The sequence below is a fragment of a genome, unplaced genomic scaffold (assembly GCF_019419815.1).
Source record: "Pyrus x bretschneideri cultivar Hongxiangsu unplaced genomic scaffold, Pyrus_bretschneideri_v1 Contig15, whole genome shotgun sequence".
In the NCBI taxonomy this organism is placed as follows: domain Eukaryota; kingdom Viridiplantae; phylum Streptophyta; class Magnoliopsida; order Rosales; family Rosaceae; genus Pyrus; species Pyrus x bretschneideri.
Genome location: NW_025999446.1, coordinates 11 through 124,314, shown reverse-complemented (window position 1 = coordinate 124,314; position 124,304 = coordinate 11). Strand labels below are relative to the sequence as shown.

General features: G+C 36.7%; 7 protein-coding genes, 1 long non-coding RNA gene, 2 other non-coding genes and 2 pseudogenes across 46 annotated transcripts; 6 read left to right on the top strand and 6 right to left on the bottom strand.

The window, feature by feature from the left end:
* Positions 1-15,314: 15,314 nt before the first annotated feature.
* Positions 15,315-16,435, top strand: LOC103945269 (strigolactone esterase RMS3). The gene is made up of 2 exons (XM_009355815.3): positions 15,315-15,688; positions 15,807-16,435. The coding sequence occupies exons 1-2, from the start codon at positions 15,315-15,317 to the stop codon at positions 16,234-16,236; spliced, it is 804 nt and encodes a 267-aa protein (XP_009354090.1). The 3' UTR covers positions 16,237-16,435.
* A 22,601-nt stretch (positions 16,436-39,036) lies between these two features.
* Positions 39,037-40,371, top strand: LOC103945267 (strigolactone esterase RMS3-like). The gene is made up of 2 exons (XM_018646973.2): positions 39,037-39,475; positions 39,588-40,371. Exons 1-2 carry the CDS (start codon positions 39,102-39,104, stop codon positions 40,015-40,017), a joined length of 804 nt encoding a protein of 267 aa, XP_018502489.1. The 5' UTR covers positions 39,037-39,101; the 3' UTR covers positions 40,018-40,371.
* A 7,747-nt stretch (positions 40,372-48,118) lies between these two features.
* LOC103945266 (U-box domain-containing protein 4) lies at positions 48,119-50,068 on the bottom strand. Its single transcript, XM_009355813.3, is given in 3 exon segments — positions 48,119-48,494; positions 48,906-49,426; positions 49,429-50,068. Coding segments are annotated over 3 exon segments (1,056 nt in total). The 5' UTR covers positions 49,886-50,068; the 3' UTR covers positions 48,119-48,416.
* A 7,581-nt stretch (positions 50,069-57,649) lies between these two features.
* Positions 57,650-57,723, top strand: TRNAT-AGU. The gene has a single exon. It is a non-coding gene; the product is annotated as a tRNA-Thr (tRNA).
* Positions 57,724-65,055: 7,332 nt separating this feature from the next.
* LOC103945259 (F-box/kelch-repeat protein At5g43190-like) lies at positions 65,056-66,552 on the bottom strand. Its single transcript, XM_009355806.3, has one exon. The coding sequence runs from the start codon at positions 66,522-66,524 to the stop codon at positions 65,361-65,363; it is 1,164 nt and encodes a 387-aa protein (XP_009354081.2). The 5' UTR covers positions 66,525-66,552; the 3' UTR covers positions 65,056-65,360.
* Positions 66,553-71,558: 5,006 nt separating this feature from the next.
* Positions 71,559-71,632, top strand: TRNAT-AGU. The gene has a single exon. It is a non-coding gene; the product is annotated as a tRNA-Thr (tRNA).
* Positions 71,633-75,072: 3,440 nt separating this feature from the next.
* Positions 75,073-76,685, bottom strand: LOC103945260 (annotated as a pseudogene).
* A 2,263-nt stretch (positions 76,686-78,948) lies between these two features.
* LOC103945341 (increased DNA methylation 1-like) lies at positions 78,949-81,024 on the top strand. Its single transcript, XM_009355900.2, has one exon. The coding sequence runs from the start codon at positions 78,949-78,951 to the stop codon at positions 81,022-81,024; it is 2,076 nt and encodes a 691-aa protein (XP_009354175.2).
* On the bottom strand, positions 81,020-84,337 carry LOC103945261 (annotated as a pseudogene).
* A 9,851-nt stretch (positions 84,338-94,188) lies between these two features.
* LOC125475463 (probable disease resistance protein At4g27220) lies at positions 94,189-102,728 on the bottom strand. Its single transcript, XM_048580197.1, has 3 exons — positions 102,133-102,728; positions 96,845-99,033; positions 94,189-94,866 (listed from the first exon to the last, which is right to left on the bottom strand). Exons 2-3 carry the CDS (start codon positions 99,029-99,031, stop codon positions 94,255-94,257), a joined length of 2,799 nt encoding a protein of 932 aa, XP_048436154.1. The 5' UTR covers positions 99,032-99,033; positions 102,133-102,728; the 3' UTR covers positions 94,189-94,254.
* Positions 102,729-108,691: 5,963 nt separating this feature from the next.
* On the bottom strand, positions 108,692-110,272 carry LOC125475462 (WD repeat-containing protein ATCSA-1-like). Of its 3 annotated transcripts, none has more exons than XM_048580194.1 (2): positions 109,477-110,272; positions 108,692-109,040 (listed from the first exon to the last, which is right to left on the bottom strand). In XM_048580194.1, the coding sequence occupies exons 1-2, from the start codon at positions 110,014-110,016 to the stop codon at positions 108,972-108,974; spliced, it is 609 nt and encodes a 202-aa protein (XP_048436151.1). In that variant the 5' UTR covers positions 110,017-110,272; the 3' UTR covers positions 108,692-108,971. The 3 variants fall into 3 exon arrangements, with proteins under 3 accessions (XP_048436151.1, XP_048436152.1, XP_048436153.1); XM_048580195.1 differs by having other exon boundaries at positions 108,692-109,029; XM_048580196.1 differs by having other exon boundaries at positions 108,692-109,005.
* Positions 110,273-115,682: 5,410 nt separating this feature from the next.
* On the top strand, positions 115,683-122,035 carry LOC125475461. 35 transcript variants are annotated; one of them, XR_007256844.1, is made up of 11 exons: positions 115,683-115,995; positions 116,172-116,406; positions 116,688-116,862; positions 118,762-118,827; positions 119,203-119,263; positions 119,384-119,414; positions 119,512-120,264; positions 120,371-120,432; positions 120,521-120,630; positions 121,533-121,753; positions 121,849-122,035. It is a non-coding gene; the product is annotated as an uncharacterized LOC125475461 (long non-coding RNA). The 35 variants fall into 35 exon arrangements; XR_007256821.1 differs by having other exon boundaries at positions 118,762-119,263; positions 119,512-119,587; positions 120,205-120,264; XR_007256838.1 differs by having other exon boundaries at positions 118,762-119,263; positions 119,512-119,587; positions 119,666-120,264.
* Positions 122,036-124,304: the final 2,269 nt, after the last annotated feature.

Below are 124,304 nucleotides of genomic sequence, written 5' to 3'. Positions count from 1 at the left end.
AATTATTATTTATGCTTTTCTTGTTCATGTGTTTTGTATCCCATTTTGTAATAGGTACGGAGCACAAGTGGGACCTGACTGTACGGGCCAAGATGGAGATCACATGCACATGGGTGAGGTTGGGACAAGCAATCACAACTTCCTCGAAATCGTGCTCGAAAATGTTCGTAATATCACATTTTTGTAAATCACACTTAAATCATTGTAGGTGGAACTTATTGATACTGTAGGTCTTATTTCTATTAAGGAATGGTTTATGTGTTCTTTAAGGGTAAATTGTAGCAATAGTTTCTTATTTTTAATCAAATTTGAGCAATGGTTCTTCAACTAAAAATTCATTATCATTGGTTCCTCAACTCATCAAAATGTATAGTCATAGTTATTTTCGTCAACTTCGTTAGAATTTTGTCAAAATAAGTTATATTTGAATGATCATTGTTATAATTGGAGTCCATCAACTCATCAAAACGTGTAGCTATGGTCCTTTTCGTCAACTACGTCAGAATTTTGTCAAAATGAGTTATGTTGGAATAACCATTGCTACAATTGAGTTAAAGTTAAGGGATCATTGCTCCAATTGGATTAAAACTGAGGGACAATTTCTCCAGTTGGATTAAAATCGAAGGACCAATGGTAATGAATTTTTAGTTGAAGGATCATAGCTGCATATTTTGATGAATTGAGAGACCAATGGTAATGGATTTTTAGTTGAGGGACCATTGCTTCAATTGAGTTAAAATTAAGAGACCATTATTACAATTTACTCCTTACACAATGTGAATTCCTTAACATTACTCTAATTCGTATGATGTTTCTCGGTAAAATTGCATATATAAGTTTGGTCACTTTATTATATCTATTTCTTTATGTAGTATAATTTAAAATACCTTCATGTAAAGTATAAATTTTTGAAGTCATTTATATGGTTTAAAACGTGACTCAAATTTTGGAAGGAACATTTTCTTCGTAATGTTTTCAATTTCGTCTAAATTAAGGATGATTTGAATTTGGATATATATAAGGGTGAGCATACTACTCTTAACTTGGTTAAAGTCATTCATGTAACATAAAGTTTTTTTTAATATGTACTATCTACATTAAATGGACGGAAAGTCTGCAATGTGAAATTGAAACCCATATTTTTTTCAATCGACGATTGTTTGCAACTCTTCTTTAGGGAATTATCACTCCAGGTCTTCCCATTAATTTTTTCCATTCATTGATATATTAAAAAGAAAAAAAAACGGAGAATTAAACTTAGCCACACAATAAGTTTGTCTTAATAATTTGGTATAAAACTTATCATTGCAGAAATTGAATCTTAAGATATTTCATTTACAAATGAAACGAATACTATTAAACTATAGTAGTTAATAACTTTACACCCACACACCAATATACCATCCATCTCCATAGTTAAAATTAAAATGGAGGGTCCATGGGTTAAGAATAACACAAGAAATGTTATAAACATTTTTTTCATTTTATAGTAACACCTTCTCGAAAGAGATTCCAGAATGCCTGTCTGGGCGGCTTTAAAAATTAGGAATAAAGTTGATAAAACCAAAGTTGGTGGAGGAGATGCCGTTCACTGAGTGGTCGTTCACGTCTTTTCAAATTATTGTCGTGCAGCATGTGCCCTGTAAATGTCATACTAATGAGAAGAAAAAAAGAAAAAAAAATTAGATACTATTCAGATCCAAATTATGGAAATCTTAATGATCCTTATATCCTAATCATTCACTTTATATCTGGCAATCAGAAATTATTTAAATTTTTTTATTTAAAATTAAACACAAATAATATTTAACGATAATTGACCGTATAATATGTTATGAACGGTTAAGATGTAAGGATCTCTAAGATTCCTATAACGAGGACCCTCATCCGAAAAAAGCCCCAATTGCCAAATAGACGCTATAGCCTGAGATGAAATCTTCTGCATTCAAAACACTGGTTGATGGATGCAAATTATCAATTAAGTAAATAGGTCATAAGAAGACCATAAAAAATTTTAGGTGCACAAGATTTGAGCCCTACAGCTTTAATGTTACTCAATTGGGGTGGGCGTCCTCTTTGTAATTACTATTTTAGGCTAATGCACAACAAAATTAATATGCAAAATTGAATAAAAACTGTTGAATTAATTGAACTAACGGTTTATATTCAATTGTACAGATTGGTTGTGTAGTTTTTATTGTGCACTAGTAAAAGCGTTTTAATGAGTTCCTAATTTTGCACCATGGTTGAAAATTTAGGATAGGTCTTAATGAATTGCATTTACGAAATAATCTTAATACGGTTGCTAAATTGGTTAATGAGGTAAAAACACGAAGATTGGTTTGGTATTTAGCTCAAAGGAAAATTTGTTTACACCGGAATGGTATTTTCAGACAACACTACTCCCATCTTCGGTATACATCTCCGGTGGCCTCTTCGCCGGAATCACCGCCCACTGCTTCTCGATTCCTCTTGGCTCGCCACATGAAAGCACAACGATAAAGTGCCGTAACAAAGATTTGGGCCATTGAAACGGTGCTTTTCGATTGAGGCCATGAGGCCCAAAATAAAAAGGGTTCAAACACTCATGGACACTGATTGCGTGGGTTTCAAAATTCTAGCTCAAGGCCCACGGCCCGATTTATTAATTTTTAAATATACCGAAAGAAATATAACATTTTTAGAGGCACCTGTGTATTATGTCATAGAGATTTGAGATGAAACCGTCACGTAATAGATAGAACAGTAACAAAAACACTAAGCAGACAACAACTTGGAAACCCAACAATCTTACAATTACATATCCAAAAATGTGTGGACGTACATTTGTTTCCAATGCACGCGTGAGTGCACACCATATCTAATCTAATCACACTACAAATTATAGCACTTTATATATTAGCAACCATCACCCGCGGCTCAATGATTGAGGCAAATTTCATGCATGTATTTTATACGGCTCGTTTTAAGTTTGATTTATGGCATTAGTGAATCACGTGATGGTGATGAGAAGAAATTGAAATGCTTCTGTGAGTCTTTCCAACGCTTAAAATAGTGGATTGTCGTGGCTCCACCACCAAATGGTCATCTTTTTATTTATTTATTAAAAATAAAAATAAAAAGCTAGAAGAATTCAAATTCCTATCTCTTTGTAATTGGTTAGATTGATAGAGTTTACATGTGTGCCAAAATGTAAACATTCAACTCAAAATTAATTTACTAGTGATAAAGAACTCTAAGATCGTTCAAACTCTTATGAATTGTTTTATTTTACCGTTGTGATATCAAAGCTAACCCACCATATACAATAGAACTATGTAACGATGAGAAGGACCTCCTCGTTTGATCATGAAACTGTGACAGAGGATATAACAAAAGTACTACACGTGCATAACCCTAAACATCCATGGAAGACTTAACTAAAAAGGTCCAAAACCAATTCACTTTCTCTATGTTTCCACTTGGTTCTTCTTTTTACAATTTTGTATAAAATAAAATACTCCAATATCACAGTTCATCAAGTCAAAAATGTGCGTGTGATCCAACGTTTTAGTGAAAAAGATGTTGAATTTATATCAACACGTTTTGGGTACAAAACACCCTCTCCTCTAATTATTGTAAATGGTTTGAACCCTCCTCTTTTCCTTTGACAATAATAATTTAGAAATAAAAATAAGGAAAGACAAGTGATGGAGTAGAAAAAAAATGAGCGTGAAAATTCATAATAGAGAAATTAGGGCATGCAGTTGAATTTTTTCGTAAGACCATAATCCCACTACCTGATACCAATCAATCTGTATTAATTATATACGACTTGTTGTAATTTAAAGTATAAATTTTGTATTTTGCTCATGTATAATTATAACATGTAAAATTAATAACACGCTATGAACGATACTATCAAGACACTCAAAATTTTTTGGAGTTGATGCATGATGATCTTCTAAATTGTGTAATAGCAGGAAATTGGTCGATCGTACGTTGCTGTCCACCTTATCCAGGTACATCAAATCTAATCTAATCCAGGTGATGAAACCGAAGATGCCAAAGCAAAACACAAAGTCGCATCCTAGCATGGGAAACTATTGCCAATAGATCAGTGGGAGGCAGATTCATGCACACGCGTGCTCTCTGAGAAAAATGAAATCTGTTCAAAACTTCTCTATTGTTAGTGATTTTTTAGTATATAGGATACTCATAATTAACATACTATTTCATTCCAATTAATATATGTGTATATACTTCTAATCTTTGAGTGTTATTCTAAATTGATCTCAACTTTTTTAAACATTCCAAACAAGTACTCAACTTCAAGACTGACCTTCAGGGTAGCCAAAAAGTAGGCGCCCGCTCAGGACCCCCGTTTCGGAGGGGCCCAAATTTTTTCAATTCAAATTCAATAAAAATATCAACAGAATAATATCATAAGCAATAAAATAATTTTTCACAAAATATTTTTTTCTTCTTTTTCTGCACCCACATGTAAATATAGTTTTACAAACATATACGAAATTACTATCCTCTTCACTATAGTATTTTTCCTAACTGTTAGATGCAGTTAATCCAAACGTTCATTCATTTACTGAACATAATAGCAGCATTGTAACAATAGAAAAATAATTGGAATATGGCATACTGGGTAGGGACTCCTCTTTCAGTCCCACTATGGTGACTGGCAGGCAAGCTTGGCGAGGCGATATCCTTTCCCTACTTACAAGTCAGGTCACTGCTTCTCTAGCTCTCCGTCCTCTTCTTTTTCCCGTAATTTTATTTGTAAGCTTGTTTGTAAATGGACTTATGGTTTTCGAATCCATGCCCCCTCCAGGGATTTAGGATTTGAAATATTTTAGGGATTTAGAGATTGAATATGGATTTAGGACTTGAAATATTTTAGGGATTTAGAGATTCAATCTTTTAGGGGTTTATGGATTCAATTTTAGGGTAATGTCGTAATGGGTGGAATAGAGTGGTTAACGTGGTTTGATTCTTTATTCTGGTGAATCTAAATATCTAATCGTTTACTTGATTGCCTATGCTTTGCTTATATTAATATATAATATATGGGTAATGGATGGAATTTGAGTTTTCAGTTGCTTCTTTGTCAATTTGTTGTTTTAGGATATTGAGTTGAATGTTGATTGTTGCGTTTGATTGTAAAAACACGAGACGGGTAATATGTAAATAATGTTTGTATATCTTTCTCCTTTTGATAATAATTTTTAATGATATTTGATGTAGAAGTTGACCTTTTCATGTATTTAGCAAATTTTTTAATACATATCAATGTACAAAGAGTTAGATGTCAGAGAACTCTAGGACCCTCTTTGAAGGCTCGCATAAGGCCTCCAAATTCTTAGGGCCAGCCCTGCCCAGATTATTGGATATGTCACATCTATTAAGCTCCAATTAATTGTTCTATTAAATATCTATGTGGCGACGATGAGTCTCACTTTTTAGCTAAGTCTCACTTTTTAGCTTACATGAACAATAAAATAATAATAATAATAACTTAAAAAAGACGTGAAGATGACAAAATAAATAAACAAATTCACAAATAAAATGAAAAACAAAAATGAATATTGAGAAATATCAAGTCTTGCCACCTTCAAGCTCAACCTACAACTACCGAAACCCCAAGACCTTCTTTTGAAAGTTGGCAGCTTGAGTTTTTGGGTGAAGTTGGATTTGGAGGTGATGGCCTGATGGAATGGTGGTAATTGTTAGTTGGTGGAGGGCATGCTTCCATAACCTTTTATTGATTTTTAGACAATGTAAACCTAGTTGTTTAACATAAATTTAACTGGGGACATTTCAATAGATTGAGTACTTGTTTGGAATGTTTAAAAAGACCGAGATCAATTTAAAATGACACTAAAAAGGTTGGGAGATTTTATGCTCAATTCTATTTTTCGATGTAGAAATATAATGCATCAATTCTATTTTTCGATATAGAAATATAACGCATCAATTTTGTCATTCACTTATGTTGTAACATGTAAATATATACATATATATATATATCATGTGACAAGTGTTTATTGTACACAAAATTGCTCAAAATATGTTTGGAGGGTTGGGATTGAAAAGTGGAATGAAATTGATCCATGCAAATGGAAGAAAAGCTAAAAAGTAGAAATGGATTATCCAAACCAGCCTTTTTTTAGTGGACATGGAATCAATGACAAAAACTAGGTTCATGGACTTATACAAGTTAAAAGTATATACATAATCCTCTCTTTTATAATATTTCAGCTCAACAATAATTAAGGACGCTACTTTTCACTTTTGAAATATTGAGGGAACGTGGTTATTGGTAGTACCATGTGTTAGTTTATAAGATGGCATGTAACATAAAACCCAACTTAGTGGGAAAGAAAAACAATTTCAAAATTCCAACATTAGTTATTGATGTATACCCTAATTACAACTTTAATGTGGTCTAACATTTTAGTGGTTATGGTGTTGGATTTATGATCATACGTCTCGGGTTATATAACTCTCTTCTCTCTTAAAATAATATAATAATTTTGAACCGTCATCCTTCTCTTTAATAATAATAATAATAATAATAATAAAGGGCTTATTATATTAGCTCCCACAAATTGTTGAATAAACTCCACATACTTAATACACCCCACTTTGCTTTTTCAATGAAAAATTATCTTAATACACCCCACATACTTCCCCATAATACCCTCACACCTCACATTCTCAATACACACATTACATTTTCTACATGCACCACATATTTTCTATATAGCCCACATTTCTCAAATCTTATAAAACTTTTAATTTGGACAAAAAATGCCGACTGGAATTTTGACAAAAAATGCCCTCGTGTTTCATTCGTCAAAAATATTTTTTTCTCAATCAATATGTTTGTAGTTTCATTGGTTAGGGTTTTGTTCAACAATGGAGGGTCGGAGGGATTTTGATAGTTGAAAAAGATAAATAATATGTTAAAAGTGATTTGGAGTGTATTTAGAAATTTTTTTTTTTTAAAACATACTAAGGTCAAAATTGCCATTGCATAGTAGGATAAATAAATCATTTAATATTAAATTTTAATGTGTGGTGCATTCAACATTTTGTAGGATGTTAATATAAAAAGCCTAATAATTTTTCTTTAACAAAAACTTACAATTTCGATGAATGATATGAGTGGCTATTCCTTTGACATAAACGTCATTGAATTTTGAGTTTTGATGGCCTAATAATATAAGATAGCTTAAGAAAGATATTGATTGATTTCTCATTGACTAAAATGAAATAATTCATAGCCAAAATAGTAATATACTTTTAGCTAAACAATGTAAGTAGTGAATAATTCAGAAATTTTATGTATACAAGCTTGGTGTAGTGTTTTTGGCCAAGTTTTTTTTTGTTGATGGTCAAGTTTTAGTGAACTTTGAGTGAAGTGGATGAATTTGGATGAAACAGGTTTGCAACAGAGGAGAACAACAAAAAATGATTGTTGATTTTTGGTACAACAATAACAGCAAAAAAACTTATCCTATTAAGTAAAATTGACTGTATAAATCTTAAAAAAACACTCGTACTCTCAACCTTCTTCAACTACTAGTTGGGTTAATCTAGTCTTATAAATAGATTGTTTGATCCTTGGCATTAAATAAATCCACTCTTAGGTATGAATATAGGAAAAAATATTGGTTATGACCAGAACGGATGAGTGACAAATTTATATTTTAGGCTATAATATTAATAATTAAAGTACATGTGCTTGCATAGGGTATCCCTTTCTAATTAGCCTGGACACGTCAAGAATACCTTGAAGATTCTACCTATAACAAAGTAGAGAATAGAAAAGAAAGGCCTAGAAAGTGAACTAGATAAGATGATAAGCTTTATGACTCATCACCACCAATCTCAAGCCGAGAAACTTTACCTTCCCCAAAGATATTGCACGTACAACTAGAAGATTCTCGTCGGATTATTTTTGTAAGAATCTTGAAAATTTTCTAATTATATCCATTTATTGTGAATTGTACAACTAGTTTTCGTCATGTACTATTTATATTTAATTTTAAATAAAATAATTTATAATGAATTCTGATCACATTATGTACGATAAACGAATATCATTTGAGGATCCCCAAGATCTTCACAAAAAGGATTCGACGAGGATCCTCACTCAACTAGTATACTACCAGACATGCCTATTAAGGGAAAGGGTTCCTTTTTTATTCAAAAATGGGAATTAGTTATGAGATTTACTCCACGTTGAACTTCAACGAATTGAACCGGTTATTCTGTAAGTTTCGATTCATACATTCTTGCAAAAATTCAATTCAATCCGAAATCATTTGCCTATATAATTAACATAATGAAATTTCAATGTTTTCTTAGAACAAAGTTTCGTCAATTTCTTTGAACTCAACTCAATTAGATGCCTCGAATATTTCCGATTTGGCTAATATTATGCAATGATGATCTATGAGCTGAAACTTAAAAAATAGACTATTCGGATTGTGACATCCCACATCGCCCAGGGGAGTGATCCTTATATGTATATTCCCATCTCTACCTAGCACGAGGCCTTTTGGGAGCTCACTGGCTTCGGGTTCCATTAGAACTCCGAAGTTAAGTGAGTAGCGCGCGAGAGCAATCCCAGGAGTGACCCACTGGGAAGTTCTCGTGTGAGTTCCCAGAAACAAAACCGTGAGGGCGTGGTCGGGGCCCAGAGCGGACAATATCGTACTACAGTGGTGGAGCGAGCCAGGGAAGTGATCCGCCCGGGACGGGGATGTGACAATTTGGTATCAGAGCTTAACCTTGGCCGTGGTGTGCCGACGAGAACGTCGGGCCCCTAAGGGGGGTGGATTGTGACATCCCACATCGCCCAGGGAAGTGATCCTTATATGTATATTTCCATCTCTACCTAGCACGAAGGCTTTTGGGAGCTCACTGGCTTCGGGTTCTATTGGAACTCCGAAGTTAAGCGAGTAGTGTGCGAGAGCAATCCCAGGATGGGTGACCCACTGGGAAGTTCTCGTGTGAGTTCCTAGAAACAAAACCGTGAGGGCGTGATCGGGGCCCAGAGCGGACAATATCGTACTACGGTGGTGGAGCGAGCTCGGGAAGTGATCCGCCCCTGACGGGGATGTGACACGAATCCTGATGTGGGACCCACAACTAATCCCCATTTTTATAAAAAAAAAAAAATATATATAGGGATTGCTCATTAAAGGCCTTCTACTACCATATATATGTGCATATTTTTCGATTTGTTCTCCAAACTTATATGTAAATGTCAATTTTTTATTTGAACTTTAATTTTAGCTGATAACCCCCTGAACTTTTATAATTGTCCAATATTGACCTTTAACTTTAGCTGATATTCCCCTGCACCAAATTTTTAAAAAATACATCCAATTTTTTATCCATCTTAGTCACGCGGACAACATATTTTAGTCGATTATTCTTTTGAATTTTTATAATTAACTAATTTTTTCATAAATTTTAATTTTAGCCAATTACTTTTCTGAATTTTTATAAATAGCCAATCTTTCTTCTGGCTTCAGGTTTTAAATCTTTCATCCATCCAATTTTTTCAATTTTTTTTTTTTGCCTTTATACTCAGGATGTTCGGAGGGGTCGGGGGAGTTAGGATGTGGTTTTTTAATTTCAACCACTTTAACCTTTTTTTCCTATTCCGAAGGAGACTTATTTATACCCATTTCTAGGGCTTGCTTTGCTCGGATGTTATTGCCTTTGCACTTCCCCAGAGCCTCCGGTAGCACAGCCAAGACAGCGATGGGTTTTCTGCCCCTGCGGGGGTGGAGCGACAGAAGTTTTGAGAATTCAAGAGAAGGTCACGGCACCACAACCTATATTCCCGATGCTATTCCTTGCTCTATTCCTCTTTCTCAACAGGTACTGGCGGATGTGCGGTGCCCCTAATCCGAGGAGGGGGCTCAGCGGGAAGAGTTTGGTAGTTGGGACCCAAATTTTTTATGTCCTTACCTGCAAAACTTTCCAGCACACATGCCTTCATCCAATTGATGGAACCCTACTTTATTTCTTTTTTTTTTTTGGGGAAAACACCCTACTTTATATATATATATATATATATATATATATAGTTAGATAAGCTAATTCTAATTCCCGTAATTGATCTTTTTTATCTTCTTGCCTGATTTTATGTAGTTTACTTCAACTACGCACATAAATTTTTAGGTAAAGTACAAAAAATTACCTTAATTATTGGTGTCACGATATTTTCATACCTCATTTTTTAAAAATTGACAATGTCATACCTCATCTTTAAAATTTGTGTCAATGTTATACCTTCCGTTAACTTTGCCGTTTATTTTTCAGTTAAATGCTGACGTGACTTGATTTGAACCCATTTTCTATTAAAAAATTATTAAAAACTAAAAAAAAATCATTTAATAATTTTTAAATATTAAAATAATAATAAATAAAAAACCCCTCACGTCCCCTTTCCCCAACCCCCCCCCCCGGGTCTCTCTCTTCTCCCCCATCTTCATCTTCTTTCTCTTCCAACAACCCAGAAAAAAGAAGAAGAAAAAAAAAACCAATTTATCTTCCCCTCCCCCCACTCGCGATTTTCCCCGACCCCCCTTCCTTTCTTCCCCCTTTCGTCTTCCCTAAACCCGCACCCACCCTCGCACTCACTACAGCAACCCAAAAAAAAAAAACCCAGGAAAAAACCCAGTTCGTCTGTCCCGCCCCCCCCACCCAACCTGCAGAAGAAGAAGAAGAGAGAAAAGGGGAAAAAAAAAAAAAAAAAAAGGAACCCAGTTCGTCCTTCCCACCCCCACCCCTCCCCCCCCCCCCCGGGGCACCCACCCTCTTCCCTCCACACCCATTCCCCCCATTTTCTCCGTGCCCAGGTTCTTAACCTTCGAAATCGGCCTGGCGAAGGTTTCCCGATTCCATCTCAACGGGATCTGGGTTTTTTTTTTTTTTTTTGGGGTTGCAGGTAGTGGGTGCGAGGTTGGGTGCAGAGAGTGGGTGCGAAGGTGGGGAGGTTAGGTGCGGGGAGAAGAGGGGGTGAGGAGCGGGGAAGACAAATTGGTTTTTTTTTTTTCCTCTTCTTTTTTCTGGGTTGCAGTTGCAGGAAGGGGGAAGAAGATGAAGATGGGGAGAAGAGAGAGAAGGGGGGAAAGGGGACGAACTGAGTGTTGGTTTTTTTCAATTTTTTTAATTTTTTATATATAACTTTTATTTATTATTTTAATATTTAAAAAATATTAAATGATTTTTTTTAGTTTTTAATAATTTTTTAATAGAAAATGGACCCCAGATCAAGCCACATCAGCATTTAATTGAGAAATTCACGGCAAGCTAACGAAAGGTATAACATTAGCACAAATTCTAAAGATGAGGTATGTCATTGTCAATTTTAAAAGATGAAGTATGAAAGTATCGTGACACTAATAGTTGAGGTAGTTTTTTGTACTTTATCCTAAATTTTTTGTATATAAATATAGGACTTTGAATCCTATGAAATTCTCAAATAAGAAGAAGATGTTATAGTTTTAACAAGTTACACGCCATTTTGATGTTTACCGGTACTAGCTTTTAGGCAAAATTTTAATATTACTACATATTAACATTTATATATACAGATGAATAGCGATTATGACACAATCGACACTTCCAGTTCGGTTTTTTGACACACGATAAATGTATAAAAATAATAAAACACACATGCCTAATTCAACATATCTAACAAGCTAGACACATAGTAAATAATAAATATCCCTATTGGCCATGTGTCTCTATAGCATCCACAACTTTTGTTATTTCTCTATTTCTTGCAATGGATCAAATATGACATGTGATTTCTTTTTATGAAGACGGAATGATCAACATTGTTTCTTTGGAAACCATTCGATCTTCGTCATAACCAAACTTCATATCTCGAACCAAGTCCGAGGAGACTGCTGGATGCGTCAACATGAAAAAGGACCATATTTCTCATTCAATATGGTGTATATTTTCTTTATGTTGAAGGCTACCCCCATTGAATCAGATTCTTCTGTAACCAGCCCTTTATAGCTACATCAAACCAGTTCATCATCCATTGTTCTTGGACGCTGGCTTTGCTTCAGATGACTCATGACACTCATTACAATCTCATCCATATACTAGGATAGAATTGAGAGTTCTGGTACTATCTACAGTATCTCATAAAAATAGACGTGTGAAAATCATTATTTGTATAGGGTGTGATATTCACACCCTTTTAATTTTCGGCCGTTGGATCAAATGAATTGAAGAAAATCAATAGATATAAATCAACAAAAGATGTGTGAGAAGTAAAAAATGATGTGTGGATAGCACACCCCTATTCGTATTCCTAAGATGAGTCGGAAAACTCTAAGTAATATCCACAATGTCTGTTGATAGAATTGTTTTAGTTATAATCCATTGTGATCACCAAAAATATTGAATAGCTACTTTCCTGCCCAACAATCTAATGTCATACAAAAAAAAAAAACTTACAAATAACATTACATTATTACATCAAAACATCACTATAACTATAAACTCAATGCATAAGTCATTCTCAAGGCGCGAAACTTGCCTGGCTAGTTCCGGACACTTCAGTCTGGATAGGCCCGTTTCATGTGCACATCTTCCCTTCAATCTAATCCCGAATTTAGTTAATGTGTATCGCACCTAGGAGTCCCCCACCGATGCATCGTTATCATGCATGGTGTCTGTACGTCACTTCAACTGTCAACAATTGTAATATGCTAGGGCATGCATTCAATAGATTTAGCCATCTAGGGTAATGGAAGCGCCATGTGGCACACGACGAAGACTTCGATCGGTACATGATTAAGCTTGTTAATCAGATATTGAGCTCCGTAGAAGTACACACGACTCTGGCATTCCCTGTACTTATCCTATAACTTGGGTAATTAATGCTTGCCAGGCAAGGTTGGAACAACTTTGGAGCCTTTCTATAACGTATGAATTAATATAACATTTGATTTTTTTTTTTTTGACAAAAAATATCGTTAGCTAGTTTGTGGGAGAGTCATGATTTTTTAATAATGAAGTCATGATTTTAATAAAAAAATAACTTTATTGGAGCATTTTGTTCAGCACATGGTAGACTTGTCGATTCTTGTTAATATATGCCAACAACTTCAATGATTGTTGAAGGTGGCAATCGGATAATTATGGAGTAATGTTGAAGATTGACAATGTTTGTCAACTAAAATATTTTATCAAGTATTTAGTGTGCACAATAGAGTTGCACACAAGAAGAAAGAAGGGAAAGAGAAGGATGATAAAAAAAAAAAAAAAAATAGAAGAAGCAAGAGGAGAAGTTTGTAATTTAGTTTGTCCTAACTGTTTATAGGGTCAAATACAATACACAAATATACATGGAGTTTTTTAAGTTGTTGAGATCACATACAACCAGTGACCCATGCTGTCTTCGCCACTGGCGCTAACGGGTTAAATTGTTACTTGTTAGTAAGAGGGAGATCGGTAGAAAAAACTCGCATCATGATATATAAATATGATTCTTTTTTGTCATTGCACTGTGGTATAATTGTCAAACGACCCTATATTTTTTTATTGATAGTTTCTGAAATTTAGGTTTGTGTTTCGAGTGCATGAGCAAAATGCCATCTTCATGTCGCCATATATGCCGATGCCATAAAGCCTGTAAAAACATATGAAGTTTCTTTCTGCAAGTTGTGACATATTTTTCTCACATCTTTTGCTACAAGTAAGCTGGACTACGTAGAAAAAAAAATAATAATAATAATGAAAAAAGTTTGAAAACTTTGAGTTTTAACGATAAAGATAAAATAAAGAGTAAAGTGAATAGTACTAGAATTGACTTTTTAATATAAAAATGTGGCCGAAATGAAGATTTGTTAAAATAATCAAAATTAAATAACAATGACATATTGATCGAATATTAATGAGGTTATCGATTAGATTTTGATGACATTTTAATAAAATTTTGAAAAATAATTATTTCAATGATTGAGATTTGTGTTTTAATCATTTCAGCTAATTTCACGTTTAATTTTGACCAACAATATCCATATGAAACATACCATTACCCAATAACTCCAGTTCTAATCAGAAGTCAACCATGAGGATAATCCCCAATTGGATAAACTAATACTACCAATTGGATTAGTTGCTTGAGGTCAGGTACATGTCAAAGTGTTATCCAGAGACAAGCATGCCGTTGCTACATGATCAGGAGTCATATCAGCCATGATTAAAGTTGGCTTTTGGTTTTTGTTGAAACTACACACATATATTTGTGAAAAATCATCCACAAAACACCATGCTAAACATATTCCTTAGGTGGTAATTACCTTTTTTCTCTACTCAATATCAATATTAGTGTAATTTGGTGTTCACGTTATAGAATTCACCAATTGTATATCTTCATTTTTTGGTGAGTGAGATACGCACATAATTATATATTCTCGCTTCTGCTCATGGCAATGTGATTTTCAAATTTGTCATCCTTCCACATTTATGTTTTTTTCGTTTCATGTTTGATGTTTCCTACTTCTCTTGTGCTACGTGAAGTTTTTAAGTCAGAATGAACGGACCATGTGACCATATAATTAAACCCACAAAAGAGTGAGAGACTGTAAAGTTGAAAGAGTGATGTGTTTCGTGTTTTTGAGACTTCAACGATACCACCACGTGATCTGTTCGTCCTGACTTAAGAATATTCATTACAAACAAACAACAACAACAAAGCTTTATCCCACTAGGTGGATTTGGTTTTGTATGAATTCTAGAATGCCACTGCGCACTATTTTGCATCAAGTTTTCCGTTAGCTTCATATATTTTCTTATGTCTTTTTCCAAGTCTTCCCAGATCTTCCTTTATCCCTTTTGACTTCAGTCTTTGTCTCATAATCGCATCTTCTAATTGAAACCTCTATAGGTCTTAAGCTCAGGTATCTAAATATTTTTTCGCTTCTAAGAACACACGGGCCACCTCGTTAATGCCAACTAAATGAGAGAACCATCACACTCCAAGCCTTATCACACATGATAGAAATCTATTGTCCTAAAACAACATATGCTCGCCAGTCAGTCCTGCATAAAACGCAAAGCTCCATCGCATACAAAAACAAACCTGTCACAATTTCCATCACATTTCTCACCCAAACCAACAAAATGCTGCCAATCTTCTTCCCTCCACACAAAGATTTTGATAATCCCTTACCAATATAAATACCACAACACCCCTCCACAATCCACTCACCACTCTCCACCTAATTCCCATCGACTTCAATCCTCCCCCAAAAATTTAACAGTCAAACATGGTCGGCACCACCATCCTCGACGCTCTCAACGTCCGGGTCGTTGGCTCCGGCGACAAGTACGTCGTCTTCGCCCACGGCTCCGGCACCGACCAGTCGGCCTGGCAGCTCATTCTCCAGTACTTCACGCCATACTACCGCGTCATTCTCTACGACCTCGTCTGCGCCGGCAGCGTCAACCCGGACTATTTCGACTTCCGCCGCTACACCACCCTCGACGCCTACGTCGACGACCTCCTCAACATTCTCGATGCCCTCGGCGTCAACCGCTGCGCCTATGTTGGCCACTCCGTCTCTGCGATGATCGGCATCCTAGCCTCCATCCGCCGCCCCGAACTCTTCTCCAAGCTCGTACTCATCGGCGCTTCCCCGAGGTAAAATTAAAATTCGCACATTTTCTCAAAAGCTAGAAATTTCTTCAAATTGTTAATACCCAATTGGATATTTCATCCGAATTGAAGAACCCAATTGTTTAATTTTTTTTTTATTTAGGTTTCTGAATGATCGAGATTACCATGGAGGATTCGAGCACGAGGAGATTGAGAAGGTCTTTTCGGCAATGGAGGCCAATTACGAGGCATGGGTCAACGGCTTCGCGCCGCTGGCAGTTGGGGCCGACGTCCCGACAGCGGTTCGAGAATTCAGCCGCACCCTGTTCAACATGCGACCCGACATCTCGCTTTTCGTCTCTCGGACCGTGTTCAACAGCGATCTGAGGGGTGTTTTGGGGCTGGTCCGAGTACCGTGCTGGATAATCCAGACGGCGAGGGACGTGTCCGTGCCGGCATCGGTGGCTAACTACCTGAGGGACCACCTGGGCGGTCGGAACACGGTGGTGATTCTGGAGACGGAAGGGCACTTGCCCCATCTGAGCGCCCCGGGTATGCTGGCTCGGAAGCTTCGCCACGCCCTCGCGTCGTAGGTGGGGCCGGCCGGAGGGGAGGACTAGCTGCGAGGCGAAGTTTTTTTCACTCCGACGGGAATAGCACAGGAGATGAGAAATTTTATTTTTTAAATTATTAACTTTTTATCACACATATTTTACTATTTGTATAATGATACGTGAAATATTATTCCGTGTAACGTGTACCGATCAATCGCATTGAAAAATCTTTTCTGCTGGACGGGTGCAAGGGGGCGAGGTAATTCGCATGGAGATAGCGACACGTGGTCCAATACCTGTGGACATTAGTTCTTTTGGAGCGAAACTAGCTTTGGAAGGATAAGAATCTCCACGTGAATATCACGTGATGACGTAGCCCTCTTTTGTCAATTGGCGATGGCCCAATTCTCCTCCTTTTCTTCTTCCATTGTTCTTGTGCTTTACGATATTTCTTCTTTGGGTTGGAATCTTTGCTTTAATTCTGCAATTGTACTCGACTTCTTATATCCAGTTTTTTCCTTTTCACTTTTAAAAATATGTTCTCTTTGCTCCAAAATATGATTGTGTTTCTTCTTGAGGAATATGATTGGTTAACGGAAAGATATTGTCGACATGATTGAGAGTAACAATTTGCGAAAGAAATTTGTAGCTGAAGTGGTTATGCACTTCAAATTCCAAAGATTTCTCATTTCCCTAGTTTCATTTGTATAAGAAGAACGAAGACAAGTGAAATATTGATACAATAAGTAATTAGATCTATCTACCTAAATTATACATGATAACTAGAGATTATGAGGAAGGTTATCCGCCACCATTATTTTTTTCCTCTTAAACACGAATCAACTGACAATGTGAAGCAAGTCCTTACAAGATCGAATGGAGCTATAGAGAAGATGATACGATGAGCATCGAATTGTGCGTATCTATTCTTCATATACAAAATTCGTTCCAATGAAGCTAATAATGGGAAGAAAGAACACAATTTCATTGCGGGGGACTTGTAGTTTAGCAGCTTAAGATCATTCATTCTAACACTCGATGTTCCGAATTCATTTCTCCTCTCCCAATTTTTCTTGTATCAAAATAATAACCCAACCCGTCTTGTTCGTATCCTGTTAATATTCTTAGGCTAGTTTTTCCTTTTGGGCTTTTATTTGTAATTATTCATGTGTAAGAGCATCACTTGTAGTCAGAGCCCAGTCTTGGAGTTTCCACAGACAAATTAACCCAGTCCATGGGGTGTGGTTGTGAAAGCCATCTAATTGTTGCGTTACCCTGTTGGGTTTACTAATTATTTTTTCTTTTATTTTTTCATTAAGAACGATAGATACACACGCTTTTTAGCATCTCACGTACTTTCAATGGTTGCTTCATTTGATTTATTCCCTCCAATGATTTTAAACAAGAGGGGTGTATGATAAGCTCAAAAGGATGTGTGAAAATTAGTTCTCATTTCATTTTGGGATCATTTGGGATTGGACAATGATCTCTTTCAATTCAACCAATCGGATGATCGAAAATTGAGAAGGGTGTCTGAGAAGCAAAAATGAGTGTATGACAGCACGACCCAAAAAATATGGTCAATACAAGGAATCTAACCAATATATTTCAGTAATGAAAATTGTTGTTTGCATATAAAAAAACTGATTTTGAATTACTTAAGATGTAACACCATTTTGTTCATGTCACTTAGTACAACAATTTAGTAGAATTCATCTTTACTTTGTAAGTGAGAGGTTTTAGGTTCGATTCTCGTCAAATGCGAATTTGAACCACATTATTGTTTGCCCCTTGTGATGCTAAGCTCATCTTTTCTCTGTTAGTGTATATAATATCGTTTATTAAAAAAAACACCGTTTTGTTCATTTGTCAATAAAAATAAGATGACTTTGTATCTGAAACTATTATAACATAAGATATTATCGAAAAATTAGATGGTCGCCTGCCCAAAATTTAGCAATATTTCACGGCTTTAACCAAGCTTTTTTTTATTTTTTATTTTACCCCCGCAGATCAAATTTGATTACGCATTTGACAATTGAACGATGTAACTTGTATGTGCAAAGTTAATGGGAAGCTTAGAGGAGTAACCAAAGTCAACTAATTAACCTACTAATCATGATTAACATATACTAATACAGAATAGCTTGTCGAAAGCAGAATAAAACACAAGTTAATTATGATCTTATAAGCTGAAGCTTTTGTGTGGTCAAAATTGGGTGCCAAGAGTTTCCAAAAAAAAAAAGGGTGCCAAAAGTGGAGAGAATTTGTAATGGGGTCCGGGACGTAGCGCGTAAGGTCATTTGTTATTATACAAGTTGAAGAATTTTTTTTTAAATGTTCATATACTCATATAATGACATATTACGTATATGCCTGTATTCCTAATACACTTAAAATTTTCTCAACAGAATCCCATTTGATCCCAATTTTTTAAAGAGTGGGTGGGTAGAAATAGCAAAGTAGAGGGCACAGATCCTCACACCCTCGGATGACTCGAGCAAGACCTGGTCAGTTTCGAACCACCCATGAGCCCAGTGATGCAAACAAATAAACCACCAAAAAAAAAAAAAAGGAACGTCACACCCAATTTTCTCAAAAATGCTGGTCCAACTTAATTATTTTTGGGTATGAAAACGAAATTGGAAATTATGATTAGTTAGGCTGCATGGAACCGGATCCCCTCCAGATTTATAGGAATTGAGTCCAAGAATCAAATGATTCGGACCATTAAAATTTGATTCAACGGCTATAAATAGAAGGTCCCTTTAAAATTATAATAATTGTAACCGTTGGATTAAATTTCAATGGTCCAGATCATTTGATTCTTAAATTCAATTCTTTTGAATCCGGAAGAGACCCGATTCCTAACTGCACGGAGATGGACGACTTAGTGAAGTGATGTGAAAGCTTCTTCGTCGCAAGGAACCGAACGTGCAAGCAAATGGTGATGTAACGGAACAAGTTGGCTTCTCCTTGAGCTCATGTTTTAGGTCAAATTTTCAATGTACCAGTAATATGGCACAGTACATCAACTGTCATATTACAACTAGTTGAATTTTTTTTTTCTTTCAAATATCTATGTCGACTTGTATAGTTTCCTATAATTTAGGATTCCCTAGTTTAGAATGGATCCCATGTAATGTGGAAGAAAACTCTTTGTAATCTCCTGTAATTATTTTTTCCTATTTGATTAGGATTAATATTATATATTATACATTTTCATGAGAATAATAAACATATCATTCAAAACATTCTCTTCTTCCCAGCAACAGAGTCTAGGTAAAAAAAAAAGGCTACGCGCTATGCGCAGAACACAACTTAAATCACGCACCAGTTGTGCTATGCTGTAGAACCAGCGAGCGTCGCCGTCGTTGTTGACCCGAGTCCACCACCCCAATCCCGTATCCATCACGATCCATTGTTGCATCAAGCCCAGATCGAAGCTCGCGTGCCCCGTAGCTCACGAGCCGACATCGAATCATCGCTGCTGCAATACCAATGCCAACCCAGTTGTCGATCCGCTGCTTCTACTGCTGAATCGACGAGAACACCTCGCCTGAAATCATTGATGCACAAACTTATCTGACTGAAATCAATTTGACCCACGTCACCATCTTGATCTAAATCCGCGCCTACCGCCGCAGTCTGAAATTGAAATTGAACCCGCTACTGCTTCCCATCTGCACTTGCGCTTGTTTTGGAAAACCCCAGGATGAAGAAAAAAATGGGTATTTTCTTTTGCAACGTGGAAGGTTGTCCCACCTTCTACTTGAAGCCACGTTATTCACCATACTTTACGCTACAATTTAAAGGCCTGCAATGAGATCAAACCAAAGGAAGATATTTCGACTCTTGGTTCGTTCTATTGTCCACCCAACAAGTGCTCTCACTGTAGTTTGAAAGGGGATTCAAAAGATTGTTGTTTCAAACTTATTGGCTATTCTGTTAATTGGGACAAGATTCGTGATCCCTGTTGTAATAAGTCGCGTGCATTAATTGTTGAAACTAATTTACATTCTGAATATACAGTTAACGATGGTAAAGCTTTAAAGGTTTCTGCATCGGTTACAAATAATACATGGATAATTGATTATGATGCTACTGAATATATAACTTGTGATTCTAGACAGGTACAAACCCTAAAACCATCCCCCAAAACTGTTGTGAGTGTTGCCAATGGTAATGTTGTCCTTATTATTGGGGAAGGCGAGGTCTCACTTTCTAATGCCCTGAATCTTGATTATGTACTCGTTGTTTCTTCTATTGACTATAATTTATTATATGTTGCTCAAATAATTGTCGTCCTACATTGTCTTGTGATTTTTTGGCTTTTTTTTTGTGTTTTTACGGACATTCGGACACACAAGACGATTAGTTATAGTATTGGGAAGAGGAAGCTTTACTACTTTGAGCTGATATCGAACAGTTCCCGAATGTTGACTCAAGCTCTTGCAGTGGAAGGAAATCAAGGCGATAGGAATAAAGCTTTGTAGATTTGGTTGTGGCATCGTCGACTTGGACATGCTTCGTTCGGCTATATTCAGAGGTTGTTTCCTAGCCTATTTTTTAAGCATGATATTTTTAACTTTAAATGTGGTGTTTGTGAAATGGCTAAAAGTCATCATACTTCGTCTTCGCCTAGTTTGAATAAAAGTTCAATCTCGTTTATGATAATTCATTCTGATGTTTGGGACCATTTAAAACTGCTACACTTGGTGGTGCTAATTGGTTTGTTACTTTTATTGATGACTGCACATGTATGACTTGAGTTTGTTTAATGAAGTCCAAAAGTGAAGTTACTTCTTTGTTTTAGTAGTTTTACAAAATGGTATAAGTACAATATAAGTCACAAATACAAGTTCTCAAGAGTGACAATGGTGGCAAATATGTAAACTTTGAACTTCGTGTCTTTCTTGATCATCATGGTATTGTTCATCAGATTACATGTCCATATACTTCACAACAAAATGGTGTTGCAAAACGCAAGAATCGTTAGCTTCTAGAGGTTGTTCGTGCTTCTTTGCTAGAGGCGCATCTACTATTATCTTTTTGGGGAGAGGCTCTGACCTCAGCTGCATATTTCATGAATCGTGTTCCATCCCGATTAGTCGACTTTCAGACACTGCTCCAGACTTTCTCTTCATATGTTGATGCTCATACAATTCCTAATCTTCCACCTCACGTGTTTGGAGGTATGGCTTTTGTTCATCTTCATAAACAACATAGAAGTAAGCTTGAACCTCGGGCATTACAGTGTGTGTTTGTGAGGTATGCCTCAAATTAAAAGGGGTATCATTGTTATCACCCTCTGAGGAAAAAATTGTTTGTCATTGTGGATGTTGCGTTTCATGAGAATGATATGTACTTTGCCAATCTTAAGTCTTCACTTCAGGGGGAAAATCAGGCAGAAGTTCAAACTCTTGATTATATTATTCCAGATATAGATAGTGTGAATGATTTGGATTTAAGTAGTGATGTCTTGAAAATAAGTGGTGATCGTTCACATGAAAATAATGATGTGAATGAATTTGAACTAAGTGGTAATGTCTTGGAGACAAGTGGTGATCATTCACATGGAAACAGTGTTGAAAACCTTGAAAAGGACGAGTCGACGTCACCAGATAACTCACTGTCAGTTTCCTTACCACCGGACAGTCATGTGTCGCCAGCTACTTCACAGTTGATCTTGAGTCCCAATAACCATAATCAATCGTCTTTAATCTCGGATGCACCACCACCATGTCGTCTCCCTGATCGCGTCAACCAAGGTATTCCTAAACTTATTCATGAAGTTGCCTCTAAATGCAAAACTAGGTATCCGATGAGTAATCCTAACCTGATAACTCATATATTTCATGCATTTATACCATCCATTTCTAGTCTCTTTGTGATGTTTTTGAGTTAAACTAGCTGCATTTTACCCTATTTTGTGTTAGTGTGCAGTTACATGTACTTTAGGATCAATTTGAAAGCAAAAGAAGTGAAAACATGCCCCTTTTGGAGCTGATCCTATTCAAACGTGGAGAGAAGTTTAGTGGACTGTTTGGGAGCCCAAATAAAGTTGTTACTTGTTTTGAAGTCCAAATAAAGAATCCAAGACGAATCTGGCTTGTTAGAAGATCAGGAACATAATGGAAAGGAATTAGGATATCTAGCCTGATTTGGAGGTGCCAAATAAGGCAAAAACGTGCAAAATAAAGGCTAAGTTGCTGAGATCACTTTGGAATATCTTCCAGCCTCTTTTACCCCATAAAACCTTGCCTTTTAGCCACTTTTACATGCCCTTTTTATTTTGGGCGAATTACACAATTTTGATTACCTATTTTCTCTCTTTTTCATTCACTCTTAAAAAACCCTAGCCATTCCATACACTTCCACCACTATTAAAGACTCATCGCATAAAGCTGTTCTTGGAGAAGTTCTACATCATAATTGCTTTAAGGGTGTCCTCTCCTGAATTTATTTTCACTCATGTTGATTATTTTCGTTTTAATTTCTGTGAACATGATGTGTAACTAAGTTCATAGCTAGAGATTTCGATGTAGCCTTGCAAAATTGATCCATGTTTTTAAGATAAAGTATTCAGTTTATCAATCTGCTTCTTGTTTCATTCACTGAATCGACTATTAAATTTGTTTGTTGATTTTAATGTTTGATCACCATTAGGGTTAACTACAGATCATCTAATCAAGATTATAGTAAACATCATACTTAATCTTGGTAGACATGTGAATGAATGAAGAGAATGCTATGCAAACATCATGCCGTGTATTTTCTTTGGTTCTTTAACGTTTTCTTGCATGCTAAAGACTCTTAATTAGGAACCAAAATTGAACATCACAATTAGGTTGCATATTAGGAGAATTTGATCAAAACCACACATCATATGGTTGATCATATTTATGTAAGACGAGCTCAGGAAGCATATTGGTAGCTGAATATGGCATAACTTTATAAACATGGAATTGGTTTTGTAATGTTGAATTCGAAACCATGGCCTCATCTCCATTGCTTCTACATCAATATATTATTCGCTGGTACATTCTTGCATTTTAATTTAATTAAGTTTACAGCACAAAAAGTACTCTCAATTGGTTACTTTCATTTTTAGTTAGGGTTCTTTCAAAGTTAGTAATTTATAAAGGTCCAATCAGTTCTTGTGGTTCGACACCCTTACTTGTCCCATTATACTAACCATATTTTTGCACGAGGACAACCCTGAGTCTAATGTGTTAGACCCGTTAAGTAATTATGTGTTTACCAATCACCTGTCAAAATCAAATAAGTCATGTGTGCCTCAATTATCTACTGTATCTACTCCTAATAGTATGCATGAGGCTTTAGCTGATCCACATTGGCAAACAATAATGAATAAAGAGTTGAAGTCTTTGAAGAAGAATGCTAACTGGGAGATCACAAACTTGCCAGCTGGCAAGAAACCTATGGGATGCAAATGGGTTTCTATGGTGAAGTACAAAGTTGATGGGGCGATGGATCGCTTCAAGGCAAGACTAGTAGCAAAATGATACACTCACAAATATGGAATTGACTATACAGATATATTTGTCCATGGGGCCAAGATCAATACAGTCCATGTTTTGTTGTCATTGGCTGCAAATCTTAATTAGCCATTACAGTAGTTTGATGTGAATAATGCTTTCTTGCATGGCGATTTGCCATAAGAGATTTACATGGAACTCCCACCAGGGAGTAACTTTCCAAATATGCATAGACAAAAGGTGTGCAGGCTTCAAAAATCATTGTATGGGTTGAAGCAGTCCCAAAAGCGTGGTTCGGTAGATTTACCAAGTCTATGAAAGCATTTGGATATAAGCAAAGTAACTATGATCACACGTTGTTCTTGAAACGTCAGAATGGAAAGCTTACAACACTCATTGTATATGTGGATGACATGGTAGTTACCGGTAATTATTCCTTTGAGCGTGTAGCCTTGCAGAAATATTTAAGTACAGAATTCGAGACGAATGATCTTGGGTCTCTGAAATATTTTCTTGAGATTGAGGTATCAAGAAGTAAGTCATGAATCTTCCTATCACAGAGAAAGTATATTATTGACCTGTTAAAAGAAATTGGTATGTTAACTTGCAAACTTGTGACTACTCCGTTGGCAGAAGGAATGAAGCTAAGAATTGATTTAAACCAAGTACAGGTAAATAAAGGGAGGTATCAACGGTTAGTGGGAAGAATAATGTATTTGACACATAGTAAACCAGACCTTGCCCATGACTTGAGTGTCATTAGTCAATACATGCATGATCTAGGAGAATAACACATGAATGCATTTATAAGAATATTGAGTTATTTGAAAGGAAGTCTGGGGAAAGGGATTTTGTTTAAGAAGAATAATCATTTTAGTATTGAAGGGTATACGGATGATGACTGGGTCGGTTCGAGTGATGATATGCGCTCAACATCAGGTTACTTCACCTTTGTTGGTGGAAATCTGCTTACTTGGAGAAGCAAGAAGCAGGGAGTAGTAGCAAGGTTATGATGACCCATCCCTAATTTTATATGTAATTTCCATCTCGAGTATGTAAAATGATAATTATACCCTTGTTGGCAAAGTGAAATTTGACGTGGACGTTGTCATTCGGCATTTACTTTATTTTTCAGATTATCGTAATTAAATATTACTCGTTATGAGGGACGCATGAGCGCTAACTAAACCCAAATCGGGTTTGTAACGAAAAAGTTACGCTTAGTTAAAGTATGTTAACAAGGGATACAATTGTACACAGATGTACAAATTATGCAGTATTAATTAACAGTGTAGTGTATTAATGGGTTAAATTTTTGTATTTTCAAATCATGAAAGTTGGATCCTTTCCAACTTTAAAAATCGGTTAGAAATCCACCTTACCTACCACACTAACCGAAGACTCATCCTATTATTTCTATCAGCAATCATTCCTTTAATTTTTTTTTATAGCAATCAGACACTCACTCCTCATCATTCAGACATTTTCTCTCTCTCATTCTCTCTTCTTTTCTCTGCAACCTAAACACCATCATCAAACATAGCAGATCGAACTTCAAATCACCACCATTGTGTTCCTCTCATCCCCACTAATCCATCCATACGAACATATTCAAACGTAACCAAGTTTTGAATGTCGAACTCGAAGCTCCGACTTGGGTGTAAATTCTCTGACGACTTTCCATTTGAGTTACAAGGTTTTGGAAAGTTTAGAAGCTACTACACAACTCCTCGATGTCCCTAGCCTAAGTTTGAAGTTAAGCCAATGTGAAAACACACGGTTTCGAGACGTCGAAAAAGGGCCGAGGCTTCACGTATATGTTCACATCACACCATATGCTCACCTTGGATCCATTGTAGGTGCCAGTCCTGTCCTAGGTTGCAATAGGCAACTAGGACTTGTATGTGATACGCATAGCGCCAGTCTTTACGTGATTGTAGTACTAGAGCGTAATATTATGATTTTACCCAGTCATGTCCATGTCATAATTTCTCTGAATGAAATCATGTGTTAGCATAGACTGATGAGCATTTGATTTTACTGATGAGAACTTAATTTTCTTATGTCGCATTTGAGATATTATGATTTGAATGGTCCTTGAATTATTGTTGAAATACCTTTGATTTCATACTTATACGTAGTATGATTTTCTGGAAACTATACTTAATTTACGACGAGGGGTTAGTATGTTCGAAAAAGAAATGTGTTTCATAAACCTTTTGTTTTTCACCCCTCGAGGACTTAAATAGCTGAATCTTCTGTGGCACATGAGGAATCTTTGGCGATTCTGACATTCTCCCAAATAAATACAAGAGCTTATTTCTGGTTATGTAATAAGTACTTTAACTATTTTCGATTGCTCTACTTGTGTCGTATTGTTATCTATGCTCTGACTACTTACGCTTTATGAGTTCTTCCTACTATTGCGCACACTCTTTATTAGCTTAAATAATTTCTAGCTTTGTTTTAAATTTATCCACATTTACGCATAACTTATCTAATGGCTACATCACCTTCGGGTGTCGGTCAACATGTCTTGATTTTGGTCGCGGTGTGTTAAAGGTCGAGTGCAGAAGCGGAATACATAAGTATGGCCCTTGGTATTTGTAAGATTTTATGGCTTAAACTACTACGACAAGATTTAGGTGTCAAACATAGTCAACCGATGAAGTAGTTTTGTGATAATAAGGTTGCTCTCATAATCCTGTGCAACATGATAGAACTAAACATGTAAAGGTTGACAAATTCTTTATTAAAGAAAAGCTAGGAGGTAAAATAATTGAAGTGCCTCCGATCAGAACGAAAGATCAAATAGCTGACATTCTTACCAAAGTAGTTTCTAGTGAAAAATTCTCTAAGTTTCTAGACAAGTTGGACATATGTAACAAAATTAATATGCAAAATTGAATAAAAACCGTTAGATTAATTAATCTAATGGTTTTTATTCAATTTACAAATTGGTTGTGTGGTTTTATTGTGCACTAGTAAAAGCGTTTTAATGAGTTCCCAATTTTGCATCATGGTTGAAAATTTAGGATAGGTCTTAATGAACTGCATTTATGAAAGGGGTGTGGTATCCATACACACCTTTTTACTTCTCACAAACTTCTTATTACTTATTATTCTTTGATCTTCTTTAATTCAGCCGATCCGATGGCCACAAATTAAAAAAGTATGTATGAAGTAAAAAGAGATTTGGATAGCACATTCCTTACGAAATAGTCTTAATACGGTTTCTAAATTGGTTAAAGAGGTAAAAACACGAAGATTGGTTTGGTATTTAGCTCAAAGGAAAATTTGTTTACACCGGAATGGTGTTTTCAGACACCACTACTCCCATGTTCGGTATAACATCTCCGGTGGCCTCTTCGCCGGAATCACCGCCCACTACTTCTCGATTCCTCTTGGCTCCCCACATGAAAGCACAACGATAAAGTGCAGTAACAAAGATTTGGGCCATTGAAACGGTGCTTTTCAATTGAGGCCAAGAGGCCCAAAATAAAAAAGGGTTCAAACACTCATGGACTCTGATTTCATGGGTTTCAAAATTCTAGCTCAAGGCCCACGGCCCGATTTTATTAATTTCAAATATACCGTACGAAATATAACATTTTTAGGGGCACCTATATATTATGTCATAGAGATTTGAGATGAAATCGTCACGTAATAGATAGAACAGTAACAAAAACACTAAGCAGACAACAACTTGGAAATCCAACAATCTTACAATTACATATCCAAAAATGTGTGGACCTACATTTGTTTCCAATGCACGCGTGCGTGCACACCTTATCTAATCTAATCACACTACAAATTATAGCACTTTATTTATTAGCTAGAAACCACCACTGGCGGCTCAATGGTTGAGGCAAATTTCATGTCTGTATTTTACACGGCTCGTCGTAAGTTCGATTTTTGGCGTTGGTGAATCATGTGATGGTGGTCAGAAGAAATTGAAATGCATCTGTGAGTCTTTCCAACGTTTAAAATAGTGGATTGTTGTGGCTCCACCACCAAATGGTCATCTTTTTTAATCATAAAAAAAAAAAAGAAAAAAAGAAGAAGAAGAAGTTAGAAGAATTCAGATCCTTGTCTCTTTGTAATATACTAGATTAATATAACCTACGTGTGTGTCAAAATGTGAACATTCGACTCAAAATTAATTTACTAGTGATACAGAACTCTAAGATTATTCAAACTCTTATGAAATGTTTTATGTTACCGATGTGATATCAAAGCTAACCCACTATATACAATAGAACTATGTAACGATGAGAAGGACCTCCTCGTTTGATCATGAAAGTGCGACAGAGGATATAACAAAAGTACCACACGTGCATGACCCTAAACATCCATGGAAGACTTAACCAAAAAGGTCCAAAACCATTTCACTTTCTCGATGTTTCCACTTGGTTCTTCATTTTACAATTTTGTATATAATATAATACTCCAATATCACAGTTCATCAAGTCAAAAAATGTGTATGTGATCCAACGTTTTAATGAAAAATATGTTGAATTTCAACCAGTACGTTTTGAATGTGAAAATGTCCTCTTCTCAAATTATTGTAATAGGTCTAAATCCTCCTCTTTTAACTTGACAATAATAGTTTAGAAATAAAAAATAAAAATAAAGAAAGACGAGTGATGGAGTAGAAAAAAATGAGCGTGAAAATTCATACTAGAGAAATTAGGGCATGTGGTTGAATTTTTTCGTAAGACCATAATCCCACCACCTGATACCAATCAATTTGTAGTAAATTATTAATTATATACAACTTGTTATAATTTAAAGTATAAATTTTGTATTTTGTTCATGTATAATTATAACATGTAAAATTAATAGCACGCTGTAAACGATGCTATCAAGACACTCAAAATCTTTGGGAGTTGATGCATGATGATCTTCTAAATTGTGAAATAGGAGCAAATTGGTCGATCGTACGTTGTTGTCCACCTTATCCTGGTACATCAAATCTAATCTAATCTAAGTGATGAAAACCGAAGATGCAAAAGCAAAACACAAAGTCGCATTCTAGCATGGGAAACCAATAGATCAGTGGAAGGCAGATTCATGCACACGCGTGCTCTCTGAGAAAAATGAAATCTGTTCAAAACTTCTTTATTGTTAGTGATTTTTTAGTATATGGGATACTCATAATTAACATACTATTTCATTCGAATTAATATATGTGTATATACACTTTTTAGGATAAGTACCTCAATTCTTCTAATTTTTTAGTGTTATTCCAAATTGATTTCAACCTTTTTAAACATTCCAAACAAGTACTCAACTTCAAGATTGACCTTGAAGATAGCCGAAGTAGGTGCTTGTAACATCCCACATCGACCAACGGAGAGGGGGTGATGTGCCTTATATGTACATGCCCACCTCTATATAGAACGAGACCTTTTGGGATGATGAACTCCGAAGTTAAGTGAGTTCACGCGAGAGCAATCCCAGGATGGGTGACCCACTGGGAAGTTCTCGTGTGAGTTCCCAGAAACCAAAATGTGAGGGCGTGGTCAGGGTCCAAAGTGGACAATATCGTGCTACGGCGGAGGCGGGGCCCAGGATGTGGTGGAGGCCGGGGCCAGGATGTGACAATTTGGTATCAGAGCCACTTTGCCGTGTGGTGCAAGTGTGCTGACTAGGACGTCGGGCTCCTAAGGGGTGGGATTGTAACATCCCACATCGACCAACGAAGAGGGAGTGATGTGTCTTATATGTACATGCCCATCTCCATATAGCACGAGGCCTTTTGAGAGCTCACTAGCTTCGGAGTTCATTGGAACTCCGAAGTTAAGTGAGTTCGAGTAAGAGCAATCCCAGGATGGGTGACCCACTGGAAGTTGTTGTGTGAGTTCCCATAAACAAAACCATGAGGGCGTGGTTGGGACCTAAAGCGGACAATATCGTGCTACGGCGGAGGTGGGGCTCGGGGCCGAGATGTGACAATGCCCGCCTAGGGTCCCCGTTTCTAAGGGGCCCCAAATTTTTTCAATTCAAATTCAATAAAAATATCAATAAAATAATATCATAGGCAATAAAATAATTTTTCACAGAATATTTTTTTTTTCTTTTCCTACACCCACATGTAACTATAGTTTTACACACATATACGAAATTACTATCTTCTTCACTCTAGTATTTTTCCCAGCCGTCAGATGCAGTTAATCCAAACATTCATTCATTTATTGAACATAATAGTAGCACTGTAACAATAGAAAAATGGTTGGAATCTGACGTACTGGGTAGGAACTCCTCTTTTGATCCTACTTGGTGGCGATTGGCAGGCGAGCTTGGCAAGGTTATCCTTTCCCTACTTACAAGTCAGGTCACTGTTTCTCTAGCTTCTCCGTCTTCTTTTTTCCTGTAATTTTATTTGTAAGCTTGTTTGTAAATGAAATTAGGGTTTTCGAATCCACGCTTCCTATGGGGGATTTAGGATTTGAAATATTTTAGGGATTTAGAGAGTTAATCCTTTAGGGGTTTCTGCATTACTATATGGACTTAGGATTTGAAATATTTTAGGGATTTAGAGATTCAATCTTTTAGGGATTTATGGATTCAATTTTAGGGTAATGTCGTAATGGGTGGAATAGATTGGTTAATGTGGTTTGACTCTTTATTATGATGAATCTGAATATCTGATCGTTTACTTGATTGCCTATGCTTTGCTTAAATTAATATATAATATATGGGTAATGGGTGGAATTTGTGTTTTCAGTTTGTTTCTCTGTCAAATTGTTGTTTTAGGATATTGAGTTGAACGTTGATTGTTGCATTTGCGTGTAAAAACACGAGACGGGTAATATGTAAGTAATGTTCGTATATCTTTCCCATTTTGATATTACATTTTAATGATATTTGATGTAGAAATTGACTTTTTCAAGTATTTAGCGATTTTTTTTATATATATTTTTAATACATATCAATGTACAAAGAGTTGGGGGTCAGAGAACTTTAGGACCCCTTTTGAAGGCTCACCTAAGGCCTCCAAATTCTTAGGGCTGGCCCTGCCCAAATTATTGGAAATGTCACATTTGTTAATCTCCAATTAATTGTTCCGTTAAATGTTCATGTGGCAACGATGAGTCTCACTTTTTAGCTTACATGAATAATTAAATAATAATAAAAATACCTTAAAAAGACATGAAGATGACAAAATAAATAAACAAATTCACAAATAAAATGGAAAACTAAAATCAAGATTCAGAAATATCAAGTCTCGCCACGTCCAAGCTCAACCTACAACTACCGAAATCCCCATGACCTTCTTTTGAATGTTGGCAACTTGAGTTTTTGGGTGGAGTTGGATTTGGAGGTGATGGCCTGATGGAATGGTGATGACTGTTAGTTAGTGGAGGCCATGCTTCCATAACCTTTTATTGATTTTTGAGACAATGTAAACCTAGTTATTTAACAGAAATTTAACTGGGGTCTAATAGATGTGACATTTCAATATATTGAGTACTTGTTTGGAATGCTTAAAAAGTTGAGACCAATTTAAAATGACACAAAAAAGGTTGGTAGATTTTATGCTCAATTCTATGTTTTGATATAGAAATATAATGCATTAATTTTGTCTCATTCACTTATATTGTAACATGTAAAAAAAAAAAAAAATCTATGACAGGTGTTTATTGTGCACAAAAATTCCTCAAAATATGTTTGGAGGGTTGGGATTGAAAAGTGGAATGAAGTTGGTCCATGCAAATGGAAGAAAAGCTGAAAAGTAGAAATGGATTATCCAAACCTGCCTTTTTTAGTGGACATGGAATCAATGACAAAAACTAGGTTCATGGACTTGTACAAGTTAAAAGTATATACATAATTGATAATCCTCTCTTTTGTAATATTTCAGCTCAACAATAATTAAGGACGCTACTTTTCACTTTTGAAATATTGAGGGAACGTGGTTATGGCTAGTACGATGTGTTAGTTTATAAGATGGCATGTCACATAAAACCCAACTTAGTGGGAAAGAAAAACAATTTCAAAATTCCAGCATTAGTTATTGACTAATATCCTAATTACAACTTTAATGTGGTCTAATATTTAAGTGGTTATGGTGTTGGATTTATGATCATGCGTCCTAGGTTTGAAACTCTCTTTTCCTTTAAATTAATATAATAATTTTGAACCGTCATCCTTCTCTTTAATAATAACTAGCCGATGAGCACATACTCTCTGTGTGTGAACAATTTCATTTTAGTTTTTGTTATAGATTAAGGAGTGTGATTAATTTTTAAAATTTTAAAAAGAGTATGGAATAATGATGATGAGATAATTTCTCTTAATAAGTGCATTTTTTTTTTAATATTACATAATTACTGTTTTGTCATAGGAAAAATAGGGATATGATTGTCATTTTCTAAAAAATGAGGGTAAAATAGGATAAATAGGGATATGATTGTCATTTTGTCAAAAGGTACAAAATTAAAGCCTCTTCAACTACCCGCCTCCTCTCACGTTCTCCTCAAGCGCAACCACTTTAGTTCATTTAAACTATTCAAAAAACATCATGATTTCACTTACCTGTATGAAAAAATGATGGTGGGCAATTTCTCTTAATAAGTGCATATTTTTTATCTTATGTAAATATTGTGTATCAAAAGTGAGGGTATGGAAAATAAGGATATGATTTTCATTTTCTCAAAAGATACAAAATTACTATTTTGCCCTCCAAATGTAAATATTGTGTATCAAAAGTGAGGGCAAAATAGGAAAAAAAAGGGAAAAAAGTTGATAAAGAGGGTTTTCTTAATAATATTACTAACATTTGCCTACACACTTTATGTGTATGAACACATTTTTTTTAGAAAATGAGAAGGGGGGAGAGAGAGAGAGAGAGAACATGGGAGGTTTTTGTTTATGGCTTTTTTTTTTTTTTTTAATTTTAATATTGAAGGTATTTTAACATCACCTGTAAGTGAGACTTAAATAAAAACAGTAAAATTTGAACATGTGAAATTACATTATTGCCCAACAGTTTTTTTGTGTGATAGAAAACTAATTTGTCTTTTTACTCTTTTTTGGTTGACAAAAATGTTTTCATTAATTAGTAGAGATAGATAATAATAATTTTCTTTAACAAAAACTTACAACTTCGATGAATGATATGAGTGGCTATTCCCTTGACATAAACGTCATTGAATTTTGAGTTTTGATGGCCTAAGAATATAAGATAGCTTAAGAAAGATATCGATTGATTTCTGACTAAAATGAAATAATTCATAGCCAAAATAGTAATATACTTTTAGCTAAACAATGTAAGCAGTGAAGAATTCAAATTTTTATGTATATAAGCTTGGTGTGGTGTTTTTGGCCAATTTTTTTTGTTGGTGGGCAAGTTTTAGTGAACTTTGAGTGAAGTCGGTGAATCTGGATGAAACAGGTTTGCAACGGAGGAGAACAACCAAAAATGATTGTTGGTTTTTGGTACAACAACAACAACAACAACAAAGCTTCTCCCACTAAGTGGAGTCGACTGTATAAATCTTAGAAAAACACTCGTACTCTCAACCTTCTTCAACTACTAGATGGGTGAATCTAGTCTTATAAAGAGATTGTTCGATTCTTGGCATTAAATAAATCCACTCTTAGGTATGAATATAGGAAAAAGTATTGGTTATGACCAGAGTGGGTGAGTGACGAGTTTATATTTTAGGCTATAGTATTAATAAGTAAAGTACATGTGCTTGCATAGGGTATCCCTTTCTAATTAAGAATGGACAAGTCAAGAATACCATGAAGATTCTACATATAACAAAGTAGAGAATAGAAAAGAAAGGCCTATAAAGTGAACTAGATAAGATGATAAGCTTTATGACTCGTCACCACCAATCTCAAGCCGAGAAACTTGACCTTCCCCAAAGATATTGCACGTACAACTAGTATGAGAGAGGATCCTTGTCGGATTCTCTTTGTGAGGATTCCGGAGATTCTCCAATCAAATTCGTTCATCGTGCATCATGCGGCCATTTTTATATTCATCTTGGTCACGCATACAACATATGACAACTGTATAAGGGCAAAAAAGATGAAAAAATTGGATGGATGAAAGGTTTAAAATCTAATGCCAAAAGAAAGATTGGCTATTTATATAAGTTCAGAAAGATAATCAGCTAAAATTAAAGTTTATGAGAAAATTAGTTAATTATAAAAGTTCAAGAGGATAATCGACAAAAATTAAAGTTAGAGAGAAAATTCACAGCTCTATTCAGAATCGTAAACAAATTGACAAATACATCATATATGTACTCACTTCTCTTTTTCCATTGCTCTCTCTCTTCCTATCATTAACATTGTATTGTCAAGTATCAAAGGAGTGGGGGACGTTTACCCAAAAAAAAAAACAAAAAAAAAAAAAAAGGAGTTGGGACCCAAATTTTTTTATATCTTTACCTGCAAAACTTTCTAGCTAACATGCCTTCATCCAATTGATGGAACCCTACTTTATTTCTTAGGCTATACATATAGATAGTTAGATAAGCTAATTAGCTGCATCATATGTCACCTAAAATTTCTCTTTAATTCCCGTAATTGATCTTTTTCATCTTCTTACCGGATTTTATGTATTTTACTTCAACTACGCACTTAAATTATATATATAAATATAGGACTTTGAATCCTATGAAATTCTCAAATAAGAAGAAGATGTTATAGTTTTAACAAGTTACACGCCATTTCGATGTTTACCGGTACTAGCTTTTAGGCAAAATTTTAATATTACTACATATTAACATTTATATATGTAGATAAATAGAGATTACGACACAATTGACACTTATAGTTCAGTTTTCTGACACACGATAAATGTATAAAAATAATAAAACACACATGCCCGATTCAACATATCTAGTGAGCTAGACACGTAGTAAATAATAAATATCCCTATTGGCCATGTGTCTCTATAGCATCCACAACTTTTGTTATTTCTCTATTTCTTGCAATGGATCAAATATCATATGTGATTTCTTTTTAACCATTCGATCTTTGCCATAACCAAACTTCATATCTCGAATCAAGTCCGAGGAGACTTTGGATGCGGCAACGTGAAAAAGAAGGACCACATTTCTCATTCAATATGGTATTATTTTCTTTATGTTGAAGGCTACCCCCCATTGAATCATATTCTTCTGTAACCAGCCCTATATAACTACATCAAACTAGTTCATCATCCATTGTTCTAGGACGCTGGCTTTGCTTCAGATGACTCATGACACTCATGACACTCATGACAATCTCATCCATATGGCAGGATAGAAGTGAAAGTTCTGGTACTATCTACAGTATCTCATAAAAATAGACGTGTGAAAATCATTATTCGTATTCCTAAGATGAGTCGGAAGACTCTAAGTAATATCCACAATGTATGTTGATAGAATTATTTTAGTTATAATTCATGTGATCACCAACAACATTGAATAGCAACTTGCATGAAATAAATTCACCATCGCGAGAAGTTCCTACCTAACAATCTAACGTCATGCAAAAAAAGCTTACAGATAACATTACATTATTACATCAAAACATCACATTAACTATGAACTTGATGCATGAGTCATTCTCAAGGCGTGATACTTGCCTAGCTAGTTACAGACACTTCAGTCCGGATAGGCCCGTTTCATGTGCACATCTTCCCTTCTAATCCAGAATTTAGTTAATGTTGTTTGGGTTAATATTTAACTTTGGGCTTAGAAGAGAGAAAGCTCAAAAGAGTTCAATAAGAAGAGGTTTTACTCGGAGCTCAACACCAAGCTCAGACTATCCATCTCAAGACCAATTGGCGCTCCCCCATTAATGCTAATGCTAGGTTCTTACGAGAGAAGTGAATTGATGGAAATCAACCTACTTTCAGCTCATAAGTACTTTTCAGTGGCAATACAAGTAAAATATTGATGAGTCACTACCCTTCAATTGCTTTCGGGCAAGAACAAAGCTACAAGTAGTCGGGCTAATTCGTTAATAAAAGGAGGAAGAGAGCCCAAAGACAAGGACACTCAACCAATCAAACAAACAAATATACAACTTGCCTCTCAGTTAAGCAAATACCTAGAAGACCGTGCTTTATCCAAACTCTGCACCCTTTTAGCTTTAGATTTCCTTAGAAAGACATCCTTTGTCTAGGTAAAAGCTCTGCTACCTTTTTCTAAATGTTGTAGTATCGATCTCCCATGTATAAACTCTTTTCCAGTCATCCCCTGTAACATACAATCCTTTCATAACTGCCAAGAGAAAAGACCCACCTTGCCCGACAAGGTGAAATCTTGCTCGACTCTCTTCCTTTTGTCTTTCAATTAATAGATTTGGTGTTATAATGCATTCCCCAGTTTATATTCAAGTTGTTTCTAGTCTTTTCATGACTCAAAGCCTCATCAGTTCTCAGATATGGTTCATTTAATGGTTTTATCATCATAGGAAGATTGAAATACATTAAACTGATGACTTAATCAGATCTGGACCTTCACCCTTTAAGCATACAAGATAACGAACTAAAAGTCCTTGGTCTCAAGACATAGAAAAGAATTTCATGTAGACTTAACCCATCCACCACAATCCTTTGATAACAAGAAGTCAAAATAACTTGGGGTGCAAATAATCGGCTTAAATACACTTGTTCTACGTTTGTCATACAGAAATGGCAGTGGCACGCCCTTGCACTCAATTAGTTTTGATTGTGAGCCTCAAGGTCTACACCTAAAGCCTACAAAGACACATTTCAGAACTAACTGTATCCTTCTCTTGCAGCATTCCGACAAGCAGAAGGCCGACAACAACCAAAATGCCAACTCTTCAGAAAGTTGTGTGCTCGAACCAAGCACCCTTCCTAGCGAAACTCGTGCACGAACAAATGTGTTTCACACCTAGGAGTCCTCCACCGATGCATCGTTATCGTGCATGGTGTCCGTACGTCACTTCAGCTGTCAGTAATTGTACTATGCTAGGGCATGCATTCAATAGATCTAGGGTAACAGAAGCGCCATGTGGCACACGACGAAGACTTCGATCGGCACATGATTAAGCTTGTTAATTAGATGTTGAGCTCCGTAGAAGTACACACGACTCTGTCATTCCCTGTACTTATCCTATAACTTGGGTAATTAATGCTTGCCAGGCAAGTCTCTATGTTGGAACAACTTTAGAGCCTTTTTGTTACGTATGGATTAATATATGACTCGAATTTTTTTTTTTTCTGACAAAGAATAACGCTAGCTAGTTTGTGGCGGAATCAAGAATTTTTAATAATGGTGTCACGATTTTAACAAAAAAGAACTTTATTGGAGGCTTGGAGCATTTTGTTGAGCACATGGTAGACTTTCTTGCTAACATATGCAAACAACTTTAATGATTGTTGAAGGTGGCAATCGGACAACTATGGAGTAATGTTGAAAACTGATAATGCTTGTCAACTGAGGCATTTATCAAGTATTTGGTGTGCACAATAGAGTTGCACACAAGAAGAAAGAAAGGAAAGACAAGGATGGTAAAAAACAAATAGAAGAAGTAGAAGGAGAAGTTTGTAATTTAGTTGGTCCCAACTGTTCATAGGGTCAAATACAATACACAAATATATATGGAGTTTTTTAAGTTGTTGATGTCACATACAACCAATGACCCATGCTGCCTTTGCCATTGACGCTAATGAGTTAAATTGTTACTTGTTAAGAAGAGGAAGATTGGTAGAAAAAACTCGCATCATGGTGCATAAACATAATTTTTTTTCGCCATTGCACTGCGGTATAATTGTCAAACGACCCTATATTTTTTTATTGATCTTTTCTGAAATGTAGGTTTGTGTTTCGAGTGCATGAGCAAAATGCCATCTCTATCAGGATGTCGCCATATATGCCAATGCCATAAAGCCTGTAAAAACATATGAATTTTCTTTCTGCAAGTTGTGACATATTTTTCTCACACCTTTTGCTACCAGAAAGCTGGACCACATAGAAAAATGCTAGTGTGGTGTAGGTAAGCGATGTACTTTGGAAAATTGGCCGAAATGAGGATTTGTTAAAATAATCAAAATTAAATAACAACGGCATATTGATCGAATATTAATGAGGTTATCAATTAGATTTTGATGACATTTCGACAAAATTTCAAAAAGTAATTATTTCAGTGACTGAAATTTGTGTTTTCATCATTTTAGCTAATTTCACGTTTACTTTTGACCAACAATATCCATATGAAACTTATCATTACCCAATAACTCAAGTTCTAATCAGAAGTCCACCATGAGGATAATCCCCGATTAGAATAAACTAATACTACCAATTGGATTAGTTGCTTGAGGTCTGGTACATGTCAAATTGTTATCCAGAGACAAGCATGCCTTTGCTACATGATCAAGAGTCATATCATTCATGATTATAGTTGGCTTTTGGTTTTTGTTGAACTACACACATATTTGCGAGAAATTATCCACAAAATACCATGCTAAACATACAACTTAGTTGGTAATTACCTTTTTTCTCTACTCAAAATCAATATTAGTGTAATTTGGTGTTTACGTTATAGAATTCACATTATTGTATATTTTCATCTTTTGACGAGTGAGATACGCACATAATTATATATTCTCGCTTCTGCTCATGACAATGTGATTTTCAAATTTGCCATCCGTCCACATTTATGTTTTTTCTTTTCAGGTTTGATATTTCCTATTTCTCTTGTGCTACATGAAAATTTTAAGTCAGAATGAACGGACCATGTGCCATATAATTTAACCCACAAAAGAGTGAGAGACCGTAAAGTTGAAAGAGTGAGGTGTTTCGTGTTTTTGAGACTTCCAACGATGCCACCACGTGATTCGTTTTTTCTGACTTAAAAATATTCATTACAAACAACAACAACCAAACTTTAGCCCACTAAGTAGCGTTTGTTATATAAATCCTAGAACGCCACTGCACTCTGTTTGCCAACTATTCTGTTAGCTTCAAGTATTCTTAGGTCTTCCTCTATCCCTTTTAACTTGAGCCCCCGTCTCGTGATCGCATCTTCTAACCGAAATCTCTATAGCCAAACCACCTTAACCGATTTCTCTCGTCTAAATCACACGAGCCACCTCTTTAAAGCCAACTAAGTGGGAGAACCATCACACTCCAAGCCTTATTACACATGATAGAAATCTTTTGTCCTAAAACAATATATGCTCACCAGTCACTCCTGCATAAAACGCAAAGCTCCACTGCACACAAAAACAAACCTGTCACAATCTCCATCACAATTCTCACCCAAACCAACAAAATGCTGCCAATCTTCTTCCCTCCATAACAAAGATTTTGATACTCTCTTACCAATATAAATACCACAACACTCCTCCACAATCCACTCGCCACTCTCCACCTAATTCCCATTGACTTCAATCCTCCCCCAAAAATTTAAAAGTCAAACATGGTCAGCACCACCATCCTCGACGCTCTCAACGTCCGCGTCGTTGGCTCCGGCGATAAGTACGTCGTCTTCGCCCATGGCTTCGGCACCGACCAGTCGGCCTGGCAGCGCGTTCTTCAGTACTTCACGCCATACTACCGCGTCATTCTCTACGACCTCGTCTGCGCCGGCAGCGTCAACCCGGACTACTTCGACTTCCGCCGCTACACCACCCTCGACGCCTACGTCGACGACCTCCTCAACATTCTCGACGCCCTCGGCGTCAACCGCTGCGCCTATGTTGGCCACTCCGTCTCTGCCATGATCGGCATCCTCGCTTCCATCCGCCGCCCCGAACTCTTCTCCAAGCTCGTACTCATCGGCGCTTCCCCGAGGTAAAATTAAAAGCCACACTTTCTCAAAAGCTAGAAATTTCTTCAAATTAATAATTACCCAATTCGATTTTTATCCGAATTAAAGAACCCAATTATTTAATTTTGTATTTAGGTTTCTGAACGATCGAGATTACCATGGAGGATTCGAGCAGGAGGAGATTGAGAAGGTGTTTTCGGCAATGGAGGCCAATTACGAGGCATGGGTCCAAGGCTTCGCGCCGCTGGCCGTTGGGGCCGACGTCCCGACAGCGGTCCGAGAATTCAGCCGCACCCTGTTCAACATGCGACCCGACATCTCGCTTTTCGTGTCTCGAGCCGTGTTCAACAGCGATTTGAGGGGAGTTTTGGGGCTGGTCCGAGTGCCGTGCTGGATAATCCAGACGGCGAAGGACGTGTCCGTGCCGGCGTCGGTGGCGAACTACCTGAGGGATCACCTGGGTGGTCGGAACACGGTGGTGATTCTGGAGACGGAAGGGCACTTGCCCCATCTGAGCGCCCCGGGTTTGCTGGCTCGGAAGCTTCGCCACGCCCTTGCGTCGTAGGTGGGGCCCGCCGGAGGGGAGGACTAGCTGAGAGCCTGCGAGGCGGGGTCAAGCGAGGGAGGTAATCAAGCAATAAGCATGGAGATGGCGACACGTGGTCCAATACCTGTGGACATTAGTCCTTTTGGTGCGAAAGCTGCGAAACTAGTTTCGGAAGGATAAGAATCTCCACGTGAATGTCACGTGATGACGTAGCCTTCTTTTGTCAGTTGGCAATGGCCCAATAATCCTCTTTTTCTTCTTCCATTGTTCTTGTGCTTCACGATTTTTCTTCTTTGCGTTGGAATCTTTGCTTTAATTCTGCAATTGTACTCGACTTCTTATATCCACTTTTTTCCTTTTCACTTTTTAAAATATATTCTCTTTGTTCCAAAATATGATTGTGTTTCGTTTTGAGGAATATGATTGGTTAACGGAAAGATGTTAACATAATTGAAATGAACAATTTGCGAAAGAAATTTGGAGCTGAAGTGGTTATGCACTTGAAATTCCAAAGATTTCTCATTTCCCTAGTTTCATTTGTATAAGAAGAAACAAGTACAAGTGAAATATTGATACAATAAGTAATTAGATCAATCTATCTAAATTATACATGATGACTAGAGATTACGAGTAAGGTTATCCGCCCCCATTATTTTTTTCCTCGTAAACACGAATCAACTGACCAGCAACTCCACTATATGTGAATCAGGTCCTTACAAGATTGAATGGAGCTATAAAGAAGATGATATGATCTGTACCGAATTGCGCTTATTTGTTCTTTATATACAAAATTTATTCCAATGAAGCTAATAATGGGAAGAAAGAACACAATTTCATTGCGGGGTACTTGTAACTTAGCGTCTTAAGATCATTCATTCTTACACTCGATGTTCCAAATTCATCTCTCCCAATATTTCTTGTATCAAAATATTATCTTGTTCATGCCCTGTTAATATTCTTAGACTAGTTTTTTCTTTTGGGCTTTTATTTGTAATTCTTCATGTGTAGCCCAGTCTTGGACTTTCCACAGACAAATTAACCCAGTCCATGGGCTGTGGTTGTGAAAGCCTTCTAATTGTTGCGTTAGCCTGTTGGGTTTACCGTTTTACCGAAGTCTCCACACAACTAATTATTTTTTCTTTTCTTTTTTCATTAGAAAACGATAGATACACATTCTTTTTAGCATCTCACGTACTTTCAATGATTGCTTCATTTGATTTATTCCCTTAATGATTTTAAATAAGAGGGGTTGTGTGATAAGCTCAAAAGGATGTGTGAAAATTAGTTCCCATTTCATTTTGGGGTCATTTGGGATTCGACAATGATCTCCTTCAAGTCAACCAATCAGACGATCGAAAATTGAGAAGGGTGTCTGAGAAGTAAAAATGAGTATGTGACAGCACGACCCAAAAAAAGGGTCAATACAAGGAATTAATCTAACCAATATATTTCAGTAATGAAAATTGTTGGTGTGCATATAAAAAAACTGATTTTCAATTACTTAATATGTAACACCATTTTGTTCAGGTCACTTAGTACTACAATCTAGTAGTACTCCTCTATACTTGTAAGTGAGAGGTCTTAGGTTTGATTTTCGTCAAAGACGAATTTGAACCACATTATTGCTAACTCATTGTGAGACTAAAATCACACCCTCTCCGTTAGTGTAGATAATATCGTTTGTTAAAAAAAAAAAAAAAAAAAAACCATTTTTTTTATTTGTCAATAAAAATAAGATGACTTTGTATCTGAAACTATTACAACATAAAATATTATCAGAAAATTAGATGGTCGCCTGCCCAAAATTTAAAAATATTTCATGGCTTTAACCAAGCTTTTTTTTCTTTTTCTTTACCCCCGCACATCAAATTTGATTAAGCATTTGACAATTGAAGGATGTAACTTGTGTGTGCAAAGTTGATGGGAAGCTTAGAGGAGGAACCAAAGTCAACTAATTAACCTACTAATCATGATTAACATCTACTAATACATAACAACTTGTCGAAAACTGAATAAAACACAAGTTAATTATGATCTTATAAGCTGGAGCTTTTGTGTGGTCAAAATTGGGTGCCAAAAGTGGTTGGGTAGAAATAGCAAAGTAGAGGGTCTATATCGTTACACCCCCGGATGACTCGAGCAAGACCTGGTCAGTTTCGAGCCACCCATGAACCCATTGGTGCAAACAGATAAACCACCGGAAAAAAAAAAAAAAGGAACGTCACTCCCAATTTTCTCAAAATGTTGGTCCAACATAATTATTTTTTGGTATGTAAACGAAATTGGAATTTATGATTAGTTAGGCTGCATAGAGATGGACGACTCAGTGAAGTGATGTGAAAGCTTCGTTGTCACAAGGAAACGAATGGGCAAACAAATGGTGATGTAATGGGACAAGTTGGCTTCTCTTTGAGCTCATGTTTTAGATCAAGTTTTCAATGTGCTCGGTACATCAAATGTCATAATACAATTGGTAGAATTTTTTTTTCTTTCAAATATCTAATCACTGGTGTTGTAAACTTATAGTGAACCGAGTCATGTTCCCGACAAAATTAATAATTTCTTCTATGTTTCAAACCTTCACCAAAAGTAGGTACATATAATCAAGTGGGTTGACTAAAATTGGATACATCAAGAAAGGTTAGGACATAAGTTAGAATTGGCCTTTTGTCCGAATTTAAGAAAGTTGCCGACGATAAATGAATACCTCAACATAAAAAATCTAAACATTACGTCTCCAAGTTGTTAAGATTTCAAAGTGAATCTAACGACTTGCTACTAATCAACATTAATATTTATTTTAATCTTAATCACATGTGTAGTTCGATAGGTATAGAGAGCCTTATACGAAAAATCAATAATTCAAATTCGCCAGATTTTTGGATGTGGAACTTTACACTCTTCGCTTCAACAACAGTGTTTCTATTGAAGCATGGACATAATTTACTATTTGTGCAATCTTTTACTAGTTTCGGGTAGTCTATCGTATTGTTTGTTCATCTTCTTTTGGACACCAAAATATTTTCAATAAATTGAAGATCAATAACTTGCATGCATTGTTTGTTCATCTTCTTTTAGATTCCAAAAATATTTTCGATAAATTGAAGATCAATAACTTGCATGCATGCATCACCAACAACGCCTCTCCTTCACCAACGACATCCCCTTTCTCGACTGCCTGGTCTTCTTATTCCGTGTTGATCTTCTTTTGTTCTCTTTCCTCTCTATCTTGGTATTTTTCGTGTCTACAAGTCAAATTAAATAGACATGACTTGAGAGAAATGACCTAAAAGGGATAGAGAAAGAAAATACACACAGAGTTGATGTCAACACCAACGGGTGAGAAGAGGTTTTTGATTCGTGAAATGATTTTTGCACTTCCCCTTTGTCCCTTCGTGATCATTCTTTATAAGGAAAACTAATTAAAATAGCTTGAAAACTTTGAGTTTTAACTATAAGGACAAAATAAAGAGTAAAGTGAATGGTATTATGATTGACTTTTTAGTGTAAAAATGTAGTCTTTCGTTAAAGTGAACAGTACTATGAGCTTTTCGTTAAAATTCTCTTCTTTATAATCTGCGGAGTTAACTAATTAAAAAAGAGAATCAGTTGATATACATAAATAAAAGAAGTGCATAAGAAGAAAAATGAGAAGTAAGAAATTTACTACCCCTATTATTATTGGTTCATTTTTCAATTATTTTTTTAACAGAAGTAGGAACTTAATTTGTTCAGAATGACTCTCATCTGTCTCAAAAGTCGATTGATGGGTTCTAATACGTTAGATATAACATATTCCTTCTGAAATCCTTATGATTAATTTGACTAGCTGGTAGTTGGTACTTCAAATTTTCATACACAAATATTGATTCACATATAACACTTAGGATCAAGGGACAAAGATTTTGACAAATATTTTTACACTTCTTTGTAGCATTTAGATCTTATAACATCTAACGGTCTTGATTAAGAGGAATTTGGAGACTTTTAAACATTAAATGACTTGGATCATGATGTGGATTATAACTAATAAGGAAAACACTACTTTAAGTTAAAAAGATATATCAAATAACAATCAAACTTTGAAATATCCAGGTTAAAAACCAGAAAAACAAAAACATGAAACATCCATCTCCCTCTTTGCCAATGAGATCTGCAACTTCTAGATGAAAACTCTTCTTTCCTTTTATCGAACAATGAACCCTAATTATAACAAAAATAAAAAATAAAAATCAGGCAAAGAGAGCATGAGAAGGGAGAGAAAATTCCGCAAATATCACCACATGCTTCTTGATTCGATTGAAACAAAACTATTATAAGCTACCATTTGATCTTTTTATTAAAATCAAACCTTAAACCCTAATCAACATTAGAATTGATCAAGAAACCAAAACATAAGAAAAAGGACTAAAAATGGTTAGCACTAGCATAGGCAAGCATTTGGCAGCATCATTGGTTTCAACCCCGCATGATTTATATTTGATCGAATTTTCATCTGGGTCTAGAGTTAGAGTTTGATGCAAAAACATAATGTCATTTTCCCCTTATTTGCAATCTCAAAACATTCTTCTTGAACCTGAAATTGCTACCTGTTGCTTTAACATCGCTGAGTTTGACGGTGTGAGTGATAGGAAGTCAAAGTGTTGAGGTTGGATGAAGCAATTGGGATGGTCGTGCTTCTACACTTGCATCCAAACATGCCATTTTCGTTCCTTCTTCGGGTTTTTTTTTTCAATTAATTAATTTACTTTTTTAATTAAAAAAAATCCTCTTAGTTATTTTGTTTTAATTGTTAGTTCTATTCCACGTCATCATCCAAGTCATTTAATGGATAAAAGTTTTCATATCTCTCTTAATCAAGACCGTTGAATGTTATAAAATCTAAAGCTACAAAGAAGTGTTAAAATATTTGTCAAAATGTTTGTCTCTTGATCCTATATATACACACAAATTTATGGTGCCGATTTATGACATCATTTTTTTTTTGGCATAATTTTTACACTCGTTTTTATAGTGCCCATCCCGTAATATATTTTAACGATGCAAACTGTCTATCTTTTGGGTCATTCCTCAAATATCATGTACCAAAAATCACTCAAATCTGAAACCATATAATCCTTTAATTAAGAGTTTAGGGTTTTTTTGTAGAATTGTATTCATCTATTTTCTTCACTACAAATAAATGTCTTAATGATTTTGGATTTGTCTATTTTTTTTATAAGAATGATTTATGAATGATATTATACAAGATATCGGTTTGGATCCTTAAAATATATTACGTAGTGAGCCTTACAAAATACATGTGTCAAAAGTTGAGTAGAAAAAAAAAATGACGCCACAGGTCCGCCTCATATTTAAAAGACCAAACAACATATAATAATTATTGTATATTCGTGTAGTTAACTTTTCTTCAAATTGATGATATATCGCTATCGTTTCTTGACAAATCATCTAGTAATTGTTGAAATAACAATCTATTATTTTGAAAAAGAAAAGAAAAGAAAAAACTATCTATAAACTTGTAACATGGATCGTGACATGCAAGCGAATGCGATGGGGACTGCATGGTGCATATGAATCTCACAAACCCTAACCCTAGAAGCCCGGCTCAATTATCTCTCAAATTTCAATCTATTTGTCAAGCACCTAAAGTAGAAATTAAGAAATGGAAAATCACGAAACCTTTAATTAATATCCATATTCCAAGCAACGTGTCAATAATTCAAAAGTTAACCCTAATTTTCTCAAAGCTGTTAGCACTTAACCGTCGTGAATGGGACCCATAACTGAGACCCATGTGATGGGACCAAACGACCAACCGCTATATTAACAGAAACTCGCACACGTGGCGAGCACTTGGATTGCATTTTAATAAGCTCCGAAATTAAAGGTTAATTGTAGGTCAAATTACACTTTGCATCCCTCAACTTTAGGATAAATAAAGAGGTTTCTTGCAAACTTGCCCCTCAACTCTTTGATTCCCATTTTGGTTCTTAAATATATGACAAAAGCGGTCACGTGTCAAGCACGTTGAAGAGATCATGTTTAAGAAAAAAATAATCGTTGGTTACTCAAATAATGAGTAGAGTTCCTATTCCAAACTGTTCGTTGCCAAATCATATATAGAACTTTTTTTTTATGATCAGATTGTTCATATTATAAATTACTCCATAAATATCGCCTCTGCAAAAGATAAACTAAAATAAGGTCGTGTAGTCATCGAACTGTATATAAACAGATGAATGAAAATAGTAAAAACATTATGAACCGTCTATGTATTTGCTACAATAGATCGACTAAACGGCCTTTAGTCTTAATTTATTTTTTGCATGTATGATCTTTATAAAGTGATTCATAATATGAACGGTTCTGATCATAAGTATAAAACTTTGTAATTTGAACACGAAGAGTTTTGAGTACGAGTTCTTACTCATCCTTAATTAGTTAAACATTATTCTTAACAAAAATATGTTGCCCCCTTTGCAAGCCCTTTCGCTTTGAGATTGGATCTTACCCGGAGACTTGATTTTTCTTTTTGCAAAAATAAAAAAACAATCGAAACCCAAATCATTTGTAAAGAAGATTGTTCCAAAGTGACATTAGCGTAACAAAAATATAAGTGGAATGTGGCGAATGCAAATAATGTCTTTAAATTGAGTTTGCAAAACATGAATGACATCCAATCGCTAGAAGTGGTGGCAACAAGTCCGTTGCAAATGTTAATGAGCAACTTTGTTCGAGTGGTCAGAATCCCCGCCACATATCCGCATCTTTCAACATTTCAACATAAGTAACTACTTGTACAAACATGTAAAAGTTGAAGGCCTAACTTGGAAGAAAATATTCAACCAAAAAAAAAAACTTGGAAGAAAATAAAGTCTCGAGGACCAAGGTGGACAAAACCCAAACATTTGGGCAGTGCCAGTGTGGTTTCCTAACGACAGTTGGGACATAACTTTCATTTCCTCATGGTCGTTCTCATGCACGCGAAGCTCGTGGTTTAAAAAAAAAATCAAACACTAAAAAACACTTGATTAGTTGATTTCTTAAAGCAATATCCCACTCCCACCAGCGACCCTTCGAGAGTTCATACTGCCTTTATCCTCTCCACTCGATTAATCATCGCTTTTTTATTCCTTTTTTTTTTCTTTTTAATACAATAAAAGGAAATATGAAACTACTCTGTACAATGTTTGAGTTAAGTCACAACGATTGGCGTTCTACTATAGGTTTTGTTGTTATGCTGGGGTCTAGTCTGACTTCTTGGGCATCAAAGAAACAACATACTGTTTCTAGATAATTTCCTGAAGCGGAATATCGAGTTATGGCTACTGCAACTGCATAATTGGTTTGGATTACTCAACTACTTGTAGATTTACGATTTTCACTCTTCTGTCACTAGTTTTACACTGTGATAATATATCTGCTACGGTTTAACTACCAATCATGTGTTGCACTCAAAAGCTAAACACATTGAAGTAGATTGTCATTTTGTTAGAGAAAGGTGCAACTAGGATTTTTACAACTTCAGCTTCTTCGTATGAGCAATATGCTGATATTCTAACCAAAGACTTGTGTTCACCTCAATTTGACTGTCATTGCTCCAATCTCATGCTTGGTAAAGCCTGTATGAGCTTTTGGGGGATGATAATTGTATAACAAATTATAAGTTAGTTTCTATAGGAATGTGATAGATGCCATTGATCCGATAGTTTATGTTAGTCACTTTAGAGTCGAATAGAAAGAAAAGAATATCATTCTCACTTTCTCTCTCTCTAAAGTTCTTGATCTATATCTCTTTCTTTAAGATTTCTTTCTGTTATCAATTACAAGTCCTCCATAATAATTTAATAACAAATTACCATTCATGATAATCGAACTTAAAATGATTCACTGACAACTGAACAAATTACCATTCATGATAATTGAACCTAAAACGTTTCACTGACAATGAAAGGAAAAAGACAACTGCTAAAGAGCGTTCGTTTTGCTTTGTTTAGTGGGAAGTAGAACATACTTTTCATTCCTATATTGTTTTCTCCCTCCTCAACTCCCACATTTGCCATATTAACCGATAAAATAACACACTAAATGCACTGTTGAGAATCACACTGGTCACTAGTGGTAGGCCAAGAGACACATTTCTTTCAATTTTTTTTGATACAAAGAAAGATAAGCTCCAAAAAGGCAAACCAAACTCAGCTCAATTCAATACTTTTATCACAAGCCTTACAAATCCTCTCGTAACACGGATATTTACAAGTTTTCGATTTTTTTCTTCCTTTTTTTTTTTTTTTCTGGTATTGTTTTTTCTTCTCTCTTTTTTACTCTTTGATTACATCTTACATGGCAACCGGCATTGTTACACCGGGGAGATCCGCGAGGTGGTGGGCCCACGGTGTTGACGTGGAGGCGAATTATAATGACACGTCGGGCGCTCGTGCAGCGAAGTTGCCGGATCTCGGTTGCCGGAGAAGCTCTGTCAATGTCTCCGCCTGTCCCCATAAAGACACACAAAACGACAATAAAAAAACCACTCAACCATCACCCAATTATTTAAAATATAATAAAAACGACAAAATAATTTAGTGGCTGAGAAATAATCAACCACGAAATGACGATCCTACCCATGGTCTAATGGCATAAATTATCAACATCATTGTGGGGGAAGGGGAAGTTGGATTTTGCATTTTATTTTTGAGCGAAGAAGTATAAATCGGAAAAAGAATATGCCACGTGGCCCACGCCGCAAGACAGAAAAACCCATTAAATTGGGGAATATTTTCAAAAAGCCCATGCGACGTCAGCGAGGGACTCGGGGGTTGTTGCCCACGGACCGATTGGCCCCGAGAAAAAAAAAGGAAGGAAAATGTTGATTGTTTTTTTTGGTGCCGGAAAATGCTCACCTTTTGCTTGGCGCGATTGGTGCCGGACTGAGACAAAGCGACGAGGGGAGGAATCGCTCCTTCGCGGGCCACCATATTACGGTGGACTTCACTGTGCTCGCAAATCTGCAACAAAATCGCAACCGATATCTCCTTCTGCCGCTGCGACCCCACCTCTATGATCTCCACCAGCACCGGAATCCCGCCTTCCTCCACCAACGCAGCGCGGGCCTCCGATACCGTTACGAGGACGCTCAGCACGTACGCCGACTTGTCCACCATGTTCGAACCGAAGTCCGACATCAATTCCACCAGCGGCTTCATGATTCCCGACTTGACGGCTCTAATCTTGTTCTCTTTGACTGAGCAGAGCGAGTACAGAGCCGTCGACGCGTCCTTCTTCCCACGAAAACCACCGCACTCCAGAAGGTTCACCAGCAGCGGAATCGCACCCGACCGTCCAATTGCGACTTTGTTCTCTTCGATTTGCGAGAGGCGGAGCAGAGCGCAGGCGGCGTTCTCTTTCGCCGTAGCGGTCCCGTCTTGAGCGACCGGACAAGCGGCTTGATCGCTCCCGACGAAGCGATGAGGTCCTTGTTCTCGTCGCACAGCGAAAGGTTGAGTATCGCGGTGACACCGTACTCCTGGAGCTGGAGATCGGTCGACGATAGGAGCGAAATCAACGGCTTAATCGCGCCGTTTCGGGCGATTTTGAGCCGATTTTCGGACTTGTTCTTGGCGAGGAGCCTGATCTCCATCGCCGCCTGCTTCTGCTCCTCAATCGAACCGTCTTCGAGGACGGCCACGAGCTGTTGAATCAGATCGTCGGAGTTGTCGGAAGCGCAGGCAATCAGAAGCCGCCGGCTCTGAGACGACGTCGTCGGAAACTCTTCGGATCGGTCGCTGTTACACTCGCTAAAAGCAGAAGAGTTGTCGCCGTTACTCATATCACTGAAGTTCCTCCCCATGTATTTGAAATTCGGGGGATTTTCCATCGCCATATCTGAAATTCCGAAATTCTCAGGCCTCAACACATCAAATCGTCACCGAAAAACTAGTCTGAATCGGCGAAATTTGTTATTTGGCGAAGTTTCGGGTTTGATTCGGATTTCGTGGGTTGGGGGCTCTGGTTTTTGAGAAGTAAGGAGGAGATGGAGGCGAAGATATAAAACAAGGATGTGAAGGGTAAGACGTGGAGGAACCGAGGAAGGCCTTTGGGGTCTCGCTGACACGTGCGCCTTTATTGAGAACTAGCAGTCGGAGTTGGGGGCGAGGCGAACACGTTCGAAGGGTCGCTTTTAACGCGTGCATGGAAGGTTCGCTCTTCGATGAAAGTTTTCCAAGCTTGGTCTTAACAAATGAAATAGGAAGAGATCATCCTAAGTACGTGGATTAAGTGATATAGATCTTTAAAATTTAATTTAATGGTTAAAAATATGAGATTATTTTAAAAGTTATAATAATTTTAACCATTAGATCAAATTTCAAGGATTTGAATGACGTAGAACGTTTAGCAGAGGAATTTGAAGCACAGCTTGATAGGCGCCAGGAGAAGACCAAGAGGTCATGAGTTATCCACTATGATTAATAGTATTCAATATGTGCAATTAATCTGGTATATCACAAATAGAATAAATAGGCAATGTAAGTGTTGCTTAAGGGCATCTTCTTTGTATTCCATATTAATCAAAATAATCTTTCAGAATTCTCTCATTTTCTGGTGGATTCCAGATGAATCTTTAAGGGTGAACGTGAGGATCCTATTGTTTATCATCTCGCTGCATCATTGGACCACTTGATTTGAGGATTTAGGTGGAAGAGATTCAGAGAGAATCTCTTTCTAATGAAATAAAATAGGAAATGGCATAGTATGTCACACCATAACATTATTTTAGATTACATTTTGTAAATCATATAACATAGTTACATCACCATAGTCTAATGATATTTCTCTTTACTTGTAACTAAAGATAGTTTAGGTTCGATTCTTACCGAATGCGAATTTGAACCACATTATTGTTAGTCCTATTGTGAGGCTAAATCCACTTCCTCTTCCTTAATGTAGATAATATCATTCGTTCAAAAAAAAAAAAAAAAGTTACATCATCAATTTATAAATGTGATCTGAAAAATTATTTTAGCTAATATTATTCTTAATTTTTCCATATGGTACTAATGTGTTCCGTTATTCCGTCGAACATAATTGTAAATAGAGGGTGATGCAAGAGAGACAATTTAATATGTCATGCACTTTCATATCATTAGCTATAAGCAATTAACCTAATAAATATTTAAAAAAAAATCTAGGAAAATTAGGTTTTAGACTATATTTTATAATCCACATGATGTAACAGTTGATGGTGGGAAATAATCTCACAATCAACTGTAAATCACATGGTTCACAAAATATAGAGTAAAAAATAATCTCCCTCGCATTTTTCTTACCGATATTTATTAGGTTTATTGTTTTTAGATAATGGTACGAAAGTTTGTGACATCCTAAAATGTCTTTGGTATGCGTATCTTTGACTTGATTAATGCTCTTATACGTAAATCGTTAATAGTAAATAATTACCTATTGATACATTTTAAAATTGATTCCAACCCATTGCATTTCTGGTTCAAACTCTCAATATATACCAAGTTGAACTTAAACAAGCAATTCATTGTCCTGATAATTAGAGCATCAACCCAATATATACCAATTTCAATCTCCCACTCTTGTTAGTAGAGATTAGTATAGTATGTCGATTGTAATAAATATAAAAAGATTTTTTTTTTAGTCAAAATGGTCTTTCAGATTAACATAAATCATCACTTTGGATATTGAGATTTGAACTTGATAGAAGTGGTCATGGAGTTTGTCCACCATCAATCAATTTGGTCATTCCATGAAAAAATCCCTTTTAAATAAGAATAAAATGACAAAAATATTCTCAATTTAATAAATCATGAGCCAAAATAATTTGACAAAAAGTGAAGGTACTTTAATCATTTTTTTTTTATTTAACAGTGATTTTTCACGAAAAAACTAAGGTGATTGACAGTGGATAAACTCAGAAACCAATTATATCGATTTTGAATTTTATAGATGAAAGTTAAGAATTATGCCAATTTAAGTGACTATTTTAACTGAAAAGTCTAAAAAAATTAACTCAAAGCCTCTCGTTCATTTTTCCCTGATTGGGACTCCAAACCTTATAATGGTATGGAATATTTTCAGCCCAGCAAAAAATAGCAAAAGAGAAACTGGAATATTTCATTCCCCCCGTACAATAAGGTATGTTTTGCGTTTTCCTACGTTTGCATGCTGGTTGTGTGCCACGTAGCACGTGAACAGAAGAATTTGATGGGCTGCACATGGTTTGGTCCAGTATTTGCGTCTGTACAGGTGATGGGGTTAGGCCTGCCTTTTAGCCGGTTGGGGCAAATTTATTTATATTTTATTTATTGGCAAAAAATAAATATCAAAGACCAAGATAACAATTTAGCATTTTGCAAAATTTGTAAATCATCTTGTCACATGAATCAATAATAATACAACATATGTATTTTTTATTTTATTTTATAATGACTCGACAAAAACCTGATTAAGGAGATACTTGGCTAATCTTTTGCTCCACATTCAATTCCTCATGGTTTAGTTCATTTCATGCTCTAGAACATAATAAAGGCTTATTCGGCCATAATAATCATTGAGATTGTTATAATTTTGTATTTTGATTCCTAAGTTTTAAAATCAATAGGTTTGGTCTATGAGTTTGTCCACCGTTAATTATTTTGGTCATTACGTGAAAAGTCCCTATTAAATAGGAATTAAATGACAAATATCCTCTTAATTTTTATCAAATCATTTAATCCATTGATTATTAAATTGGGGGTCTTTTAGTCACTTTGGTCTGTATTTGACAGAGTTTTTTTACATAATGACCAACATGATTGTTTGTGGACTAACTCATGAACCATTTTTATCGATTTTAAATCTCTCTCATGGACCAAAGTAAGGAGTTATGTCAATGTTAGATACCATTTTGGCTAAAATTTTTATTATAAAAAAAAAGAAGAAGGAAAACTAACAAAAATGACAAAATAAAGGTGTAAGTGAATAGTACCAGAAGTGATTTTTCAAGGTAAAAATGTCATTTTCGTTAGAAGTTAACAGTATCGGAAGTGTTTAATTAAGATTCCCTATAAAATATGCATCAAATTAATAATACGATATTTGTTGGGAATTTTTATAAGCACTCCAAAAATCTCATTCTACATTCCAAACTTTCTATATTAAGAAAGAAAAATAGGAATGTAGAATGAAAATTTTAAAGTACCAATAACACTTATCTATTTGTTTTAAAGAAATCAATAGTACATATGTCACTACTTACTACCGGAGACGCGATAATATTGAATAAGATATACTATTCGTACTAGTGAAGACTCAAATATTATCCATTAAATATTTAACGTAACAAATACGTCACGAAGTGGAATCAATCAAAATTTTAGAATCAATCACCATTGACAATATAAACAAACCAAAAATAATACTGAAGAAAAGTCTGGTAAGATACTTCACCGGATAATGCTAGAGTTGGACGTGGTCTGCGATTTGCCCAAATATTTATTTATGTTTGAAAGATTTGGGATTGGCGATTGGACTAAACTAAATAAACCCCAAAAGTTGTATATGATTACTTTTTTAATTTTAGCGTCACATTCATGTGCGTAAGTTGGCAATTTGGAGAGCTTAATTAATTAGGGATTTTAATAGAGAAATGTTAAGGGTTTCTCTTAAAAGGGAGAGCTTTTATGAATTTTTTATCATCTCACAGTTTAATATTAATTTACGTATCAACTTTTAATATATAGAATATTGTACCAAAACTTGAGGTGATAAATTATACACGGAAAGCTTCACTTTTGAACGAGTCTCTTAACATTCTCATTTTTTTTAACAAACTATATTATTTACATTAAGGGAGTTGGATAGTAAGATAAGCCTTAGTAATAATGTAGTTCAAATTCACTTTTAATGAGAATTAAATCTAAAATCTCTAACTTACAAATGAAAAAAAATATCACGAATCTTAGTACTAAGTTGCAGCATTTCTCATTTCATGTGACAGTTGGACTCTAATTAATTGGGAGATACCGGATACGTAATCAGATCACGTCAAAGAAGTGATGTTGTATAAGTGAAATGAAAATTAAAATAAAATAATATTGGAAATTTAAGTGGGTTAATAGTGAAAAATTAATTTCAACTCATGGGCTTCAAGTCCCATCCTCATGGGCTCTTTTTCTATGCAGAGGAAAAATGGTCCCCAAACTCTTGAAGCCCTTGTTATGTTTGTTTGTCTTTTCTTCTGGTTCAGATATAAAATCACACGTGAAAAGTTAAATGGTGAATCATTGGAAAATTAAATAGAGTTTTAACGAAAAACTTACAGTACTATTTACTTTAACGAAAAATCATATTTTTATATTAAAAAGTCAATCCTGGTACTATTCACTTTACCATTTATTTTGTCATTATCATTAAAACTCAAAGTTTTCAAGTCCTTTTCATTAGTTTTCCTAAAATTAAATACAATGAGGATCCTCTCCTGAGCTCAGGATGAGGATTCTCCTGACCTGCCCATCTGGATTGTTCAAATTTAATCCAACAGCTCCAAACAGGATGACCCTTTAAAAGTTATAATAATTGCAATCATTAGATTAAGTTTGAACGGCCCAAATGGGCTAGTCAGAAAAATCCTCATCCTGAGCTCAAGAGAGGATCCTCTTCTAATTAAATACATGCTCCCTGCTTATGACCCAAATATAAAAAATAAAAAAATAAAAAAAATAAAAAATAAAAAAACATGCAACCAAGCGACGGCGGATTTAGAAAATTTTCCTATTCGAGTTAATAAAACTCTGTACTCTAGTTTGACTCGCTGATTCTTATCCTACATTGGTTATTTTCAGGTATTTTATTAGGTATTTTGCTCCCGTGACAATATAGTATAGAAATCTCTCATTTAAATATGGTTAATATTTGATAGGCTTAACAGTTTCTCACATAATTGCTAGTTTGATATGAAACGATTAAAAATAATAAGCTTCGGATCAACTTGTTAACATGTTGGGTCTTATCAAATAACTAGTTAAGAACTTGTTAACAAGTTAGGTCATTATTCGAGTACCCGTTAAGATAATAAGTATGACACGAAAATGATGCGAAATAATAGGTTTCAGGTCAACCCGTTAAAGAGTTCGGTCGTTAGGATCTTCTGTTAAGAATCCATTAAGATAATGAGTTTGACATGACATGATCAATTAAGATAACATGTATGATACGAAAACTACATTAACACGACATACACAACCTATTTGCCAAGGAAAATTTGTTGATTTTGTAAGAATATGAGTATGAGATAGAGAAGTTTTAGGATCGGCTATAGGTGTTTAGTTTGGTAGAAAAGTCATATTGATAAAAGGAATGCTAATCCTTGACAAAGAAGGATTTTGTATAGCATTGAGATCAGAACAAGGAAACAAGTATTTGATTCCTATATGGATTTTAATAGGGGATCCTAATATGTTATGGTAAAGATTATATGTATATATATAGTGACCTCTCTTCTCACAGAATACACGCTCATATTGGACTTTAACCTCTTTGTAAGTCGAGTTCTTGATAATCTGCAAGAGAAGAGAAGGTTCACTGAAAGCTTGCTGCCATGGCTTCGAGTTCTTGAACTGCTGCAGGTATGCTTTTCTTCCTAGTTTTCTTATACACAAACTGGTTAAGTCTCTCTAGTTGTGGTTCATGTTTTGGTCTTGGTGTTTGTATATTCTAGTCTAACAGATTTTACATAAATATTAGCTACTAATATACAATATATAACATTGTTAATGTTACGTTAATATTCAATTACCATATCATCGTTCGAATCACTCCGTGTTAAGGCTGTTAGCAAGTTAATTTGAATTCGCTCAAAAAACGCGAGAGAAAAAACACATTGTGGGCCTCTTTGATGGGCCGGACCAAAACAAATGGCTCCGTCCAATCGAACACAAACCCAACTCTCCTCTCGTATCTCGCGTCTCCGAGCTCGTAGTCGCGCGCGCACACAGAGCCACCAAAAGCCCAAAGGCGGAGGAAACCCAAACCTGAGCAACAACCATACCATGGCGGCCCCAGCTATCGAATGGGTCCTTTGGCGGAAAAAGACTGCGGTGGCTGTGAGCTACTGCAAGCGCGGACGCGGTCTGATCAAGATCAACGGCTGCCCAATCAAGCTGGTCAAGCCGGAGATCCTCCGTCGGAAAAGCTAATCGTAAAGATGATTGTTCGTACTAGTGCCTATATCATTTAATCGCCTCCTTGAACAAAGTTCCGTTGTCTGATGTTTCCATTTTCATGTGCATTTTGCCATGAATCTGCCTGCCTTCTCGTTTCTTTTCCACCTTTATCTCTCAACCGATTGGTCTCAAAAGCCAAAGTTGTAGCTATCTATGTTGAGTACAGACTTGCCCCAGAGAACCCACTTCCTTGTGCTTATGAACATGCATGGCTGGGCGGCTCTTCAATGGGTTGCTTCTCACACAAGCAACAAAGAATCAGATGGCAAAATAGAGCCGTGGTTAGCCAACTATGGAGGTGAGATTGTACATAGGTGGTGATAGTGCAGGTGGAAATATTGCACAGAGCCTACGAGTTGAGAGCTTGTTTGGCATTTCTGTCCCACCCTTATTTTTGGGGTTCCAAACCAATTAGGCGATTTAGAACCTAGAGGTGAAGACTTTGATAAGACTCTGGTTTATAAAGGTTGGGACTTTGTTTACCCGGCCATCAACTCCCGGAGGCATTGACAATCCAATGGTGAACTTGGGTGCTCTAAGCTGCTGCCTGTGTGTGTTTCTGGAAAATATGAGCTGAGGGATCGATCGGGTGGTTTTGTATTATGAATTTTTCAAGGAAAGTTCGTGGAATGGACAAGTAGAAGGAGATCAGGATCATTTCTTGATCGAGACTGAGGGGAGATCACCAAGGGGGAACTGCATCCTAGCATTCTAACATATTGCTGGGAATGCTCCTAATCCACAAGGCATCCCGCAAAATTGATAAACTCGCGCGCATAACATGAACCAATAATATTGCAACACATGTTTTCTTATTTTAAAGATTATTTCATAAAATACTTCATGCTCAATGTAATGGTAAATTCATAAATTTTTCCAATCCGAGTTAATGAAACCTTGTACACTAGTTTGGCTTGTTGTTCATGACTTCTTACTCTACTCCGACTTTTGTGAGGCATTTTTCAAGCATTTTGCTCTCGTGACAATTGTGTTCAAGAAGAACATAAAATAAACCATGAATGAGAAACAATTATAAGAACCTGGGGCGTTTGAATACATAGGTCCATATGTGGATCCACTATCGCAATCAACTGATAACGAGTGCTACACGTTCGATATAGTTTGCTAAGCCATCAAAAGATATCAAAGTCTATTTGATAGATTTTCATTAGTGTCTAAAAAGGAAAAATTAAGAGCTCTTCTGCAAAAATTTTACCTCAGCTAATTGCAGACTTTGCAGTTAATTAGAATTCCTCCTAATTTTGTGTTTTAACTCTCAATGGAAGCAGATTGTGTTCACTGTTTAGTAAGGGGGACTTTCGACTCTGAACGAGAACAGTTTGTTTCGGTTAGTTTTTCTTTCACTACCCAAAAAACAAAACACCATATAGTATAGATTTTAAACCAGAAGCATGAAAGCTCTCGTAGCTCAGTTGGTTAGAGCACCCGTTTAGTAAGCGGGAGGTCTTGAGTTCGACTCTCAACGAGAGCAATTTCTTCAACCTTTTTTCTCTCTCTTTTTGGGTTCTGCAACTCTAGGGTTTTACATGAACTCCAGGCATTCTCTCTCTCTCTCTCTCTCTCGAACAAGCTTCTAAAAGTTTCTCTATCCTCTACCCGCAATATGTTGACCAAATGCCCTGCTCTCATTCCGCCATTGGCAAGAAATCTACAGGTCTCTCTCTCTCTCCGACTCTCTACTGGCAAGAAAGCCACAAAACCCCAGCGAAGGGTTTTACATTTTGAATTTTCTGTTATGGATTTTTAATGTATTGTTTAAATTTGCAGACTTGCTGAACAAGCAGTACAGCACTGACCAGAAGATCAACATCACCACCTACATTGAAACTGGACTTGTAAGCCCAAATAATATTTTCAACACTTTCTTTTTTTTTTTTAAATTTTGTTGGAAAATTTCTTTTTTGAATTTTTGGATTGCTATGTATTATGATGTGCTTTACGATTTGAATTATCAGTTGTTTGCTGGTGGGGTTTTTTAGGTAGTTCTTGAGTTGCTGCATTGGATTAGAAGCAATTGAATCAATAATCATCACAGTTGCATATTTTGGTTTGCTTAGTTCATAGAGGGAGAAAAATTGGATTCCTTTTGCCTTTTCCGAATCTATTGTCTTCAACTCGATCATAAACGACTTCTTGAAACGTTTCTTGTCAATTTTGTGGACTGGTTCTTCGGACGGAGCCATAAATTTCTTCTAGTGGGGGCAACCGAAAACAACTAAGAAAACTTTATTATAGATTGGTTATACGCAGTATGATATTAAGGATGATTTTCAAATGATGATGTATCACAATTCCAATGTTACAAAAATTTCAATATAATAAAGGAAAGTGGCAAAGTGATGAGAAAAATATAAGTACATGATAGGTGGAAGAGGGTTTTTTTTTGGTTTGAATGACAAAATAAGAGCACTATTGCTCAGATAATATTTGATATGAAATATAAGTCGAATGTTGGATATTGATACATATATTTTCTTCAAAGATAACCCAAGTATATTATATAATTGTAATCTGCAACTAAACAAACGAATTACTTGTCTGCCCCTAGTGAGCCTTCATTGGCCCCATCCAGGTTGGTTCTTGGAAATTATAAGAGCACTCCCACCGTAGCATTTTGCTCGGGGGACCGGCTCCAGAACAAAGGCCCGAGGGCCGGTGGAAGGCGTCCAGCGTGACGCAGGCCGGGGGACGGGGGAGGCCCGAGGGCCAGGCCCGTGAGGAATTGACAGGCCTTGAGCCCGGGGTGGGAGTGACGCCATGCTGACGCCAGGGTGGCGTCAGCGTATTATTTTATTTTTTTTGTGTCAGGCGCGTGCACCCCACCCGCGCGTGGGGGCGCGTCCTGACAGTTTAATCAGAAAAAAAAAAAGTTTTGTCTGTTACCGTTGGGAAGCCACGTGGCTTCCCACGGTACGTTAGATCCTAACGGTCACTTAATGTGGACCGTTAGATCTCAACGGTAAAAAATTTTAAAACTGTCAGATTTAATATCCACCGTTCGATCTGAGATCAACGGTGGATATTAAAATGCTTTATAAATTAAAAAATAAATGAAAAAATAGTTTAAAAAATCTGAAAAGTTACCGTTGTGACACGTGGCACAATCTGGAGCGTTGGAATTCAAATTTTTTTATATCCAACGGCAGAGATTAATTAATTGAAAAAAAATTCAAAAAAAAGTGTAAAAAATTCAAAAAAATTCAAAAAAATTTCTGAAAAATCTGAAAAAAATTGTAAAAAAAATTGTTTTTACTTTTCTATAAATACCTTCTCATTATCATTTACCTTCACAACAATTTCATATTTTCTCAACTACTTTCAATCACATTCCTTTCTTTGTCTCAAAGTTTGAATCCATTTTTTTTTCAACAAAATGACCACTGGTGCAGGTACGAATTGGTCGCTTATTGAAGATGTTGCGTTGTGTACTAGCTGGGTTGAAGTTACTCATAGTTCGCTTACGGGTAATGAGATGCAGTTGCGAGAAATGTGGAGTCTTATTCATACCAATTATCTTGAGAAAATTGGTGGGAAAAGAACCAAAGAATCGATGTCCAGTCGTTGGAAATTACTTAGCCAATCGTTTAGTACGTGGAGAGACGCTTTGGCACAAGCTAGTAATAATATTCGAAGTGGGGAAAATTACTCGGATATGGTAACAAGATATTATTATTTATTGTTTGTATTCTTTATTTGTTACGTACAAAATTTATTATTTATTGTTACTTATTTGTTACATTATAATTATGTTGTTTGTTACATTATAATTATGTTATTGTTACTTATTTGTTACATTTATTTGTTACATTATAATTATGTTGTTTGTATTATTTATTTGTTACTTATTTTCATTAAAATTAATGTATATATATATATATATTTGTTAATTATTTTCATTATTTACTAAACTTGAAGCCTTCTTATTTGCTTTGTTACTTATTTTCATTATCTTTGTTACTTATATATATATATATGTATATATTTGCTAGTTACTTATTTTCATTATAATTATTTATTTGTATTATTTATTTGTTACTTATTTTTATTGTGTAGGAACTTCAAGCACAAGCTTGGTATGCTGCCAAAACCAAAAGCAAAAATAAATCATTCAACCGGTGGGAATGTTGGAATATTTTCAAAGATTGTCCTAAATTTAGAGTTGTGCCAGTTGGTCCAGAAGTGCACATGAACAGCACCCCTCTACACTCTACACCCGATCATGTTCATGAAGATGATGCAGAAGAAGTGCCCGAAACGCCCCTCCCTGAACAAGCGTCGGGTTCGACCCGTTTTCCAATTAGGCCTCAAGGTAAGAAGGCTACAAAGAGAAAAGAGAGTGCTTCCAAGAACGATTATGCAAAGTTCATGGAAGAACTTACTCGCCAAGGTGAATTGACTTTGGCGAGGGAACTGGCGAAAGATGAGGCTGATAAGGCTGATAAGGCATCAAAAGCAGCAGCTGTTGAGAGAGAATTTTATGCTAATGAGAGAGAAAGAGAGCTACTTAGGCAAGAAAGGGAACATGTTAGAGAAGAAAGACGAGCTCAACAAGATCGTGAGATTATGAACATGTCTTTAGAAGGGAAGTCTCCAAATTCTAAATTTTTTTGGAAGTCAGAGAAAGCGGACGTGGTGCGAAGGAGGCGTGCAAGAGAAACAATAGCAAGCCAAGGTGGTTCTAGCACCGCAAGAGAAGATCATCCTAGCAGCACAAATTGGTTAAGTGATGATGAATAGAGTACTTTTTGTAATCGGAGCCCATAATTTTCCAATCACTTTGGGTTGTAATTTATTATTTATTGTTTGTATTATTTATGTTGTTTCCATGTTCATGAATATTTATTCAAATTAATTTGGTAAGTTATTTAATTTGGTAAGTTATTTATGTTGTTAAAAGTCCATTAAAAAAACATAGATTACATATACTAAGAATTACATAAACATAAACATAAAAAAATTACATAAACATACTAAGAATTACATATACTAAGAATTACATAAACATAAACATAAAAAAATTACATAAACATACCAAATAATAAAACACACCAAATAAAATAACATAAACATACCAAATTCAAAATAACACACTAAAATGAACTTAATTATCTTCAGCTTGTTTCAATGCCCACTGGTGCTCTATCAAGTCAATTTGTCGGGCATTGTGCATGTCTGGCATTTGAAATGCAGTATATCGTTGAATGAGCCTTTCATTGTAACGTCCATCCCTTTGTAATGGCTCATGTTGCACGGGGTCATCGGTGGCGTCATGAGCACAATATATACGTGTTCTTGAATTGTTCATCGGGTCTGGCTCATATTCATCAACAGCTTCATAATCGTACTCATCTTCCACAATCATGTTGTGAAGAATGATGCACGTCATCATGATGGATCGAAGCGACTCTACATCAAACAATCTGGCAGCACCCCTGACGATCGCCCAGCGAGCTTGGAGGATACCAAAACAACGCTCCACATCCTTCCTGCACCCCTCTTGACAGCTTGCAAAGTGTTTTTCCTTCGCACTCCGCGGACGTGGCACTGTTTTGACAAATGTTGACCAGCGCGGGTAGATGCCGTCAGCTAGGTAGTATGGCCCGTCGTACATACGTCCGTTGACCTCATATGTAACTTTTGGTGCCTTTCCTTGCAGGACATCGTTGAACACTGGGGATTGGGCAAGGACGTTGATGTCATTTTGAGCTCCCGGGACCCCGAAAAAGGCGTGCCAAATCCATGTATCAAAAGATGCCACCGCTTCCAGAATGATACTTTTTGCCCCTTTTCTGTCCCCATAAGCGCCTTGCCATGCACTTGGACAGTTTTTCCACGTCCAGTGCATACAATCAATGCTTCCAATCATCCCAGGAAAGCCACGCATCTCTGCCTTCTTCAACAGCCGCTCCAAGTCCATGTGTGTGGGTTTGCGGAGGTACTCAGCCGTGTAGATAGATTCGATTGCTCCGCAAAACCTCATCAGGGACTCAAGAATGGTTGATTGCCCCATCCTCGTTATCTCATCCACTTGGTCTGCAGATGCTCCATATGCAAGCATCCGCAAGGCAGCAGTAATTTTTTGCTCCGGCAGTAGACCCATAGCACCAAAAGCATCTTTTTTTTGCACAAAATAAGAATCATGGTTGCAAACAGCAATCATGATTTTGTTGAACAAATGTCGTTCCATTCTAAAACGACGTCTAAAGTACGTATCAGGGAATGCACTATTAGGAACAAAATAATCATTCAAGAGTTCCATACCTCGTCGTTGCCTGCTTCTATCAAGGTTTCCGGAACGCCTGGGCCTGCAGATCTGAGCCGCAGCTTGGATGACTCGACGGGAATGTGAGGCTCTGCCCCTTCTTACGTCGTCATCTCTCATTTGACGCTCCTCATCTTCTTCCCTCTCATTTCTTACCCCCTGGTGATTGAACATTGATTCTGATTGGTTAAACAAGTCTTCCTCTTCCTGATTCAATTCCCACATCATCCTTGAGGAAGAAGAAGAAGACATTGAAAGAAAGAAACATAAACTATGAATATTGAAACTGATTTTTGTGAATAAGGAAGCAGAAATTATGAATAATGATAGAGATCTTGAGAATTTTGGTGTGAGATTTGTGAAGATGGATGGTGGATTATATAGAGGATTCAGAAAGGATTAGGTTCTGCATAATGCCACGTGGCATGCCGTCATTCGTTAAAAATCTGATGGAAATCTATCATCCAAGATTGTTAATAGATTATGACACGTGGCATGCCGTCATTCGTTTAAAATCTGATGGAAATCTATCCTCAAAGATTGTGAACCGATTATGACACGTGGCGCGACGTGATTGGTTAATAATCTTATCAGAAATCCATATTATAATTATTTATTTTGTATTATTTAATAATACTTAGGATAATGACACGTGGCGCACCGACAACGATTAAAAATCTTATCCGATATTACATTTAAAATTATTTTGTATTAATTTTATAAATAAAAAAAATACTAATATTTTATTGCCTATTGCCAGGGCTATAGAAGTGTAACGGTGGAGATGCAAAATCTATTGCCAGGGCTACTTACTGTTCATTAAGGGCAATTACTGTTCATTAGGTGGATTGAATAGTGTATTGCCAGGGGGGAGGGCTCCAACGCTGGAGTTGCTCTAAGCTTTAACTCAAATCAAGCAACCTTGTTGGTATGTCGAGCTCGTTTGGCAATGAGATTTGATTGAAGTGGATAACTCGCATCATCTTTGTTTGCAACTAAAATGTGCACCATTTTACTTATTCGGGCCATTTGAGTAAAATATGGCATTTGGAGGATTATTGTGCAAGAGGCTAACTTGGAAGATATTTGGTTGCATCAAGTGGGATAGTTTGACATTAAAATAATACTTTTCCCAATTGTTTGGGTGGTTGGGAAGGCACCATGCAAGCTTTCGGGCAAAGGGGTGTGGTGAAAGAAGACAACTTGCTTCTTTTAATTATTTTATTGCAAGTGGGAGATAGACATGTGGTGGAAATGCAAGCTTGCCTATTTTAATATTACATCACATGCAAGATGGCAGTAGAGTTCATTCGGGAATGTTCAATGTTTTCAGCAATGGGCTTTCTTAGATCTCTATATAAAGAAGTAGAGGCACAAAAATTATGGACACTCAAACAAACAATCAATTAACTCTACTCAAATCAGCTTCTCAATCTCCTTGTAGACATTTACCTTTGGCCCTTAACTCGGGTTTGGCTAAGAAATGAGGTCTCCCCTCTGGGGATGTAGCAGCACAGTACAGATACAACAATGCCACCCTCGATGTCAAAGCTGATACACAATCAAATGTGGTTTGCCTACTTCATTTTTCTTCCGACGTTGATATTCGTTATTTTTGTTAGAATATACTTTGGTATGCGCATAAAAGTACAATAAACTCGTATTTCTGTGACCTGTTCAACTTAGTTCTAGTTTCTAGAGTAGTTGACGAGTGTGACATGCGTTCTCTTCCCTTTTCTTCAATTTCTCTCAACATCAACCAATTTCTTACTTTTTGAATAGTCATCTACTTTTAGAAATTAAGAGAGACACTGTTTACAATTTTCCATCCTATTTTTTTCTAGAGGAATGCTAAGGAACTCTAAATGAGGCTTTTTATAGACTTCTTGTTACTTCATATTTTTGACATAATTTTCGTATCCATATTATTAAATATTATGCCAAAAAAAAAAATTTCAATGTCGTTTGGAAAGCAACAGAAAATATATTAATAAACCAACCACTCTTTTGCTTTCTTTTGATCCAAATTTCAATGCCCTTTTTTAGAATTTACGGCTGAAAATAAAATAATTTTCTTCCAATCATGTTAAAAGAAATTTTCGTATCCATATGTTAATAGTGACACGCTAATTAGTATTGTGTTTGGTATGAAATTAAATTATTTTAATGATCAATAGCAAGCAAAGAAAGGGTCAATGGTTGTGTCAGCGTTTCCTTTGTTTCATGTTAAGTTCATTCAGACGATATTTACTTGCATCAAATAAGAAAGAAAAGTGATTACCAGTTCTTTTAGTTTTTTTTTTTTTATACATTTCTATTTAATCTTGACAATTGAATCTGATTGGTTTATTTGATTTGATGGTTATAAATAAAGAGAAACTTATAAAGTTAAAATAAATGTGTTGAAATCATTTTTTTGTAAAAAATTAACGGATCAAATTAACATCTCTTGTACTATTGAATAGGAAAATAAATGCTACTTTTACCGTATATTTGTATCATCGTTTGTACTATCTCTCAACTAGAGATGGAACCCACATATGTGACCCTACCTCAATTAGACATATAGTATAAATGGTGGTACAATTATGTAATAAGTGTAGCATTACTCGTAACACTATTCTAAAATATGAAATCCCAGGGCAATAAAAATAAAATAAAATAAAATAAAAATCTAATGTCCAAACAGATCGCCCTTTATGAATATGTACACAAGCAGAATCGGATAGGGAACAAATAAGTACTTATCAGAAGCAGAAGCAGAAAATGAGAAAAGACATGCACCCCTTTAGGCAATACCACCGTCAACGCCATCGTTGCTTATCGTTTCATGCAATTCTTTCTCCTCAAGCCGATGCATACAAGTTCGGCACAAAGGAAAACCACCGGAACCCGCAGTTGGATTTATCCGGCAGAGAAGGGCATTTGGGGACCCAATGCCACGTCCTCCTCGAAACCTTGAAGTACAAAACCTCCGGCCAATTGTAGCAGCAGACGCAGATCAAACCCTGATGCCAAAAGCAGTAGAGGTGCTCGTAGTTGTGGAAACAAACCGACATCAACTTCTTGCACATCCTTTCCGGCAATCTCTCCACCTCCACCCACTTCATTCCGCCGCTGCATTCCCATTCCCACACTTTCAAGCTCCTGGCAATCCCATTTCTGCCGACCCCACCAATCAGACACAGCTTATTCCCCTCTCCTCCTCCGCCGTCTCCGCTGCTGACTAGCCGAGCAAACATGAGCTCCGCCGGCAGCTCCGGAATCGGTCTTTCCCACTTCCCGCTCTCTATATCGAAGCAGACAATCGAAAACGGCTCCGGCGTCACGAAATACAAACACCCTTTGAAGTAAACTCCCTTCTCCTGACAATTGTTGCTTAAAACCGTCTCGGAAAAGTTGAATTTTTGCCAAGATTGGGCCTTCGAATCGTAGAGCAAAGTGCTTTTGGACGACGACCCAGAAGAGATCATGAACAGATTGTACCCAGCAGGGGTGGAAATCAAAGAGAAAATCTCGAATCCAAAAGGGTAATATGGGAATTCGATCACTCTGGAGGACTTGGTCATAAGGTTCAAGACGAGAAACGAATTGGGGAGAAAGAAACAGAGCAACCCATTGGACGAAGAGAGGAGGGAGGCTTGTGCTGCGCCTGTTGCGCAGGGTAGCAGAGGAGAGAGAGAGAAAGGTAACTTGCGCCAGGTGGCGGCGGTGGTGTCGTAGAGAGGGAAGTGGTGGAAGCACTGAGGGTGGGAGAGGAGGAGGAAGGAGGGGAAGGGGGAGGAGGAGTGCTTGAAGACGAAGGAGGGAGAGAATAACAAAGACTTGAAGCGCTTGCAAGTCGATCGAAGTTTCAGCAAGTTTTTGAGAGGGAGGAAAGAGAGGACGAGCTCGAGGATCTCCTCCGGCAGCTTGCTCCATATTCCGGCATCCATATCCGGTGGGGTGGAAGGAGAGGAGGGAACGGCGGTGGTTTGACAGTTGTGGTTTGGCTGAGAGTGGCCTTTCATTTGAAACAGAGCATTTGGGAGGAGAGAGAGAGAGAGAGAGAGAGAGAGAGAGAGAGAGAGAGTGTGCGCGTTCGTAGGTTTTGCCGCGAGAGGGTTGAAGATTAAATACGAAGTGATGTAAAAAGCATTGACTTACGCTAATGACCTTAATTATTCACACTTAATCCAAGTGTTTATTTTAATAATCAAGAAAGAGTCAAGTGTTAGGTGGTTAATCATTTTTAAGTGCAAATTTTGGGACGGGAAATCAAGTGGGCATCAAGATTTTGATCTGAGAATGTTAGACATGAACGTATGTTCACCTGCCTGCATAGAAAACTTGAACATAAAGTTGTAAACGATCCATGATACGTTATTACAAAGTTTTTTTTTTAATCAAATTGGTCATTGAAATTGACATAACTCTTCATTTTTGTCCTTGAAAATCGAAAGCAATTGTAATGGTCTCTGAGTGTGTTCACCATCAATCATTTGGTCATTTCATGACAAATCTCTATTAATAAGGATAAAATGACAAATATACCCTCAAATTTTGTCAAATCATTTTGGCCCAGTGTTTATTAAGTTGTGGGCCTTTTTTTTCTCATTTTGGTCCTTAATCAACAGATTTTTTTACGGAATAACCAAAATAATTGATGGTTGATAAACTCATGAGCTACTTTTATTGATTTCAAATCTCAGAAACCAAAATGAAGAGTTATACTAATTTCTAAGACCCTTTTAGTTAAAAATTGTATTAAGACTGCACGGAACATCTTTATCTTGCATACCAATTTAGAATAAATAAATAAATAAATACGCCTCAAGAGAAGGGAGCATGATACTAGAATATATGTACTAAATAGAACTTTCCATAGATTTGTAATCAAATATAGGACTAAGACATGACACTAAAGTATGAATTATTATTGATTTAGGGTACCTCTCCCTCAAATTTTTAATACACGAAATTAACCTTTTTTCATATTTCCCACTAACTTCTGGTTGACAAAGTCTAAATTTGTTATCTATGAACTACAATTTCAACTACGTGCTTACTTGTTTTGGATTAATTCTCATATTGGTGAAGTGATTGATTCTATGAAAACTCGGTGGGCGGTGTTTGTGATGGCATGTGAAAGTCAATTTGGAGTAACTTAACTCTATGATTGGGCGATTCAACCTTTTCGTGCAAGCAAGATTGTTTTTGACCGTTGATTTGAGCCCTCCACACTTTTTGGATTGATTTATCAACCGCTCTTAGCGATTCATTCGCGGGTTGATGCCTAAACATTTTGAATATTTCTAATCCTTTAGACCAATTTCTTATGATTGGGTTAAAATTCAAAATTTAAGTTTTTAACTTACCCAAAACTTCTTTAATCGTTGAGCTAAACAAAGAATTTAGGTTAGAATTTATTTTTAAGCCAAATTTAACCCCGTTGTTGACTCCGTTGGCAACTTGCGGACAAACTAACAATTAATTTTTGGGGCCTTTAGTGTCACTTCCCGATCTGGGGCGGATCACTTTCCGAACCTGCTCCACCACCGTCGCACGATATTGTCCGCTTTGGGCCCCGACCACGCCCTCACGGTTTTGTTTTTGGGAACTCACAAGCAACTTCCTAGTGGGTCACCCATCATGGGATTGCTCTAGCCCCCTTCTCGCTTAACTTCGGAGTTCCCATGGAACCCGAAGCCAGTGAGCTCCCAAAGGCCTCGTGCTAGGTAGGGATGAGAATACACATTTAAGGATCACTCCCCTGGGTGATGTGGGATGTCACATTTAGATCCAGATCCAAAAACATAGATGGTTTTTAGGAGTGAGTCCAATTACCTAATTATATGTATTTATTTTTTGAATGCTCATTTTATATTTTCTAAAAATATTAAAAATCAATTAAAATCTTCTAATATTATGAATTTTCAACCCCAAAAAATATAATTAATATCATATAACAAAAAAAATAATATATATATATATTGACATAAATCTATCTGCAAATCATTCTACCCAAACTCAAGTAACAAATATATGAATGTATATCATACCTATAAGTAAGATATGAAACTTAACTAAAAGGTAGAAAAAACATACTATATCTACAAGCAAGACACATGAATCTTACTTAATTATAAAAAAGAATCTATCATATAGGTAGATAAATATAATTAACCTATGATATAGGTTGATTATAAAAATAAAAACTAAAATCTATAAATGGGGTTTAAAACGGGATAAAGAACAAGAAAGAACAAAATAAATAAATAATCAAAGAGATAATTAGGAAGAAATTTGATTTTTATAATAAATCTTATCATTTAAGAGATAATTATTGATAATAAAATAATAAGATTTAAGGAATTGGACTTATTTTAATAAATTGGACTATTCCTTCTATTGGCTCAAAAAATTGGACCTATATCAAGTTTCCCCCTATTTTTTTTATTGTATGACCCACGTGGTTAGATTGCTAGTTCAATCAACGGTCTAGATTCAATTTTTTTAAAATAAAATTTATAAATACATTAAATTCAATGCATAAGATCAAATATGAGTAAATCTAACGGTAAAAAAAATCTGACAACTTAAAATTAAATTCAATAGCTAAAACAATTTAAAAAATTATTTAAATAAAAATTCACTCAAACAGTCTATAAATACCTATGTATTTGTTCAAACATCTACAAAAAAACCACTTTTGCCAAACAATTCTTCTTCTTTATTTTTTATTTTTTGATCTTTCTGCTCACCTGTGTATTTGATTTTAAGAATGGGGTAGGTCGTGTGGTTTTCCATGTTATTTCATGTGGTGTATATGCGTAAGAATGAGATAGATTTAGCGATTTTCTATTGTTTATCCAAATTTAAATACTTTTATGTTAACATGTTCATAAATATAAAGTAGGATAATCTACATAAATTTTATTTACATAAAAAAGTTGTCAAAAAAAAAAAAGAAAAAAAGCCTAAAATTATTCTTTAATAATTTTCGCTAAAATTTTAAGCAAATAACATGGAAGAAGAAAAACTGTTTTGAGTTGGAACTTAAATTTTTTTGGACTAAAAGTTTAAACTGTTTTGAGTTGGAACTTAAATTTTTTGGACCAAAAGTTTAGATTTAATTCCAAAAATTTTTTGGACTAAAAGTTTAGATTTAATCCCAACCATTGAGGTTGGTCTGAAAAATTATATATACTAAAATCCAGTTGGGAATGACACTGTTCATTAATAGTGTCCGGACGGAAATACCCCTGTTTTTTCCTTTCCATTACCTTCTTGCTGCATGATTCACACAGTAAAATACCTATATTGCCCATGATTCCCACGTGTTGATCATCCTTTCTCCTCCCAGGTTACGTGTCTATGGTCCTCGACTTATGGCACAAAGAAAACTGACAAAAAATTATTTAAAAAATATGACCTAACTCAGGCCACATGGTTTGTGGTGCTCAACACAATAAAAAAAATTCTAAAAACATTGAATGCATGCACAAAATAATTATTAAAAAATGTGAGAAACCCACTTGTTCCCATTCCACTCCGAGTCTCCTGCAGTAGGTGGTATGGAAGGATTTGGATCATCTCCTGAGCCCAAGGAGAGGATCCTCTTGACCAAAGCACTTGGGCCGTTGGATGAAAATCCAACGGCTATAATTATTATAACTTTAAAGGGATCCCTCTGTTTGTAGCCGTTGAATTTTCATCCAACGGCCTAAGTGCTTTGGTCAGAAGGATTCTCTCCTTGGGCTCAGGAGAGGATCCAAGTCCGGTATGGAATACTGTTTGTGGCACACAACACACTAAAATATTATAAAAAAATTTCCATGTGCTTATGAAGGTGCATGGCTGGGCGGCTCTTCAATGGGTTGCTTCTCACACAAGCAACAAAGAAGCAGATGGCAAAAGAGAGCCGTGGTTAGCCAACTATGGAGATGAGATTGTACATAGTTGGTGATAGTGCAGGTGGAAATATTGCACAGAGCCTACGAGTTGAGAGCTTGTTTGGCATTTCTGTCCCACCCTTATTTTTGGGGTTCCAAACCAATTAGGCGATTTAGAACCTAGAGATGAAGACTTTGATAAGACTCTGGTTTATAAAGGTTGGGACTTTGTTTACCCGGCCATCAGCTCCCGGAGGGATTGACAATCCAATGGTGAACATGGGTGCTCTAAGCTGCTGCCTGTGTGTGTTTCTGGAAAATATGAGCTGAGGGATCGATCGGGTGGTTTTGTATTATGAAATTTTCAAGGAAAGTTCGTGGAATGGACAAGTAGAAGGAGATCAGGATCATTTCTTGATTGAGACTGAGGGGAGATCACCAAGGGGGGACTGCATCCTAGCATTCTAACATATAGTTGGGAATGCTCCTAATCCACAAGGCATCCCGCAAAATTGATAAACTCGCGCGCATAACATGAACCAATAATATTGCAACACATGTTTTTTATTTTAAAGATTATTTCATAAATACTTCATGCTCAACCAATGGTAGATTCATAAATTTTTCCTATCCGAGTCTAGTTTGGCTTGTTGTTCATGGCTTCTTACTCTACTCCGACTTCTGTAAGGCATTTTTCAACTATTTTGCTCTCGTGACAAACGTGTTCAAGAAGAACATAAAATAAACCATGAATGAGAAACAATTATAAGAAACTGGGGCATTTGAATACATTGGTCCATATGTGGATCCACTATCACAATCAACTGATAACGAGTGCTACACGTTCGATATAGTTTGCTAAGCCATCAAAAGATATCAAAGTCTATTTGATAGATTTTCATTAGCGTCTAGAAAGGAAAAATTAAGAGCTCTTCTGCAAAAATTTTACCTCAGCTAATTGCAGACTTTGCTGTTAATTAGAATTCCTCCTAATTTTGTGTTTTAACTCTCAATGGAAGCAGATTGTGTTTACTGTTTAGTAAGCGGGACTTTCGACTCTGAACGAGAACAGTTTGTTTCGGTTAGTTTTATTTTGACTAACCAAAAAAAAAAAAAAAAAAAAACGTATAATAATATATATATGTTTTAAACGTAATCGTAAGCATCAAAGCTCTTGTAGCTCAGTTGGTTAGAGCACCTGCTTAGTAAGCAGGAGGTATTGGGTTCGCCTCTCAACGAGAGCAATTTCTTCAATCTTTTTGCTCTCTCTTTTTTTTGGTTCTGCAACTCTAGGGTTTTACATGAACTCCAGGCATTCACTCTCTCTCTCTCTCTCTCTAGAACAAGCTGCTAAAAGTTTCTCATTCCGCCATTGGCAAGAAATCCACAGGTCTCTCTCTCTCTCTCTCTCTCTCTCTCTCTGACTCTCTACTGGCAAGAAAGCCACAAAACCCCAGCGAAGGGTTTTACATTTTGAATTTTCTGCTGTGGATTTTTAATGTATTGTTTAAATTTGCAGACTTGCTGAACAAGCGCTACAGCACTGACCAGAATATCAACATCACCACCTACATTGAAACTGGACTTGTAAGCCCAAATAATATTTTCAACACTTTCTTCTGTTTTTTTTTTTAAATTTTGTTGGAAAATTTCTTTTTTGAATTTTTGGATTGCTATGTATGATGATGTGCTTTACGATTTGAATTATCAGTTGTTTGCTGGTGGGGTTTCTTAGGTAGTTCTTGACTTGCTGCATTGGATTAGAAGCAATTGAATCAATAATCATCACAGTTGCATATTGGATTCCTTTTGCCTTTTCCGAATCTATTGTCTCCAACTCGATTATAAACGACTTCTTGAAATGTTTCTTGTCAATTTTGTGGACTGGTTCTCAAGTACGGAGCTAGAAATTTCTTCTAGTGGGGGCAATCGAAAACAACTAAGAAAATCTTATTATAGTATGGTTATACGCAATATGCTAGTAAGGATGGTTTCAAATGATGATGTATTACAATTCCAATATTACAAAAATTTCAATATAATAGTGGAAAGTGGCAAAGTGATGAGAAAAATATAAGTACATGATAGGTGGAAGAGCTTTTTTTTTCGGTTTGAATGACAAAACAAGAGCACTATTGCTCATATAATATTTGATATGAAATATAAGTAGAATGAATGTATGTTGAATATTACATACATATATTTTTTTCAAAGATAACTTGTGTATATTATATAATTGTAGTTTGCAACTAAACAAGCGAATTACTTGAGTGGGGGCATCTGCCTCCAGTGAGCCTTCATTGGTTCCGTCCATGCTGGTTCTTGGAAATTATAAGCTTTAACTCAAATCAAGTGACATTGTTGGTATGTCGGGCTCGTTTGGCAATGGGATTTGATTGAAGTGGATAACTTGCATCATATTTGTTTGCACCTAAAATGTGCACCATTTTACTTATTTGGGCCATTCGGGTAAAATATGGCATTTGGAGGATTATTGTGCAAGAGGGCTAACTTGGAAGATATTTGGCTGGATCAAGTGGGATAATTTGACATTAAAATAATGTTTTTCCCATTTGTTTGGGTGGTGGAGGTGTGTCAAGAGCTTTGTTTAATTAAAAAAATGCATGTTTTTCATTACAAGTGGATGGGAAGGCACCATGTAGGCTTTCGGGCAAAGGGTATGTGGTGAAAGAAGCCAACTTGCTTCTTTTAATTATTTTATTGCAAGTGGGAGATAGACATGTGGTGGAAATGCAAGCTTGCCTATTTTAATATTATTTCACATGCAAGCTGGTAGTGGAGTTCATTCGGGCAAGGTCAATGTTTTCAGCTATGGGCTTTCTTAGATCTCTATATAAAGAAGCAAAGGAACAAGAATTATGGACGCTCAAACAAACAATCAATCAACTCTACTCAAATCAGCTTCTCAATCTCCTTATAGACATTTACCTTTAACCAAACTCCATTTACTTTCCTTGTTTATTAGCTCTGCTGCTCACTAGTAGTATCGATCTCCTTTGTAGTTTTTTACAACTCATTTCAAGTAATTTAATTTACAAGCAATCTACCATACCAGTCATTTACTTTCCTCTGTGATTTACACTTCCAGCAAACCTGCCATTTACATATTGTTACATTTCTCCACATAAGTGAAGTCCTTGTTTTTAAGGCAAAGAAAGAACCTTGATTGAGCCACTCCCACTCAATGACACAATTTCTTGGTTAGAAGTCGAACTCAGGCGCAATCTCAATCATTGAAATCTCGTCTACTAGCGGCATCTAGTAGTGGCACGCTCACACCCATCAATTTCATCATGTTCGAGTAAATTCCCAACATGCCTGCAAGGCTCATGACGAATTTAGGGGGTGGACAATCTTCAAAGCTTAAAGCAGTTAGATGTGATGAATTTATCTCTACAGTTTCAGGCCCTTAACTCGGGTTTGGCTAAGAAATGAGGTCTCTCCCATGGGGATGTAGCAGCACAGGACAGATACAACAATGCCACCTTCGATGTCAAAGCTGATACACAATCAAATGTGGTTTGCCTACTTCATTTTTCTTCTGACGTTGACATTTGTTATTTTTGTTAGAATTTACTTTCGTATGTGCATAAAAGTACAATAAACTCGTATTTCTGTGACCTGTTCAACTTAGTTCTAATTTCTAGAGTAGTTGACGAGTGTGACATGCGTTCTCTGCCCTTTTCTTCAATTTCTCGCAACATCAACCAATTTCGTACTTTTTGAAAAGTCATCTACTTTTAGAAATTAAGAGAGACACTGTTTACAATTTTCCATCCTATTTTTTGCTAGAGAAATGCTAAGGAACTCTAAATGAGGATTTTTATAGACTTCTTGTTACTTCATATTTTGACATATATATTATTAAATATTATGTCAAAAAAAAAAAAAAAAAAATTTTCAATGTCGTTTGGAAAGCAACAGAAAATATATTAATAAACCAACCACTCTTTTGCTTTCTTTTGGTCCAAATTTCAATGCCCTTTTTTAGAATTTACTTCTGAAAATAAAATAATTTTCTTCCAATCATGTTAAAAGAAATTTTCGTATCCATAATTATGTTAATAGTGACATGCTAATTAGTATTGTGTTTGGTATGAAATTAAATTATTTTAATGATCAATAGCAAGCAAAGAAAGGGTCAATGGTTGTGTCAGCGTTTCCTTTGTTTCATGTTAAGTTCATTCAGACGATATTTACCAGCATCAAATAAGAAATAAAAGTGATTACCACGTAGTTTTTTTATTTATTTATACATTTCTATTCAATCTTGACAATTGAATCTAATTGATTTATTTGATCTGATAGTTATAAATAAAGAGAAACATATGAAGTTAAAATAAGTGTGTAGAAATCATTTTTTGTAAGAAATTAACGGATCAAATTAGCATCTCTTGTACTATTGAATAGGAAAATAAATGATACTTTTACCACATATTTGTATCATCGTTTGTACCATCTCTCAACTAGAGATGGAACCCACATATGTGACCCTACCTCAATTAGACATATAGTATAAATGATGGTACAATTATGTAAGAAGTGGAGTATTACTCGTAACAATATTCTAAAATGTGAAATCCCACAGCAATAAAAAACAAAATAAAAATAAAAATCTAATGTCTAAACAGATCTCCCTTCCTGAATATGTACACAAGCAGAATCGCATCAAGGGAACAAATAAGTACTTATCAGAAGCAGAAGCAGAAATTGAGAAAAGACGTGCACCCCTTTTGACACTACCACCGTCACCTCTCGGACTAACAAGTTAACAACACAACGCCTTCGTTGCTTATCGTTTCATGCAATTCTTTCTCCTCAAGCCGATGCATACAAGTTCGGCACAAAGGAAAACCACCGGAACCCGCAGTTGGATTTATCCGGCAGAGAAGTGCATTTGGGGACCCAATGCCACGTCCTCCTCGAAACCTTGAAGTACAAAACCTCCGGCCAATTGTAGCAGCAGACGCAGATCAAACCCTGATGCCAAAAGCAGTAGAGGTGCTCGTAGTTGTGGAAACAAACCGACATCAACTTCTTGCACATCCTTTCCGGCAATCTCTCCACCTCCACCCACTTCATTCCGCCGCTGCATTCCCATTCCCACACTTTCAAGCTCCTGGCAATCCCATTTCTGCCGACCCCACCAATCAGACACAGCTTTTTCCCCTCTCCTCCTCCGCCGTCTCCGCTGCTGACTAGCCGAGCAAACATGAGCTCCGCCGGCAGCTCCGGAATCGGTCTTTCCCACTTCCCGCTCTCTAATTCAAAGCAGACAATCGAAAACGGCTCCGGCGTCACGAAATACAAACACCCTTTGAAGTAAACTCCCTTCTCCTGACAGTTGTTGCTTAAAACCGTCTCGGAAAAGTTGAATTTTTGCCAAGATTGGGCCTTCGAATCGTAGAGCAAAGTGCTTTTGGAAGACGACCCGGAAGAGATCATGAACAGATTGTACCCAGCAGAGGTGGAAATCAAAGAGAAAATCTCGAATCCAAAAGGGTAATATGGGAATTCGATCACTCTGGAGGACTTGGTCATAAGGTTCAAGACGAGAAACGAATTGGGGAGAAAGAAACAGAGCAACCCATTGGACGAAGACAGGAGGGAGGCTTGTGCTGTGCCTGTTGCGCAGGGTAGCAGAGGAGAGAGAGAGAAAGGTAACTTGCGCTAGGTGGCGGCGGTGGTGTCGTAGAGAGGGAAGTGGTGGAAGCACTGAGGGTGGGAGAGGAGGAGGAAGGAGGGGAAGGGGGAGGAGGAGTGCTTGAAGACGAAGGAGGGAGAGAATAACAGAGACTTGAAGCGCTTGCAAGTCGATCGAAGATTCAGTAAGTTTTTGAGAGGGAGGAAAGAGAGGACGAGCTCGAGGAGCTCCTCCGGCAGCTTGCTCCATATTCCGGCATCCATATCCGGTGGGGTGGACGGAGAGGAGGAGATGGCGGTGGTTTGACAGTTGTGGTTTGGCTGAGAGTGGTCTTTCATTTGAAACAGAGCATTTGGGAGGAGAGAGAGAGTGTGTTTGTAGGTTTTGCCGCGAGAGGGTTGAAGATTAAATACGAAGTGATGTAGAAAGCATTGACTTACGCTAATGACCTTAATTATTCACACTTAATCCAAGTGTTTATTTTAATAATCAAGAAAGAGTCAAGTGTTAGGTGGTTAATCATTTTTAAGTGCAAATTTTGGGATGGGAAATCAAGTGGGCATCAAGATTTTGATCTAAGAATGTTAGACATGAACGCATGTTCACCTGCCTGCATAGAAAACTTGAACATAAAGTTGTAAACGATACATGATACGTTATTAACGAAGTTTTTTTTTAATCAAAATGGTCATTGAAATTGACACAACTTTTCATTTTTGTCCCTGAAATTCAAAAGCAATAGTAATGGTCTTTGAGTTTGTTCACCATCAATTATTTTGGTCATTCCGTGACAAATCTCCATTAATAAGGATAAAATGACAAATATACCCTCAAATTTTGTCAAATCATTTTGGCCCAGTGTTTATTAAGTTGTGGGCATTTTTTCTCATTTTGGTCCTTAATTAACAAATTTTTTTACGGAATAACTAAAATAATTGATGGTTGATAAACTCAGGACCTACTTTTATTGATTTCAAATCTCAGAAACCAAAATGAAGAGTTATACTAATTTCCAATACCATTTTAGTTAAAAAGTCTATTAAGACTGCGCAGAACATCATTATCTTGCATACCAATTTAGAATAAATTAATAAATACGCATTGAGAGAAGCGAGCATGATACTAAAAAATAGAACTTTCCATAGATTTGTAATCAAATATAGGACTAAGACATGACACTAAAGTATGAATTATTATTGATTTAGTGTTCCTCTCCCTCAATTTTTTAAAACACAAAATTAACCTTTTTTCATATTTCCCACTAACTTGTGGTTGGCAAAGTCTAAATTTGTTAACTATGAACTACAATTTCAACTACGTGCTTACTTGTTTTGGATTAATTCCCATATTGGTGAAGTGATTGATTCTATGAAAACTCGGTGGGCGGTGTTTGTCATGGCATGTGAAAGTCAATTTGGAGTAACTTAACTATATATGATTGGGGGATTCAACCTCGCGTTTGGTGCAAGCAAGATTGTTTTTGACCGTTGATTTGAGCCCTCCACGCTTTTTGGATTGATTTGTCAACCGCTCTTAGCTACTCATTCATGGGTTGATGCCTAAACATTTTGAATAGATATTTCTAATCCTTTAGACCAATTTCTTATGATTGGGTTAAAATTCAAAATTTAAGTTTTTAACTTACCCAAAACTTCTTTAATCGTTGAGCTAAAAAAAGAATTTAGGGTAGAACTTATTTTTAAGCCAAATTTAGCCCCGTTGTTGACTCTGTTGGCCACTTGCGGACAAACTAACAACTATTTTTTTTATTGTACGACCCAACCCACGTGGTTAGATTGCTAGTTCAATCAACGGTCTAGATTCAAATTTTTTTAAATAAAATTTATAAATACATTAAATTCAATGCATAAGATCGAATATGAGCAAATCTAACGGTAAAAAAATCTGACAACTTAAAATTAAATCCAATAGGTAAAACAATTTAAAAAATTATTTAAAAAAAATTCACTCAAACAGTCTATAAATACCTATGTATTTGTTCAAACATCTACAAAAAAACCACTTTTGCCAAACAATTCTTCTTCTTTAGTTTTTATTTTTTGATCTTTTTGCTCACTTGTGTATTTGATTTTAAGAATGGGGTAGGTCGTGTGGTTTTCCATGTTATTTCATGTGGTGTATATGCGTAAGAATGAGATAGATTTAACGATTTTCTATTGTTTATCCAAATTTAAATACTTTTATGTTAAAATGTTCATAAATATAAAGTAGGATAATCTACATAAATTTTATTTACATAAAAAAGTTGTCAAAAAAAAAAAGTCTAAAATCATTCTTTAATAATTTTCGCTAAAATTTTAAGCAAATAACATGGAAGAAGAAAAACTGTTTTGAGTTGGAACTTACATTTTTTGGACTAAAAGTTTAGATTTAATCCCAACCATTGAGGTTGGTCTGAAAAATAAGTACTAAATCGGAACGTTCCAATAAATATAATAAATTTCAAAAAACCAGAAATCCTCAGCCCATTAGGAAAACCCGACCGCCCATACATATCACAATCCTCAACCGACCCAAATACTTCACTATGAATCTCTCCCAGTTGTTCTCCAACTACTAATTTTCTTACATCGTCAAATATTTACAGAGATTGGGATTTTTCGTTCCATGCCACCAAAATTCGAAAAAAGTAGTGGAGACGAATTCTGACCGTTGATCTGGGCAAAGATCAAAACTTTCCTGTTGGAACTAGGAATTCCGTAGCGCCCAAGTTAAATATCCCACAGCTCCTCCATCACATTGAACCCTAATATAACTCTCTCTCTCTCTCTCTCTCTCTCTCTCTAACTTCTCTGTCTTTCGCAATTTCTTGAGTTCTTGGATTATATTTTTCTGCATTAGAGTTTTTAGGGTTTGAAGATTTTGATGAAGGCGATGAAGCAAAAGCTGGTACTTACAGTGGAATCAGAATTCTGCCCCTCGGCAGTTCAATACTGGGCGAATGGCAACACCAAGCGCGGACGCGGGAAGTCCGACATCACTGAGAAGGCGAAAAGGCACCTCTCCGCCTTGGGATGGAAGTTCTGGTATGCTAACAAGCAGCAGAAGACCGAGTTGCGGTACGAGTCTCCCATCGGAAAAGTCTACTACTCGCTACGCCTTGCTTGCCAAGCCTGTGTAAATTCTCCAGGAGGAGTGTTTTCCGAAAGCACTACTTCAAATTCCGGGGTGTCCGTGGAGTGCTCTGCTGCTCCTGATATCGTAGTAGATGTTACACAGCAATCGACATCAAGAAAAACGGTTAAGAAGAGAACGATTGGTGAAACATCGAAGGTCGATGATGATTGGAGTCCGAAACAGAAGCGAGGGAAGGTTCTTGCGGATATGAAGAGACTAAGGAAACAGAATAAAGCTACTAAGCAGCAGGTCACACACCTTTTACGGTCTACCAAAACCGCGAGACAGATTGAGATGACGGATCCTGGTACTCGAAACCCTAGGACAGTCCTGTCTTGGTTGATAGACAGTAATGCTGTGTCGCCGAATGCTAAGGTACACTACCGCCCTAGAAGAGGCACTGACAGTCCATTGGCAACCGGTCAGATAACCCGCGAGGGAATCAAGTGTGACTGTTGTTCTAAGGTGTTTACCCTCACTGGGTTTGAAACACATGCTGGTAGCACAAACCATAGACCAAGCGCCCACATTATTTTGGAAGATGGCAGGACTCTCAACGATTGTCAGAGGCAGATGATGAAGAGTCGGAAAGGAAGCACCAACACTGTCACACGGTCAAATGACGACGCGAGGGCTGACAATGTACATCAAGATCATCATCATCATCATGAGCAGAATGATGATATATGCATCGTGTGTCACTTTGGAGGCGATCTGATTCTGTGTGATCGGTGTCCTGCTGCATTCCACACTAGTTGTCTCGGTTTGAAGGACGTGTTGGAAGGCGATTGGTTCTGCCCGTCGTGTTGCTGTGTGAAGTGTGGTAAAGGAAACCCTAAGGAGGATAGAAATAATGGGTTTGTGATATGTAGCCAATGTGATAAAAAATACCACTTTGGGTGCCTGAGGAATGAAGGGGTTGCGGAATTGGAAAGGGATTCCAAAGGAGACTGGTTTTGCAGCAGAAAATGTGAAGGCATATATAAGGGAATCAACAAGATTGTGGGGAAACGAATTCTGGTGGGTCCCGACAATCTGACCTGGACAATATTGAGGCCATCTACTCCGGCTGATTCTGATATGGAAGACTTGACAGAGAACTACAGCAAGCTCAATTTGGCCCTGAGTGTGATGCACGAGTGTTTCGAGCCTTCTAAGGATCCTTACACGAAAAGAGACATTGTCGAGGACATTATTTTCAACAGAGAATCGGACCTTAGCCGCCTGAACTTCAGAAGGTTTTACACAGTGCTTTTGGAAAGAGATGAGGAAGTGACTACCGTCGGTAGCGTGAGGATATACAGTGAGTTGGCGGAAGTACCTCTGGTGGCAACTAGGTTCCATTATCGTAGGCAAGGAATGTGTCGTGTTATGATGGATGAGCTCGAAAACCAGCTCGTCAACTTGGGAGTTGGGAGACTGATTTTGCCTTCTGCTTCTAGCACACTGGCTACATGGACCAGCACTTCATTTGGGTTTTCAAAGATGACACCTAATGAGAGGATGCAGTTTCTGAATTATACTTTCATGGATTTCCAGGGCACCATCTTGTGCCATAAAGTATTGAAACGGACCAACTCTACGACGCCAGCAACCATACCGTTCGAAGGAAGTATCAAATTTGATGGATCGCCTGGTGTCACCTCTACAGTAATTCAGGCAGAAGACAATCAGCCGGAGAATGGAGCTTCAGACCAAGAATTGGGGAACGTTGCCTCCGGTGACAAGTTTTTGATTGATGTTGACTGCATGCTGTTGGACAACAACGACGAACCTAGTTTCTCGGCATGGTACAACAAACAGAATTTTAGGTTGATTCCAGGATTTTGTTAGGGTGTAACTATATAGGATAACTGAACAAATTATCGAGGCAAATATTTGACAGATACGTTTGTTAATTATGTTTTTAATGTGTTAATAAACAAAATATCACTTATCAAATTTTATTTTTTGTTCAGAACACTCAGTTTTTCTTCTTTTAATTCATCAGTGCACAAGTTTTTCCATGAATTTTTCCCTTGATTCTACTCTAAGAATGAGTTTAAATGTACATATAACACATGCCGAAAGAAATATAAACTTACTAATCATTGTGCCTATCAAATACAGCCTCTTAGATCTAAAAGCAAAACAGGAAGCTCCGAGAAAGACAAAGGTGCTCTACCTAGCGGAAATGAGGATCACAAGCACAGCGGGTGCTAGTCGCTCCAATTATCCTCGTCCTTGAAGGGTCCTTTATCCTGCATTTCCAAACATGCATAAGATACAAGCCGCTAAGCAACTAATAAGGTTAGATACACAAAATTATCAGGTGTCGCACCTCATTGGAAACCATTCTTGGCCGCCAAACTAGAATTTGTCTATCATTTCCACCAGTGTACAATTCCTGCAATGAGAGACATGAATTACAATTCATACAGGAGTAAAAAATCATCAATAATCCATAGATAACAAGGTGAGCTCATGGAATAAATAAATTAACGGAGGAAAACTTCAACAAGCTTTGTAATTTTAAATCTGATCTTAGAACAGTTGGAAAAAGGGCCTACAACTCCCGTTAATTGACATAGAAGTGGGAGGAACCGACTTTAATATTAAATGCCATTTTAGTTTATAAAGCATTGATTGGAAAAGACGTATAGAAAAATCCTAAATTGTTAGGAGAGTACCTGATCCTGTGAACTAAACCAGCAACAGTTTACTGTGTTCACAGTGACCACGAAATTTCAGGGATGTTTTACCCGACCACATATCGAACGCTTAAAAAACAAAATCAGGATGTCAAACGTTGAAGTTTGTAGAGATGCTTGCATTTTAATCCACATGTACAATTCAAAAGACTCAAAACCTACAAAAAGACTGCATTACCTTCACAGCTGTCATGCATGGAACAAAAACAAGCTCCGAATTCTGACTTGTAGCTAACTGTATGGGCTTGCTGGTTTGGATACGCACAGTTTCAAAGTTCACCAAAGTGTTGCAGCCAGATTCTATATCCCACAACCTCAGTCTTGAATCGGAACCTGAAATGCAAAAGCTCGATCAATGACATCGGCGGTGAGGAATGAGTGAAAGACCAATTAGACTGACATATGCACGAAAGGAATGAATCAAACAATAGGAAACTAAGGTGTGAGATCCCCCATGCATGCTTTTCTCTTTTTATTTTTATTTTCTGTTGGAGGTCGTATTCTGAAGTGTGATCTTTACTGTATGACACCAGCGAATCGGGTTAAACTGCAATAATTCTGTGATAAAGTGTAAACTGATGGATATAATTAAAAAAAAACATGTAAACAGTGAACCTGAAACACTATGATTAGTGTAAATATTAACTCGGTAAAAGGGACTCAAACATAGGATAAACAATTTAAATGGATTTCCTTCTTAAGCATAACAAATGTCCAAAATTAAATCACTCAACCTGCACTTAAGAGGTACATGCCATCTTCAGTGACTTTTAATCCAGTAACAGCACCGTAATGAGCAGCGGCACGATCTTGACTAGACAGCATCCCTGGATGTAATCTTTGCTTCATAGATCCCTTTACTGGACCTTTACCAATAGGTGAGTGCTTTGCACCACTCCCATTCGTAAGTTTCCTTTGTGCTGCCGAGCTTTTGCAGATGTGCTTTGACTTGGGGACGAGGACTTAACTGTTGAACCCTGAGCCGGACATAAAATCAAATATTATCAGTAAAAAGAAAAGTTCAACATAACCATTTTCTCCGGTTAAAACTAGATTCTCCTACTAACTACAAGCTTCAATAACAAACATTGCGAAAAATGCAATGATGTTATAATTGAAATTTGAAAAAAAGGAACTCGGGACTTATACAAGCAAATAGACATCGCATATAATGGGTCGTGCATTCACACTGTATCTTCAGTGTGGATCATCGTATTGGTTGAGATCTCATCACGTTTCATTGTCATAAAAGTCACAGATCCATGTGACACCAACAAGTTTAGCTGTATTCAACTTTGTATTGAATAAAACGGAGAAGAATAACATGACAGGAGTGAAGAAAGCATAAAAACATTTTTCAGTACCAATGATTTAATAGGTTAACATAGAGGAAACAACATTTCCCAAAAACGTATATAAAACCATTTCAGAAATGCTGGTGAAATAGGCTAACTAACAGCGAAGCAAATAATATTCATAAAAACTGAACAAAATTACGTGATAAGTAATTTGAAAACAAACTTTTTTGGCTCAGCCAAGAAAAGAATAAAACCTTAATTGTGCCAGAGCGTTCCAGGATGGGTGGACGCCTCCCAAGCTGAGACTGAGATTGGTCCAAACCATGAAAACATCCGGCACGTCTAATGTCCCAAAAACGTATTGCACCATCACATCCACCTGTAAGCAAAACCCACTCACTAGAAGTAGACCATTCCACAGTCATCACTCCATCTGCCATCATGAAAATACAGCACTTAGGGCCCTCTAGATGCATGCAACTTTATTCCTATGTGTTCACATAACCATGATAAGAAGTTAAAAAATTTTAACTTTCTATGTATCAAGCGCGCATCAAACGTCGAATTCTAAGAATTTTGGGACATTCCGCTATGGCCAGACAAGGTGTGAGCAAAAGCCACAGAGGCAACATCACAGAGGCAGGCTTGAACATCTTCGGTTCCGGCAGCAATGAGCATGTGAGAAGTTGCCAACGGTGACATTGCAGTCCGGTACACCTACCCCGGCATCTTGAAGTCCATCACTACCTGAGTCGTACTCGTGTCCCAAACATTGATGTGATGATCGTACGACCCCGTCACAAACAGTCCGGTGTCGACGGGATACCACACGACGGAGGACACCGCGTACTTATGCCCGTGCTCGTGCTGCTTATCCACCGCAAACAGGCACTTGTGCCTCGTGATAGCTCCGCCGCCTATGTAATCGATCCTGCGCTGGACATCGAACACGGCGGTGGAAGCATCGGAGGCGCCGGATAACAGGTACCGGCCCTCCGTCAAATCGAGCTGGAGAGAGTTGACGGAGCCGCGGTGAGGGGAGATGATGTCTTTGTGATTGGAGAGTTGGAGCGTTTGGATCCGAGTAGACTTGATTCGATTTGAGAACAAATTTGGGCGGAGCTTGCCCGCTTCCCTGTCCCCGATTTCCCGCCACATTTTCGGATCTGAAAAAAGGAACTTAAATATCAAATGATCTGAGTCATTAAAATTTGATTCAAAGACTACGAATAGAGGGTATTTCTAAAAGTTATAATAATTGTAGCCGTTGGATCAAATTTCAATGGTTCGAATCATTTTATCCTTAGACTCCATTTTTTTAGATTTGGAGAGGATCTGTACTCGTGAATGAGAGCTATCAAGTTTCGTTCTCGAATGATAAATTCGATATTAAATAGAATTGGCCTATTAGCTATTGTGATGAATGTGATTATTGTGATAAATTCAAGAATACTAGTTCGTTGTTGAATTCCCAATCACAGATAAACACATGTTTAATTATAATTTTTAGTTTTAATTATTTAGACACATGTCTATTTATGATTGGGGTTTAGCAACTGCTATTCTTTCGGTAGCAAAGTAGTGTTCTACATTCAATGATAGCCTAACCTAGAATCAACTACCCAAACAAAAATCATTAGGAATTGAGAAGTCGAGGTCTTCTCCGAATCTCTATGCCCATAGTTCAATGAGTCAAAGATCTAAGTCGTTGAAGAGAGGAAAAAAAAAAGATCCGGATCATTAGTTTATGTGAAGTTGGCCTGTAAAATGAACTAATGAGGACTGCAAAATTTAAAATAAGGACCATTACAAAGAAACAAACATGTAATTTCCTCCATATGTATCATTCTTTTACATTTCCCAAATGTCAATTCTTTTACATGTTTCAAGCTGTGACAACCAACAACTTCCAAAATTGTTAAATTCTAAAAGGTATTGCAAATGACCTTAGATTTGGGCCTACTTGTGGGGAGTTCTCCTTCCACTAATGCATCGACTTCTGCATTTTCTCAAGCCTCAAAGCACTTAAATTTGGAAAGGTGGCATCTGTTTAGAAATTATATTTTCTTTTCACAAAAGAATAAGATTACAATCTGAGTATATATATAAGTTGTGAGGCTAACAAAATCACAACAACTTTCTAACTAAGAGAAAACTAATCATAGCAAACTAACAGTTTTCCTTAGCCTCTAGGTATTATCCTTAGAAGATGAATTTACAATACTGTCCTTAATATCCCTCCTCAAACGAAACTGGAGAACTCGAAGTGGAAGTTTGTCTCGGAGGAATAGAAATCTGGTCTTGGACAGAGATTTGGTACATATATCAGCCACTTGGTCTTGTGTGCAGATGAAGTGAAGAGAGACTTGTTGTGCCAAGACCTTTTCACGGATATAGTGATAATCAATCTCTACATGTTTTGTCCGAGCATGAAAAACAAGATTCTTAGCAAGAGACATAGCAGAGACATTGTCACACCAAAGTTGGGGAGAGCAAGGTAAACAATACCCAATATCAGTAAGCAGTTTACAAATCCAAGTGATTTCAGAGGCAGTGTTGGCAAGGGATCGATATTCTGCCTCTGTTGAGGAACGAACAATAGTTAGTTGCTTTTTAGCACTCCAACTGATAAGTGAGTTTCCCAGATAGATGCAATAACCTCCAGTAGATCACCTATCTAACGAACAACCTGCCCAGTCAGCATCTGAGAAGGCCGTGAGAGAGGGAGGAGAGGAGGATTTGGTAAACCAGAGTCCAAGATCAATAGTGCCCTTAAGATACCTGAGTATGTGCTTTACAGCTTGAAAGTGAGACACTCTTGGAGTATGCATGAACTGACATACAAGATTGACAGCAAAACTGAGGTCTGGTCTTGTCCAGGTTAGGTATTGAAGAGCACCAACCAAGGATCGATACTCGGTAACATTCTCAAGAGGAGGAGAGTTATGATCAAGTTTGGAGGTACTAAGTGGTGTGCTGCAGGGTTTGGCATTAACCATTTTTGCTTTAGTTAGCAAATCCAGGATGTATTTGGTTTGAGATAAGAAAATACCATTAGAATAACGCTTGACCTCAATTCCAAGAAAATAGTGTAAAGCTCCAAGATCCTTGATGGGAAACATAGTGCTGAGTTGGTGAATCACATCTTGACAAGCAATAGATGAAGGACCAGTAACCAGAATATCGTCCACATAGACGAGGATGAATATCAATGAAGGGTCATTTTTGACAAATAGAGAGTGGTCACTTTGAGAACCAACAAACCCAAAAGGATGAAGGGCAGCATGCAGTTTATCGTACCAGGCTCGAGGAGCTTGTTTCAGGCCATATAAGGATTTATGGAGCTAGCATACATGATTTGGTTTGGTGAGATCTGCAAATCCGGGAGGTTGCTACATAAAAATCGATTCAGAGAGATTACCATGCAAGAAGGTGTTGCTGACATCAAGTTCGTGCAAGAACCAGTCAAATTGAGCAGCTAAAGTGAGTAGAAGGCGAATTGTCACTGGTTTAGCCATAGGGCTAAATGTCTCAGTGTAGTCGAGACCTTCCTATTGATGAAAGCCCTTGGCAACAAGCCGGGCCTTATATCGATCAATAGATCCATCATGTTTTCGTTTGATCCGAAAAACCCGTTTGCAGTCTACAATGTTTTGAGATGGATGTGGGGGAACAAGAGACTAGGTGCGGGTGTTTAATAAAACATTAAATTCCTCCTGCATTGCATTGTGCCAATTTTGATGTTTGGATGCTTAGGGATAGGTTGTGGGAATATAATCTGGTAACAAATGAGAGGGAAGAAGATGTTTGGTGGCAGTGAGAGCTCTAGGCCTGTATATACCAGACTTTGAGCGGGTTTGCATAGGATGAGTGTTTAGTGGTGATGGGGAAGAAGCATTGGGTAGTGAATCTGGTGAAGATACAGGTTGAGAAACAGGTTGATGTGAAGAAGAGGACTCGGCAAATATTGCAGGTTGAGGTGATATTGGAGGAATTAAGATAAAATTTAAAGAAGATGGTATATGAGAGGATAAGATGGTAGATGGAGGTTGGGAAGAGATAGGAGAATGAATGAGGTTATGGAATGGAAAAGTGGTCTCATCAAATAACACGTGTCGAGAGATGTAAATTCTCCCTGTGACAGGATCAAGGCATTTGTACCCCTTATGGTTGAGACTATAGCCCAGGAAAACACAATGCTTGCTCTTAGCATCCAGCTTGGAAGAGATATAAGGCTTCAACCATGGGAAGCATAAGCAGCCAAAGACTTTCAATGTGTTGTAACTAGGTACCTTCTGGAAAAGTGGCTCCCAAGGTGAAGGTCGAGATATAGTAGGCAACCTATTGATGAGATAGATTGTAGTTGCAAAAGCTTCAACCCAATATAGATGAGGAACTTTAGAAGCTGCCAAAAGAGTCCCTGCAGTTTCCACAAGATGTCTATGCCAAGACAACTGATGTTGAATACCATGCTTTGCCAAGAAATCAGAGAATATATTGCTCATGAATTCACCACCAGAATCAGATCTCAAGGCAATAATTTTTGTGCACAGAACATTTTCAACCAAAGACTTATATTGCATGAAAGATAGTACATCAGATTTGTATCTTAGAGGGTAGAACCAACAATATCTGGTAAAGTCATCCAAAAATATGACATAGTACCTGAAACCATCCTTAGAAGCGATAGGTGAGGGTCCCTAAACATCTGTATGAATGAGTTATAGTGGTTTATTTGTAGTACTAATGGTGGATACAAATGGTAACCTAGAACATTTGCTTAATGCACAAGATGAGCAAAATGAGGTACTGTTATTTTGTAGCATAGAAATACAAGATGTAGAAGCTAGCTTATTTAGAATGTTAACTGAAGGATGGCCCAACCTTCCATGCCATAGAGTCCTGGAAGCTTTTGGAGCAGCAGTGAGGGCTATATGCTTGTCATTAGTAGGAGAATGTTGATAAAATTGGTAGAAACCATGTTGAACAGGACCTTTAAAACACATCCTTCCCGAAGAAAGATCATTCACAGTGAAGTGAAAGGGATAAAGATGCATGGAGACTTGATTATCAATTAAAAATTGATTGGCAGATAGTAGATTATGTTTCAGAGTAGGCACATATAACACATTTTTTAGTGCAAAAATACTAGGTGAAGTAGTAAGAAGAGAAGAGCCAGAGTGAGTGATGGGCAAACCTTTGCCATCACCAATGTACACTTGTTCAGGGCTTGTGTAAGCTTCAGGATTCTGGAGTGTGGTATAGTTGTTGGTCATGTGGGAGGTGGCACCTGAGTCGACAATCCATGTAGGAGAAGGATTGGAAGTTCTAGCATCCAAAGCAGATTGATATGACTTGTTATTATAGTGAGGATCCATGCGATGAGGATAGTCGCAAGCTTCATGGTTAGATTGACGACATATTTAACAATTGAGTTTCTTGTTGAATGAAAAATTAGGTTGAGCTCCACGATTTGACCGCTAATTGTTACCTCGATTAAACTGATTGAACCTCTAATTATTAGATTGCCTGAAATTGCCACGATTATTATGGTTACTCCGACTAAAATTGCGATCCAGTCCACAACTTTGATTGTTGGAAGATGATGAAGACTGAGCAACATAGCCTTCAGAGATAGAATTGACAGGCAAAGGTAGAAGACCAGTGGAGGTGTGGTAAACCTGAAAGGAAGACACAGGTGCACTTTGCTTGCGATTGGTCAGTTGAATCTCTTTGCTGAGAAGCAAACCATGTAACTCATCAATGGTTGTGGAGCTGAGACGAAATTGAATAACATCCACAAATGAGTCAAACTCAGGGTGTAAGCCATGAAGAATCAAATAGATTAATTAAGAATCTTCAACTGGAGCACCAGCACTGGCAAGAGCATCTGCGATTTCATCAGTGCGTTGAAGATATTGTGCAACAGTGAGATCGCCTTTAGTAAGACTTCGAAGTTGAGATCGGAGTTCGTGGATGTGAGAATGTGAGGTAGCGGCAAGACATAACTCCAATTTGGCCCATAGTTCTCGAGTCGAGGAAACTCCAACAGTGTAGGGAATTAGGGATTCAGAGAGAGTTGAGTTGATCCAGATGAGGATGTTTTGATCGTTCTCGTACCAGGCAACATACGCCGGATTGAGATTGCGAGTGTCGGAGGAATCAATGAGAAATTGAGGCAGCGCCACCATAAATCTATCAATTAGCCCTGTGAGATTGTATCGACGAAAAATGGGAGTGAAGAGAGCATTCTATGTCAGGTAATTGGTAGTGGTGAGCTTAATCGGAACCATAGATCCGATGTTTTGGATCGTAATGGAAGAATTAGGGTTTAAAGATGCAGTCGGTGGAAATGTTTGAGAATCTGATGCTGAGGAGGGAGATGTCGCCATGATTAGAGATACAGATAGCAGAGGGAAAGACGATTAAGAATGAAGATACTCAAGATCAGAGACGATCAAGATCGAGATCGAAGAGAGTCGATCGGCAAGAAGATACAGAGAAAGGCAGAGAAACGAGAAGATTTGGGATCGAAAAAAAAAAGGTCGTGAGACTTAGGTGGGTGATACCATGTTTGGAAATTATATTTTCTTTTCACAAAAGAATAAGATTACAATCTGAGTATATATATATATATATATATATATATATATATATATAAGTTGTGAGGCTAACAAAATCATAACAACTTTCTAACTAAGAGAAAACTAATCATAGCAAATTAACAGTTTTCCTTAGCCTATAAGTATTATCCCTAGAAGATGAATTTACAATATGCCTAATACCTCGAAGGAAAGTTACTTGCTTTTTAGAATATGAACCATATAACTTAATCAATTTGACATTGCAAAAGAGCCACACCAATGGGCAACTTCTACCTTCCTAGCTTGGGAAATGAGTCCTGAAACATTACAAGCCAATGTGGGGATGTTTACAACAAACATGGCAAAAAATATTGGGTTTTCAATAACTTTTATTCATTTGAGCAGAAATAAATGATCTATTTCGCTTGATAAATTTCAGTAGAAGTACTCTTATTAGGGTGTAAATATGTGGATACTCCTATGGTAGAAAAACATCACTTGGGTATTTACCCAAATTAGGTTCCTATTGATAGAGGTAGATATCAAAGACTTGTGGGGAGGTTAATTTATTTATCTCATCGTCCTAATATTGCATATGTTGTGTGTTGTAAGTTAGTTTATGCACTCGTCTAGTGAAGATCATATAGCTGCGGTGGTACGAATTTTGGCATATCTGAAGTCTGCACCCAATAAAGAAATACTTCATGAAAAATGTAACAACCCGTCTCGGGATTTACGGAAGAAAAAGACTATTTTTGTATTTTCACTAAGTTTGGGGATACTTTTCTTTTTAAAATTGTTTTTGGGTCTTAAATGGTGTGCCCAAGGGGCCCACCCCCTGATTCTGTCCCCTCGAGCCTCTCATCTCTTTCTTCTCTCTCAGTTCTCTCTTCTCTCATTTCCCCTGACCTCTCTCCCTCACCCATTCTCTTTGTCTTTCTTTCCCTCCCTCCAAGCAGATCACACCCACACACACACACACACCAACAAACCCTCATCTCCCTTATCATCAAACACCACAACAACAACAAAACATCACCATCATCACCACGTTAGCTCTCTCTCTCTTCGTCTTTGTGGAGCACAAAGAAACTCCGGCGAGTTCCTTGTCCTTCCATTTTGGGTAAGCCTCAAAACACTCCAAATGCTTCTCTCTTTATCCCTATAATTCTTTTCTAACCCCGTGGTTGTGTTTTGGACGTCAAACCACGAAGAAACCACCTCGGAGACATTTCCCCAGTTTTCCCGACGAGCACCACTCCTTTCAAGGAAATTTCCAGCCAAACCATGGTGAGTTGGCCGGTATGCAAAGTATCAATCTCTTTGTCACGTCGAGTACTACAACTTTCCTTTTTGTTTCACCCAATTTCGTTGAGTATTGAATAAGTTATACTCATTTGAATCTTAACCAGTTTCCGGCGGACACCCATGGCTTCCAGGTTGTTTTTCGACCAACTTCGGCCACGATGATGGAAACCAAGGGTATATTTCGATTCCTTACCTTCGGGGCTTCAATTTGGTATATTGAATGACATGTTTTGGTTGAGTTTTGAGCTCCATCAGAGCTTGGAAATCCTCCAGCCGAAATCCGGCCTTTTCCTTCCTTGGAATCCGGTGACCCACCAAACCCAAGGCCTTTGGGCCTTTCCTGCCGAGCCCAATCCAAACCCATTTCCTTTTTATTTTAATTTAGTTAAATTGTTTTAAATCAAATAGGGCCATTTGGGCCATTTTCTGTTAAGGGCTTGAGCCCGATCACTCTAAACCTTTTCAAAACAGGCCTTCGGGCCTTGGGAAAACTAGGGCCTTCGGTCCGTTAACCCTAAACCCTTCTAAGCCCAAACCTTTAAACCCTAAACCCTTTGTGACCCAGCCCAATCCTTTTTAAAACCCAAACCCAAGTCCAAACCCTTTAGGCCCAACCCGGATCCAACCCTAAGCCCAAACCCGGTTGACCTGGTTTGACCCGTTGACCTGGACCGCTGACCGTTGACCGCGTTGACTTTACTTTGACCGGTCAATGGTCACCGTTGACTTTTGGGTTAACTTTTCAGGTTTTCGTCCAAGACCCTCCTAGGCTAATTTCGACATCCTGAACCCGATTCCGATGTCCGTTTTCCCAAATTCAGTCGTTTGAGTAAAGTTTGACTAAATGTACCATTTATGTGCTTAGGGGCGATTATCTGTGGCTTTTCCTTCTTCGCTAGATGGCGTTGCTTTTCGACGGCGAAGTACTGTGAGTGGACCCCTTTTAAAAATGCATGTTTTGATAGTAGAAATGCATACATGAAAAGCATGATTTGATGATTATGTTTTATGAAACGTTTTACGAGATAACATGCTTACTGAGGCTAGTTTGAATTATTACTATTTTTCCTATAACCCATGTTCTTATAGAATATCTGATGGATGACGATATGATATTTAGAACATGTTTAGAACACCTCTTTATAGTATAGATGATGGATGACTTTATACTATGAAGTTCATTTTCAATATATGTATGTTCACTGGTTTTGTACTTACCTAGTGGTCCTTTCCGCTACGGGACGTAAGGATAGATTCCGATCCGTCCCGAGCGACAGTTCGGTGTTGGCATAGGGCCTGGAGTGTGTTTCCTCTGGCTATTTAGCACAGGGACGGGGAGCCAGCATGGGGCCTAAAGTGTATTTTCCTCTGACTGTTTGCTCAAAGACGGGGAGCCGGCATAGGGCCTGAAGAGTTATCGGACATTCACTAGTGATTATTATATATACAAGTTTTGATTTGAGACATTGCACGACATGCTAGGTTTCAGAAAACCTGGGGGTTAGTATGTTGATAACTGTTTTAGTGTATATATATATATATATATATATATATATATCAACTTGGTCCACTCATATTTGTTTTGTGCCCCCTTCAGGACTTAGAATCGAGGCGTACAATCCCGACATCAAGGCACTTACGCATCGGCATCTTCGAGACCTCTTGGTGTAGGATCCATTCTTTTATTCATTCAATTTTATATTATTTCTTTTAGTGTTCTAGTTAGTTGTATGCTCTGAACACGTTCCTTAAATACATATTAATTATTCTTTTATATTAAACCTCATATACCCCTTGTTTTCAGCATTTGCACTCAATAAATGGCTCTCGTCACCCTCGGGTGTCGGCCAGCACGTGCCTATCCCGGTATTCGGGGAATATCGGGACCGAGGCGTGTCAGAAAAACGTTTGCGAAATTATGGCATACCTGAAGTCTGCATCCAGTCTAGGCTACCATACAAGCCCTTAAGGTTCACATGACAATGGAATAACGTTTGCGAAATTATTTCTTAAGGTTCAAGTGGTGATGATTGCTAAAGTTAACATGATTGTGAAATTGTTTTAGAATACTTTTAAATTGATTAAAACATTCTTTCACATAAGAGGCGAGTCAGGTGACAAATATTTGGTAGGGCCAACCAATACATACGAGTTTTATCTCTATTAGAAAGACAGTACACATGCGTGATAAGTAATTTGAAAACAAACACGTTTGGCTTAGCCAAGAAAAGAAGAAAACCTTAATTGTGGAAGAGCCTTCCAGGATAGGTGGACGTCTCCCAACATGCAATCCACTATTGAATTTTGTGGCTTAATTCTATTCGGGCCTTCGGTTTTGTCTTAAAGCCCATATTGTTTTGGTCTTTTAGCTACTTATGTGAAGGCCCATGTGATGGCTAGGGTTTAATTAGGCTAGGGTTGTAAGACGAGGTATGTCAAATCTCGTGGAACATCTCGAAGAGCCTCCCATGTTGTTCATAGAGGATCTCATTCCTGATTACTATTTGTTGTTCTGAGCTTTCAACTCCTCGACCTTAGCTTGAAGAGCAACTTTTTTTCTTTCCTTCAGTCACTGCCTCACGCTAGACACGAGAGAGGTGTCGTTCTGGGTGTTATGGCTTCCTTGGCTCCCCATGCTGGAGAGGGGTACCTGATCAAAGAAGAGCGTCCAAACAATGGATACTAGCTTGACAAAGCCGATGAGAGTAGGAATAAGTGTTGTTTCCCACAAACGACGCCAAATCTTGATGCACAAAATTGGAGATACTTTGGAACAAAGTAAAGTGTCAAGTTTATGACCTTTGCACGATTACTCTGGTTATCTAAGTTGGGCTACGTCCGCGAAGGTAGATGATTTTTCAATAATAATATAGAGTTTACATGACACAATGGTCTAAGCATAATCATCATTAGCAAGTTCTAATGACAAGTTTAAGTATTATAATGGCATTAGGGATTAATTCTATGTAGGGAAATGATCTTCTTTTATAGTTGAGGAGTCTTCGGCTTTTGTGCACAGTCGATGTGGGGCTCTAGGAGCTTTATTCCGACGTTGACATATGTCGTGCTGTGATTAGAATCTTCATAGCTTCCGTCCACGACCATCACCCCCCATTATCAATATCTGCATCACCATCTCGATGGTCATTAGAATCTTCATAGCTTCCGTCATCAGAAATATCATCACCATCTACCGTAAACATCATCATTAGATTCATTACCATCACCAAGACCACCATCTGCATCAACTTCATTGTCGTCGTCGTCGTCCTTGCGACACCAATAATAATCTCGTACTACCTCCTCTGTTATCTGCACTCCTAGTTCTGGGGAACTCTTCCACTCAAGGCAGTTAATCTTCAACTCAGGGCATTTGTATATATGTACGGTTTTCAAGGATCGGAATTTGACAATGCAATTTCCAGAGAAGAAATCTTGCAGACGTGGTAGAGAGTAAAGTTTCAAACTTTGCAACTGGCTAAAACAAATCTCACCATCATTTTCTGCATCATCTGCATCTGATGTCGTTGCCCCTATTCCTCTCATTCTTTTACAATGCCCAACCGTCATTTCTCTTAGCCGCTTTAAAGTTTTGGCTATAGTGTAAGTTGTTAAATATTTCAATCTATGACAACCAACTACTTCCAAAGTTGTTAAATTCTTGAAGGGAATAACAGATAACACCGGATCCTTCAATGCAGCACAAACAACCACATGTAGAACTTTCAAGCTTGGAAAAACTGGGTCTGCCCTTGGGAAATTCTCGTTGTGTAGATGCATCAACTTCCGCATTTCCTTAAGCTTCAAAACACTTAAATGTGGGAAGGTCACAGCTGGATGTACACTATTCTCAAATAAAGAAACTTTCTGGTCGGAGTACTCAAACACCAACGATTTTAGTTTCCTAAACAGCTGTGATGAGGATGGACCACACCATATCTCCATGTCTCCGCCTAAGGTCATGTTTTCCAAGTTGGGGAATGATACATCCTGCAATATTACCAGCGCAAGAATGATAAACGACAAAAATAACGACAGAAGGAGATTTTTTCTATGAACTAGCTTGAAAAGCTAACTCTCGTTTAAGAAAATTGTGTAATGTATTTTTACCTTGTCAATTAAGAACAGAGAGTGTTTAATTGGAGTGTAAAGACCTCCAAACTTATGCTTCTGGAAACTTGAAATTTCAGAGGCAAAAATATCCAATTTACCACATTCCTGCATATCCACTTGTTCGAGTAGCGGCCATTCGGAAGCATGCATTCCTAGATAGAAGCTCCTAAGTTGGGCTAGACAGATAAATTCAATATTTGTTGATTTTGGAAACACAAACTTGGGCATCATTTCTAGTCCCTCTTCCTTGGAAATTATTTCCTTTACTCCAGAACAAAACTTCACTTTTAGCTCCCGTAGTTGCTGAAGACCTCTAGCCACTGAGCATGGAAAAATATATTTCAAACTCTTACAGTCATCTATAAATACCGAATCTAGATTTTCACAACCAGACATTTTCAACTGAGTCGTAGAGGTGTAAGGTGTTTCTTCGATCTCAAAAACCACCTCTAAACAACTGCACGAACTTATCAATAAACTTCCTAAAGCATTCAATCTTCCTGCAATGCTAGGTGTAAAGATGCTTATTAGACTATGGCATTCGATAACTTCAACATCTCTAAGTTTGTAGAAAGAGTCTGGATCAAGTTGGTTGCGCCACACTGTAGTCAAAGTAGATAGCCCAAAGATGGACAATATCTCCAACTTTGGAAACCCTACCTGTATTCGAATTACAAAATTGTTAAATTATTAGACATAAGAATAATGATCAATAAAAGAGAAACAATAGTATAATAATTTTACCTTGTCGTCAAAAAGAAAGTATAGTTCTTCAGTCTCAAGTTTAGGTTCAAAGACAAATCCTTTCAGTTCTGTACAATTCTTTAATTTCAAACTCTCCAAAGATGGAAACTGGACATTACAGCTTACTGAACAGAATCTAGAGAGTTTTGGAAGATCTCTTAGCTTCATATGTTGTAGCTTACAAAACATGCCATCCGGTTTTTCTTCACCATATTCTTCTATTGAAACTATCTCTTCCATTGATTCGCATCCGGTTATCTCTAGTTTTTTAAGTTGTATAAGATTCCTAGCCATGGGAGACGATAACACAAAAGTTAAACCAGTACATTGATCCACCACCAAGCTTGTTAAGTTCGGCAACACAACCTGCAGTATTTGTACATTCGATTTTTAAGAGAAGAGAATTCACATTAATTGTTATTATCTAGTCAAATGGTATCTTTAGATGAAAAAATTATACCAACATATATTTCTTGATACGTACTAGATAAAACTGAACCACTTCAAATGATCAAATATATGTAAATTTAGCCAGACAAAATCTAGAAGTTCTATGGTGGTTGTTTCATTTTAATTTGTAAATTATATCGCTCAAATAAATAAATAAAAGAAGTAATGATATGTGTAAATTCACCAACGAAAATTGAGTAATACATTGAAAATTGAGTGATACACCAAAGAAGTAATGATATGGCATAAATGGGAAAGAACGACACCAAAGGCATACCTCCTCAGTAATGATATGTGTAAATTGGGCATTGTTTTTCACATGGAGATGCTTGAGTTGTTGAAAATCTTCACTACCTGAGTGGTACACAACATTATCAGCTCCCTCCGACCCATCCAAGTACAAATCTTCACATGACATCTTCAACAACATTTCTAGACCGTGGTCCAATTCACAGCCAGTTGGGAGGTGGAGCTTCAATGTATTGAGGGTTTCATCCACATCGTCCCATTTTGGCGCAGTGCCGATTAATATTTCGTATCTTTTTAACTTGTCTGTGAACAAGTCTGTCGGAATACTGCTAGCATCTGGAACATGTACGCTTAATGCAGCTAAACGAGGCAAGTCCTTCAGTTCCAAAAGGCTAGCATTACTTCTTTCTCCGGTGATTCCTTCTGGCACCCATCCGTTGAAGCTGTTTTTCATTCTCAAGTCTTCTAGACTTTTCAAACTTGATATAACATTAGGTGAAATCATTTTGAGCTCAGAGCACCAGCTTAAATCCAGCAGTCGAAGACGAGTCAATTTCCCTATTTCTTTCGGTAACTCTTTAAGCTTGGAATATCTAAAGCTGAGAATTTCTAGTTGCGATAGCTGTCCAACTAGAGTTATGTCTCCCACCACGCATTGATCCAAACACAATGTACGAAGATTTTCTAGGAGCAGAAGAGATGGAGGTAACGACCAAATATGCACATTGGTGAAATCCATAACTTTAAGCTTTCTCATCTCCTCGAAAAAGTTACCTGGGATTTCAAGCAAGTCACCATCATATTGCAAATGAAAAAACTCCAGTTGTTGGCATTTCAAAACTTCAGGAAGCCTAGGGATGTTTTTGCAAGGCAAAGAGATCATTTTGCAATTTTCCAAAAAATCCTTATTGTTTGGCCATTCCTTCAACTCATCTCCATATGTTCTTAATAAGGCATGTTGGCCTTTGGATGCAATCGAGATGGCAACATTGTGTACCATATCATGCATTGTGAATGATGTATTATCCTCAGATTCGAGTAACAGACAAGAATCTTTAAGCTCTTCAATCCGCGAGTGCAATGCATATTGTGCGTGCTCCACTGAGTCAATGTTATTAAACAAACCCAAACCAATTGTATATTTCAACAAGTTTGTCAAAGTAGCGTAGGCTCCCCCAAGACGTGCCAACATTCCACATATCAAGAATAGGGGCTTAAGCTTTTGATCATCCAATTGATTGTAACTCCACTCTAAAGCCGAGTATGCTTCGTGTTCGGCTGAGTGTTCGTTGTCAAACACTTTTAGGCATCTCAAGGCATCCCTCCATACTGGTAAAGTACTTCTATTTCTTAAAGAGCTTGCGACTGTGACAACCAAAACTGGCAAACCTCCGCATTTTTTGGCTACTTCAGTTGCCACAGTTTGTATATTGGGATTTTTAACAACACCACCTGCCTTCATCTCAAATAAACGCCAAGCTTCTTCCTCGTTTAAAACTTTAAGCAGAAAGTCTTTTTGCAACCGCTTCTCTGAGGATAGCAATTTTCGAGCTCTGGATGTCAACAGTATTCCACAAGTCGGCAGACAAGGAAGTCCTACACTCTGCAAGTCAATGCTTTCCCAAATGTTGTCTAAAATTACAAGAACTTTCTTGGCTTTTATCATGTTACATAGACGAAGTGCTCTTTCTGACATAGTTTCGCTTTCATAAACTTCCATACCTAACTTTCTGGCAATTTCTTTTTGAATTCCTTCAAGGTTCGGATTTTGCACACTTCTTACCATAACCGCATCAGTAAATAACTTTTCTTTTAGAGCTTGCCTAAGGACTTGTTCAACCAATGTGGTCTTCCCCACGCCTCCAATACCATACACCAAAATCAGGTCGGTATTAGGAATTCTCAGTTCATCCATGATTTCCTTTACAGTTGAAGTCCTCGAATCAAATACCTCATACAGTTTGTCAGATACCATGGATACCTCTTGTGGGCGGACATTGTACGAAATGATAGCGAAATCTCTTTTTGCGTAGAGCTCAACAACCGCCTGCTCCAACTTTGTTGATCTCCTGCCTAGCTTGTAACGGAGCACCGGGTTTGGACAAACCCCACGGAGACAGCTCATCTTTGCTTGCGTATCAGGCTTGCATAATTCCTTCGCCTTCTCGGTGATCTCAACCACGCTTTTCCGCCAGTTCAGGACGTCAGTGTGGATTTTTTCACCTATTTCTTCAACTCGAACAACCTCGCGCTCTAGCCGCTCTCTAGCGGCACTTAATTCGTTCACTTGAGTCTGTAGACTCTCGAGGTTTCTTTTGCAGTGAAGTAGGTAACCCACTTGGCGTATAGCTGGTTCAAGTGCATACTCGGCAACTTTTCCAACAATTTGATTAACAATCTCCATGCCTGCTGATGAATACAAATTAAATTAGAAAAAAGGAGCTCAAGAAATACTTTGCTTTTCTAATTGACTTATGAGTAATCTTTCAACAACTTATAAATAAACACAGTACATTTCAAAACGTACTATGAAAAACGGAAAATTCTATTCCACTTCTTGAAAAAGATTACTTTTTGAATAAAACATTGTCTAAGATTAGAAACTAACTCTAGTTTTTTGGTATTTAATTGTAATTTTTGAATATTAATTATGTTTTAATAAAGTGGGGCCCAGTAACACAATTGGTTTTTATCTCTATTAGAGAAATGATACAAGTTATGGTAAAATTATGTGATAAGAGTAGCGTTTTTGTTTTCAAAAAGTTCAAAGCAATGGTTGAACTACAACGTGGACTAAAAATAAAAAAGCTTAGAAGTGGTAGAGGTGGCAAATATACCTCAATTGAGTTCAAGGAGTTATGTGAGGATATAGGACTACAGAAACAACTAACTGTTGCTTACTCATCATAGCAAAATGGTATTACAGAGAGGAAAAATTAGACAGCGATTGAAATGGCAAAATCCATGTTGCTTGAAAAGAAGATGCCACATTCATTTTGGAGTGAGGCAGTTAAAACAGTAGTCTATCTTCTCAACAGATGTCCAATAAAGACACTTGATAAAATGAATCCTTTTGAAGCATTTAGTGGTAGGAAACTTGGTGTGAAGCATCCAAGGGTGTTCTATTTGTTATGCACAGATGCCAACACAATTGAGACACAAACTTGAAGACAACACCACGAAATGCATCTATGTGGGATATAGGAGTTAAGAGAAAGGGTATAGATTTTTCAATCTTGAAACTTACAAGGTGATTATTTTGAAGGATGTCATATTTAATAAAGAAGCTGTTAGGAATTGGGATAAAAAGATTGAAGATATCATCTTAGTACCACTTAGACTTGACGAAGTGGAATGTGAAACACAAACTGAGAGTGAAATTGTGTCTGAAATTTAGTCTCCCCAACGTTTAAGTTCAACACTAGAGGACCTAGAAGTGCAAGACTCTCCCTTAGGATCAACTTCATTAAGAATGAGGAGGTTGAGTGAGATTTATGCAACCTGCAACTATCGTATAGTGGAACCTGAAAGCTTTGAAGAAGTTGAGAATGACCAATCTTGGCAGAAGGCAATGAGTGATGGAATTGTATGATTGAGAAAAACTCAACTTCGTAACTTGTGAATAGACCAAGGGACAAACTAGTGATAGGTGTGAAATGCGTCTAAAAGACCAAATTGAATCTAGATGGCTTCGTACAAAAGAACAATGTAAGACTAGTTGCCAAGGGTTATTTCCAACAACCTGGAATGAATTTCAATGAAACCTTTGCTCTAATGGCAAGGTTGGACACTATTAGGACTTTAATTGCTTTGGCCACACATAATTCAGCTTTTCTCAAGAGCATATTGGAATAAGGTTTTATGGTTCCAAATAAAGATGAGAAGGTGTTCAAATTAAGGTAGGCACTGTATGGACTGAAGTAAGCACCAAGGTCTTGGTGCAGTGAAATTGACTACTACTTCAACAAGAGAGGTTTCAGAAAAAGTTCAAGTGAGGCAACAATTTATACAAAGACGGGAAAAGGCTCAGAAAAGCTAATTGTGTTTATCTATATCGATGATGCGGTGTTCATTGGAAGCAATGAAGCTATGATTTCTGAACTCATAGAGGATTTGATGAAGCATTACGAAATGACTAATTTGGGATTTCTTCATCATTTTCTGGGAATTGGAGTGATTCCAGAATCCAGTAGTATTTTCATACATCAGCAAAAATATGCACAGACCTTACTTGAGAAATTTGGAAGGAAATGATGCAAGTCAGTTGCTACCCCATTGATTACAAATGAAAAAGTGTAAAAATGATGGAACTGAAGTTATCGATGAGAATTTGTACAAGAAAATTGTTGGCAGTCTACTCTATTTGACAGCAACAAAAGTTGATATCATGTTTGTAGCAAACCTACTATCAAGATTTATGCATAGTATAACAAAGATTCACATGGAAATTGCAAAAAGGGTCCTCAGATACATCTCATGAACCTTGGATTTTGGACTCAGGTATACAAAGTGAAAATGCAGATCTAACTGGCTTTTGTAATAGTGACTGGGGTGGAAGTGAGGATGATATAAGAAGTACCTCATATTATGTCTTTACATTTGGATATGGGATATTTTCTTAGGCTTCAGTCAAGCAACAAAGTTTTGCACTGTCCATCGCAGAAGCTGAGTATGCGAGTGCTGCTGAAGCAACATTTCGAGCTATATGGCTAAGATTTGTTCTGAAGGATTTTCGGGAAATGCAATTGGATGCCACACCGTTCATGTGTGACAACAACTATGCAATAACCAAGACTAAAAACCATGTGTTCCATCAGAAGACTAAACACATTAAAAGAAAATTCATTTCATCATAGGGGCATTGCTGGAAAACACAATTGAGTTGTTGTATTGCAAGTTTGAAGATCAGACTGCAGATATTTTCAACAAAACTCTGCCTAAAAACAGATTTGTTTATCTGAGATGACTGCTTGGAGTCAAAGCATAATCCATTTAGAAGGGAATGTTGGAGCTAAATGAAATTTGGTTTTGATCCTACAACTTGGAACACAAGAAATTTGTTTGTGTTTGTTTGCTTGAATTCCATTAGGCTAGTGTTATGTAGCTGCTAGTGTTACTTTGTTGTTAGTGAACTAGGTGTGGACTTGGTTTCATTAGACGAGTGTATGCACCAAATTAGTTTTTTAGATTGAAGGGCTCAGAGTAATTGTCTTTGTTTGATAGTGAAGGAGAAGAGATAAAATTGTATGAAGGATGCTGAGCTGCTACTATTAGCTCAAGCATTTCATCTCTAAAATTCTCTGATTTGTTCTTCATTCTTTTTCAAGATTTCTTCACTTATGTGCACTAAACTATTGCAGATTTAACATAAACACAATACATAATCAATACACTGACTGAAAAGTACAAGCTTGCATGGCACCAGATTTGGAAGCAAACCAAATGCCATAAATGAGATCCAAGATTCCAACTCAAATCAAATATGGTTATAATTAAAGAACGTACCCTTAGCTCTATTGGTTATCTATGAAGTGAGTTGATCTTCAATATTTACGTTCCTTGGAGCACCAATGCAAATCGGTCGTTCTGTAAATTAAGAATAAGCTAATGAAGTAAGAAGGGGGAGTACGTAATAATTTCTTTCTTTCTTGCCAAGTTCTTCTGGATACAATTGCAATTTGCTAACCAAAAGCAAAAACAACTAAGAAATCTAAAAGCACTAAGTTTTATATTCTTCTTCTAATTTAACAACATGTGTACTCTAAAACTAGGTTATCAAATGGGCCCTAAACTGCATGTAAAATTGTGTACTTCACTAAGGTCAATTAAAAAAAGATGCAGGTCACAAATTAGGATGGCCTATAAAGTTATGCCCGTGCGTTGTCGGGAGATTAAAAATTGTAAGAGATATCGTGTTTCGAAGATACAAAGAGTTTGCCAAATTAGGCAAAAATATTTTGCTTCAACGCTAAAAGCTTTTGTCCAATATTTGTTGATTGTTAAGGAAGCATCCTAGGAAAGGAAATAAAAATATTGAAACACATGAAGCAAATTTATATGACAATAGAATTATACCACAAAGAAAAAAAAATGATAGAATAGGGTTACCTAGTTTTTTTTTTTTTTTTTTTGTTTTAATTGTTGTTATTGTTGTGTGGATTGGAGTCGGATTTTGTACCAATTGGAGAGGACGGTTTTTCAGCAATTCAGCAGGACTTCACCACTACCAACATTCTTAGCTAGATAGTGAACGTTGTATGAGGCACCATTATTATCTACAAACATGGAATTTGAAAAGATATAATTGTTAATTCAAGCTTGAACCAACTTTTGCCTATATACAATGAAAAAAGAACAAATCATAATTTCAACTCACTCTCTCATCAGAATGTACAAGATAATCTGAATTAAAAAAATTAACCCAAAAAAAATATTAAAATTTTGATATTTATAAATCTAAAAATCGCAAAACTCCCAAATTTAAACAAAACAAACTTCACAGATGTGTGTTTTTTATGTTATAATCTTAAGTAAAATAGACTTACATACAGTTGTTGTAAAACAACACTTGTATAACACCTATACCAAAATTTACTCACATTCTTAGTTATAAGTTATTGATTTGGTGAAAGTTGATGACTCATTTAATGTATTGATACATTCGTAGTTTTTTAATCAATTTTTACATACAATGAATAATATGGGTTGTATATTTACACTCATTCTTTCCAAAATTTCTATTCTCAGATTTTTATTTATTTTAATTCATAAGAAAATAATTTTTTTTTTAAAAGAAAAAAAAAGGCAGAGAATGCAGTAATTAACATATTCACTAGGCTAGGAAAACTAAAGTCAAATAAGTTACTCAATGCATCAACAAATATAGCTGGTGAGTCTGCTTGACTATGGGTATGAGAGGCTGAAATGTTTCTATGAGTCTTTTCGGTTTCCAAAATGAATGAATAACTGTGACTTGTCACCAATTGTCCTTTAAAAAAAAAAAAATTATCCATGAGTTCCAAAAAAATTGAAACTTGTAGTAATGCCAAAAAGCATATCTGATGAAAGGAATGATAAACGATAAATTTTTTTTTTTTTTTTTTTTTTTTTTTTTTTTAGAAATATCTTCAATTTTTATACTATTATATACTTCAGTCCCAAATGGCACATGAAGTTACAAAAAGAAGGAAAAGGATCTCCTCTGGATCTATTACGTGGAGATCCTAAGAATCTTTACATTTTAACCGTTTATCGTTTATCATGTGATCAGAAATCATTTAACTTTTATCATTTTAAATTAAACACAAATAATATTTAACGAAAATTGGCCACCCAATACATATTGAACGACTGAGATGTGAGGATCTCTATGATCACCGCATAATGAATCCGAAGGGATCCTTTTCCCAAAAAGAATAGAAAGAAGGAGAAAATGTGAAATTCCCAGATTAGTGTTACACTACAACACTAGCAATCACATGATATGTCATATCACAAACAATCCCATGATATATCATAAATTCATAATATCATGAGGGCATAGACACATACAATTATCAAGAAGAACATAAAACCATTAACACACTTGTCCACCGCCTTGACCCCTTTGCTTTTGGGTGAGTTTGGGTGGTGTTTGGAGGTGATACGGTGGTGGTTCTCGGTTTTGCCGAGAGGGAGAAGGAGAGTTGCAGAGGGGGACAGATGGTATGAGAGAGAGTGACCGTTGAGAGATGGGGGAGTCTGAGTGTAATGAGAGAGTAAATGACGCATGGGAGAGAGGGAGAGAGGAATTGGTGGGAGTGCAATGATGAGTCAAATGGATTGGATGGGTGATAGAAACGGAATTGGATTCTCTTTATGAGCACAAGCTCAGGAGCATGCTGATCAAGAGTATCGTTGGATTTTGATTTAACGGTTATAATTATTATAATTTTTTAAAGAAACTCTCTGTTTATAATCGTTGGATCAAAATTCAACAGACCACATGCGCTGGTCAGCAAGCTCCTGAGCTTGTGCTCAGAAGAGAATCCAATTCCGAACTCAGAAGAGAATCCAATTCCATGCGTTGGTCAGCAATCTCCTGAGCTTGTGCTCAGAAGAGAATCCAATTCTGAACTCAGGAGAGAATCCAATTCCGATAGAAACCAGAGGAAAATTCCAGAGGTCCAGCTTGAGGGCACAACAACGAAGAAAAAGGAAAAAGATGACAGATGCGTGGAATGAGAGGGTATAAAATGTCTTTTCAAGTATTTATATTATTATGATTAACATAATTATAATAATTATCTTCCGAATAATTAGAATTATTTTAACATTTTATTATCCAGAGAAGGTGTTCGAATGCAATCACATTTAAGATGCCAAAGCCACCTAACTAGGCCTAAGATCATGCATGCCTAGATGCTGTTATTCATTATTTTGTTATTATCTTTTGGATAAGGAATTGAAAATGTTTCCAAAAAAAAAAAAAAAAAGGAATTGAAATGGGTGGTCAGCAGGTGGAGCAAAATCAGTGGAGTGAATAGTCAGATAGATTGGATGGGTGATAGAAATCAGAGGAAACTTCCAGAGATCCAGCTGGAGGGCGGACCAGGATCCTCTCATAATCTAAGGATGAGGATCCTCATGACTAAGAGATGTGGATCGTTGGATACAAATCTAACGGTTATAATTATTATAACTTTAAAAAGACTCCCTATTTGTAGCCGCAGTCCACATCTCTTGATTATGAGGATTCTCATCCTTAGATTAGGAGAGGATCCTGATCCCATTAATTACTCACACTTTTTGGGGCTGAACACCTATTGAATAATCTTTAACATGTGAAGTGTGCCTTTACTTGTAGCCCGCTGTTGCACTATCAGTGTGGTGTAATGTAATGGGAAGATGGGGGAGTACACTCTAACAACCCCACAAATTTTATTTTTCTATTTTGTGCTAGCGATATTGAAGATGAGGAAATTAGACTTGAGATATTGGATAAAGAGTAAATACTTTTAACTAACTGAACTACTTTGGCATCGCAAATGTGATTGCATTCCAACACCTTCTTTAGATAATAAAATGTCAAGATAAACCCAATTATTCGAAAGATAATTATTATGATTATGATAATTATAATAATATAAATAATTGGAAGTCAACTGGATATTTTGCTCATGTGATAATCTATAAATGACACAATATTAAAGTTGGAACGAAAGACGCGAAAACATAATAACAATCTTTTACATTTGAAAGGTTCTAACGATCTTTGTAGATGTAGTAACACTATAATCCAATGATACTCTTCTATATTACTAAATGACAAGTTTCATGTTCGACTTGTATAAATGACAAGTTTAATACCTATTTATGTATGACATATTATCTAGTTTAGCCCAAATTCTCCCCTCAAAGTAAAGTATCGTTATAGAAAGAAAAAAAAAAAAAAACCATCAAAATATCACAAGAATTAAAAAAGCCCTCTCGTTTCTATCAGCCATCCAGACTCATCATTGCACCCCGAACCCGAATAAATTTGGTTCTTTCATGATTTCTGTGGGTTTAGCTAAAATTTAGCATGCCAGAGTGCACATAAGAGTAAACTGCAAGAAAGACTCTGAAAAGCAGACATATACATATAAATATGAAACATAATAAGTGATTATAGCAGCCTGAATCATCCGTCTATATATAGATGGCTTCCTAAAATGTCGCAGAAAATTGAGTTTATTTGGCTACATTGGAACCGATCGTTCCTATTCTTGTATACCCATTTAGAACCCTGAGAAGTTGATCAAAGTTTTAGGTCTAGGCATATACTTGCAGTTTCTTAATTTTGGACCGTTAGATTTTTTTTTGTTTTTTTTGTTGAATTTATCATATTCAATCTCACCCCATTAAATTTAATATTTTTATAAATTTTAAATTAAATAATTTTAAATTAAAACCGTTAAATCAACTAATAGTGCGGGTAAATACGGCCCGATCAAAAAAATAATGCAATTGGGATTGCACATGGGTGATCAGCAACCCATCAGGCTAGGTCCCACTTCCCCTCAACCGTTCCCTTTTTCCCTTACTTTTTCCTTTAATTTTTGGAGAAATTTTTTATTATGACGAGAACACAGGTGATACATTACGTATCACTGTGCAAGTGGTGAAAATTTTTATTTTATAAATTATTAATTTTTTAAAATACATATCTTACCATTTCTATAGTAATACGTGATATACCATCTCGTACGCTGATAAAATCTCTCCAACTTTTGGCAAGTTTCCTTCACTTTTGGTCAGTCATGCGCGTTTGCATACCTTCTCTACAGTTTACACGCGTTTCCACATCTCATGACCAAGAGATGTGGACTGTTGGATAAAAATCCAACAGTTATAATTATTATAACTTTAAAGGGACCCCCTATTTGTAGCCGTTGGATAATAATCTAACAGTCCACATCTCTTGGTCATGAGGATCCTCATCCTTAGATTAGAAGAGGATCCTGGTTCTAATTAATGCTTAATTAGGGTTGGAGGTAAGATTGTGATGGAAATTCAGGCCCATATACCATCCCATCATGATGGAGAAATTCACATTATGAAAAGTCCCGCCACAAGAACAACAAAAAGTGATAATTCCATAAAAATAAATTAGAATAATCTATATAATTTTTATTTTTTTAAAAGGGTAATGTTTAAATCCGATTTTACATTATTGGTCAAAGCAATTGGGACCATTGAATAAACAAAGTTTTAGATTGTAACATGAGTAAAATATCAAGCTCTCTTCCAATTATTTATATTATTGTAATTATCATAATCATAATAATTATCTTCCGAATAATTGGGATTATCTTGATATTTTATTATCTAGAGAAGGAATGCAATCATATTTGCGATGTCAAAGTAGTTTAGTTGGTTAAAAGTATTTATTCTGTATCTAAAATCTCAAGTCTAATTTCCTCTCCCTCAATATCGCTAGTATAAAATAGAAAAATAAAATTTGTGAGGTTGTTAGAGTTTCATCTTGTCCTCCCCCATCTTCCCATTACATTACACCACACTGATAGTGCCGTAGTGGGCTACAAGTAAAGGCGCACTTCACACATTAAAAATTATTCAAAAGGTGTTTAGGCCCAAACAGTAAGTAGTTTGGTTATTTAGGGTTGGAGATAAGATTGTGATGGAAATTGAGGCCCATAAACCATCCCACCATGATGGAGATATCCACATCATGAAAAGTCCCCCACAAGAACAACAAAAAGTGATAATTCTGTATATTTTTTTGGGAGAAAATCTATCACAACATTTAATATTTGAGGAAGTGTGAACCTCTTTTAAGGAAAAGGATTATTGCCGGATTTTTTTTTGGGGATTCTAGGGATCATGCGATCGTAACCGTTTATTAAACATCATACTGTCATAAATCATTTCAAAATTTAAAATTTAAAAATAAATATAAATAGTCCTAACAAAAATTGACCGCACGATGTACGATAAACGGTCACGATCGCGAGATCCATAGGATCCCCAGAAAAAGGATCCGGCTTGGATCCATTTCCCTCTTTTAGGTGCAACAAACTCCATGATTTTAGCTTAAATCATGGAAATGGGGCACTAATCAAATGATGGTACCTTAATCCTGATGATTGTCGAGAATCAATGTTATTATTGTGTTATATTATGTGTAATTTAACCAGAAAGGGGAAAAAAACAAAAAGGTTGCTGCAACGAAGAAACTGCAAGTGTGCAGGAGACTAAGTCTAATTTAACCAGAATGAAAACAATGAACGAATTGCGGAAACGGAACTATCTTTCTAGGCAAAATTTGACCATACAGAAAATGCTAGATCATGAAGAGATAGGAGTGGTACTTCATAGGATTGAGAGCCTAAACTTTGTTCTAGGCTTATCCAGCCTAGGCTGCCATACTAACCCTTAAGGTTCACATGACAATGGAATAAGGTTTATGCGACTATTTCTTAAGATTCAAATAGTGATGATCATTAAAGTTAACATGATTATGAACTTGTTTTAGAATACTTTTAAATTGATTAAAACACTTTCACATGGGGCGCGAGTAAAGTGACAAATTAACCCATTTGGTAGGAACCATCAATACTTATGAGTTTCATCTCTATTAGAAAAATAATACACATACGTGATAAGTAATTTGAAAACAAACGCTTTTGGCTCAGCCAATAAAAAAAGAAAACCTTAATTGTGGCAGAGCGTTTCAGAATGGGTGGACGTCTCCCATACCAAGCTGAGACTGAGATTGATCCAAAACAAGAAAACATCCGGCACCCTTAATGTCCCAAAGAGGTATTGCAGCATCACATTCACCTGTAAGCAAAACCCACTGGCTAAGAGTAGACCATTCCACAATCATCACACCACCTGCGATCACGAAAAATACAGCACCTAGGACCCTCCTAGGTGCACGGAACTTTATTCTCGGTCATAAGTTAAACTTAAACCCAAGAAACAAGGCTAAAAACACTTGCACTTTTATAAACAAAACCTAGAGAACCCAAAGGAAGAACATAAATCTACCAAGAGCTGAAACCTAGCTTTTAAGGTTCTAAGCATGAATTCCGCCACTTACAGGGTTCAACCAGAAAATCCAAATGCTACATATTCCAAAATGCTGAGAAAATCGACTAGGTCGGATTGTTTAAAGAAGCGAATTTTCGCAACATTCGTGGTTCTCCACCCTAAATTTCAAGAACAATCCCTGCTTATATCCTCAATATTGTCATCCAAAATGTTTCATGTGTTCACATAACCATGATAAGAAGTTTAAATTTTCTAACTTTCTATGCATCAAGTGTGCATTAAACGTCGAATTCTGTGAATATTGGGACATACCGCGGTGGCCAGACAAGGTGTAATATCACAGAGGCGGACTTGAACATCTTCGGTTCCGGCAGCAATGAGCATGTGAGAAGTTGCCAACGGCGACATTGCAGTTCGGTACACCTTCCCCGGCATCTTGAAGTCCATCAGCACCTGCGTCGTATTCGTATCCCAAACATTGATGTGATGATCGTACGACCCCGTCACAAACAGTATGGTGTCGACGGGATACCACACCGCGAACTTATGCCCGTGCTCGTGCTGCTTGTCCACCACAAACAGGCACTTGTGCCTCGTGATAACTCCGCTGCCTACGTAATCGGTCCCGCGCTGGACATCGAACACGGCAGCGGAAGCATCGGAGGCGCCGGATAACAGGTACCGGCCCTCCGTCAAATCGAGCTGGAGAGAGTTGACGGAGCCGCGGTGAGGGGAGATGATGTCTTTGTGCTTGGAGAGTGGGAGCGTTTGGATCCGGGTCGACTTGATTCGATTCGAGAACGAATTTGGGCGGAGCTTGCCCGCTTCCCAGTCTCCGATTTCCCGCCACATTTTCGGAGCATCTTCTTCTTCTTGTACCAAATGCAAAAGCGAAGCAAAGGTTCACAAGGCAACGATGTCGTATCGCAGTGTTGTCTCTCACACTCTGAAGTATGAATTCGTTTTCTGTACTTCCGGGCTTCGCTTTGATTTTCGTCCTGGTCAACTCGGACGGATTCGGGTTCGGGTTATAATGGCTGACAAATGATGCGTCAGCAAAACGACAGCGTAAGCCTTTCCAAAATTGAAAAGTGGGGTGTGTGTTGTGAATGAGAGGTGTCAACTTCCGTTCTCGAATGATGAATTCCATATTTAAATAGGACTGGCCTATTGGTTATTGTGAGAGCAGTTCCACTAATAAAGACTTTGCGCTAGCATCTATCGTATTTATCCGCTCAAATAAACAGTAATAGACTCCAGTGAACAGTAATAAGCCAAAGCATCTCCACCTCTAAAAAAATGCGCTGGCACCCAGTCTAAAAATGCGATGGTACAAACAATCTCCATTCCTATAAAATGCGTTGGCACCCAGCCCATTTAAAATATTTTATATATTTTTTTAAAAGAATAAATAAAAAAATAGTTTTATTTTCAGATAAGATTTTTAACCAATTTCGGATAAAATTTCAAATAAACTTAAAAAAAAAAAACAAACTAAAATAAAGTTACATACTCATCAAATAAACTTAAAAAAAAACACACTAAAATAAAATTACATAAACTCATCAAATACACTTTATTCTTCAACCACAAGCTTATTTTAATTATCTTCACATTCTTGCAATCCCCACTGGTGCTCAATCAAGTCATTTTGGCGGGTTACGTGCCAGTATGGCTCTTGCACATCAGTGTACCGTTGAACGATCAATTCATTGTAACGTCCATCTCATTCCAATGGCTCATGTTGCACGGGATCATGGTTGCAAATAGCACTCATGATTTTGTTGAACAAACTTCGTTGCATTCTAAAACGACGTCTAAAAACATGATCAGGGAATACGCTGTTGGGAATAAAATAATCTTCCAAGAGATCTTTATCTCGTTTTTCCCTTTTTCTATCGAAGTTTGCAGCACATCTGGGTTTGGCTATCTGACCCACAGCTTCCATGACACGGCGGGAATGTGAGGCCATCTGCCTTCTATGGTCATCTTCTGAGTCCTCCTCCGTTGCGAAAGCCTCATCTCCACCTCCACATTCCTCGAGATTGATCAATTCTTCTTGTTGTGCCAACAATCTTTTCTGTTGCTCCACAAATTGTTTATGCACTCTCCTTGAAGAAGACATTGTAAAAAAAAAACTCAAGATTTGAAAACGATGAAGATGGATGTAGGGATGTATGGTTTATATGGACAAAAAAAATTAAGGATGAGCTTTTTGGTATTTTTTTTCACACAAAAAGTATATGAAAGCTTTGGTAGAAAGTGTAGAAAATATTGAAATGTGGTGTAAGGTGGAAGATGAGGGTTAGGTATTTATAGAAAAAAAAATAACTTTTTTAAAAATTTTTATGTATTTTTTAATAATTTTTATGTATTTTTTTCATAATTTTTAATAAATTTTAATATAGTTAATTAATCTGGACCGTTGGATTTGAAAAATATTCAAATCCAAGAGCCAAGGCGCTGCCATGTGGCCAACAGTCATAATTTTGACCGTTGGGCCTTTTTTTATTTATTTTATTTTTATTTTTGGTGAAAAAAAATGGACCGTTGATCTGTGATCGGACGGTCCATTTTAAAAGTCAAATTTAAATTTTTTTACTGTTGGAAATCCAACGGTCTACAAAAACTAGCCGTTGGAAATCCAATGGCACTAAGGAGGGCCACGTACCTCTAATCCGGGTGAACACAAGTGGGCTGGCAAGCGGGCCCCGCCGCCTGCACCCTTGTCTCCTACTCACGCCTAGTCGCGAGTGTGCTGCACTCGCCAGCCAAATAGGCCGGCTTATGGGTCTGTCCGAAATGGGCTGGTCTATTGCCTGGCTTGGGATGGGTGCCAGGCTGCTTTACGGGCTGTAGCAGATTGACAGGGTGCTGGGCAATTTTGTATCCGATAGAACTGCTCTGAGGAATGTGATTATTGTGACAAATTCAAGAATACTACTTCATTGTTGAACTCCCAATCATAAATGAACACATGTCTAATTATAATATTTTGTTTTAATTATTTGAACACGTGTCTATTTATGATTGAGGTTCAACAAAAGATCCTGCTATTCTTTCAGTAGTAAAGTAGTGTTCTACATTCAATGCTTAACCTAGAATCCACTAGGCACCAAAATCATTAGGAATTGAGGAGTTGAGATCTTCTCCGGATCTCTGTGTCGGAGCTCAAGGACTCAAAGACCGAGGTCGTTGAAGAGAGAGAAAAAAAATATCCGAACCATTGATTTGTGTGAAGTCGGCCATTAAAATTAGCTTATAAGGACTGCAGAATTTATAATGAGGACCATTACAAAGAAACAAACAACATGTAATTTCCTCCATGTGTATCATTCTTTTACAATTCCCAACTGTCAATTCTTTTACATGTTTCCAGCTGTGACAACCAACAACTTCCAAAATTGTTAAATTCTGAAACGGTATTGCAAATGGCCTTAGATTTGGGTCTGCTTGTGGGGAATTCTTCTTCCTCTGATGCATCGAGTTCTGCATTTCCTCAAGCCTCAAAGCACTTAAATTTGGAAAGGTCTACATGCCCAATACCTCGAGGGAAAGCTCCTTGCTTTTTAGTGTGCAAAAGAGCCACACCAACTCTCTATATTGCTGGGCAACTTCAACTTTCCTAGCTTGGGAAATGAATCTTGAAACATTACAGGCCAATGTGGGGATGTTTTACAACATGCATGGCAAAAAATATGGGGTTTTCAATAATTTTTATTCATTTGAGCAGAAAGAAATGTTCTATTTCGCTTGATAAATTTCAATAGAAGTACTCTTATTAGGGTGTAAACCTGTGGATAGACCTATAGTAGAAAAACATCACTTGAGTATTTACCCAGATCAGGTTTCTGTTGATAGGGGTAGATATCAAAGACCTGTGGGGAGATTAATTTATTATCTCATACTCATCCTGATATTGCGTATGTTGTGGGTGTTGTAAGTCAGTTTATGCACTCGCCCAGTGAAGATCACATGGTTGCGGTAATGTGAATTTTGGTATATCTGAAGTCTGCACTCAGTAAATGAATACTTTATGAAAAACATGGAAATCTAAAGGTTGAGAGGTTTTAAGATGTAGATTGGGCTAACAATGTTACTGATAGATGGTCTACATTTGGATATTTTGCGTTTGTTGGAGGTAATTTGGTTACGTGGCATAGTAAGAAGCAAAAAGTGGTGTCAAGGTCGTTTGCGAAAGTTGAGTATAGAGGTATGACACACGGAATATGTGAACTTCTTTGGTTACGTAAACTTTTGAGATGTCTTGGTTTTGAATCAAAGGAGGCTATGGAGTGATGTTGTGACAATAAACGTGAAAGGGAGATAGCTAATAATCCGGAACATGATCGAACAAAGAATGTGGAGGTTGATCGACACTTCGTCAAGGAAAATCTTGAAAGGAAAATTGTGTCTATATTGTTTATGAGTTCAGGAGAGCAGTTGGCTGATATTCTTACTCATGCGGTATCTAGTAAGGTTTTCCAATACTCAATTATCAAGTTGAGCATGTATGATATTTTACACCAACTTGAGGGGAATGTTGATTTGAGTTTTAATTGTAAATGTTCTTATTTGAAGTAGGATTAGGATCTGTAATCTTTAAGATTTAGTGTCCTTATATTTTGTAATTACTTTCCTTATAAAATAAGATATAAGTACCTGTATATTGTAAACCCTAAAAGATGAATAATATAACGCAGTTTTCAAAGTATTTCTTCTTCTATTCCCCCTCCCCCCAAAACAAACATCATCTTTCCAAATTCACTCATTTTCTCTAATTTAAGTACGTACACCATCGCACTCCTTTTATGTTTTCTTCGTGTTGATCCAACCACTCTATTCTTCTATCACACTCATCTTTTATTTTTTTATTTTTATTTTAACCCACCACTGATCTTCTCGTACAATTTCCCCCAAAGAACCATCTCCATGCTCATTATTTTCTACAACCCGTCCCCTATTCATCACTCTTTCTTTTTCTCTTCCTCTCTCTCTCTCTCTCTCTCTCTCTCTCTCTCTTGTTTTTTTTTTTGGAGTTCTTTTCTTTTTTCACTCACCTTCCACACCCTTGTTCCTTACTACACAATCTTGTGTGTCTCTCTCTTCACTAGTTAATATTGATGCATAACTCAATTTGAGTTCCATAGAGCAATTCTCTTGGAATATAGCTTGCTCGGTTGTACAAGTCTTAGTCACGACATCGTCTTCATTCGTCATGACTCCCATTAGTGAAGTTGACTGGCCAAAGGCAACGTTGTCGTTGTAGCTTGGCGTCCCAACACATCTAACATCTTGCTGACAATGTGGCTTTTGGTGGTGTTGAAGGTGTAGGATGGCATTTTATGACAATATGTGGGTTCATGGTTTTTGGATTGTAAAAATTTGTTATGTGAGAAAGGAGATTATGTTGATGAATAAAGATATATAAGAAATTAGGTTGGCCATGGTGAGCTTGTTAAGTAACGTGATGACAAGAAGAATCCATTGTAAGGAATTTGATGTGTTGGTGTTGGTTCTTTGGTTTCAAATGCTTTCTTCACCCTTTGGTTTGTGATTCACGTCTAATCTACTTGCACAAAAGTTACTAGTTTTGGTTGATTGGTGGTGTGTTTTCATGGTTAGAGGATAGAGGCATAGAGTAGTATAAATCTAGTTAAACACAATGACACACAGAATTTAAGTGGTTCACCAATTTGGCTACGTTCACTAGAGTTGCATATGCATTTGGATTTCACTATGTAAGGGAGATTTACAAAACAGAATGAAGATGGTCTAGAGCCTTTACATAAGGTAAAAGAAAGGGAAGGTGGGTGGTCTGAGAATGAGAGATCTTTCTTGTAGCTATTGCGTTGTTGCTGGTGTGGTGTTGTTCCTCCCATACGTGTTCTTTCCTCCTTCTGCCTTTATGAAGAAATCAATGGAATCCTCATTTAAGTCTTCAATGACACATTTCAATTCTTTATAATTATTACCGTGCATGTGAACAACTACCCAAAAGCCACGTCCTACTCTAAGGGATATAGAATCTCACCCTTCCAATTTTGGGGAGTGAATCATCACCATACATTAACTCATAATTTGCCACCTCACCATTTGGTTAAAATATCATACCAATTCTAGCTAGATTTATTTCACTTCAAGCTTAACTCTTAGCTCGTTGCTGTTAGTTACACTTTAAACTATGAAAAAAAGGCTAGTAAGGTCAATCAATTCTATTGGCATGTAAATGATACTTTGATACATACATTGATACATACATATATATATATACACACACACATTTTCTTTTTAAATACAGGTATTACAACTTCGAATCTAATAATAGGATGTAATGGACAAATTTTATTAGTTTAAAGACTGATTTTTCTGAAAAATAATTTAGAGACTAAATCGGCCGCCAGAAAAATCACCGTAGCTTAGTAACAGTAGATTTCCAATTTTACTGCTGTTTCTTTTTTGTTTTTTCAACTTTGCCATGTTGCTTGGCTGTCAAATGGAGAACAGAATGGTGATGCGTGGTTTTCACCGCTTCTTCCCTCTCCCTCTCCGCCTCATCCGGTAGAAATTCGTTTCTGTCGCTCACAATTCGCTAAAGAAAATTCTAAACCTCAAACAAACAAATCGCATAAAACCTCAAACCCAACAAAAGTAATGAAATAATCAGCAAAAGTAATGAAAATGTTACGTGTTAGCAATCAAAGCAACCAACATATGACATAAACTAATAGCCTATCGGAATTGTAGCTACAAATCTCCATCAAAATTCTTGAGCGGAACCATCAAAGTTGCTATTCCTCATAAGACAATGTTGCTGAGAACGAAACACAGGTGATATTTCATAACTACCGAGCTTTATCAAAATTCTATTTGCATTTTTGAGTTTGTATGTGCTGGTGGTGGTATGAGTGTCTACTGGCTCTGTTATGCTTGAAGGCATATTACTATCAACTAAATTCAATAATCGTGATGCCCGGGCTGCCCGTTGTTTTTCTTCTTTTGCACAGCGTTGCCCACTCGTCCTCCTTTGTCTTGCCATGCGTCGATCATCCTGGATAGGTCTTCTTCAATTGGATCTCTCCAAAATTCTTTCGGTTTCCATTTGCTTCTCTCAGCCTTCCTCTCTCTCTCTCTCTCTCTCTCTCATCGCTACTCACTCTCGCTTTTCCGATGAATTTCCAGTCAAAATTGGGCACGATGCGTCCCCAAATCACCACCAATGGAAGGTAGTTGGAGAATCGTGTAAGATTAATCCTCAAATTTCGAATTTTATTTTTTATTTGATTTCTCTTAATGCATGTTTAAGATTAGTGTTCGTGGAGGTGATTTGAGATGGATTTCAAGCTGGATTGCAGAGATAAGTAACTTGATAAGAATCATGATTATTGAAAGAAAAAATGGATAAAAATCAAAGTCGCCCAGTATTTGGAACACTTTCCGTGTAAAGAAGCCGAAATTATAGTAATCTTCCTTTTATTTGATGGTTATGTTAGGCATATTATGGTTTTCCTATCTGTTAATAGGGGTTCGGGAGTTCACTAAAATCGCTTCGAATTTGCTTTAGTTTTGATCAGAAGAGAAGGCAGAGGCAGCTAGTGCTGCTCTTGCTGTGACCCAGGAAGTTCTCGTGTTCGTCAACAATATCTCTATGCATCCGGAGACTTGGCTCAATTTTCGACGGCGATGAAGACTCAGACGGTATACTCTGCTTCGATTTGTCCATTTCTTTGTGTAATTGAATTCAATGTGCTTTGTTTTCACGAAACTAAATGCATAGTAGTGATACTAATATTCAATTCTCTAGATGCATGTGTGGCACATTCGATAAAACATTCTGTCTTCCTTTGCGGACAAGCCGAATGATTATGAGCTTCCAGTCCTTTTGAGTAATATTTTTACCAATTATTTTTTTGTTGAGTAAACCAATTTTTTTAGAAAAGGAAAGAATGCTTTTAGCAAATCACTTACAAAAAATTCATACACTTACTCACCCATATACAGGTTTTCTACAAAATGATCATCCTATTTTCAATGCGTAGTTAATTAATGATCCGAATTGTTCACTTTCTTTCAAGAATACAAATAATCAGCTAAACCAACGATTGATTAGGTGTTCGATTGTTTCGACATTTTCATTACAATTTTGTCTAATGAGTCATGATTTTGTGTATATTTTAGGATTTGAATGATTGTTTGCGAGAATAACCCTTGAATATGAAGGTTAAATATAAACATAGTTTCGATCACTAAAACGCATTATGTAAAATGAGAATAACTTTATGAAGATATAATAATATATAGAACCCCAAAATAATGTTTTCTCCAACCTACCTAACCCAATGCCAAATAATGTTTTGCATATTTCTACAATGATGTAATCTGGCCATTGAAGGGATCTCAGAATGAGAAGGTGATCAAGTGTGCTTCTGAAGTTTTGTCTCATGAATTCAACAATATGATTCAACAATTTTTAAACATTTTCACGTTTTTTTGGTAAAGGATGAATTCAAAATGTGAATAAGAAAGATAACATGCTGACATCTGTTCATTCACCAGGTAAAAAAAAAGTATGCGTCCTTACTCAATCAACTCATTTTGTGTTCTAATTTAGAGTTCTGAATCAGAGTATTGTTTGCCAATATAAAGAGCAGGATAATAAAATCATGAGATATTTGACATTTTATGTTAAACTGAATTAAGAGCACACTTTCATATACAATTTCATTTATATTTATTCAATCTAACAGTATAGTCCTATTGTTAGAGAAAACTATTCTTTTTCTGATCAAGTAATATATTATTTTAGGACTCATAAACTTACTATTTAAATTCAATAAATCTATGACACATTGGCTTAAGAATTGTTATTAACAGCACTAGAAAACCATCTTTCTGCATTCTTCTCTGTTTCATGCATAATTACAACATCACTCACTGTCTCTGAATTCCAAATTTAGTTAAGAACAATGATAAATGACTGAAAAGCATGATGTTTTCAAAATTATTTGGTTGGCAGTCCTACTCAGTAATACGAACCGTACGACTCCAATTGTCATTTATCCTTGTATTAATAACGGGGAACCCGTGGAAAACATGATGGCTCCTTCTAGGGAAAATTGTGCCTCCCAACCCAAATGCCAAAATCAGGTGGCTTGAGAATAAGTGTTTTTCAGATAGAATATTGTACTTGAATCATCAATTAAGTTACAATTTAACAAAAATACGTAAAAAGGGTTAACAACCAGTTTAAGAATTACTATTTGTCTTTGATGGTAGTTATATGCATGTGTGTAGTGTTGTGAAATAAATATTATGTGTGTGTTGATTTTTTTTAAGAGATAAGTACACACGTATACAATAGATTTTTGTTAAAACGAATTATATGCATGATATCTTTTTTACTGTGAATGAGCATATTCTTTCTCACACATTATTGTACAAAAATCTGTGTTGTAGATGGATTAACTAATTTTTCTACCCAATATCATTTCTTTGTTTTACTTACTAATTTTTATGGCCATTATTCACATGCAGCTTATGAAAAATTATGACTAATTTTTGCTGGATTCTTTATTTGGGTGATCAAATTTGTAACAGAGGACCCACAGAGAAAAAAGAGTAAATATCAAGAGTGCAGAATCATTGAAGGTCAGCACCAAACAAGTTGGGTAACTCCTACTTCATACTAGAAGCCGCTATATTTTGAACAATTGTTTAAATGTAGAATGCTAACCTGTTTTTTTGTGTAAATATAATTTAGCTACCAGCTACTGTTCAGTGGTAAAAAAAACTACAATTTTTGGAGTACATCGGTAAAATAAGAGCAGTTATATTTTGAACAACTCTTAATACGTATATAGTATCAGTGTAGATGGTTAAGTTATCAACAACTACTATATGGTTTTATGTGAATACTTGGTACATGTTTTGTATAAATAGTTTCTACATATCCATATACCAACACTTAATCCCTTCTTTGCATACTGTACTTATAATTCGCTTGACACTCCCGCGGCAATGCACGGGCTAAATCTCTAGTATCCTCTAAGCATGCATGTTGGTTGGAGTCAAATGCAAAATCATAGAATCAGAAATTAAGGTAATCTATATACATTTCATTTGAAGTTTCCTTTTATAGAATTTGCTTCACCGGTGCAGATAATGTTATAACTGTTTTAATGGTTTGATGGATGATTCAGAACTGCTTCTTTGTATGCAGATTACCATATGTATTTGAGAGCACAGCTGATGTAAGTTCTCTCTCTCTCTCTCTCTCTCTCTCTGTGCATCGATCTGTTTTGTCTGTCAACTTTGCTTATAACTTACTCTCCTAGTATTCCGTATCAGGAAAATTTTACCGATCGCAAATGATAAATGTTACGAGCATGGGAAAGGCATAACCAATATTAAATCAGCTTTTCAGGTATGCATGGATTCCAGATTCAAGCCATCACTTCCGTTTAGTATGTTGTTTATCAATTTGTGATCATAACACCATCAGGCAGTGTTACTATTGTGAATGTTATGTGAGAAAGCAAAGAAAATTCTAATGGGAGAAAGCAAAGTTAAGGTGAAGATTTTGGTTTGTCCTTTAGCTTTCAATAAGTTCAATGCTAATTAGGGGTTTTTCTTCATATGTTTTCTTTCGTGTTTCAGCTTCGATTTCACTCAATTTTATGCACTTGCTGAACACCTTCTTTGTTTTACAAAATGTTTGTATATTCCCAAATAGTTATACGAAGTACCAACACTACTTAGATCACACTGATAGTACTTGGACCTGAAAAAATAATGGTCAAACAGATCTTTTCTCAAAGTCAAATCTCAGTTGTACAAATGACTGATTTTTTAAATGTGTTGTTAACATTTGATCGTTTTATAGTTTATTAAATTCCAGATTCTGAACCCTGATATGATTTTGGTGGTTGTAAATTTTTCTACTTATTAAGGCTTCAAAAAATAAATATGTGGTTTGATATGTTGAATTATCCATTATGTAGATTTGGGATTTTGGAAGTAATACTAACTGGAATTAAACAGGTTGCTTAATTGGTGGACAGATTAAGCCACTGTGAGAAAGTGAGGTGCCATGTGTTATAGGTGCTAATTTAGTTTCCTGCTTTTGCATCTTTCTAATTTTTCCTTATGCCGAGTCCTGCAACACTAACTCTGTTATCGAAGTAACGTTTACAATTACCTTGGGCAGTTCTATACTAAATTGCAGGAAAAGATACATGCAAAGGAGATGGAGAATAATTTGCAAGCCAGGTATGAGGTGGTATTCAATCGATGGTGGTCAACCGAAACCTGTGTGTGAATTATGTTCTTATTATGAATGTTGTCTGTTCTTTTACAGGAAACTCTAGAAGCTGAGATTAGAATGTTCAGGAAGAAACTGACATTTAAAGAACTCCAATGCCAATCTTCTATCAGGAGCCTCCACCTCCTAAAGCGGACCTGAAGAAGGTATATTTTTTTCTTTCAAAATCACAAATAGCATGATGTATATTATTTTGTTCATGTGCAATTTCCAGTTCTCTGGTGAATCTGATTCCACGCTTTAGTTTGGAAAACTCTTATTTTTGTCATATATAGAAAAGTGGTGGGGCGTGCAAGTACATTATTGATGGACTTCTAAATGGTGGTTAGTTTAGTTTATAAATTTGTAATGCATGTGCTCTCTAACCTTGAGCATGTCTTCATCATGATCACAGAAGGCCATGATCTTGTTGGACACATGCTGGTTGCATGTTCCCCTTATATTTCTTATTTTAGTAGGATGTGCAACTTTTAACAATTGCTTACTTGGTATACTGGTCCTAAGTTATTTTCCCATTCTTCAATATTGTACGGGTAATTTTCCTTCAGGTTCGACAGGAAGAGAGTGCATCTTTTGTCACGTATACTTCTAAGTTCATGCACCTTTTTCATTCTTTGCAAATTGAACATGTTAATCAAGCCAATCCTTCAAGTTATCAATCACTTAATCATACTCTCACAATCCTACCCCATTCAGTCTGTTGGTCGGAATGGTGGTCGTATCTGAGTTATTTTTGACAGTTACAGCTACCATGCTCCATTTGATTGGAAAGGAGGCACCGCAGGCGTATTTTGATGCTGCCAACAACTGTTTTACCAAAAATTGCACTGTGTATTACAGTTCTTACTTTGTTAGTATACCGAAAGCTTATAAAAAATCGATGTCAAGTATCTTGACTAATATGTAGTCTAAACACGCATTCCTACTACGATTAATTAAGTTGGCACTGCATTGTGATAATCTTGCTTCACTGTACTTGGCTGTTATAGTGTTATTTGACAGCATCTGCTTTATTTTGGCCTTGACGACTTTAGTGCAATTGATGCAGATACCAGCAACAAGAGCCAATCTCCCAAGCTCGGACGTAAGAAGAGCTTACTTCCTGCAGTTTCTGAAGCAAACCGTAATATCAATGGTCAGTCTAGCAGGTTTAGTCTGGATGAGAAAGTACCTCAGAACACTGCTAGAGGGCCTTCTCCTGTGTATCCAAAGAAGCCACAACGGAAGTCTCTTCCTAGACTCCCGAACTTTTGTTGCGGAGAATTGTTGGTACTGCTTGAGCAATGCTTAGTTTGTACTGTGTTTCTTTGGCAGTCAGGTGAGCAATCCTTAATTCTGATGAATTTAATTTTTTCGTTTTGAAGCTGAAATTGGCGTCTGGGAGGGAATACTGCGTCAAGATGATCTTGGAGGCCGTCCAGGGAGAGCATTTGTCAGGTCATTATTTGAGGATGTAATATTACCTATTCAGAAATTTAATTTGAAAACTAAATATCATAAGCAAACAATTATTTTAAAGTATTCGAAATTTAATTTAAAATGTGCAGAAAATTGTCTTCAGTAAAACCCAAAACCAGTACACACAAAAATAACAAACATGTTAACAAGAGAACTAACCATGCAGCAAAGTTGTTATTTCTTTATATACATTTGAGTGTAGTTTTGCCATCACTACCACCACGACCCATCAGCAACATCTGCATCACCTTCACCTTCACTCTCGTCTTTAGAATCATCAAAGATTCCGTCATCAATAACATCATCACCAACACCAACACTAGTAAACATCATCTAATTATTTCATCTTTTTGGTAAAATAAAACATCATCTAATTCATCCCACCATTTATAATATACTTCTTCCTCTGTTATCTGCACTCCTTGTAGTTCTGGGGAACTCTTCCACTCATAGCGGTTAATCTTCAACTTAGGGCATTCGTATATATTTACAGTTTTCAAGGATGGGAATTTGACAATGCAATTTCCAGAGAAGAAATCTTGCAGACTTGGTAGACATAAAAGGTTCAAACGTTGCAACTGGCAAAAAGAAATCTCACCATCATTTCCTGCATCATCTCCATCTGATGTCGTTGCCCCTATTTCTGTCATTCTTTCACAACTCCCAACGATCATTTCTCTTAGCCGCTTTAAAGTTTTGGCTATCGTATATGTTGCTAAATATTTCAAGCTGTGACAACCAACTACATTCAAAGTTGTTAAATTCTTGAAGGGAATAGCAGATGACCCTAGATCCTTCAATGCAGAACAATCCACCACTCGTAGAACTTCCAAGTTTGGAAAAACTGGGCCTGCTTCTGGGACACTAACTCTAGCTTCTTGGCATTTAATTGTAATTTTTGAATATTAATTACGTTGTGTGGGAGACATTCATACCGAAACTAGTGTGGGATACATTTGTACCTATACTTGTATAGACATCAAAGTACTCTCTCACATCTGACACATCTGACGTCTTGTTGGCAATGTGGCTTTTGGTGGTGTTGAAGGTGTAGGATGACATTTTATGACAACATGTGGGTTCATGGTTTTTGGACTGTAAAAATTTGTTAGAGATTATGTTGATGAATAAAGATATAAGAAATAGGTTGGCAATGGTGAGCTTGTTAAGTAACGTGATGACAAGAAGAATCCATTGTAAGGAATTTGATGTGTTGGTGTTGGTTCTTTGGTTCCAAATGCTTTCTCCACCCTTTGGTTTGTGATTCACGTCTAATCTACTTTGCACAAAAGTTACTATTTTTGGTTGATTGGTGGTGTGTTTTCATGGTTAGAGGATAGAGGCAGAGAGTAGTATAAATCTAGTAAAACACAATGACACACCGAATTTAAGTGGTTCACTGATTTGGCTACGTCCACTAAAGTTGCATTGGATTTGACTATGTACGAGAGATTTACAAAATACAATGAAGATGGTCTAGAGCCTTTACATAAGGTAAAAGAAATGGAAGGTGGATGGTCTGAGAAGGAGAGATCTTTCTTCTAGCTGTTGTGTTGTTGCTGGTGTGGTGTTGTTCCTCTCATACTTTTCTTTCCTCCTTTAGCCTTTATGAAGAAAGAAATGGAATCCTCAATTAAGCCTTTGATGACACATTTCAATTCTTTTGCAGCACTTAGACATCAAGCATTGAAAGCATCAGTAACTAATCATGATTATAATCATTACCATGCATGTGGACAACTATCCACAAGCCACGTCCAACTCTAAGGGATGTAGAATCCCACCTTTCCAATTTTGGGGAGTGAATCATCACCATCATTTCCTGCATCATCTCCATCTGATGTGGTCGACCCTATTTCTATCATTCTTTCACAATCCCCAACCCTCATTTTTCTTAGCCGCTTTATAAAAACATTAAATTTAACGGGTAAAATTGAATATGACAAATTCAACAGTAAAAAAAAAAAAAAAAAGTAGTCCAAAATTAAATCAACAGCTAATGCAATGCTTTGTTTCAAGAGAATAGTCAATCTAGTGATTTTTCATTATATATCGGAATCTAACTTTTTTAAGTTAAAATGTTCATAAAAATAAATTAGGATAATCTACATAATTTTTACTTTTTAAAAGGTTGCTTAATGGACATAATTGAGCTTAAATTAATTTCTTAATAATCTTTGGTTAAAAATTTAACTCAGAACGGTTGGAACAGAAAAATTGTTTTTGGGTTAAAACTTAATTTTTTGTCCCTTTATTTGGAGATGATCTTAGCATAGGTATAATATGAGACTTTTTTTTCTTTCTTTTTTTAAGATAGCTAAATCTTGCTTTGGTGTAAGATATATGAGATATGGATCCTGCT

Excerpts from the sequence above, each read along its gene's own strand:
- LOC103945269 (XM_009355815.3), top strand. The coding sequence starts at position 15,315 with ATGGTCGGCACCACCATCCTCGACGCTCTCAACGTCCGGGTCGTTGGC. Across the intron at positions 15,689-15,806 it reads CTCATCGGCGCTTCCCCGAG|GTTTCTGAATGATCGAGATT; the intron begins GTAAAATTAAAA and ends TTTTTTATTTAG.
- LOC103945267 (XM_018646973.2), top strand. The coding sequence starts at position 39,102 with ATGGTCAGCACCACCATCCTCGACGCTCTCAACGTCCGCGTCGTTGGC. Across the intron at positions 39,476-39,587 it reads CTCATCGGCGCTTCCCCGAG|GTTTCTGAACGATCGAGATT; the intron begins GTAAAATTAAAA and ends TTTTGTATTTAG.
- LOC103945259 (XM_009355806.3), bottom strand. The coding sequence starts at position 66,524 with ATGAAAGGCCACTCTCAGCCAAACCACAACTGTCAAACCACCGCCGTT.
- LOC103945341 (XM_009355900.2), top strand. The coding sequence starts at position 78,949 with ATGAAGCAAAAGCTGGTACTTACAGTGGAATCAGAATTCTGCCCCTCG.
- LOC125475463 (XM_048580197.1), bottom strand. The coding sequence starts at position 99,031 with ATGGAGATTGTTAATCAAATTGTTGGAAAAGTTGCCGAGTATGCACTT. Across the intron at positions 94,867-96,844 it reads TCAATACATTGAAGCTCCAC|GAAATGCGGAAGTTGATGCA; the intron begins CTCCCAACTGGC and ends TTGAAGCTTAAG.
- LOC125475462 (XM_048580194.1), bottom strand. The coding sequence starts at position 110,016 with ATGTGGCGGGAAATCGGAGACTGGGAAGCGGGCAAGCTCCGCCCAAAT. Across the intron at positions 109,041-109,476 it reads CACCTTGTCTGGCCACCGCG|GAGGGTCCTAGGTGCTGTAT; the intron begins GTATGTCCCAAT and ends CCGTGCACCTAG.